Below are 124,239 nucleotides of genomic sequence, written 5' to 3'. Positions count from 1 at the left end.
CCCTACTTCAACATGATCAGCCTGCACTTCCCAAAAAGCAATGTCCTCTCTGCTCCTTAAGGAAGAGATAACTCAAGCAGAGGAGTGCACTTGTCCATGCTGCCTGCCAGGTTTCAAAAAGAAAATTTCCGTATGACTCAGACAATAAAATATCTGTTTTTTTTTTTTTTTTGTTTGTTTTTTTTTTTAATCTATTTTGGTTTGGGGAAATCTCCAGTCTATTTTTCCCCAGAAAGCTAAAGTTTATTACATAATAAAATAAGAATACCTGAAAATCCAATTAGCTGGAAAACAAGGTCTAACCAGAATATTGTTATCAGATCTAACACCCTTGCTGACTATTTTGACAACTTGACAGGCTTCCATTTCTCATGCTCTGTAAATACAGTTATTAATTATCAGATCTTAGTTTAATTGGCTACTCCCAGTTGAAGTTAATTAAAGTTTCCCTTTAGGTGTATGAAGTTAGTGAGACTACTTCATGCTTGTCATTAAAGTAGGAATATTACTGTATACAGCAGCATGGCTTTAGACTTTTCTCCTGTTTGTTTTCCTCAGAAAAGTCAGGCGGAATGTTGCATTTTACCTTTCATCCCAGATGGGAGAGGGAATTTGAAAAATCAAAGGCTGTACATGGAGCTGTGAAGTTGAGGAGTTAACTTCATTGAATGAATTCCTACCTAGCAATAACTCACTCTGTTCCATAACAAGCTCACTTTCACGCTGCTGACCATTTTGTTGGATAGTCTTATTAAAAGAAGGGAGAAGGGAGATCCCATGATACTTTGGGATTGTGATCTGTAACGTGAATGTATTGATATGTATAGATTTCCTAGCAAGACGGGTTTGCCTGCTGCTGAAGGATTTGTTAGAATGGAGTAAAGGAGGTCAAAATTGTTCCTTGGCATGAGAAGCACTTTTCCAAAATCAGAAAGTCCTTATGGAGCAGGACATGTATTTGCTTCTGTTGCTCTTCTCTATTATCAGCTGTGGCCCTAACTTTGGACATAGCTTGCAAAAAACACATAGTATCATGGTAGTACCAAGGATTGAGTTTGTTTGCTTACGGAAACGAACAGAAAGGTATCCAATAAAAAGCATCAGAGCAGGAAACTAAAGCCATTTGAAGGGGCTTGTAAAATAGGTCAGCTAAACCCCCAGGATGATACAAGTAATCTGTAATATCCTAGCCAATTCCTTGGCTGGAAAGTAGACAAATGTGAATGGTATAAAGACTAAGAATATCAATTTTACCTACATGTGCTTCACTGACTCATTTAGAAAAGGATATTAAGTGGACTAAGTACAAGCATTTCATTCATGAAAGCATCTTCTTGTTAAAGCCAAAAGTGCTCAAGAGAACTGGCAGATGTGATTCTCCCACTCCCAGGAATACTGAGTGGGAAAGCATCCTATCCACAGGAGTAAATATTCTAAGCCAGACTCATCTGGAATAAATTATTTTTATAAAAAGCCTTGCTTTAGCAGAGAAATAGTGCAATGCAACACTGGCACACAATTCATCATTAGCCCAGCTTATGCTAAATATTACAGAGGACTTTGAACCACCAGTATATTATCCACTAACGTACGTCTTTGGAATAGGACTCTAGCAGTCTGAGCTTGCTGGTGGTAGCAGGATGAAGGTTCCTGCTTTATAGAAGTTTTAAGTAAGAAAATTGTGATCTTATAATAGTCATGAATGCAGAAGTTCTGCTACATCACTTGGCTAGCAGAACCTAATTGTCATATTGATAATGTTGGAAATTATGCATAGATTTACCAGCATCTACCACTCTTCTTGGCAGGAAAACACAGAGCTAAAAAGAATCAGCAGTATTGCTTTGAAAAATATCTTCACAAGAACTGTCCAAAAAAAAAAAAAAAAAAAAAAACAAAAAAAAACATGAAAACTCGTTATTCTGTAATTACAGGAGTGATTTGTATCTCCTCCTTTCTCCTTTGTTCTAGACTTTGCTTATAAGTGGTCTTCTAAAATAAGTAGCTAAAAATTAAACTGAGCTTTCACTGAAATGAAAAAAAAAAATCTATCTTGTAATAAGAAGCAAAGAAAGCAGGATGTTGTTCATCTTAAGGTCTCCTCTGAAACTTCCCTACGTTTTTCTAATTGCCATATTTCTTTGATAACTGAAAAAACAGTTCTCAGCCTATCTTTCCTGACCACAAACCACCAGTGACCTTCACAGTCCCTGTTGCCTTAATTAGGCAAAACTCATTATGTCTTACCAAATAAAACATCTTAGTAGTATTAACAAAGCAGAGGGTTTAGACCTAGGACATACACATTTCTGATATATCCTAATATATCATTAAGTGCATGTTCTAGTCTAAACCATTTTGAACACCTTTTGTTTATCCAAAGACTCTTTGCTTGTCCACTGAAGCCAACAGGATTTGTTTGACTGAGAAATGGTGTATTTGGCTCTGAATGCATGGAAGAATCACGTAAACAATTCTTTGCAGGCAAAATCAGATCTAAATAATTTTATTGCTATCATCTGCAAAACTACAGACGAGTTGCTGAGGAAAATTAAGTAGCATGTTCTATATATTCCCACATACTGAGCAGAACAAAACACAGTAAATGCTAGAAGTATTTCTGTCAGCTAGTAGAAAGCTGACACTTTCTCAGATGCATAGAGTTCTTATACAAGTCACTTAGAAAAGCCTTTTTGTGACCCTCACCACATCATGCACTAGACATAACGTAAGGAGATGTATATGCAAACATTCATTATTATTCTTCAGAAACAGTGTTATAATATTAGAGCTCTTTACAGGAATGACATCTTGTTATGTAAGGAGTTTAGAAATTTTAAAATGTGGCTTCACCCTAAGCAAATTCCAATTTCTCCTTAAAGAGAAATTCCTTTAAAAATAATTTTACATCCATCAAAATATTGCATTTTCTCAATAGGTAGTGTCCACTGATTTTTGTGAAATACTATTACACCAAGCTTTTAAGCACTGAAATGAATCAAAAAAAAATCAAACAACCTGTTTTCAGAATGACAAAAATAGAACATTTCAACATCCTCAATCTCTTTTTAAAATAACTAAAACTCTGAATAGAAAAAAAAAGGGGGGGGGGGAAGTAACCTAATTTCTTGAAACATTTCCCTTTCAGTGGAAGCAAGTATTCCAAAAGAATATGGTTCTACCAAGTTTTCTCCAGTCAGGTCTACTCACAGTATTACCTCACACTAGGTACAACGTAAGTACCCCTTGTGTAAGGACACATTTGTGAGATTAGTATAATGAAGACAATGCTTAGATCACAGCTTGCTTCCACTGACACATGCTTGGTAGACTCTGACTGTAACATAGGATAGACCCAAAAGGCCACATGAATGATGGAGGAAAAGTAGGGTAACTCAAACCCAGGAAGTTAGCCTTAGGAAAAGGTGAGGTAAGAGCCACAGAGACAGGCTTAAAGCAGAGCAAACTATGTCACCATAGTTTGGGCTGCTTGTGACTCCTTCCTGTACCTGTCGCAGATGAGTGAGGAGTGATGCACTTCATCTGTAAGAGAGAAGCAACAATATGTATGATATTGATTTAACAAAGTTAATAAGAAGTGATTTAACAAGGGTCGATGGCAAGGTTCAGTTATGTACAGCATGGAGAACAGGGTCAAATAAAAGCGTCAAGAAGGCCCTCCTGTTGAGCCACAAGGTTCAGAACAGACCCCCTTGCTTTCTAAATTCCTTCCCAGAGGAGCCTGGGTGTGGCTGGATCCAATCCAAGTCCCAGACTTGGCCAACAATTTATGTCTAAGGATTATGTGCACCATTAGAGATGTAATTTAGCTAAGTTTGCAAAGTTTAGCTAGCTGTTAATCACTTACCGAGGATCTGTTGCAGGTAAGGAATCTCTCAACCTTGAGAGGCGTCCCTGCTCAAGAGGAGATTCTGCAATGCAGCCCACTGCCGTGCAGGAGAGCTCAGTGGGCTCTGGGTTGCCCTCTATTTATGGGGTAAGGTGGTTGACTCTCTCATATTTGCATACTAGACAGATTTTAATTGGCGCATGCTCAATTAGCCCTTGCCTATGTGCTGTTGAAGACCTCTCTCTGTGAGGGGTCAGGTTGGGGTGTGTGTAGGGGGAAGGCCGGCAGAAGAACACACTGCGGGTGAGGGGGAGCACACAGTCACATTACCTTTCAAAGTCTGTAGGAGTTTCAAAATTGGTTTCCAAGAAGCAGCAACAGGCCTCCTCAGTGCTCAGTAGATAGACCCTAGCTTTCTCATTTCAGAGTCAGTTGGAGAATCAGACTCAGTGATCCCCATGGAAATATCTTTATAACGATGGAGTATTCTTTTGATGATGTGCACTTCATTGGGAATTGAGTAACACTGTGGTTCACTGTAATTGTAACTGTAAAACCAGTTCAGCATTAATATAACTGAGCTTTGTCAATTTATTCACAGTTCTCACTGGGTTTATTAAATATAAGGGTTTGAACAGCAGACTGCAAAATTATTCTGATCAGTGAATATACAGAAGTGGATTCAGACAAAAGACTGAGTAGCCTGCCAGTGTGACTAATGTGTTGCTCTGATCAGTCTTAGTTTCATTGTGTCTGATTATTTAGCATATACAATTTACATTCGGTATCTCTCCTCCTTGTGGTTCAGACTCTAATGACTTTTTCTTTAAAAATATTTAGACTTCAGTCCATCAGAGGATGTTATTACTCGGAACTATCCAAGTAGTATATATGATAGATTCTCCTTATTTGTATGGTTATTCCAAAACTCTGAAGCATAAACTGACCAGAAAAATCTCTGCTGTGCTGTAATTCAGGTGCAGGCAGCTCTAAAGTCAAAGCCTTTGGACACTGCAAGACTGCATTACAGTTTTGTTACCCTTAAACCACTCTACTACAGATATTGCTGTTCTTGTTTCAATCCAGAAGGATTCTGCATTGTTTAGATGTAAGATACATTTTGAATACACAGTGTACAGCACTAGTATGTTACAATTTTTGCAGAGATTTCAGAGTTTATTATACATAAGGCTATACAAGAATTTTCCTAGTTGGAAGATAAAATATAAGATAGGTGTTATGCAAATTAAGATTCTGCAAGTAATTTACAGTACCAACTGAACTGCTAGCCAAAGACTGGCTCATACTACAGCCACTGTCACAAACTGGAGTTCCAGTTTTGATTTAACAGGAAAATCACAAATACCTTTCAAGGAATAAAAGCTTTCTTCATGCCAGCCCATTTCAACTGCCCAGAATACCAGTCCCGTATTTCCAGCCTTACATCCTTGTGCCATTGATTTGAATATTTAGTGCTACATTAGTGTCCTATATTTTCTTCCCTTTATAGGAAGGGAAAGAATCTGCAGTAATGTTTTACGTTTGCTGTATCTGAAGTAGTGATTTGTCCTGGAGGTGAAACTAACAGCTGTGAAACATGCTGTTTCTATTCTTCACAGAACAACAGATAAAGTGCTATGTTTGAGATATGAAATGACTTTGCTTTAAAGGCAGCAAATATGCACAATGCAATGCTTATTGTTTTGTGGCCCTCTTTGTCAGTACACAGCTTTAAAGGCAACATTTTTTTTTTATTTTAAAACATAAGCCACACACCTGTCATCCCTACAAAATTATTTCCTGTGAATGTTACAGATGTAAATGTCATCTGGAAATTCTAGTTTGTAATAAGAGATAATTACTTAAATCATCTCCCCCTCTGCCCTCAGTCAGGAACAATACAGCTGCTGTCAGAGTATTCTCCTTGGTTCTAAGGATTTTTCATACTCCTAGTTTTTGTGATAATTAGAGTGTATTAATACCTGGGTAAGAGAAGGAACATGCACACAACAGTCTATGTGCACGAGAGCAAGTGAAAGCCTAATGCAAAATCTTATCTCTATCTTAATGCTTAAAAAGAGAACTGAGCTTTCCCAGATTCAAGTAGAACTATGCGTCTACTTAACAGAGATTGATCAAAGAAGGTTCCTTTTAGTGGCTTGTAGAGAGGAAACAAATAATCAACAGGCATTCATTGCTGGTCGATTCTAAGAAAAAAGGGAAGTGTTTTCTCTTTAGAGCACTTGTGTAACTCAAAGTTTATACAGCTTGTTTATAATTGTCTATCAGGATATGTAAATCTGTGTATCACCTGTTCTTATTTCTGTCTATGCCGATTGCCTAGTTTTCCAGTACTGACAATGCTTGCAACAGTCTGTCTTTAAAATGATATTGTGTACAAGGGAGCATATCCACTGTAGTGATGTATCACTGATTTTAGCATGATTATCCATAAGAAGTGATAACCTTTTCTTTGAAAGGCAGCTGGCAGGAAAACAATAGACTATGTTAACACGATCAAAGTGCAGCTAGAGCATGCATCAGTGTTTTCCAGAGAAAGGACAAATTGACCAGTATAAGTAAGATTCAATGATTATAAAATGTTTGATTATATGTTTGTATGGCAGGGAATCAGGGGAGGAAGGGAACTATATTCTAAAATACTGAATATTCTACAACTAATATGTATAGTGTTTTCTCTGCATGTCTTCTTGCAGTCAATCATTGTGCTATTAATGGTTCTAATGAACAAAGAGCATAGTTTGAATTACCTTTGAATTACTAGGGGTTCCAGCCATAATTTAAATAGAAAGCATTGCCTGAAAGCAATGATGTCTGAAGCCAGTTTCAAACACATCTCTAGAAGGTGAAAAGGGGTAATCTCTCCTGGTCTCCCTCTCCAGTTAAGTCTTATCAAAATTCTTAAACTGAAAATTGGCTAGAGTCCTGGGAAAAGAGTACCAAAAACCTCCACCACAAATGACTCAGGAGGCTGGAATGGACCCTGACAGACCTAAGTCTCCCCATTCTTCTGTAACTGGCAAATTCTGTGAAACCTACTGACAAAGTATGGGCAACTCTCTCCCAGGTGCATTTTGTTTGTATAGGATATTACAACCAGCATTACTCTCCAACTTACTCTTTTTTTTCTGTAAAATGGTTATGATGCTGATGATCCACATGAAGGGATGGGAAGGCCACAGATTCTACTATAGAAATACCTTATTTTTTCCAGGTTCCTTTTGTTGAAAACCTAGAAAATGTGAAATACATACATACAAAAGTTAAGTCGCATGCTCCAGCTGAAATGCTGTAATTATATTGGGCTTAGTTTATTCTGTACTGACCCCCTGCCCAAACTTAGAAGCCTACACTATGATATTCTCTTTAATGACATGATCATGTATTCCATAAGATTCATATCTCACTGAGTACTTGTAACAGGCAAAGGCTGATTACTGAGCAGTTGTTCAATAGGCTATTTTCTCTTCATTGTTCAGTAAGTGGTTTTAGCCCTTTTTCACTGAATAGTCAAATCCTGCTCAGAATATGACATTATTAACACATCTGCAGGCTTTCCTGTAGCGCTGCTTTACAACAGCAATTCAAAACCATCACTTTCTTATCCTACCATGCTTTAAAAATGAAGATGTTGTTTTCTTTCCATTTTTATAAAGGGAAGCCGAGGAACCAAGATCTTAAGAACAAAAATATCTGCTAATACAGTATGCCCAACTTTGAATGTGGCATTTTAAAGCACAAAGCACTCAAAGCAAAGCTCTTATAGACACCATTTGCAACAAGCCAGATCCCAGCATATGTAGGTGGACAGCACACATACAGTTAATGACTACCTGAGAAAAGTCTATCACATGATTTGTCAGTATTACACAGGAGCACCTTGGTAGAGGCAGGAATATCATTTGAGTTTCTAGAGCAGTGACTGAGATGCTAAGTTTTCTTTTCCTTCAGAGGCCTGCCCCTTTTGTCACAATAAATCAAGGAAGAATGGTACACATAATCTCTTTCACTATATCTTTTTTAATCTACAAAGCAAGCTTTTCCTGAACGTCAAAAAATCTGTGTGGGAAAATACTTTGAGATAATGCAATTAAACATGCTTCATGCTGTATATTCACAAGGAGCCAACCACAGAATTTGGCCTCTACAGCATCATTCACAAAAAGAGTGAACTGCTTCCTTAGGAACACACACACACGTGCGTGCACACACATGCACACATACACATGTGCACACAGCAAAGCAACAACTATAGCATCACTATTTCCCCTTTGAGCTCCACTAAGGCTTCCTGGCCAACATATCTGTTCAAGATTACCATATGCCTTTATTTATTTACTGATCAGAATTTTTAAAAAAGCAAGTATCTTTATACGTTATATTCTTGCTTAGGAGGTTTTTGGTTCAGTTCAGTTGCACAAAGGCTTCTAATACTCCTACTTGTTTATGCGTCAGGAAAGTCAAAAGATCTGCCTCATATAAATGCAATGTACATGTTCTTAAAGAGAAAGCATAGACATTCTATAATCTGGAATCTGACACACTATATTGCCAAACATAATGATAAACAGCTATTTTAACTGCAGTTCAGTCCCTTTTTAAAAGCATACTAATTACTTTCAAACATTGAATGCAGGGCTCTTGTGATCCTCAAAGATGAGCATGAACATGGGTCTCAGGACAATATGGTGATGCTGGCCTCAAGAGATAGTAAATATCCCCTTCAACAGAAGTGAGAGAGCAGTAACTTCTGTTTAGTCCAGTCTATCAGGACTTGCTCTAGTTAAGAAAAATGTCTATAGAGGATGCAGAAATGTTTGAGATGTCCCAGATTTAAATTTGAAGGAAAATACTGGAAACTCTTGCCTAGATGAAAGATACCTATTCAGGTAAAATTCTCTTAGATTAACCAAAGGAGAGAGAGCACAAGTTTAAGCCTTAGGATTTTTTTTTTTATTAACAAAAGAACACTTTACTTTGTATGATATCAAAATAATAGAGTCTACTGATGTATCTTCTCACTTAAACAGTATACCAAACCCTCAATTTACCAGATATACAACGTACAGCTATATCTGGATACAGCTTTTCTTTCCAATTCTTTCATATTTAATGGATGGGGAATGAAATAGCACAACACTTTAGAGTCATTTTCCTAAGGTTATATTGTTCCTCATGACCTTTTTATAATGTACTCATCAAATGTACCATTTGAAAAATATTTCCTGGCTTCTCACTCCCTACTTAATTATTCTTATCTCAGGATACAGTGTGTTAGCCACATGCTGGAAAACACACAAAAAAAACAACCAGACAAACAAAAAACTCTCCCATATGCTGTGTCACAGAAATAAAGGACTCATTTATGTTCTACTGAAGCTCACAGAATGTTTCTAGAAAACATACTGTTGATAACAGCTAATAAAAGAAATCCCAGATCTTTGTGGTCAACAAATTATGCATTGTATTTCTGAGTTTCAAAATGTTTTCAGTGCTTTATGAGAGAACTAAAGGTTCATCTATTTCTAAATTTAAAAATTGCCTGAAAAAAGTTAAACAGATAGACAAGCAGAATTGAAGCACTGAGTGTTCCCATAGCTTCCTGTACATCCATCACAATTTCATACAAAAGATATGACTTACATGAATAGGTAAAAATCCTAAAAGCTTAAACTAAAAACAGTTAACTCTCTCAACACAATCTCATCTGCTCTTTGGATTGATAAAAGCCCTGTATCATTTATTCGTCCAACTACTAATGCACATAATCTCTGCAATCTCTGACGTATCCTAACAACTTAAAAGTATAGGTATAACTATTAGCATAACCAAATCAACCCAAAATATGTAGAAATAAAAGCCATGAACTGGAGGATAATTTGGGGGTCGCTTCAATGCTACATTTTTATAAAACAGCCAGAAAAAATGGCCATTCCACTGCACACCATCAGACCACACTTGCAAAGGTGGTCTTTCCAGATAGGAAGGACTCTGGTTTGAGGCAACAATTCTTAAGAAAAGTTTTCAGAACAATCTGTTCCTTCTGCTGCTGGGACAGCAGGAAGCAGTATTGTAAAGACAGCATGAGACGATCTGTCTTTATTTCTTCTCCCAATAATTCTGTTTACTGAATGCATGCCTGTTTGAGCTAATCCACTGATAAGTAGCCTGAGCAGCCATATAAACTTAACATTTTGCATCCGTAGATGCTGAAAGCAGAGAATAGTGTTCCTTGTCATAAAGTCTTAAAATAAAGTATAAAGCTTTCATACCAGCTGAGGGAGGCTCCTGCACAGATTTTCTCTGGAACTCCTGCTGTGCTCTTTAAGGTTCTAAGAAGAACATGAACAGCCCTTAGTACAACTAAGAAATAAACGCACAATACTAGCTATGCTATTGCTAATAATTTACTCAATCATTTCTGATGCCACTAACACAAGAGCACTTGTGAGTCTGCATCAGGATCAAAGGAATCCCAAGATGGGTCATGCATACTCCAGAGCCACATACCAGCATGTCTTTATCAGCTGGGGTCCCGGATTAGGCTCAGTATCATAAACTGTAATTGCAAGTGGGCACAGTCAAGAGTGAACTTTCCATCCCATTTCCTCTCTGCATTTCATAGTCTGTAAAACTAGACTTAGTCTAGAATTTCCTTACATAGCCACAAAGAGGCTTCTGTATGAGTGGAATGCATATTCTACTCTGTTTTACCACATTAGTATGTTAATTTTAACAGCTACTGTACAAACACTAAACCCTATTTAGTCTTTTACTAAACTGTTGCCAAAATAAAATGTAGATGTCAAACATGCCCTGCTAAGACAATTAAGCCTGTCCATAGGGCCTTCCAACATGATTCACATTCACACATCTGATAACTATGAAAATCAGCAAGACTAGGCACGTTTTTTTATTTCTTACTCTATGTATCTGTGCAAGATGATCTACTCTAATTTCCTCAACTCTTACATCCCTTGTATCAGTATTCACACTTCAGAGGAACCCAAATTGCTACAAATTCTAAGAAAATGTTCAAGAAAGCATCATTTCAAGAATACCTGTCTCCCTGACTTCAGTAGTATTCTCTTCTGAGTTAGATCTGAGACTGAAAGTTCATTCTTGATTCCATGATAATGACTGATCTTAGGCCCACAAACTTTACCTTCAAGTTGAAACCTCAAAAGGTGGTAGCCAGTTTAGGAAAAAAATCACTGACCTAGAATGAAAGGCTGTATATTTTTTTTTCAATGTCTGTAAGACTGAGGCTTCCACTGATTCAGGATCTACCTGTGATTCCTACTGCAGAAATAGCCTCTGCTCCTCTCAAAAGTGTGCAGTTAAGCCAAACAGCCTGTCAGTAAGAGAAATATGATAGGTGTCAAACAGTAGGAGAGACTTACTTGGCTAAAGTCACATAAGCATTTGAGGTAACACTACAAAACAAATTTCTGGGAAAGCTACTATCATTCAAACCCTCTTCTTCCTCCTTCCTGCTTACAAACAAATGTACAAACATACAAAATGTACAAACGTAACAACAAAATGTTCCTGGAACCCCAAAACTGATGGCGTTGCTTGACAACATCTCAAAGGTCAATGCTAACCTAAACAGCTTCTTTGTCCCTTCCCACTCCCAGTTGTGCCTTCTCACTCCTGTCTTCCAGAGCTTTGTCAGCATAAGCATTCACACAGCCACACAGGACACTGTACCATGGAAGTAGCCTCATAATCAAAAATCATGTTTATTTCTGCCTAGGGTATTTCTCAGCCTGATCAGTTCTGCAAGCCAGTTCGCTGCCAGGCCACACATGTGGTTGTGTCTAATGGGCAAAACCCTGAAGACAATAGTAAACTATCACAGCAGTAAGGTTTGAAGGACAGAGATTACTTAGCTTAAAGAGAAGGTAGATGGTGTTAACATCTCACTACTTCCAATAGCTGTTGTTGCTCCTGTCTCTCATACCACATTCCTCACTAAACATTCCTATTACTTAACTTTCCTCAGACTCCTCCCTGAGCAAATTTCATCTACTAAAACATCAAAGAACAAGCCCAAAACCAAAGAAAGCAAAAAGAAGAAAAAAAGTAAAGAACTTCTTAGCATTTTGGTGAACAAAACTGGCAAACAGAAGCCTCTGACAAATGTTGGAGTCAGTGCAAGGGGAAAGGGGACAGAATTGTGCAACCTCAAGCAGAAAAAGAGAGAAGAGCATGGGAATGCAAGACCTCCCTTTTTAGCAGCAAGCCACTGATTCAGCTGTCCCTAGAGCTGCAGCACAAATAATTATCAGTTGAGAATTAGCTACATCATCTCCAGTGCAAACAGCTCATATATCATGCATACCCACAACTCAAGGAACAAATCACCAGTCATCTGAATAATGGTCATGAATCTTGAGAGCAGTTGGTTAGCATGTCAAGATTAGCTTCAGGGACAAGTGAAAGACAGGCCCTAGTCACAGAAAACTACCAGATAATGGGGGTGGAATTGCAGTTACAGATAATTTTACTTTTTAAAGGGCAGAGCAAGCCAGAGTTCATATATTCACTCACAGAAATATACCCCTGCAAGCTACTTTGGATGTGGCTCATGGCTCTCTGCAAGACAAGGAACTTGTTATTGCAGCTCTGAAGAACAAAAAAGTTAACCACTCTGATGACTGATAAAACACTTCTCAGTCACCCAGATGCTGTCAATAATTACCTCTGGGTATAAACCAATACACTCAGCACTGCCCTAAAGATGCAGGCATGTGGAACTGTAGGCACCGGGGGTGGGGGGGGGAATTTTTTCTTTTTCTTTAAGCACATAATCTTATCAAAAGGATCTTTCTCCAAAGTAAAATATTCTGCAACACAAATTATTGAGGCTTTAGCCATTAGGAACTTTTTACATGCCAACATATGCTGCCAAAGATCAGAAGTCTTAAAAGACTGTAGAAGATGACAACAGCTCGATGAAATGGTTAATTGCACACTGCAGTCCTGTAAAGAAGCAAATGGCCCCACCATATGATACCCTGACATATTTCATACTTTCTGAACAAATCCACATCTCAAGCTGCTTGTGGCAAAGGTTCTGCAATTCCACAATAAGCCTGTTTTCAGTCATAAAGCAATGTTTAAAGATGGTGGGGTTGTTTGTTTTACACTGGAATATAAAACTATTTAAACCCCATAAATAAGATTACGTGATAAATCTGTAAGATGTCTGGCTATCTTGATTTTTAAATCATGAAAAGAATGAGAACCATTTGTCTGAATATAGTATTTATTCAATATATGGGAAAAGGAAGAACCTTGAATTAACCTCTTCAATTTTTCTTTTTATTTTCCATTTGCTGTGATCTACAGCTCTGTAATCTCTTTTCCAGGAAAAATCTTCCACGTATGAGTCTCAAAACCCACTCATTCTGTTTACTTCTGTTTTATAGCAATCAGTTGTCTCAAGAAAGAGAGGCAGTAATTTTGCTCTTTCTTTTTTTCAGTTTACTTCCTATCCAACATATCCCTGGGGATATGAATCAGTGAAGCACCACTGACTTCAATACCACAGTTATCTATGGATAAGAATCTGGCCTTCAGATGGGGTTTTTGTGCCAGTCTTTCCGGCAATCTCTTTTCTTAGAAGGAAAAAGTAAAACTTGTAGTTTAGGTCAGCCACAGGCAATGATCAAGTATCACAAGAGTGCGTCTACAGGCCATACTGCTTTAAAGTGCTAGAGTGATCTTCTAGTTTATTTCCAGTGGAAGATGGACTTAGTAGAAAAGTCCATCCCTCTTGCTGAATCCCTGCTCCCATCACAAATAGCTCTGCACAGCAGAATACAGTGCACCAAAGAGTAGGGCAGTAGCACTGTTTTGTTTCTTAGAAGAAATGTAGCGGGTTAAACTTCTGGAAAATACATTCCTTCACACTTGCTGGCAGAAATGTTAACAGCTTTCTGTATGAGATGAGGAGCAACATAAAGTCATCCACTCTTGGTTTAGGCAGATGCAATAGAAGGGAATCTCTTAAAAAATGAACCAGAAAGAGTAATAAGCCAAATTATAATGTTCACTGCTTGTAACAGATTTTCATAATGGAAATGAGAATCATATTATGACATTGATTCCGGGCTCCAAATTTCCAGTTGTCTTTCTACACACCTTTCCTTTTATACTTTGCATACTTAATTCATCAACACTAGTGCTGTTATCAGTGTCAAATTAAATTTGGAAAAACACATGTCATGGGCAAAGCTGTCACTAAAATTATAATCATGATGGCTGATCATGATAAAAACTAGCTAATCCATTTGGAAAACTTAGAATGCAGCAACAGAGAACCAACTGACCACACACAGACAATGTCTCTGACTGACGCATCCTTCTCATGGCTGGATACTCCGGAGCGCTTTTGCAAGTCTAAAACTTTGCACTTGAGATTGACACTGTCTTTTTTTTTTTCATGAGACTGAACAGTTCCCCACGGAAAACAGCTTTCAAGGTAGACACCCAAACACCTGCTGTAAATATACCCATGGAAGGACATTTAAGCAATTTTTAAATATATTCATGGAAGGATGTTTAAGCAATGTTTTGTGCTCTCTTTTTGTAGCATTTCTTGCAATGAAGATTTGTCACAGCAAATGAGGTACAGGAATCTGTTAATAAATCAATTAACTTTAGAGACACTGCGGTTGCCCAGAATTGTTCAGAATCTGCATCAGAAACTAACTCTGGTATATCCCTGCATATCAGCCCTGCAGCTGGAAGAGATTAATCATGTAAATTTTAAGTCAGATAGAAATTATCTCAGTTTATCTGACAATAAGCATAGATGTGAACAGCTTAAAAGGAAATATTTTGTGATTTTCACCAACTTCTACTTCTGCACTATGGTGCAAATGCCATGTGAAGACAGAGCTTGTTAGTCTGCCACAGCTGCACTGTTTTAGGCAATTAAATCCAAGTATGAATTAAATATCTCCAAGAACAGCTGCGTATTAGTTAGAGTTGCAACATTAAGCTTGCCTAGTAAACTCCATGTGCTCCTAACACATCAATTAGTTTCGTCTCATTTCATAAGCCCTAAATATAAAAGAAGAAAAAAGTAAATTAAATGATAACGGAAAACTTCCTATTTTCCCGCAAATGACAAGATACTGTCATTTCACTCTCCACAGTCAAGGATGGAGAGACAAACCAATAAATCATTCACTAAATACCAGAGTCTCCTACAAAACAAAAAGGGCATGGATACAAATTTGAACTGGCAACATGACTGAGCTACAAAGCTTTTTAAAATAAATCTGACACCAGAAACAAACTATAAAAAAGTCTGATTTAAGGCCAGCTTTTCACCTGAAAGGGTTATGATGTTTTGTTTCATGAGCCTGTTGCATTGCCATTTACATTCCACTGTCCCAAAAGATAAAGGTAAATCCTTACAAAAGATAAATCCTTTTAATTCTAAAGGCATGTCAGATCTATCATTGGCTGTAAAAGGCTAAATGATCAGTTCTGGACAGCTTCTATTTTAATGTACCTTTTATTTGAACAATTGATTTTGGGTATCAAACACTAATGTTTTGCTAGTCCCTCCTATACAGGAGCATCTGGGACTGACACTGCTGAATGTTTACCCTCCCCAATGGAGCAATTAAGTCATATCTACTTGCACTCCCGAAAAAAAGCTAGACCACTGCTATCCTGTGGCACATTCATGGCGGGACAATATTCAGATGATTCCTTAATCCTGTGTAGACATGAAATCTTCAATCACTAGAAAAAGCATATTTGATGAGTCAGTAAGGGAAGATGAAAGAAACAAAAATAAAAGCATATTCATAAACACACATTAGAAAAATTGACTTGAAGCACCTACAAATATCACCAGCTCACTCTGCAACCCCTTATACTGCTATACTTTTTGGCATTTAGTGACAGTAGTAGGGATTTTTAACCAGAGAACACTGTTAACAAAGAAAAATCTGGAAAGATGCTCTCATTTTTCCTCCTTCAGCAAATACCAGTTTTAGTACAAAAGAAAGGAAATTGAAACATCTGGAAAAGTGACCTTTGCATGTTCTTAGGAACAGAGGATTTATTGAGCTCCCTTATATAAACTAGAATACTTCCCACTGGATTAATGCATAAAGATGAGATTAAATCAAGTTAATAAACATTCAGAATTGCAAACCCTTATTTCTTGATTTGCCTTTAGTGCTTTATAACCTTATAATCTCCACCTAACCACTGATTATGCTTGTTCTTTATTTCTCTTCTTCTTGTGACAAGTTTTTGCTTTTGAAGATTTTGATCTGTTGAAGAGACTAAGTTTATCACAGGGTATCAGAGAACACTTTCATGGCTAGTACCACATATAAGAGATACAGAGGCAATAAATGTTTATGTAGTTGTCTCTATGCAGGAGAATGTAACTTGATAACTCGGATCTACCAAGACTATATATTCCTTTTTTTGTTCTTTTTTCTCCCAGGTGATCAGGTTTCTATGTTCCCAGCAGAGTAAAGTTATGGTCATTTCAAAGAATGGCAGTGATTCAACATATTCATTCAAGCATAGAGAAGTGCAAAAGGGCTTCTGAATACAGAAAGATTTCTGAATAAAGAATAACCACATACACTAATCTATTCAGCCAGGAAAAAATGATGATCGAGAAAAGATATGACAGACATCTATAAAGTCATGAGCAGCTTGGGGACAACATTTCTTCCAACACAAGGATATGATATCAAATGAAGCTAACTGAGGGCACATTCACAGAAAACAAAACAGTCTCACGCATTGTGTGGAACTCTTTGCATCAGGATGTTGTGAATGTACTGTTTAGCCCACACAGACTTCTATGGAGGGAGAAAATGTTAAAAAATGTGTTCAGTCATGGATCTGACAAATCCATTGACATACCGAACACAAGAATTCCTTTTGGAACTCAGGCAAAGAAAGATCTGTCAGTAAGAGCCACTTAATTTATAAAACATAGGCAAGAGTCACTTATAAAACACTGTATAAAAGACAAGTTTCCAGAATGAAAATCAGGGATTCTCTCCTCAACAGTTATACCTTCCAGACTGCTCTAGTTCCAGCTCTAAAATACTTATAAACTTCCCTCCATTTGTCTGTTTCTAGGCAGCAAAAAAATGTTCCTCTCTCAATGATGTGGTAGGTCCTAGTTCTGTTTTCTAGACTTTCTCTGCCATTTTCCTTGCAATACCTAGAAAATAAACAAGGTGCAGGAGTTGTCTTAGCTCAGATAGACATTTTCAGATCATCCTTCCATTCACTCAGTCTTCTGACGGAGATATATTTCACTGAAAGCCAAATGAATATCCTATTGGGTTAAAATTTTTAAATATTCAATACATATATAAAACGCAATAAAAATGAGACACATGTGCAAAGCTATCTCCAGGTGGAAAGATTATAGGATAATCATAGACAGGCTGGAAGTAACATTTCCGGGTAAGGTTTTTGTCATTAATTCATCCCAATCGTACTGCTCCATTTTAGGTTAAAAAACTAAATATTTCCAACTAATTTCAGGCAGCAGTTCCACTTTGGTAGTTCAAAATGGAAACCCTGTAATGAGGAGGATGATAAAACTCACTATATACTAAATTCTGCCTGTTATTTTATCAGTTACATGCTGCACACTGGTCCCACAGGACTAAAGGGAGATTCTGATTACATACAGAAGGAAAGAATGGCTGGCTTTTCATTTGAGGAACTGACTAGATTTTCTCTTTTTGCATGCTTGTTTTATTAATAGCTGGAGAGTAAAGTTCAGTCAAGGGATGCAAAAGTAAAGTGCACAGATTTTTTTTTGTTCCAGCTGTGTAAACACTTATGCTCATGAACAACTTTATTCTTGAATGAGTATATGCAACAACTTAATAAAGTCCACCATTACATCCACATTTGTGCTACTAGGACTTCATTGGTTTTTCTGCAGCCTGTCCTATGCAGTGTAAGTGGCATTATTTTAGCACAGAACCTTCAGCATAAACATCCGCCCAGAGAAATTAAAGCAAAGTCAGCTAGCAATTGTTGTGAGATCTGTCTGTTCCTTGTCTTCCTACACGCTTGTAACAGCATCTTGCAAAATAAACAAACATATCACCCTCTAATGTTTAGAAGTAGAAACACAGAAAAAAGGCTTGACTGAACACAAGTTTATTTGTACACAAGGGCAAAAAAAAAGCCGTGAAAAACTGAAAATGCAGGCTTAGTATTTACTCTGTATGCTGCCAAATTAGTTCTCTGCATTGATGAGTATGAGTTTTCTCAGCAGTGCACATTTACCAGGATTGGTAAAATTGTCTTGGAGGAATCTATGGCACCTCCGCACTAAAGGTATTCTGAGGTATTTCCTCATTCCCCCATATATGTATTCTTTTCATCTATATTTTCTATGAAAACATTCTTAAAAAAAAGTCCCCAAAATTAAACAGCTCCAGTGTTTTCTTGGTCTCTGTCATTAGTAATGAAGTAATGAAGATCATCTATGCATCCACGAAGGAAAAAGATCTTCAGCTGTCCAATGTCTTGCTGTCTGCTGTAAAAGTAAGGATATTTGATGAGCTACTTTAAGAATCTACTTGTTTAGAGAAGCATCTTAAAAAAAAGTTTCTCAGGCATATCGAGCAACAGATTCAGACAGGTTGCAAGGGAAGGATTATGGATCGATTTTATTATCAATAGTGGTAGAAGGATGAACCAGTCATCTGCTAAATGAGCTTATTCATGATCTACAGAGACAATTACTGTGATCCTATTTCCCAAGAAAATCAGTCTCCCCACAGAACATTCAGCTGTCCTTTTCATTAAATCCAAACGATGCTGTGATTTTTCTTCAAACCTCCCACATTGTTCAGCATTTTCGTGTTTAAATGAAAGTTAGCCCATTTTGATACAGCTATATTCTATCAGAAGAGTTGAAGACGCAATAAAAGTGTTCAAAGCTTAAGACTACAAAGTAAGCTTGAGGTCTTTCGAAAGAGATACAATACTAGTCTTGCAACTAGAGGTACATAAAAAGGACCAATGAATTACACCTGCCCAGATTCAGATGCAAGATTAGGAAGCATTTTGGGGGGACTTTGGAGTATTATTTACATTAGGTATGCATTTTTCATGAAACAAATTGTAAGTAAGCTTCTATAGACAGAGATGCAGTTTGGAATTGGACGTTTGACAGAATTCAAGGCCACAAAGTTTATGGGAAGCAGGAATTAACAGACAACATACTCCAGACTTGTAGTACAAGGTCCAATATAAGCTCACTTAGTAGCTGTCCATGCACATTACATGTCCCAGAACAGTTAGTGTGAGGTAGTTGTTTCTTCTCACTGACCTCACACTTAACATTCATTACTACAGAGTCAAATCATGTACATGGGATTTGACATGGTGCAGCAGATGTTCATCAAGTTCACATTATAATTTTGCAAGTGAAAACATTGTTGCAAAAACACCATCCCAGGAGCAGAAGCCAATAGAGTTAATATCCAAACCCTCACACGACCAATAGCCACAGGAACAAACCACCCAAGAGGAAAAGCATTTGGAGTGTCAGTGGTTTTAACTGATGTCCCCTTGATCCACACACAATCACAGAATGGCTGAGATTGGAAGGGACCTCTGGAGATCATCTAGTCCAACCTCCCTGCTCAAGCAGGGTCACCTACAGCATGTTAGACAGGGTTGTATCCAGGCAGGTTTTGAACATCTCCAGAGAAGGAGACTCCACAACCTCCCTGGGGAACCTGTTCCAGTGCTCCGTCACTCTCACAGGGAAGAAATTCTTTCTTCTATTCAGGCAGAACTTCCTGTGTTTCAGTTTGTGCCCATTGCCTCGTCCTGTCGCTGGGTTCCACTGAAGAGAGTTCAGCCCCATTCTTTTGACACCCCCTCCGCCCCCCCAAAAAAAGGTATTTTGATAAGATCCCCCCTCAGGCTTCTCTTCCCCAGGCTAAAGAGGCCCAGCTCTCGCAGCCGTTCCTCAAATCAGAGATGCTCCGGTCCTCTGATCATCTTCATAGCCTTACACTGGACTCTCTCCAGTAGCTCCACGTCTCTCTTGTACAGAGGAGCACAGAACTGGACACAGTACTCGAGATGAGGCCTCACCAGAGCTGAGTAGAGCAGCAGGCAGGATCACCTCCCTTGACCTGCTGGCAACACTCTTCCCAATGCACCCTAGGATACCATTGGCCTTCCTGGCCTCAAGGGCACATTGCTGGCTCGTGGTCAACTTGTCATTCACCAGCACTCCCAGATTCTTCTCTGCAGAGCTGCTTTCCAACAGGTCAGTCCTCTAGCCTGTACTGGTGCATGGAGTTATGCCTTCCTAGGTGCAGGACCCTGCACTTGCCGTTGTTGAACCTCATGAAGTTCCTCTCCACCCAACTCTCCAGCCTGTCCAGGTCTCTCTGAAGGGCAGCACAGCCCTCAGGTGTGTCAGCCACTCCTCCCAGTTTGGTATCATCAGCAAACTTGCTGAGGAGGCACTCTGTCCCTTCGTCCAGGTCATCGATGAAAAAGTTGAACAGGATGGGACCCAGTACTGAGCCCTGGGGAACTCCACTAGCTACAGGCCTCCAACTAGACTCTGGACTGCTGATCACAACCCTCTGAGCTCTGCCTTTCAGCCAGTTCCCAATCCACCTTGATGTCCATTCATCTAACCCACACTTCCTAAGCTCGTCCTTGAGAATGTCACGGGAGCCAGTGTCAAAAGCCTTGCTGAGGTCAAAGTAGAAAGGTCCACTTCTCCCCCCTCATCTACTCTAAAAATCATTAGATCACAGAAGGCTATCGGGCTGGTTAAGCAGGATTTCCCCTTGGTGAATCCATGCTGACTACTCCTAATCCCCTTCTTATCCTCCATCTGCTTGGAGATAACATCCAGAATGAGCTGTTCCATCACTTTTCCAGGGATGGAGGTAAGGCTGACTGGCCTGTAGTTTCCTGGGTCCTCCTTCTTGCACTTTTTGAAGACTGGAGTGACATTGGCTTCCTTCCAGTCCTCAGGGACCTCTCCAGTTCTCCATGACTTTTCAAAGATGATGGAGAGCGGCCTAGCAACAACATCTGCCAGCTTCCTCAGCACTTGTGGGTGCATCCCGTTAGGGCCCATGGATTTGTGGATGTCAAGTGTGCCCAAATGATCTCTAATCTGATCCTCCTCGACCAAAGGGAAGTCTTCCTTTCTTCAGACTTTCTCTATGACAAGTTAAAACTGGTCTTCAACAAGGACCCTCCTCATGTATTCCAGCAACATTAGTTAGCTGTCGTCATTCTGCCAACCTTCCTTCTGCAGCTGTGAATTTAGTTTAAAACCACAACCTTCACCTCACAGTACACCTACTGAAAATAACTTAAGGTGGCCCTAGAATAGGAATAAGATGTAGTTAAAGAACTCCATACACCACCTCCATAGATGATTGATACCCTCCAACAGATAACTCAACTTCAGTCACACCTTAGAAGTGCAAGATCAAATGTCAACTAATTCAATCTAATTAGCTGCCTTAGTTTTACTAAGCTGCCTGCTTAGAAATCTGAGACTAAAAATATTTCTCCTTATTTGTAATAATCTAACCTCTATGCATCTTCAAACTATTATTTTCATTTGTATGAGGTTTTTAAATATTCACATTACTGGAAACCTCATAAAAAGGCTGGATGAAAGTAGAGTTGCCTCTCATGAGTCCTGCAGTTTAAACAGCTTCACTGAAGGACTTGTTTGCTTAAATTCAACTTTCTTTCAGATAATATTAATAATGTTAACTAAGAATCTTTCATCAGAAATTTAAAAAAAAAAATAAAAATAAATAAAAAAAAAAAGTAGCACCAGAAGAATACATAAGGAAAAAAAAAGAAAAAAGAGGGTGGCAGCGAGATCACCAAGGATCACCCTGCAAGACTTCCTCAAGTTAGACAGTAGATGCATAGAAGCAGAGATTTATGTTTACTTAAAATAGCAAGGCAAAAGGTGTTTTCATGACACAGAGGTACAGAACCTAGAACAAGAACAAAAAAATTACTAAGCAAGTGAAAATTGCAGAAAGTCTTATAGCTTTCGAAATCAGAGGTTTTGATCAACTTTACAGTTGGCTTAAACCACACAATCTCCTCGATCAACTGCAGTCTCAAACGCCACGCAGTGTAAACTTAAAAGCAGACTTCTGAATATACAACAAATTAGGCTTCAGAATGAATGATGCAGAAAGCTGCAGCCATGCATACTGTAGTTTCATGTACTAGGCAGTTCAAAGACACATGTAAAGCATGACAGACACAAAAAGACCTATTCAGAAGCAGCTGTTCAAACATGCTCCGCTTGGGTATCATAATACTAACAGTATTATGTATTATGATAACGCTAGAGTATTATCATAATACTAAGAGTATTATGATACCAGGTCAATGCTGACTTTGAAATGTCTTCTTCAAAGGAAAGGTATCAAGTCTCATCCAATTCATGCAATTTAAAGCTGTCAGATTAATTGCTTTGAAACATCCAAACGTAGCATATATGTTTAAAAATCTAAATATAGCGTGCTTTTGCTTAAACTGTTACTGAACTATCTTGGATTTTTTCCATGAAAAATGATTTCAAACTATGATCTGCAGTAATCAAAGTGTTATTTCTGAGAACAGAACACTGATAAATTCAGCATATGAGTAACTTGCTGTAGAGTTTTATTTCACTTGCTTAGCTTTTCCAGGAATAACCATACATCATTCTCATGTTTTTATTTCTAGATTGAAATGAGACTGTGTGATTTTCCACTGTGGCTAAAATTAAGTAAGAATAAGTAATTCAGACTATATATGCCTACTTAATTTGTAATTTTTCTTCTGAGACATCAGACAATATAAACCCTTTATGAATTGCTTCTGGGAAAAAAAATCATATTCCGTAAGGAACATGGAAACCCTGCCATGACTCACTGCAGAACCTTCTCTTACTGGAGAAGACTGGAATGATGTGTGAAATAGATTACACACACAAATAGTACAAAGTTGTCTTAATTAATGCAATAGTTCCTCCAACATTATTTGTGCTTTTCACTCTAGAACTTCTTATGAGAAGTCTTCCTTTCCATTATTATTTTCCCAGGCAACACAGCCAAAAGAATCTGCAGAAGCAGTTCCCAAAAGTATTTTACTTACTAACAATTGCAGGTAAAGGATATTGTTTCTGTCCAAATACTTTTCTTTTTCCATAGATAGAATCATGGGCCCTTGCATCATGACTTAACAGATTTGCAAAATTGCAGCCTCTAAGAAAGTTCTGAGCCAGTAACCCAGAACTGTAAAAAGAGGAACTCTTTACTTTTAGATCATAATACTTTGTGAGAGAGTAATTAAGTAACTAACATAATTTTAGCTGGTGCTGACATTCTTCCATTCTTCGGGGGGGGTGGGAGAGATCCCCAAATTTTCTAGCCACTGACTGCAAAACACAAATGTAAACCTCTGTTATTCCAAGCCTAACAAAACTTCAAAACAGAAATGAACCAGAACTTCAGCCATAGCAGTAATTAAAACCAGATTCAAACTAAAAATCTGTTTGTTCAACATGCATTGCTTTAACCATGCAAAAATTTCTAAGTTCAATCTAGCAGCTAGATGGACATCTAGTGGCAGAATACAAGCAGTTTCATATATTCAAAGCTCTATTAATGAAGTGCACATTAATAATTATTATATTACATGCACACTTCAAGGTTTTATTCTCAGCTGCTCTTTACCTGGCTTCTTGATTTCTGCTAGTGGTATCTGTATGAAATTAGATTTCTGGGGTCTAATTCTGAAACCTTCAATCACGGAAAAAATTCCTTTTAAACTGAAGAGCGTTTAATACAATCAATAGGTAAGAGTTCAGCCCTGAAAATGCAATAAATACTAAGGCAGTCTATTTAGCAACAATTTGGTGATACCTCTCATTGGCTGTTCAAGACAACATATTATGCATTAGAAATATACATAAACCCCAATCACCTGTTAATCAAATTTGTAACAACCCAACCAAAGCAGATTCACAAATATCCTACATAACTGATAAAAAATATAGGCAACATTTCTAGAAATTATTGCAGTATCAATTTAACCAATATGAATTTGGAAAACATTCAGTACAGGAGCACTTAACAAGCTTTCCACGTGGAGCCTTTGTTCAAAGAAAACAAGATGGAAGATGTATCTCAGATTTAACCATTAAGAGAAGGTATGTGATGCTGGTTTTCAAAATAGCAACAAGAAGAGGCATCTAGAGAACCTGGACACAGCAAATCCAACTTCTGTCCCTGAGATAATTTTTTACAGTGGTTGACCACTTATCTGGAAAAGCTACAGAATAGTAAGTGATAAGGTATATTAATAATATAAAATATTCTAGTTTGTCAAAGACAACTACAAAAATTTGCAGAAGGATCTCATATCAGTATAAACGCGATTCACAAATGAATTTCAAAGTTGGTAAACCAGAGAGGAGAAAATATCGCCTTAAGTACATAATGACAGATGCTAAACTACCTAGCCCTTCTCTGAAAAAATCTGAGTCATTCTGTAGAGTTCTCAGAACTTCAGTCAACATTTACCAGTGGTCAAAAAGTCAAATACAATATGAGGAATAATTATGACAGAAAGAAGAAAAATAGCAAACATTACAAGAAGGTACAAAATCAATTATATGCTTATAACTAATATTGCATTCAGTTAGGTCACCACATTTCAAAGAATATATAGAGGAAACAGAAAAGAAGATCCACAAGGATAGATTAAAGGTATTGAGAGCATTCTGTTCCAAGAAGTTAGATGGACAAGGAAAAAATAAATTGAAGAAAAATGTGAAAGAATAATACAAACCTATAAGCAAACTAAAGACAAACTGAATATGATCATCATTTCTTATGAGCGTGGGGAAGGGAGGACAAAAAATGAAACTAAGCAACCATTAAATAAAGGGGAAGGAGAAATCTTATCTCTTACAACACATTAAAGCTATAGAGCACATTCCCACCAAGCGTTTTAAATCCCAAAATCAAACTGAGCTAAAGCAACAATTAGAAAAATTAATCAAAAATAACCAATAACTCTAGAAAGAGCTATTGAACATGATTATGTGGGTTCAACCCAGAGGCTGCAGGAAAAATGGGAGAAAAGACTACCCTGAAATTGTCCTGCTCTTGCACTCTTTCCACAAACATCACCTGGACTTGACTCAGAAGAATAGAGGATGCGATGGACCTTTTTTCCTGAACCCACATTGCTATAATGGACAGAGTGAAAAAAAATAGGAAAAATTTTCAGGAAGAGACTTGATAGCGATCCATGAGGAAGACCGAATGATATCACAGTTTTGTTTTGGATGTTGATTATTAAAAGCTATGACTGTAATGAAATGAAAATAGGTCATACAGTATGCATAACTAAGGTAAGAACTGTCATCAATATACAGGTCTATCTTTCCAGCATGAGTGTAGAAAACAGCAAGAAGAGGAAGAGACAGAGTAAAAAGAATTAAAATCAAGGAAGATGGGAAGAGAAGCCAGGGGACAGTAATAGTGTCATGGAGGCAAAAAAAGAAAGAAAGAAAGAATCTCAAAGAGGAAAGCCAAGTGAGAGTGAGCTGATTCAGTGTTATCAAAAGCAAAGAACTATGCAGGAGAGAAACCAACACCTGGATTCCCTCTGCAAAAATGCAAGAACTGGAGGAAATAAGACACAAAGACATCATATACAGTAACAGTCTTCTCAGAGCACGTTGATAACAAAAGAGAGAAAAAAATCATGAGATGTGCTTAGGAAGGAAGGTACATAAGGAAAGTAGATGGTGGAAAAGATAGGCATTAGAAAAGGGTAAAAGTAGGAGATGGGGAAAAGCAAACTCAGGACAGGTATTAACCAGAAGTAAGAAAAACTGAGGCAGAGGAGGGTCTGGATGTGCAATCTGTACTTATGCCAGTGAAAGAAAGGCTATGGTAAGAAAGGAGTCCAGGGGACCTACTAGGAATAGGAATTATAACAAGAATAGAGGAATTCAATGAACGGGAAGAAAACATTGTAATGTGAAACCGCAGTGGACTGGTAGGTTTAAATACATACAAGCTCAAAGAAACAAAGTTCCCCAGTACCTATACAGCAAGCCATTGCCAGATGATTGGAATGCATCTCTTCCAGCAAGAAAGAGAGGAGACCAGTCAGCATCACCAACAATTACCAGATTTTGCCTCTTGCAAATTATTACTCTTGCTTATGAGTGGATTCTTACCACAGGCGCACATATTTAACATTTCTTCCAGCCTATTTTTGAGTGACTGAAGCAAAGTACTTCTAGCCATCAGCGGCAGCTCAAGTAAAGTTTGTCTATTTACTATTACTACATGCCTTTTGCATAGATAGTTACATATTGTGATATTTAATAACCTTAGTAACTGGAAGAGATTTTCTGCACAATACCATGGAAGATGGCAAACTAGACATAAGAATTCAAACATTTGGGATATATCCACGCTGACAGAAAGAACACATTGATAAGCTAAAAACAAAGGAAGCCAATTTTCATATATGGATTGAAAACTAAAATAGCCACAAAAGGGAAAAATTGATACCTATAGATAAAATCTTAGCCATAGTCAAGACATCACTTAAACTACTTCTTGTATGTTTAACATTGTATTGTAGAGTTTTACAGTAGACTAAAAAGAAGCAGAAAGATACAGCTCATTTATTATCTGACAAAGGCGAAACATCAGCATCCATTAATAGAAAATTCGTTTTCCAAAGTGACAGAATTTCTGAGTTCACTTTCACTGAAACAGATACCTTCGTTTCAGTTATGGAGTAAGCGTCTGGCATATAGGTTTAAATAAGGAACAACATTTTCTCTAGGGAGAGGATACAAAATATACAAGGCAACAGGATTACGACTCTTACATTAAAACTAAAAACAATAGTGAGATGTTCTGTACAGTTCAGTCTCCTTTTTACAGTTCATGTCACTGAATATTTAACATTTTCATTTTATTGTGAATGGTTTAGTCTAAAGCCATGATATATAATTTCAGGCTGAGTTATGCCATTAGCACTATGTTCAAATGTCAGATTGAAGCAGACCAACTTCCTTGTTCATTTTCATGGAGTAATTAAATGAATACTGAACCAGTATGTCTTTATTGAGAAGAGTCCTTTAGCACAGTTTGAATTTTTCTTGCACTCAAATAAGTAGCATAAAACATACTTCAGAAAAAAAACTTCTTGGGAGCACAACAGCAAGCAAAGCTACAAAGATTACAAAAACAGTCTGTAGAGAAGATCCCTGCAAGTAACAATCACCGTTTGCTCAAAATATCACACCTGTTTGTACAGCATAAAAAGTAAAAGGAAGACAGAATAAGAACACTAGCTCTGGACATAAAAGAAAAATAATAGATTTTAATATTTCTGTGTTTAGCTACCTCCTCTTATGAGATCTCTAGTCAGAAAACATTGAAAGGGTAAAAGAGTGACATACTCCACAGAAAGGTCAGCTTCTGATAAGCTTCTAGGCATTATTTTTACACCTCACAAAAACAATTGTTTGTGACTGCCAGTGTTCTCAGGCAGAGGTAAACTTTTTTAACAGCATGTTAAGTAGAACTCTGAAAGTATGAATACAGAAGCTCTAGCAAACGCAGATGCTATAATGGAGAAAAATAAATAATTAGAAATAAACCACAGGCAGCAGACTTTGAAAGATGATTTTTTCCTGAAACTGCTCCTGAGGAAGACAGAAAAAATATGCAGCCTATGTAACAGATTTAGGCTACAGAACTGTCAATACGAAAACAACCTAAGCTGCCTACCTGAAGCACTACAATAGCAATGAGATTTTTAAGAGGGAATGATAGCATTGGCCTTTTCTTGCTTGCTTGCTTTTACTTTAGACTGGTATGGTATATAGCCAGGTAGTCCAAACTCAAGCCCAAAGCGTATTTTTCAATGAGAACTAAAACACAGCTTCTCTGCAGTTCACAGCTCCTAAGAAACCACTAGATAATTTGAGTGCCTCCACTAAAAACATTCCCACCCGCCATCGGTGCTCCGACAAGTGACACACTCAAAGCCTCCCCTACCCAACCAGGTCCCCAGCTCACTTCGCCACTGGCGTTTAAATGGGTTGGTGGTTTACAACACCTCTCCGCCCCCCCAACGGCCGCCCCCCAACGGCCGCCCCCCAACGGCCGCACGTACGCGCGCACCGCCCACCCCCGAGAGCACCGCCCCCTCGCGCTACGCCCCGCCTCACCCGTGTCCGAGCATGCGCAGTACCGTGCCCACGCACGCCTCGGTTAACGCCACGCTCCCACATCGCGGAAAAAAACAAGCGTGGGGGGAGAGGGGGGCGCCACGGGCGCGGGGCGCATGCGCAGCTCCTCCCCTCGGTGGCACCGCGTCGCCGCGAGGGGCGCGGCAGGTTGCGGGTGCCGCGGCCGCTGCCGTCGGGGCCGGCGGGCGGGGCCAGAGGCATGGGGGCGGGGCCGGCGGCGGCCGTAGCGGCCTCGGGAAGGAAGCGAAAGCGGGCGCGGAGCCGGCGGGCGGCAGGTGGGTCGGTCGGTGAGGCGTCTCGGTGGCAGGAGCGGGGGCCTGGCCATGGATGCCAGCACGCTGGAGCTGGACGCGGTGAAGTTCGCGCAGCTGGCGGTGCAGCGGGACCACAGCGGGCGCTACCAGGAAGCCGTCTTCTACTACAAGGTATGGCGGGGGTGGGAGGAAGGGAAACTGCCCGGCAGCCGCGCCCTGCTGCGTGTCCCTCGCCCTTCCGCCGTGCTTCCCTCAGTCGCGCCGGTCCCCCCTTCCCCCGCGAGTCCCCTGCGCGCGCGAGGAGAAAGGGCGCGCGCGAAGGCCGTTGGAGCGGCCGTTGGAGTGACCGTTGGGGCGGGCGGGGATGGGTGCGGCCGTTACAGCGGGGGGCGGCTTTTGGCTGACGGCCCGTACCTGCCCCGCACTGCCCGCCTTGCCACTCGAGAGGACGGGCGGAGAGAGGACGGCTTGCCGCGTACTTCTCCTCGGCCCGTTTCCCTCCCGTCATGGGTATGCCCTAGAGTTTGAGTAGGCTGCTTGGCCGCGGATAAGACATGCTTTTTTCCGGCAGAAAAAGAAAGCAGAAGGTCGCACATGCACCTAGAAAGTTTAGCAGGGTCTGGAGGAGCTGCGTCGTTAAGCTCAAGTTGTGCAAAACATTTTCCACGTGTTTTATTTTTGGATGAGACCAAGTACTGCCCATGTGTTGCTGTTTGTTAATGTGTTTAGACTTTTCACCGCAGCAATACTTGGAAAGTGGGCGCGGACACTGCTTCCACCTCATGGAAACGTAACCTCTTTGTTGTGTCTCATGAAGCTTCGTGCTCTTCTGTTGTACCCTGAAACCGTCACTGATTCGTTTGTCCTTGGCTGTCATTACTGACATACTCCCCCCTGACCACTTAAAAGATCTGCTATGTTTTGTATTGGAGATATGAGGCCCAAGCATTTTAGAAAACTGCAAATGGGCAGATTGAAGCTGTTGAGTGTTGAGCTGGGAACAGCTCTGTTGTATAGTCAATCACAAAATAAGTAACTGAAGTAGACAACTACACAGGGAAATAGGAGATTCTTAATAATAAACTAGTTTCAGATTGCATGCTATGTGTGACTTATGCTTTAACCACATAAAAATATCCCTTACACTGGAACTGCTTTTTATTTCTTTGGGCTTTTGTATTTACTCTTCCAGCACAGCTTCAGGCCTTTGTGACCTGCAGTGTGGTGAAATTGCTTCAATGGCTTTCTCAGTATCTCCAGACTTACTAATGGTATTTGATAGCTTGAGTGCAACCATTCTACAATATTCTGCATGTATTAATTTGTTTTATTTTGTTGGTTTTATGCTTTGCGAAGTTATATTAAGCAAGTTATGTCTTGCTTTTCAACTGTAAGAATGAATTTTTTTTGAAACCGATGTTTGTCTTTGGTGCAGTAATTATTACAGATATTCGATTATCCTGCTGAAGTAATTCTATTCCATTAACTTACCAAGTGCTCCGAAATTCATCATTTATTTCACAAGTGCTAGATGTCTGTGAAATGTATGAAAAATACAGTGTTTATAATCATTGTGGGCCTGTGCATGTAAGTGTGACAGGATAGGAAGAAGAGTATCTTTTCTTTTTTAACCTGACTGTTAATGTAGGAGGAGCTATCATCAGATTAAACAGTGTGCATGTGTGTGTATGTAAGAGGTATAATTACCAGGAAAAAATGCTGAAAAACACAGGGGTCCATGAATGTATACACATGGTCTGATGGCTATGCACAGTGCAGCTGCTTATTACAATACCTTTCTCAGCATATCTGGAAAATTGTTGGGTGCTCATCAGAAGAAAAACATCTTTACTGTGCAGATAATTTTTTCTGTACAATTTTTGTACAGTGAAAGTCTTTCTCACTTACTGTGTGTGCATGATGTTCTTGCTAAAAGCAAAGATGCATCTCTGGTAGCGTTGGTGCACCTGAAGCTACATGAGTATACTCTAGAAAATCTGTTCTGGTTTACGGAAACTAGGCCACAGAGCAGTGTGAGTATGGATGCTGTGTTGCATGAGGAAAGCTGAGTCTCATCTCTGCAGTGAACACTTCTAGTGTTCAAACAGGTGGCTGTTAGCAATCCAAGGCTAGATATTGACTTTTGTGTCAGATGATATGTGAAAGCACTGGTATTCAAATTGATGTCGACTGGGACAGGGAGAGCAAATAGATGTATCCATCAAGTGGTTTTTTTTTGTGCGTATTGAGCAAGTATATGTACATTGATTGAATTCTTTATACCTAAGTTAGATACGTTTGGCTTTGCAGATGTTGCCTGAAGAATGATTGAAAATATTAGACTGAACAAAAGTAGTTATGAAATAGGATCTAGTATTTTAGAGATGCTTTCTGCATGTTCGAACAGTGTAAGTAAACTCAGGACCTGTCACCAACCTCCTCACTAATTGCTCAAAGCAGTTCAGTGCAGACTGGTGCCATGATCGCTACAGACATGGGAAAGCTCAGATATCAAATCCGATTCTGCAAGAACTTGACCTAAAAAGGAAACATGGGAAATGTTATATTATGGTGTTGATAGACAGCAAACTGACTTGTCTGAATGGAGTTTCTGTGGCCAGCAAGTGCCATTCACTTCTGCTACAGTGGAATTTTGACACACTTGTAGAGGAGGGCTGTATGTAAACCAGCTTACGGTAACAGTATGGCCTTTTTGATAAAGATACTGTACAGAAATGTCAGAAACAGATTTGGGCAGCTGATGACTTAAGCAACACTGCTGAAGAATATTGCCAAGCTTGACTATCAAACAGCAGTTACCAACTTGCAAACTGCTGACCAGCAGTGAGCTTAGAGTGATTGTGCCACATTCATCATGGCAAAGAACAGTAGTGATATTGAGAAGATTGTAGATAATGACTCTGAATTGCGCTTCAGTCTTCTCACTACAGACAGTAGACGTGCTGCCTCTGCAGGCAGTGGTTGACTGCTTCGGTCCTTTGGAGGCTTAATGCACAAATGACTTTTCCTCTCTGTGTGTCTAAAAAACAGGCCAAACAGTTGTGCTTGAAATCACAGAAGAAACATCAATTACATATTGCTTTTGTAGCACTAGTCTGAAAATCTACATTGATTTTTTTGTATTCAGACAACTTACCATTATAATACAATACATATTATATCTGTACTTGTGGTATGTCACAGACAAATATACAGGTTTTTTGAGAAGATTTGAGTGCTTTGTTTTTTTTTCCAAGGATAGCTGTATGCTAGGCCTTAACGATATTTAATTGCTGCATGTAAATGAAACAGAACTTCTCTACCTTTGTGTTGCTGTGGACACATTTTACACAGTGTAGTATGGCGATGAGTTTTGACAGGGAGTATGTAATACCTAATTCTGTGGTGCTTGACAGTAAAAAATAATATCCGACTAAAAAGCACAGGCTGTGCCAGGATCAGCTCTAAGTTTGAGCACACTAGGCAGATGCCTAGGGGTGCAGACTGATAAACTGGACAAAATCACAGTCGTAAAACAAGCAAGATCCTCTGGCCATGGCTCTGTGCTTGCTTTCTGCAGAGTAGCCTCTCTGAGCTCCATCTTTGTAGAGCACCTCTCCGACAGTTATTGTTCTGCTCCCTACATGGTTGGCCTGCTCCGTGATTGCCTCTGTCTGTTCTGCTGCTGTTGGCAAGGCAGGCACTGCCATGGAAGTGGGCCACTTTGTATACAAAGAATGAGGACAAAGAAAGATACTTTATCCTCATTTTGTGGGTTGACAGAATTCAATTTTTAGTCTGAGACTGAGTCAGCTCTGAGCTGTTCATTACAACCCTGCTAAACCTTACATACTTTTCATAAATTAAGTGAATAGATAGAGAACTTAGAGAATTGAAAGCATTTTTTGTTGATAAATATGTGCAGTGTATAAAAAGTCTTAATGCAGATAACATACTATGCTTCCAACCCGGAGAGCTATGGTCCCTCCTGGAAGTAAGCTTCCATTCAATATCCAGTGTTTTATATGCATACAAACCTTTAAAGATAAAATTTGAGAAGCCAAGAATTTTTAATTTTGTACAACTTCAAGATATGATAGCTTTATGCTGTACTAATAGAAACTGATTTCTAAACCAAAATTTCATACATTTTAGTTTGAAAAGTCTTTGTATTGATTCACTTCTCATTATTATCAGCCTAAATGTAGGTAATGTGAATAGGTGGGTTTTTTTTTTTCAATCTTAAATCTGAAGCCCTCTAAAAATAAAAGGCAGTTTGTGACCTATGGGCTTTGCTTAAATCAGTTAAGTGTGTACTTGAAAAAGTTTATTGCTTAAAATCCCTTAAGCCATGCTTTTGACTAATACAGATGGACCTTTAGATCTATATGTATAGAATCTAAAGAGATTTATGCAGATGTGGTGGTTTGCTTTTGTATAACTCATTATTCCTGTAGGTCTCAGTTTATAGTTCTCCAGGCAGCAAATATTAACTTTGTTTCAACTTCTTCGCCCTGCAGGAGGCGGCACAAGCCTTGATTTATGCTGGGATGGCAGGGTCAAACTTGGAAAATATTCAAGAAAAAATAAATGAGTACTTAGAGAGAGTTCAGGCCCTCCATTCAGCAGGTGGGTAAAGAGCTTTCTAATCAAATTCTGCTTAAATTAATTGAGTAGAAAGCCTTTTTGATGCTGTGAAATATTTGTCTGTGATGTTGCTCTGCTTTTCATGATTTTCCTCCTCTGTGAAGGACCACAGGTACAAAGAGCATTCAGAAATGAAGCAGAGTGACTTCCTAAGGACATTGACATGAATTTTCTTTCCTTTTAAATATTCTTAGGAGTGACATCTGTACAGCAAACATGAGGAAATAATAAAACATAGGAACAAAAAAAGATGAGGAACAAACCAAACTTACGTCTAAGACTTGGCCACATAATGGATTTGAAGCAGTTGGTTTTGGCATTTATGTAGAATTGCTAAGTTAGAGAGAGAGACCTCAGAAGCGTTTTCTTGTTTGATTCTACTTCAGTATTTGGGCTTAGAGCAAAATCTCCAATTCTTGTACATATGTACTTTCCATTTAGAATCACAGAATCACTGAGCCTGGAAGGGATCGCAGGAGCTCCCTAGACCAACCTCCTGCTCAAAGCAAGGTCAACACTGAATTCAGACCAGGTTGCTCAGGATTTTGTCCAGCCGGGTTCTGAAAACCTGTAAAGACAGAAATTCTCCATCGTCTCTGGGTCCCACTCCAGTGCATGCTTGTCTTTATAGTGAAAACTTTTTTTTTATGTATATATATAATCTTTTATATAGCCAGTTGGCATATCCCTGTTTCAGTTTATGACCACTATCTCTTTCTCCTGCAATATACTGCTGTAAAGAGCTTTACTGCATCTTCTCTATAACCTCCTTTCACTGACTGGCAGGCTGCTGTTAGCACATCCCCAAAGCCATCTCTTTTCCTGGCTGAGCAAGCCCAGCTCCCTCAGCCCATCCTCACAGACCAAGCATTCCAGCCCCAACTATCTTAGAGATCTCCACAGGGGTGCAGTATTCCAGATACAGTCTACTGAGTGCCAAGTGGAGAAAGATAGTCCCTTCCCTCCATCTCCTGGCCATGCTCTTGCTGATACAGCCCCAGATGCTGTTATTTTCATCCCTGTCTGCACCATGCTGGTTCCTACTTTCCCCAAGACCCCCAGGTCGTCCTCAGCAGATCTGCTCCTCTGCAGGTCAGTTGCAACCTGTACCCTGCAGAGCGTTACTCTGTCCCAAACACAAGGCATTGCATTTTGCCCATGTTGAATTTCATGAGGTTCCTGTGAGCTCATTACTTTAGTTTATCTAGGTCTCTTTGAATAACAAGCATGTCCTCGAGTATATCGACTGTATCTCCTGGTTTGCTGGGGTCTGCAAACTTGATGAGAGTGCACTCTGTCATCTTCTTTATAGGTTATTAATAAAGATATTAAATGAGATAGATGCCTAAGGAATTCATGTATTGCAGCAGGTGATGTGTTTTCATAAGCATTGATGTATTTTAAGTAATTAAATAACTTTTTCCTTAATGTTGCATGAAAGCTATTTTATTTACACTGTTACTTGATGAAATACCCTGAAAATATGTCTCTGGTTCCTATGTGGGGGCTCTCTATTTTCTTGATTTTGCTTTTTTTGTCCTTGCAAAGATTTTTTTTTTTTAGCAAAATTTAAAATTTTCAGTTTCCAGACAAAGAATAGATATTACCCATCTAATTAGAAGCCATGGTGTTTGTTAGTATCTTATTAAGGATGTTTCTACATGCTAAATACTTCCTTTTTCTTTTAGTTCAGTCACAGAACACAGACCCTCTGAAGTCAAAACAACAGTTGGACCTGGAGCGTGCTCGCTTCCTAGTTACGCAGGCTTTTGATGAAGATGACAAAGGCAATGCAGAAGAAGCTATAGAGTTGTACACAGAAGCAGTGGAACTCTGTTTGAAAACAGTATGTTAAGCTACAAGTTAACTTGGTGGAATTATGTGATGGTAAGGAATTCTTCCACTTACACAAGTAACTGACCATTAAAAGCTGGCTTAAAAATGGAGTACCTGCATTTCTAAAAATGGAGTACCTGTATTTCTAAAAACTATCTTTGAATCTTTTGTCCAGTATTTTTTTAATGTTTCTTCCAATCTCGATATTATACTGTTATCCAGCACCATCAAGTTACGAGGACTTGTGATTTTTCTCTGAACCCCGTTATACTAAAACCTAAACCTAAAACCTTGGAATATTTTTTGTCATATTTTGTCTGGGAATTAGTGAGACACTTAAATTAAAAACAGTTAAAACTGAAGAAGATGACTTGATAACGTGTCAGCTATTGTACTTTCCTAATATGATAACGGAGATAATTGACGGGAAAATCTTTTTGAGTAATACTTTCCAAAAGTGTAATAGTCCACTCATGCCAAAACTAGTAAAAATGTTACTTAATTACTCGCTGCTTAATATTAAAGCTGTAATGAGTGAATTCAGTTCACTCTGAAATAAGTGGTACAGATAAATTGGCCATTATGTGAGTGCTGTAGAATATAATTACAGGTACTGCTTTTTCTGTGAAAACCAGTTGCCATAACTAACTCATTACAGGAAGAGCTCACCATCATGATTTAACTCCACCAAGTTTATTGTTCTTCTTTCTCTTCTCTTCCCTTCTCTTCCCTTCTAATAATGTAAATATATGTGGGGTATTGGGAGGGAAACATTACTATTGCTACATACTAGGGTATTTCTGTACTCTTGAATTCTTGGTTCTGCGTAGGCTGAAAAACCTTGATGATACAGTGCAACCAGACTAAGGGCTCATAAAACAGATGTAGATCTTCCATTTGATTAGCTGGATCAGAACTTCTTCCATCTATTATATAAAACCTGTGGTGGCGTTGTACTGTTTTTCCTCTGCTGTGTTCCTCCTGTTGTATAAGTGCATGCAAGTATTACATACATATATAGTAGCTAATCTGAAATTAGGTCAAATATCAGGTGGTACTCTTACCTGGTCTTTCATTAGGTGCAGTTACTGATGAAGTTTATTTTAATCTTGACTAGCATGTTATTTTTGATAAGATGATTTTAGGCTTTATCCCTCAGGTTGATCAAAAACTACCTTCTTCTTCCCAGCATGAAAGAAGACTGAAGGAATTCTATTCTGAAGCATTGCTTTAGTCCTGGTTTCTGCTCAGTATATTCAGGTGGAGATATTTGTCTCCTCCTCTACCCTTGAAGTACTTGTGGAGCAGCCATTCCTCGCACCATCTCCGCTGCTTACCTTCATACATCTTTCAAAGTCTTTTTCAGCCAAGAACCCCTCAGCATAATTTCTTTCCAGATCACAAAAAATTGTCTGGAAAACCTTATAGAGGGTGTTTCTAGTTTTGTTTTAAAGGGTGAAAGTAGCTTGCCTCTTGTTTTTCCCCGTTGACCTAACTGACTGAGGAGAGTGAGTCATGATACAAAGCTAAAACCTGAAACCTGTTTATGGATGCCACAGGAGCCACACTGCACATCGTACCTCTTGCAGACTGCTTAGCTGCACTAGCCATGCTTCCTTCACCTGTAAGAAAAAGAAAAATATAAATTAATTGTATGACTAAACTGTCATGGCTGACTACCCAACTGATAATAGAAGTTAGCACTCTTAATATCTGTTTTGGTGCCTTGTCATAGATAATTATATGCTTTAGATGTGCAAGAACAAAATTTTTAAGTTGGAAGCATTTTTTTTTAATGAAAGAAAACCTTCAAGTTTATTTTATTTTGTCTTAAATTTTCATGATTATTTTTGACACGTTTAGGGAGGAGAAGGAATTTGAATGTACGTGAGTTCAGTAGTGTTTTAACGTAGTGTGTTTTGCCTTCTTCCTGCCCATAGTTTTAATATGGTTAATTCTTCTGGCAAACTTCTTACATATACAGTGTTTCCCATGCTCAAGCATTTTAAATACCACTTTCATTCTGTGAACACTCACTAGAAGAGCAAAATGATATTCATTTACTTAGTATGCTTTTTATGTTGCCATTAAAAACAAGTATCTTCTAATTTCAAGGGAGAATTGGAAAAAATAGCTAGTTACAGTTTGATGCTGTAACTTACAAGTGTGAAATTTGACAAACTGATTTCTTTTTCAACCTGTTTTTTTGGTTTTTTTTGGTTTTTTTTTTAATATGTAGCTTTTTCTTCTGTTTTGTATTTAAGGCTACTGAAACTTCAGAAACTGTCCTTCAGTCAAAACTAAAACAACTAGCTCGACAAGCACTGGATAGGTGAGTATAGCCAACATTATCATAAATATTTGCTATTAAGATTAAATCCACCCTGTGAGTTGGATTAGCTAATCCAGTCTGTCTGTTTTGTGCTGCAAAGAGCGTGGATTCTGGCTAGAAGCGGCTTGTGTAGCTTTCTTCTGGTAGCTAGCTGCCAGTTTCTACACAGCTGAGAACATAACTGTTGTGTCAATCCTCTGGGGACTTTAGGACATGCCAGATTAGGGAGGAGCTGTGTATTTTTTGATGCCAATGCACCACTTCAGTCTTCAGAGGTACAGATTGTGGTAGTCTACTGTAATTTTTGGCTTCTATGAAGATGCCAAATTCAGGCTAGCACTAAGTCAGGGTGTCAGCATCTCTTCTTCCTAATGAAGACAGTTTGGAAACTGGAAAATGTTTAGGTTAAAGGTGGCAATGTAATTATAAGGATTGTGTTGTATTTCCAAAACCAGTTACACGAATGCAAGTTCACTGTAACTCCCTATAAATTAGCTATGTAATGGAGGTTAGAATACTAGTCTCTATGCTGTTTCAATATAAGCTGCTGATTAGTACATTTCAATCTGTGTTCAAGAACAATATATTTATTTGTTTCTACGTGACTATCCATCATCTTAATGTAGCAACAAAAATACACAATCTTCAAGCAGTTGAACTGCAAGTCATATGCTGGATTGTGAGAATGGCAGTGTGGCCTTACTAGCATGGTAGCTGCTAGACAAATTAAAAACGGGTGTTATGAGAGGAAACAGCACAATAAGAGATGCTGAAGCCAATATTGGTGGGTTATCACTCTGTTCCTGGCTTATAGCAAAGTAAGGCAGTTAGGAAATTTGTTTTCGTTTCCTGTTTGAGAATCATTTCTAAGAGTTTTCTCTCTCTAAATTTCAGTGGTCTTACTCTGAGGTTCCAGATAATGAACACTTGTATATATTCTCTTATTAGCATAATTTTAAAGGTGACAAAAATCTGATGAGTTCTGCCAGAAGTAGCTTTTAAGTGAATTACAAATGCTGTATTTTTATTGATTCTATAATGGGAAAATAAAGAGATACTGGCATTCTGAATTTCCTAAACATTAATCTTCAATTGATATTGGTCATTAATTGATTTTCTTCGGATAAGCAGTATTGGGGCAAAGTGGGCATTTGTTCATCCAATTTAACATATGTAAGAGCTTGAATCAGCCAATAAATAATTGAACCATAACCATATGTTTATTGTCATTGTAAACAGAATGTCTTTTTTGTTTTAGAGCAGAGGCACTGAAAGAATCTATGTCGAAGTCATCTCAGAAGGAGAAGTCAACTGTAGTTAAACCAAATCAGCCGGTCAGAACATTCTTTCCATTGGGACCTGATTTTTCTTTAAGTGATAAACCACAGACAATCAGAGCAGTACAAGCTAGTGAATCTCAAGGTCAGAGATACACTGCAGAGGAGATTGAAGTACTCAGGTAAGATGAGGACAATGCAAGTTTAATGCAATAGATTGAAGCAGCGTAAGTGTGAGGTGTATAAATAGAGGGTTGCGAAATCATCTCCTACAAATCCCATTGTTGCTATTTTCTACACATTAATAAATTCTAGTATTCTCTTTGGTGATGTATTTAGTGTCTTTTATTCACGTAGAGCACTTTCTAGAATGTGTTTAAATGCCACTTTTTTGTATTTGCCTGACATACTATTTTTAGTAGCCTTGGTTTTTTACATTACACCTATCCTACCTGACTGAGTTCACAACAGAACCAATTCTGTGAGGTATAAAGATGTCTTTAGAGAAGTTACAAGTACTACTTCACTGGAAGTTGAGAAAGCTTAATATTTTGAAGGATTGTGCCTTCCATTGCACCGATTTCTATTTGTGACTTCTCCCACCTCTAATAAGAATCAATGCAATCTGTAAAACTTCTAGCCTGAATTGTGAACTTGGAAGTCTATCAAATACATTTTAAATATGTTGTTCAATAAGTGTTTCAACCTTCCTCCTCCTCCTCCTCCACTTCCCTATGCAACAAATAAAATTGTAGTGGAGGTGATGCTCAACAGTATTCATGATTTGAAGCAAAATAGTCTTTCACTTGAAGAGACTTCAGTGGATGAAGGATATATTCCTAAAGATAGAAATGTATGTGCATTTGAAAAGTTGCAGAGCAGTACAAATTCTCTTAATCAAAAATTATTTTTTTTCTCTTACAGTATTTATGCAGTTTACAGTATTTATGCAGTATACATTTCTGATTTTGTTTGAGGAAGGGGGAGGTGTTTTTTAAGTCATACCAGAGAACGTCCAAGTTCTTTTGCATCTTTAATCATCATTTATTTTGAAAGTACTTCACGTACCTTTTTCAGCTAACTCCTTGGTTATAATTGAAACTTTAGTTACATTCACATTTAAGTATGATTCTCAGCTTTAAAAAGTGTTCTGTACATTTTAATCTAAAATATACTAATAAACGTGCAATATTTTGAGTTGTTATTGCTGTTTAACAGTGTTTCAAAATACTATTAACATTACTATTAATTAGATTAAATGTCATTAATTGTTAATTACTCCCAATTTACGCACCCTGAGACTCTTAAAAGAGAGGTAAAAGGTGACTTCAGAAGTTCTGTTTAGATAAATACATTTTTAAGTGCAAATTCTAGACTTATAAAAAGGTGTGTGGCTGATAATCATTTTTCTGCAGAGTCATGGTGGTTTGTCCACAAGTATGCACTTGCAGGTTTAGTGACGAAGCCATAAAGTACAAAACATTTGAAGACCAAATAAGTACAGTGCTTGTTCCCTTTTCAAGAGGTAGTGTTTTTTTGTTTTCGTAAGCAGTGTCTTCATAGTTTTTAAACATTAAATTTTGATGTCTCCTGGGCCTTAGTCTTTGAAAGATGATAGATAGGTTTGTAACTGTATTTTTCTCTTTCGGCTTGCAGAAAGACTTCAAAAATTAATGGTATTGAGTACGTCCCTTTCATGAGTGTTGATCTGAGGGAGCGTTTTGCCTTCCCTCTGCCGTTTTCGTAAGTGCTGTTCAATTACTAACCTTCGGCTTGTTTTTATTTCCAAAATTTTTCTGTATCCCATACTGTTATGCTTTCTCTTTCAGAACTTCAAATCGTTTAAGTAGGATTTTAATTGTAATTCAGGTCAGGATATTTAAATAATACCACTTACTTTTTACAGGCTAATCTTAGGACTGTTTAGTTTGACCTGATCCTGCTTTTGCTGTTGTGACCTATTAGGGGAATATTAGTTTTGGCTTTTTGGAGTACTGGACTGGGCTAGTGGTTTACATCTGTTTCCTAACTGTGCTGCCTCCTAGTCACTTTAGTTCCCTCTGCCTGAATTATCCATTTGTAAAAGGAAAGTGATAGCTGTTTCCTCTGCAAAGGATTATTCAGAGGAAGAGTGCTATGTAACTGCTAGGTTTTATGCATGAGCAGTGATATGTGTTCAGGTCATATAGACATAGTAGACAAAGACACCTCTGTTTCCTTCAGTTTTCTGCTAAAGGCTTGGCAGTCAGACATGTTCTATATTCTCAGGACCAGGGAAACTTATTAATTCATTGCTTGGAAGTAAAGGGGGAAAAAATGGGTTTCTATTTGTGTAGTCTTTCGTGGAGGAAGTGCTCAGGTTTTGTTTCATGCTTTTACCAGCTTTTACTTTTTTCCCCCAAATCATCAACTTTACAGTTGTTTTATAGTTGTGTATACAAAGCTAGGTAATTGTTTTGCATATGTTTTCTACTGTGTATCAGTTATATAAGATGTACCATGAGAACTTTTTTCTGAACTGCTGTTGATTTATTGCTACTTCTCCCTTCTTAAATGTAGTGATAAATGTGGCAAGTTACCATTATCCCCCAAACAGAAAGCAATGTTTTCCAAGTGGGTGCGACCAGATGACCTAACAAATAACCCTACCATGATTTATACTGTATCAAGTTTCAGCATAAAGCAGGTAAGTTGTTCCTAAAGAGAAGTATGTGCTCTTTGAGTTTGTTGCAGAGAATATGGGACCTTCTAAAGTTGAAAAGGAATACTTGTTCAAAATGGGACCCCCAAGTGTGAGGGAAAGCTTTTTTTTTTCTTTTTTTTTTTTTTTTTTTTTTTCTCCTGACCCTCTTAAGGATAAGTAAATAAATCAGTAAATGTTAAAATGTTAACAGTAGAAATGAAAATCAGACTATGAATTCCAGCAAAAATCTTCTTTTCCAAAAGCAATGGTAAAGCTAGCATCAAAAATGGAAAAGCATACACTGTGGTAAATTCTTCACTTAATTTTTTTGTATGTGAAAAATACTGGACAAGATTTTAAACATTTGGTTAACAAGAAGCAGAGTGGCCTATTAAGAATAGTGGAAACATGTTGTTTAATGTTAAGTTGCATAATGGGCTAGATTATTCTTAAATCAGCAACAGATTCTACCATTTGGATCTGGCATATGTTACACAGTGAGTTTTGGGAAGGTGGGATTAAGTGTATGTGGATGATGAGGTGAGATATCTGCACTTGTCTTTGGTGGTTTTTAGTAAATCTTTTAATTCTGCCTTGATCTGCTTGGCTCTGGTGTTGAGCAAGCATGCTTTTCCTGTCTCTTTAGTAGTAACTTTGATTCTCTTGGGTCAAATTCCTTTCCTTTTTGAAGGAAACTATTAAATGACAACTTTCCTTCCCTTTCCACACAAAACGTTTGTCTTTCAATATCTAAATATTAGTAAATATCCTTGTTATTTTCTTTCATTTACAGACAATAGTGTCAGATTGTTCTTTTGTGGCATCACTAGCTATCAGTGCAGCATATGAAAGAAGATACAACAAAAAATTGATTACGAGGTAAATAGCTGTCCTTTCTAAGATTTTGTCAGACTTAATATTGCCAAATTTTTGAAGTATGTTTTAGAGAGGTGATACTTAAACTGATGTCTGTTAAAATTACTTATGATCACATACAGTATTTCTAATTAAGTTAAAGTAAAAAATACTTGGATGAGTATTTTCTTCTTTCATAGAATCATCATAGAATCAGTAAGGTTGGAAGGGACCTCTGGAGATCATCTAGTCCAACCTCCCTGCTCAGCAGGGTCACCTAGAGCGTGTTAGACAGGGTTGCATCCAGGTGGGCCTTGAATATCTCCAGAGAAGGAGACTCCACAACCTCTCTGGGCAACCTGTTCCAGTGCTCTGTCACTCTCATGGGGAAGAAATTCCCCCTCACGTTCAGGTGGAACTTCCTGCGCTTCAGTTTTTGCCCATTGCCTCTCGTCTTTCATTAATGTTAGCTGAGTTTCTACATCTGTATCATTGGATAGGTCAGTAGAAATAAACAAGTATTTGTCTTTCCCTTCTCTGTCTGGGATTCATGTGGCTTTAGCACATGAAAGTGAAGACAACTTCATGCAGATGTATATTACAGACTTACAATCTAACTGTAGATATGCTTTTATAGAGAATAAATACTATGGATAGTTTTGTATTTTTTTGGTTTCTTAATACAGATTTTACCTACAGTGCTTTATAAACCTGTTTTCCTACTTCGCTGTGCAATGGATGGTACATCTTGCATCTAGTTGTACAATTAAAGTTAACAACACTGTCGCAGTTCTGCTTGACTAGAGTCCTTTGATAACTTTAGCGTGGGTTTGAAAGATTGTATGCAAGGAGCACATTGCAAGACCAGTGAGCAAATACTTCTGGAATTTTTGTTTTAACCCATACTATTTAGAAATGGATGTGGGTATAGGTCTTTGGGGTATGGGTCTTTTGGGGTTTTATTGTTTTGGGGTTTTTTTTGGAAGGGAGAGGGGAGGAGCAATGATTTCTGTACTGTGTCCTTGTTGGTCGTATCTTTGACTTATCATTCATACAAATACTATATTTGTACTACAGCTTTAGAAATACAGTTTGTTTAATAGTAAGATACAGTACTTGCCTTACTTCTGCTGCAGGAACATTTAGGTTAATTATTTTCTTCTTATTACTCTATTATGCAGCAAAAGTAAGGTCTGAAAAAGAAAATTTAGTTAACATCATTGACATTTTTGCTAAATTTGAGTAACACTTCTTGTGAAATTATAAATTCCAGAAACAGATCATGTTAAGCCAACTCTTAATATAAGTCTTTGTATACATAGAGCCAAGTCATTTATTTATTTATGTCATAACTTTCTCTCTCTCTCACTCTCTCTATCCCTCTCTCTCCCTCTCTCTCTCTCTCTCTCCTTTTTTTTTTTTTTTTAACAGTATAATTTACCCTCAGAATAAGAAAGGTGAACCAGAGTATAATCCATGTGGAAAATACATGGTGAAACTTCATATCAATGGTGTTCCTAGAAAGGTAAATGGTCTTGAGGAAACTGTTTAAAACACATGTTTTAGTAGCTCACTATGCTTCACTGTGAAGCTATGCTTATCTAGCAAAAACTTTGAATCCATTTTTTTGGTGGAAAATGGTACTTAATTGTTACACCTCTTGGGTTTCATTCAGGTTGTGAAGTATGTGACAGACTGTGGGTATTTTTTATGCATACATTCACTGGAATAACCTTACTCACTTATGTTAAATTCATAGCATTTCCTTGCGGTGCTTAAAGGAATTATGAAACTAATACAAGAGGGGAGGAAAAAAAGCGGGAAATAACTCTTTACCACTGTATAAATATATGGTGCGTCTTCATTTGGAGTGCAAATAATCCCCTTTCTACCCAATTTTATAAAGGAAGAAATAGAACTAGAAAAGTTCCAGAGAGGGACATAGAGGAAGAGCCTAGGTATGGAATTGACCACAAAGGAATGACTAAATTGACCAAAGGTTTTTGATAAGGAGAGGCAATGTCTGAAGGGATGTGATAGAACTTCATAAACTCAGGAACAGCTTTACTTTCTTTTCAGCATAACAAATAGGAGCATAAATTATGTATTTCTTCACATGGTACTTAACTGTACTCGTTGTTGCCAGATGATGAAGGTTTATGAGATTTCAAAAATTAAGTGACTATATTCATGGAGGGGAAAAAAAGCCATCAAAGGCTATTAAATGCTAAAATAATCTTTCTCAGGAAGTCCTTGAGTTGAAAAATTCTGCAATCTGAAGGAGTGTTTCAGGGAATTATCATTTATATACTTACCCTGCTCTTAGTATTCTTTCTGAAATAATCTACTATTGGTTGCTGTCCAAGACAGGTTTTAGGCTGAACAGCCATTTATTCTTGTGTGAATAGGATTATCCATCCTTCCATACATAGTACTTGAACAGAAAATGTGCTTTCGTAGTAGTGTGTATTGGTGACAGACAGATGTCAAAGTGAAAATGAAACACCTGTTACTGGAAATTATTTCAGACCATTGCAATTACTGTAGTAACAGTCAATAATGTTGAGCATATTCTGCCTAATTTAAAGAAGAAATGTTAATACTTTCACAATCGCTGCTTTGATATTTTTTTTTCCTTTCCAGAGAGAAGAAATTTAAATCTGGAACTAGAGACTATGAAAGTGATGTGACATATAGTTCGTTTCCCTTTAGATAAATAATCGTTTATTTTTCTGCCGGCTACAGAGCTCAGTCTGTGCTCTGTTTCCTAATTAGGTGAGGGATATTGTTAGGCTTTTCTCTACTTTTTTTTTTTCTTTTTTTTAATGCTAGTAATTACGCTGCACTTTTCTGTGGCTACCTCTTTCAATAGATGCTAAAGCAGTTTATAAGAAACTATTGTCATTATCCCCATTTTACAGAAGGGAAATTGAGGCAGGTGATCACAGCTCACCCAGTGACCAGTAAAAGAGCTGGCAATAGAATTTACCTTGTTCACTAGGCCAGACTACTGCAGGATTGAGAGAGGTATTCACATCTGAGGAAAAATGGTCAGGTCTGGTTGTGTCTCAGATGTTGTATATTAATGACATTTTGGTTTTATTATCTTTTTGAACTATTTTTAAAATACCTCATTAGCTTTATGATGATTTTCATGTGTTTTATTTTGCACAGGTTATCATTGATGACCAGTTACCTGTTGATCATAATGGAGAACTACTCTGCTCTTATTCTAACAATAAAAATGAGTTATGGGTATCATTAATAGAAAAGGCTTACATGAAGGTAATGGGAGGATATGATTTTCCTGGATCAAATTCTGTAAGTACTGGATTATTTATAGCAAAGGCAAAAAGTTCCTCTTAAATCATTTCAGATCAAAAAAATTTCTTTCTAGTGAAGTCTAAGTGAATTGTTTGCGGAGATGAGGATCAGTTTTGGGGGTGGGGTTTTTGTTACTTTTGTTTTTTGCAGATATGTTTGTATGCACTTAACTGCTTGATCGGATAAATTCCATCAAAATAGAGTAATAGGTAATTCTTGCTCAGTAGGAGGGAGTCAACTAGGAAAGGAACAGACTAATCAGTTAGTCCTTCCATGTATATAGTGGGAACAGGTATGTGGGTCTGTGAGAGTTACTATTTACCAGATTATTCCACTCGTTTGTATTAATACGAAATATGTTCATATAATACGGCTACTAAAGAAGAAGTCATAGTGTTACAGCTAAGCTGACATACAAAAAATACTCTTTTAAAAAGCCTGGTTTACTGAAATGAGTAGCCTATATATTTTTTCATTCATTACTTAGGAAGTATTTCAGATTTTTCGTTCTAACTTTTTAAAAATTTTAACAGTATATTTTTGGTTTCCTAATGCTGTTTGCATTCTAAGTGGATAATCACATTCACTGAAAGTATTCTAGGTGTTTATCTTCTGAAATACGATTATCAAGGCAAATACGGCCTTGCGTAAGAGGTAATCGTAGCATTTTCATGTATGTTTATTTCAGTGTTGGGCTACTTTGTTTTGGAGGAGGGAGAAGCTGGTGAGATGAAATAGCTTGGTGTGTCTCTCTCTCCTCCTCTAGCTTGCTATCCAGAAGAACAGCTTGACTTGTGCTACTTAATTCTGCCTACCATCCCACCTACCCCCCTCTGCTTTTGGCTATTACGGTTTCCTTGTATAAGCGAAGAATTACTTACTGTCTGTATTGTATTTGTAGTTGGCAAAGTTGCCAGCTACCAGTAATGGTCACTGACAGTTCAAACATATAGTCCGTGCTTTTACTTTGAGGAGTACAGAAGAAAAGAATGAGGAGGAAGTAACATTTCATGAAGATGAAGTGAGAAGATTAAAGCCTCTTTTTTAATTATTAAAAATACACATATAACAGCAAGGTTCCAAATAGTAGTTCTGAGAATGGACTTTCAAAGTCCATTAATCAAAGAAAAAATAGAACACATCATGGTTAATTGTTCTCTTATTTTCTTATGCATGCATAGATCTGAAATTCCAGTGCATTAATTTGTTTCATCAGTTCACTTTCAAATGTATGCTTGATTTCTTTGAAGGCACTTTTATAATTTATTTACAGGCATCATATGCTTATAGATCAGTTATCTATTATGATTGCATTTCAGAATATCGATCTTCATGCACTGACTGGCTGGATACCTGAAAGGATTGCAATGCACTCTGACAATCAAGCTTTCAATAAAGATAGTACTTTCAGAATGCTTTATCAGAGGTAGAAGTTTGTTCTTTCCTAAATAATCAAGATGCTTACTGTGCAGTAGCTGAGTTACCAATACAAAAACAGTAAAATCACCATAGATTCCTTGCTAGCATTGTGATACTACCACAAATTGTGCTTTATAGTGCCTCCATAGACTTTCTGGAAGACAAAAATTGAGGTATTGGTGACTTTGATGGAATCAAAGATTAAAAGGTTTCAGGAATTTTGTTTGAGATATAACTTTTATTCTTTGCCTTTGAAGAATTAAAAAATAGCCCATTTCTTCAGTTACCAATTGATGAAGAAAATGGAATATGAAGTCAGAAGAGGAGGTTGGAAGCAGTGTGCAAGTTAAATATGTTAAAAAGCAGGAGGAGATGCAGATAGAACCTTTCCCAGAACTTCAGCGTTGAACTGCTGACATTATGGAAGCAGTAGGGTATAGTATTTCTGATTGTATCACAAGATCTATGCCCTGTTAATAAATCTCCTGGAGAAGCACAATACAGAAAGTCTCAAAACTGCAATACTGATTTTCAGATCTACCATAACAATGCTACTTATAGTAAAAGACACAAGTTTAACTTAAAAATTTCATCTAACAAATGCTTTGATTCCTTTCAAAACTGTATCTGATTTGTGCCACCAGTTTCTCATTTCAAGGACATTGAAGGGGGTATTCTGTTGACTGAAGCTACCTACATTCATGACGAAAGAGCATGACTGTACATATCTGCAGTGCTGTCTTCAGTAGGTTAGGAATTCTCAGTTGTTTGTTATAGACTTCTCAGACGTTCTGGCATCATAGTTAGTGATGCCATTATGGCCAGATCCCATTTTAGTGTAATCACCATTATGTTTGTCTTCGCTAGGCTAAAAATGGGTCAGTCTACAGTTCAATGACTCTGCAAGCTGAATGTGGATTTTTATTTAATTATTATTGTTAGGTTTTAAGACACTGGAACTATCAACTGACACAAAACCTTTGTGTAAACCCCTACAAGAGTATAGAACCACGTTCTTATCATTCTTCAGGTTTTGTCAAACTCCCTCAAAATCATTGGGGGTGGTGGAATTATTAATTTGCTTATATAGTGTGATAAGCTAAGTCTTGATGAAACCACATTTGTGATCAACTGAGTATCTGTAAAACATATCTTTAATAGGTGACACAGCCTGAATTTCAGGTTTGACAAACACTGCTTTTATTGTATAATGAAAATAGTCATTTTTCACTTAAAGCCTACACATTAATATTGAAAGAAAATAATTCTATTTTCTCAAGCTTTCTCAAGAGTGATTTCTACTTACAAAAAAAATCATATTCCAGTTTTTATAAAGCAGAATTTCAGTAATGGGAAATGTAAAAACACACTATTGGAGCGTCTGGCAAATGTTAGTTTACAAGTGCTAAAATCTGAATTAAGGTATTTTTTTTTTGCCTCTTTTTGAACAGATTTCACAAAGGAGATGTCCTTATTACAACAGCAACGGGAGTGATGTCTGAAGAAGAAGGAGAAAAATGGGGTTTAGTTCCAACCCATGCATATGCAGTTTTGGATATAAGAGAATATAAGGTATCAAGTAAAATAAAAGATGTTTTCAAATGCCTATTTGAAATCTGTGTGCTTTGGATAGCTACTGGTTTCCTTTTTTTTTCCTTTTTTTTTTTTTTTTTTTTCTTTTTCTCCCTTCCCCCCTTTCTCTAATGGTGTGGTTTACGCTATCTGGGCTTCATTGGGAAATTCCAGAAAGTTTAATTATACTGTATTTTCTTAAGCTATTGGTTCATATGCCATGTTCATAAATCATCCTGACGAGTTCAGTAGTTTTATTTTGCATTTCTTTAGGGCCTTAGATTCCTTCAGCTGAAAAACCCTTGGAGCCACTTACGTTGGAAGGGACGATACAGTGAAAATGACACAAGAAATTGGACCCCAGATCTACAAAAATACTTGAACTTTGATCCCAGAACAGCTCAGAAAATAGACAATGGTAATAAGGCTTAACAATCACTATATATTCAGATAATACAGATTTCTGTGGTTTATCTCTGCCGGAAACTGGAAAAAAAAGTCTAAGCGGGAGGAGGGGAGAGTGGAGTAAAACAAATACTAGAAACTAAATAGTCTAAAATTTCAGGGAGCATGTGCATATTTTAAACGATCATTGCAGGTTTGACCTAGTTTAACTGATCTAGACAATTGAATGTATTTCAAATTCAGTGGCAAGAAATTATCTTAGTTTCTTGGGGAGGGTTCAGTGCAAAGACAACATCCTGCAAATATACTTTGTAATGCTACTTTTTAATGTGTGAATAGACTTTTCTACTTTTTTTTTTTTTTTTTTTTTTTCCTTGCATGGGTTTGTTGGTGGCGGGGCAGACTAACAGTTTCCAAGTTTTGCAGAAACTGCTTTTTAGATTCAAAAGAGATGGTGATTCTTTTTCTGGCATTCTAATTGCTGTTTGTTTATCTTTGACAAGAGAGTCCTTTTGTTTGGTGCCACTTACTTTGACAATAATAAGTTCCATGCAAATGCAAAGGAAAACTTCTGTTTAAATAAAAGAATAGCAGCCTTAGCTTTGTGATAGTAAAGAGAGATTGGCTAATTATTTAGTTTGTAGTTCATTTAGTAAGGAATTATATGTTTGTAAAATGTAGTCATAAATTTATATAAAATTACCTTAATCATTTTAAGGGAGTTAATTTTTTTTTTTTTGATTGGATTTACGTTGTACGGGTCTCATTGTCTAAATGTGATTGCATTTTCTTACTGCTACAAAATGTGCAGCTGCCTGTATCGGAGACTTGTGTTGTGATGCTGTTAACTTTTGAGAATTTATTTCATCGGAGTCAATAATTTTGCAGGCATTGTTGTTGGCTAGAAGTGCGATTAGATGAGCCATAGAGAATTAAAACGAATAGATGAGAATACTGTAAAGACAAAGTACATCCAGTGTGCTAAAGCAAGTCACATGGATGCTGGATGAAGTACCTTGAAATGTATGCAAATATTTTTACATGTTGATTAAAGATTTTGTTGTGTTGGCCTTATTTGATGGACCTTCAGCTGAACAGCAGACTAAAGTAGGTTGTTGAATTGAGGAAACCTATTTGACTGTGTCTAAATTTTTTTCAGAAACCTAGGAGAGAGAGGAAGGCAGCTCACAATCAGTTAATAATGTCTTTTTGGATGAAACAGATTCTCTCATGCCTTTGTCTCAGTATTTGAGAATGCAAAATACCCAAACAGCTTCAGAAATTCACTGGCCTTTGAGCCATACTAAAAGATACTAACTAAAAAAGATACTGACTAAATGATTTCTCCTAGTTTAACTTGTTTCTTTTGAAGGTTAAGATTTAATTTAGAAGTGTGGGCAATGGACACATTACTACTGAATTTTACAGAAATGTAGATTTATATAAGCCGTATGGTTTGCGTGGAAAGAGGCTTTTGAAAATTGAGTAAAATCAAGGTGTCTGGTAAGCAAACAATAACAGCAGTTCCTTTGTAGGAATTTTCTGGATTGCTTGGGAAGACTTGTGCCAGTATTACGATGTTATTTATTTGAGCTGGAACCCAAGTCTTTTTAAAGAATCTACGTGTATTCACAGGTTGGTCCAACAGAAAAACTTTTGTATTGAGACATCACTGAATGTTTTGATGTGGCATATTTTCTTCCTTCCACTCTTCCTAGTTACAGCTGAAAAGGTTGGACTCCAACTATGTTCTCCTGAACCTGACTTCACACTTTTAAATTCTCAATCCAAACTTTGCTTTTGACTACTTCTGTAAAGCCAATGAAACTCCTGGGACCTCTGTGATGATGCTGTTGACCTGAGGCTGGGTAGCCAGATTCTGACATCAGTCCTCAGTCTCTTCATCAGAATAGAAATCAGCCTTTCATACACTCCATGTTTGTTGAAAGAGTCACCAGGCAGTGCTTGAGTGGCATAGCTTTTATTCGTTTTCCTTGTGCAGTGTTTGTTGTCTTTGCAAGATGTGGTCAATGATGTGAAGTATTTTACTTAAAATAACTATGACTGATGAAAAATTGAGTTAGTTAACCTTCCTTGCCTATTGATTTTTCCAAACATGACATTCATCTCCTACCTTGTATGCATTGTGTTCAGTCTTGTCACTCAGCTTGAGAGTGCCCCTTTCTGTTTCTCTGCTCCACTGTACTGTGCTCTGCCACTGCTTCCACCTTGCTTCTATACATGTTACCTCGTGAAAAACATGTTCATCCATATTAAAACTGCTGAGTTTCATCCATAAAGGCTCCCTCCATTTTCATGTTCAAACTAATTCTGAAATAGACTGCCATGATGCAGTAAGATGAAGGTGTGTGTGTGTGTGTGTTATCCTCAAAGCTCATCTACTTGTCTCTCTCTCTTACGCTATTAGTGATTATCATACCTCTGTGTGGGGAAATGCCTGGCACGGTGGCAATCATCATAAACAGTGGTGCAGTGATGGTAATAATTTGAAACTGGATTGATAATACAGCCTCCCAACACGTGCTGTTCAGTCAAAAAGTGTCGGGAAGGAAGGTCAATGGGGTCTATAAATAGATTTATCCACTTTTATTCCCAGCGTGCCAACTTTGCATTTAAGCATCAGCACCTTTTATTTTTTCACGCCATAGTTTCGCTGTTTAGGCAGTTCATGAGGCAACAGAAAGATTTTGAAATAGAGCACTTCAGAGATTTTCAGCACTTCATGCAGGCAGCCTTCCAAACATGAAACAAACTATTTTTTAAATAAAAATTCTCTGAATAAAAAAATGGAGGAAACGTCGTTGTTAGATTTTGGAACTAACCATAACTTATATACAGAGCCCTACAGTTCCAAAAGCATAACGCTTTTTCCTTTCATAATATTTGGCATGTGCAATCATGACAATAACTGGCTAGCCCCAGGCTCCTTGAGTTGTTCAGCTTTTTGCTGTGGTTTGTGTAGTTGCAATCGCTGTACCAAACAGTCAAGCTGTTCATATTTAGCATTTCTGATCATCACACTTGCATTGTAGCAAACTCATTTATAAAACGAAATTGTAAGATAATGCTTCTTGTACTGTAATACTATGTAGCCACAGTTACAGATTTCTGTAACAATACTGTGACAGTAGAAAGTTAGCCCTCAATAATTTTGTTGCTGATGTTAAATAGCTGCGTATATATTTGGAGTTAGATTTCAAAACACAAATTAATGTCTTACTCATCTAATAAAGCATCTGTGTTACTTCTAGTACCTGGGATGCAAAACAAGGTCCAGTGAAGGATGCCTACAGCCTGGCTAATAATCCTCAGTACAAGCTAGAGGTACAGTGTCCACAAGGTGGTGCTGCAGTTTGGATTCTGCTTAGCAGACATATCACAGATAAGGTGCCACATTCTTTTTCTTATTTTTTCTGTGTTATGAGATCTATAATATCTTCTGTAAATCTTTCTGTATAGCTCTCTGTATTATTAGAATATTGCTACTAATATTTTCCTGTATTTCTTTTAAATTCAGCAGGTACGCATACCTGAATACAAGTTTGTTGAAATAGTAAAAATTGACTGAGGTCATTATATTCCACTCATAGTGCATGAATGTTTAGAATGTAGCTCTTGCAGTTCTACCTATTCGTTGTGCTTGAAAGGAAATTAAAAAAAAAAAAAAACAAAAACAACAAAAAAAACCTTCTTATGGTACTGAAGTAACTCCAGAGGCCAGTGCTCTTTTCAGTGAAACTAGTTGCAATCCAGTTATTTCAGACATTTTTTTTAAAGAAATAGATAAAATATCTCAATAAATAAAAATACCAGGTCATATCATGTGGTGGTCAGAAGGGGATGATAGAACCTGTACTTGAATATAATCATACATTAGTTACATTCCACAGAAATGTGTAACTCTGCTAATTCATTCTTTTTATAGGATGACTTTGCACACAATCGAGAATTCATTACAATGGTTGTATACAAGACTGATGGCAAAAAAGTTTACTATCCAGGTTAGTGCATCTTAATTGCCAGGAAGATGATGCTTAGAAATGAATGAAGACTTGTGGGGAAGAAGAGAGGCATGCTTTGCTTTAAAACTAGAGTCCTCGTTCTTATAGGAGAGGATCAGCCTTCTGAAATGTTCATTTTGCCCTCTTTGACTATCTTGAACAATCCACGCAGAAGGAATAAGCCCAGCTATACATGGCAGAGATAGAAGGGGTTAACCCTGCTTACAGATCTGTCCTACTGACACTTACTTTGGCACAGCATTTTCTTCGTTGTTCTTTTCCTTTTGCAGTGGCAATAGTTGATACTTGAAAGTGGCATTGTGTTTCTAATTATCAAATAACAGTTATCACCCACATTTGTGAAATAATTTAAAGGTTTACAGCTTGCACTAAATGAATATAATCAATGTTAATTGTTACATGAACTTGGCTTAGCAAGCCACCTAAGCAAGCTTGTGAAAGAAGTACTTTGAAATGTTTTTTTAAGTGTTCAACTTTAGGCACAGAATGCTTAAGAAAAATATTGAGATGCCAAGCTTTTGTTAAAATGTTGTTGTTAGCCATTACGGGTCAGATTCTACTTGCCTTGAGAAGAAGGGGGTTGGATTTTGGAGCTTTGTTTTTAGCTGCAAAAAAGCTACATAAATTTTTATCTCAAGACAGATAGCAGGTTGCTTTTATCTTAACTTAGGAAATAGATGTAATGCCTAGCTTGAATGGACAGTTCAGACTACAACTTATATAGAACTACTAATATCGTCTTTCTTTTTAGATTGGGTTAGAGATCTCAGTGTGGCAAATGTTTCTCGAATTCATCCAGTGGAGGTGCATCCTAAGAAAGGCAGGATTTGGCCTGTTGCTTCTGCCAATAGGGAGTCTCTTTAGTACTGCGCTTGTATTTTTAAGATAGCTCCTCATAAAGCAGTTAGAGATTAATGAGTCTGTTTTAAAGTTATTTTGAACAAAGAGTGGAATTTGGGATATTTCTATGGGAACAGCTGGTGAGGGCTGAGTTGTTCATCTGTCGTCTTGTTTGGTGAACTCTGCAAAAAAAAATCCTTTAGAATTCAAGCTGTCTTTCTGCAGAAAACATCCTTTGAGACTTGAGCAAATCATTGTCTATTTTTGCAAAGTCTTGTTAAAGCAACTACTTCTTATTGCTGCCCAAGACATGCTTCTGATGTTACTGGTACTACAGCAGTGGTTATTTTTACAAGTTTGTTTTTATTGAAAACTTTAAGTGAGCAAACCAAACAAAAATTGTACAGTGAAAGGAACTGTTTCATTTGTGCTTGAAAGAGTCTTCCAGCAAGACTGTTAACAAGAACTGGATGACTCATGTTTTGTCTTGCTACCCAGACTTCTCTAAAGTTTTAATCTCACCAACTCAAACCTCTTTAAAACCTTTATCCATGGAAATAGATTTGTCAAGCTACAGTATTATTTACACCATCTGTTAAAATGAGATCAGAACAAAGCTGTTTAATCCTTTGGCACTGAAACCGAGATTTCCCATTCCTAAACTTCTATTGTTTTATATTAATCCATTCCTTCTTGTGGAAAACATAAAGGGCCTGATCCTGGCTCTGTCAAAGTAATTGGCTAGACTTGTTTCTGCTTCACTGAAATAAAAGTCTGTAATAACTTGATTAGAGGCCAAATAACAAATTACATGGTATCACTGTGAAAGCAAATATTTAGGATATTTATAATAAATAGTGTATTTGCACTGAGACTAGGATGCAGCTACATCGTGATCAGAGAGATTTTGACTGTGTGTGTTAGGGAGAGTGGATGATGAAGAAATAAATTCACATGTTTTAAAGTCATTTTTACCAAGTGGCCAAAGATTTTAGCAGTCTGCATTCTTAAACTCTTTTGCAGGTGGAGAAGGGGTATCTGTAACAGACTCCTTGTCAGGAGAATTTTAAGGAATGCTCAAAGATTCTTTAAATAAAATGTAAGGAAAAAGATGAGGAATCACGATAGGTCTTCTAAGAATAGGGACATTGGTGGGAGATAGATAAGCTATTCTTGCAAGACATAGGATTTATACTGTTTTTTCTAGTGCAGATTTTTTCATCCTTTGAGTGATGTACCTTTCCTGAAAATGATAGTTACTCTTAAGATTGATCCTTTTTTATGAGCAAATCTTCAGTGCTCTATTATTTCTGAAGTACTCAAGTCTGGTGATAGTCTAACCTTACTACCAACAGTCTGACTTCCCTGGCAAAATTCACTGATACAAAATGACTAAGGAATTTACTGAGCCAGGGGATTTTTTGATGAGGAAAAATGTTCATCCTTTTCTTTTTCAGCTGATCCTCCTCCATATATTGATGGTATTCGGATCAACAGTCCGCATTATCTGACCAAGATAAAGCTGACCTCCCCAGGGTCCCATACATTTACCTTGGTGGTTTCCCAGTATGAGAAACAAAACACTATCCATTACACCATCAGGGTACGTACTGTTGATTTCATAATGAATTTAAACAATTTTACTAAAGAGAAAGTGAACTCACCTTGTAAATTTGATGAACAAGTATACTTTTGCATTGATACTGTTCTTTTAGGGAGGAAGGAAATGAGTGATGCAGCAGAAATGCTGATGAAGTGCTTAATGTTCTCTATTGTAGTTAGAACAATATAGTGTCCATCTTTTTAGTGATGTTATTTTAATCTTTCCTTTGTAACACAGATGTGACATAAAATTGTAAACAACTAATCAGCTGAAAAATACTTGTTTCCTAGTTTAAAAATTTGGTGTCTGCATACAGGCAGAGCATTGGCTCTATGTATACGTTAGCCTGTTTTAGATCTCAGTTAAGTTTTAAAGTTTTCTGATTTCTCTAAATTACTATCTTTTTATACACAACTCCAAGGGTGAATTTTTTCCTCACCTACTTTGATCAGCCACCACTTCCTTCTCCTCCCCTCAGTGCCATCTTAGATGTCCTTAACAAAGATGCCATCTGATAAAGAAGGGGTAAGAAGGAAAGAGGTGGTTGGAGCCCAAGAATTAGAGCCTCATTTCCTTCATGGTGATGATTTAGGCCTGTAGTGAAGAGGAGTCTAAAAATGATGTGTGTGCAATGCTTTTTTTTTTATTTATTTGTTTTAAGGGGGAAGAAGTTTAACTTTTCATGTTTTCGTATGAAAAGTGCAAGGTGAATGTGTGACCACCTTCTTCTTTTGCAACACAGGTGTATTCCTTGTGCAAGTTTACCTTTTCCAAGATCCCAACACCTTACACAGTTTCTAAACGGGTAAAGAAACATTTTCTTTTATGGTTCACTGGATAATAATTCTGTTTTGGCTTTTCCAGATTTGAGATGTGCGAGGTTGTTAAATATTTTTATACTAATGCCTAAAAAATGTCATGTTAGCTTTGTTAAGCTTCATTTGCTGGAAGATAATCTAACAAATGCTCAGTCGGAGCATAATTAGCATAATACCTGTACTTAAGTTACACATAACGTGCCCAACAGTTAGCTGCACTGCAAGCATAATTCATACCAACATAAAAGTTCTTGGACTGGCTGACTGTTCAGGATGGTGGCTTAACCTTTATTGGCAGAAGATCATATTTGGTATATAAGCTTCATCTTCACTGCAGAGGGTATTGGTTGAACTGTATCAGTGCAGATAGATCAGTAAAGCCTCTGGAGAATAGACTGGCCTTTAGAATGACAACCCTGTGCCGTAATACGCAACTACTCTTCAAAGATCAGATTGTGCCACTACAACTGCAGAGTAAAAACTCTGCAAGTATTGCTTGTTTTCTCCTGAGACACATGTGTGATTTTCCTTGGGAAAATTCTTGGTATTATGGGACAAAATCAGCAACGGGAAACTGTAGACATCAGTACCAAGACTGTGACAAACAGATTACCAGTAACATAATACATTACTGTTCTTATATTTTGTATAAGACCTCTCAAAGGACTGTTATCACTAGGCAAAGCACTCATACTGTCGAGTAGTATCATGGCAATATTTCCATGGTTCATTTCATGTAGAATTGACCCTTGAGAGTACAACAACAGAGGCAAGGGCAAGAAATTTGACTGAAATTTAGTCAGGGGCCCAGGCAGTTCTGGGGCCAGCAGATACTAGTATTTCAGCTATCTACACAAGCTGCAGTTAAACCTTCAACTGAAGCGTGAATATAGCCAAGACCTCACAGGATAGTGCAGCTTGCTTCCAAACTTGACATCTTTGAGAGTTTTGAAAACTGAGTAAATAAATTAATTCCCTGAAAAAAATTCTGCTCACGACTGGTTTGATATAGGAGAGTGGGGGTAACATATGAGGAGTGTATCTCAGCTAGAATTTTGTGTGAATGACTGGCATGTCCTGCAAGTGTAACCTTTCATTTTAATGACTAGCAGGAAGAACTTGCAAACAGATGGCCTGTTTTTCAAAGTTTGAGCAGCATTCTTTCTCTTGTACTTATTTGTCCTGTTGGAACCTGTCCTTATGGATATCGTTATTGTGCTGGGAATGCTGGTTCTTAGTGTGCATATAGGGGACTGGACAGTGCTGGAAGGAGTGTTTTCAAAAGCAGAGGTTACAACACCATTATTGTACTACCCTGCACTGCTGTTGTTTCTTACTCATCACAACAGAATGGTTCTTGACTAAAAAAAACATGGATAGTCCAGTAGTCATGGAATAGATGGGAATATAGGTCCTCTGTTGCATGTAATTTCTCATGGTCAGAAACATAAATGTATTGAATGCATCTGTATTTCTCACTTTAATAAAGGATCTAAGGCCTTGATCTAGGTAGTTGTAAGGCTGTAGTGAAACAATTAAAAATTACAAGGGATTATTAAAATCAGTGACATCTAAAGTAAGAGTAGCCTAGTCTTGTTTTGTCTGTACATAAGCAATATAAATCTTTTTCAGTGTATTAAATACTTTCTGTACTTTTCTTTTAGGTTAACGGACAATGGAAAGGTCACAGTGCTGGAGGATGTGGAAATTTCAGAGACAGCTACAAAAACAATCCCATTTATCAGTTTCAGCTGGACAAGAGTGGGCCATTACTAATTGAACTACGGGGACCAAGGTTTGTAGAGAATAAGCATGCATCAACATAGGGTATTATGTGCTAAGGATAAATTTTGTTAGTATCTTCCAAGGAGACAGTAGGAAACTCCTTGAAAATCCTGAAGTGCCATTTACTCTGTCACTAGCAGGCCACAAGGAAGAACTGGATGTTAGTGCCCTATGGAGTATCTATTATTTTGAAAGTTTCTCCCCTGAACTGCAAGGAATATTCATAGTTCAAGGAGACACAGCTGTTACTGTCATAGAGTATACCTGTATTAACCACTACATCCCAGCTACAAAAGGGCTCAGGAGGATTGAGTTTTGGAGAGGAAATTAGAAAGCAGAATATAAAATAGATATATCTTAAGCTTAAGGTTTATGGTTCTCACAGTCCCATTCATATTATTTTTGCACACAAAACAGTGTTTCAGTGTACTTAACACTTTCTCATGTCCTTTATAAGGTATCTTTTTCTCACAACTGGTAGCCCCACTACCGAGATTACTTCCATGGATCCTACGCAGGTCAAATGTACACTCCTGCAAAATTCCTACCTCAGAGTAGCAGTGTACAAAGTCTCTGAATAGCAACATCTCCTGACATGCGGTCAAGTGTGTGTATGTTGGGGGGTTGTTTTGGGGTGTTTTTTTGTAAAGCTGTATTACAGGCCTCACAAAATGGCAGCATTTCTATCCATCCTCTCCCCTCTTTGACAGAGCTGCTAACTCATAAAATGAGGATGAGTAAAGGCACTTCCACAAAGGGGTGATTCTGCTGCTCCACTATTTCTTTTGCATATAGTTTGAGGTTGTATTTGAGTAGTTTGAATGACAGCAGTTTGAATGTAGTAGTAGTTTGACTGCTACATATATTAAGAGGTAGTAGACAAATTTTCTCTAGTTTTATATTGCAACTTGGGAAATTCTGTTGGGGTCACCATGACTGATAGTGATCAGATCACATCCCATATTTAATGCACATAATTGTGTCACCACACAATTACAATTTAACTGCTTGAGGTATGCTTAGATGCAGAAGAAAACTAGCAGGGATTTTCCATGTAGTACAGTTCTGAATCTGAAATACGTTAAGTCTTCCTTCAAAGTCTATATTCTATCATAGTAAGTTTGACTAGCATTTCTGTCACAAATGTGACAGAACTTTCAGATGTGTTCCAGTTCTACTCTAGTTTTTAATAAATCACTCTCTTCATGTTAATCCTGACCACCCAAATAACTAAAGTAAGAGCCTATCACTTTACTTGCAGGCAATACAGTGTTGGTTTTGAACTGGTCACAGTCTCAACAGTAGGAGATCCTGGTTCCTCTGGCTTTCAGAAAAAAAATAGCGGTGACTACAGGTAAGCTCAGTTAATGAAATTGTAGAGATCAGAAACAGTATTTCAGATCTTAGTTAATTAATAGTTTCTTTTTATCATAGGTGTGGATTTTGCTACTTGGAAGTGGAGAACATACTTGCTGGAGTTTACAACATCATCCCCACCACCTTCCTGCCTCAACAAGAGGGTCCCTTTTTCTTAGATTTTAACAGTACTACTCCTCTTAAGGTATCACAGCTTCAGTGAGGAGACAGATCTGTGCATCACTGTTGAAAGAGGTAGTTAAGATCTGTGCTGCAGCCTGAAAACAGATGACTCCACATGCGTAAAAGAAAATTGCACTCTAAGTAATAGCCAGCAGCATGGAGCCACCGATTTGTCAATTAACTGTGGTACACAGTTACTTGTGGGTTTTGCTGTTGCAGTATTAGAGTGAGCACTGTTCAACAGGTTTGTGAACATGCTAAAATGCTTATATTCAGATGAACAAGTAAGACTGACTTTATTCAAATTTTTCACACTTCAAATCAAAACTTGATGAGCTAAGACAAAAATTAATATTGGCATTTTCTTCTTCTCAACTACAGGGTATATGGGTTTAAGATTTTTTTTCTTAAAAGTAAACGTGCAAGAAAAAAATACTCTTGTGTACTGCGCTTATTCAGTTTCAGGACCAAAAAGTAGTATAAGCTATTTGTGCTGCTCTCTTGAGTATTTTCAGAATTGAAGCAGTCCTGACATCTAATTAGTGACTTTACCATTCCTGACAATGTAGTATTTGAGACTGCCACTAACATCTTCAGCTTATCTATAATATGTACATAAGAGTAAAGCAAGAAGAGCCTATATAAGGACTGAAGTGTTCCACCTTTAGCTATTTCTAAGAGAAAATTAATGGTTTCACTCATATAACAGCTCTGAAAGTACCTGTTAATTTCATGCCTGTATTATTTTAATACATAATCATCTTACAGCACAAGGCACTGTATGGCTCTCTTGTCCTGCTAGCTTTAAGAAAGAACTGTGCTGATACATATCAGCATTAAAATCAGGGAGAGTTAACCAGCAGTACAATACACACAAGATATAACATGCCAGCACACATAGCAGGTGCGAAAGGCTTTCATCCGAAGGTATGCTATGAGATTCTGTATCTACTGAAGTAGTCTCATTTGATGATGCTAAGAGTTAGTGAACTAACCACCAGCAGTGTCCTAGCAAAGAAATATTTTATCCCTGTCGTTTTTGTAAGTGCTAATAAGCATGTATAGGAAAGATCGCCTAAAACTCTTCCCCTATAAACTACACCTGCAACTACTGTACTTGCTAATCCAGTGACACATGACCATCTCTTTTAAAAGGTACCTTTTTCTTTTATATTACATTACAGTTGCATTGTTTTCTTCTATATGTTTTGGTTTTGAACAACCAAATGGCTGACACGTAACTTACCCTCTCCCCCAAAATGGCAGATACTGTGATCTTGAAAACAGTCCCAAGCTGTTCGTTCCTTGTCATTCAGGTTTGTTTGGCAGTTTCCCAAGGGAAAAAAAAGTAATTTAAATTTATTCTTGGAGTACAAGTGCCATCTGGATATTAGGGAAGAGAGCACAGGCTACAGGACTACTAGAAAGCTATGTGCTAAAATTATTCCTATAGAAATCTGCTACTGCCTGTGTCTCAAAAGTACAAGATCCCTTTTGTTTTAATCTCCTTCATTAGGCAGCTGCTTGACAAATGCCAAGCTTGAAAAGAACAGTGAAAAATGTATGTTTTTTCTTGACTGCAGGTCTCTTTTAAAGACTATATGGGTTAGGAAGTTCAGGACAAGTTTGTCACAATGCAACTTACCTTCTTATACAGGGAAGTTTCTGATTATTGTTGTAACAAAACAACGCAGGAACAGCATGGGTGCAGGCTTTCGGGAGATAGTTGCCTCAAGGACTGTTCTCTCTACCAAATCAAAATTTCATTTGCTTCACAACACGCTTCCTGTAAGTGTATGTTAAGCTTTTAGCTCAGGCTGAACCAGAGTGGCAATACATGTATTTTGTCACCTACAAAGTTAAAGTTACAGAAGTAGTTATGGCAAGTAAACCGTGTATATTTTAACAGTACAAAAGGCAGATGCCAACAACTGCCAGCTTTCAGAATGTACGTCCTCTGTGTTTGAGATCAAACTATTAAGATTTGTCTGTAGTAAAAGCTGTTGTTTTATAGTTAGTTTCTACTCTGCATTAAGTTTTGGGGTTGGGGGAGTGTTGTGTTTTGTTTTTTTGTGTTTTTTTGTTTTTTAAGACAGACAAGCATAACCAAGTGCCAAAGCTTATGCTGGTAATTTAACTTGAAGGTGAAACAAGCTTGAAACTTAGCTTCCATACTGTACCACAACTGTACTTTTAGTACATACTGAACTGTTTGCAGGAGAAATGAAAAGCAAGGAATGTACTCGCTCTCCTAATGCTAAAGAAAGGTTGTTTCTACAAGGATACAGTAACACTTCTTACACAGTCTAGTCACTGAATTGGGCCTATCTCCATAACTGTAAAGGACTTAAGTTCAGGATCAGTGATGTCCTTTATAAAGCAAGTCTTATTCAAATATTGCAGCATAGGTAATCTGGTAGAAAACCATTGTTGCACATTTCCCTACATATATAAGAATGAGAATACTCAGGCACAAAGGAAAGAATAAAAAATGTTGTTATAAATTCTCGTCTCTGCAGTTTCTGAAAAAAATTTGAAACAAAATTTTCTTGCCCACTCTTCTTAAAAAAAAAAAAAAAATCGCATACACAGGCACTTATGCTTTGCTTTACTGGTTTCTGCCCAGATATCTACTGCTATCATTTCTTCCACAAATACAGAAAATATCAGGGAGTAAACTGATACTTAAATTACAAAACACTTAAATCAGTGTGTAGGCTGAGCTTCTCTTTGCCCTATACCCTTTAGTGACTTTGTTCCATAAGACAAGAGACTACTATATGTTGCAGTAAGACTTTTACAAAGGAATAAGGCCGAGGGAGGGGGGAAGCTGCACAATAGCACAATAACAGATCAGATGATTGTAACAAAGTCACAAAACCATATTTCCAGTTAGACAACTGTGTAACTCTTAAGCCTGAAGTCTTCTCTGCTTGTAACCACACAATTCAAGCTTTTAAAAATTAAAATACAAAGCCACTCAAAATATACTAGCAAGCATACTGCACCCTTCAGTAGTTGTTTGTTACACTGTGTACAGCTCTGACCACTGTCTAAGCTGCAGAATGGTGGGGATAAATGACAAAATGAAAGCTAGTTGTTACAGAGGATTTAAGAAGATTTGCAATTTCTTTGCTTCACTAAGGGAAGACTACTACAAATAAATGATTTTTTGCTTTTCTCTGCATCACTAGTGTTGAGGGATAACTGGAGATAGCCTGTTCAGAAGCTTTGTCATTCTCTATGCACTACAAACCTTTTCTGCATTTTCTTTTGTTTGTTTGTTTGTTAACCCTATTTTAAAGCTCCATGCAGGCACCATATGCTGCTGTTCTATAGCTCAGGTTAAGATTTTCCTTGCAGTTTGTTTTGTTTTATTAGGAAGGCATGGCGTCAGTCCTTAGTTAATCCAATCCATCACTTCTCAAAAGACTTGCTGAAAGTTTGCGCGTGAATGAATAGTATCAACAGCTTCTATCCCATCTACCCCATGATCCTAAGACTCGGTTTTAATTCTCCAATGCAAGTTTCATGCACCTGTTTTGTACAGCAGTTCTGCACCTGACCATACCATAAATCAGGTATTTGAATAGCTAGCTATTTCAAATTAAGTTCGTGTAGATATAGTAGCAGTGTTCATTTTTTAGTCAAAAAAAAGACATTTAAAAGGTGTGATAATACCAAAGAGTAGAAGTAGTCCTGGATTAACATTTACGTTGTAGTACATTCTCACTTCAGGACAACTGAATATACACTTTAATAGATCAGAAGCTTATTTTTATACCTATGAAGGTAGCTACCATCATGTTACACTAGAGAATTCTAACAGAAAAGTAACTGGAAAGAGCTTACTGATTTTCCTGTATTCCACAGTGATGTAAGTTCATTTAAGTTTGTCATATTTATCGTGGCTTTTATGAGGGTTCAAAATAAAATGAGTTTTCCTTTATTACACACGTAGTTCTACCTGTTTGCATGCCCAAGTGTAATTTACCTGCTAAGTGCTGGGTTGGCCAAGGGAGGAAGTCTGTAACAAGTTTTTTTACATGCTCCTGCATGATTGGTAAGGTGCCTTGGTTTCCACACCTTTTCCTACTTTCTGATCGATGGTTTTACCCTCCTGGGAGCTGAACTCAGAATTGGGGCGTTTGCAAGGCAGCGCATACAGTTCCGGTTTTGTATCCAGCTGAACTTAAGATTAATCATTCCACAAGTGCAAGGTGCTGGGTTTCTAGGCAGAACTGGAACTGAGACACAGAACTTGGTAGAAAGAGAGGTTTTAAAAGAAGAAGGAGGAAAAAAAAAAAAAAAAAAGATGGTGTAGGGATGGGCTGGCAGGTCTCCAAAAGTAGGTTTTCAACCACAAATCTCTGTTGATTTCTCTACCTGTATGTAGTACGGGCAATAACTTATCTACAAAAATTTAAGTAAAAATATTAATGCAATGCAACACCTCTGTACTTCTTTTTATTTCAAATATAATCCTGTCAGTCCAAGTTTTTCCCAAGTTACGGTTACATCTGAAGTTGGAACCACATACTTCTCTCCTTAGCATTTCTCAGCTAGGTAGATGCTTCTGATGGAAAAATTCAGCCTTTAGATCACTGGAGCATGTAAACACATATCTGTTCAAAGTCTTACTAGCTATAATGCATCAAATCTAATTTTTCTGAAAACAGGTTTCCTTACCTTCAATTCTGCATAGCCTTACAGCAGATTTCAGCAGTATTTAGTACGGAGGTGTTGCATAACCCTCCTCTTTTCTGCATACTAAGGGATTTTTGAACATTTGGCTAAACCTCTGGTTTTACAGCATTCTGGATACAAAGCGAAACACGGATACAAGGAGTTGGAAAGCTGAAAGGAGGTGACAGTTGTCCACATATTACAAAGGATTTTTAATATCAGAGCTAAGTGATGCTGGGCTGCAGTCTTCACCTGAAAGAGGGTATTTAAGAACTAAACTTGCTTTAGGAGAAGATTCAGTACTTAGCACTTGAGATACACTTAGCTTGCACAGACTCAAAATGAAATGTGAAAAACAAAAATGTTTACTGTAGTGTGAAGAATTTTACATTAATTTTGAGAATAGATACACAAGCTGTGGTAGGGACAAAATACAACAGGACTGCAAAAACATAGAATAGAAAATACTTTGGGCAATACTAAAATTCCCATCAAATTAACAATATAAACTGACATTTTAGATAAAATGGTGCTTTCAGAAATGCTTAGCTACCAAAACTTAAAGAGTCCTAGGATTTTTACTACCACTTACTAGCGTAATTACCAGATACTACTACTGCCTAACAGCTGCTGGCAAAACATGCCCGTGCCCTTTCTAGTTTTATTGAATACTTTTCGCTAGGGCATACTAAAATCTCAAGTCCCTTTAACAATTATAAAACCCCACACAGTACAATCTACAGAGCAATTTAAGAACACATGGTCAGTCTACACTGGCAATTCCTTTTCTTCATGCATATTCTAAGGGTGACTCCCTTATCGTAACTGTCCTGAACACATCTATGACTCCCATTTTCGAGCAATAACACTTAAAGTGCTGAAAAACAATACTTCACTTCTGAGGGGAGGGGAAGGGCAAGGGGCCAATCAACTCTTTTTGGTCACTGGAATCACCCTTAGAGTCCAAGCCAGACTTCATCAGGTGGCTAGAAAGGGCCTATGACTGCTGGGTGTTACCATCCCGCTTCTCTCTCTTCTGCTAGGTTTTAAAGGCATGACTAATCTTTATCCTTTCTGTGAGCACCAAGGGAAGAGTGAAGGCTTTTAGACCCACACATGCAACAGCTTTCCTGTATACAAAATATTTCTACAGTTTCAGCATAATACAGACAAATACAGATGTTCAAAGAATATGCCACTTACACTCAAAAGATCCACTGTATCTAAAGAGCATTTCATTCTACAAAACTGAAGCCAAACTGCTCGCTGCAAATGTCTGGCTTAGATTTCAGACCTCTACTGGCATGAATTTACACAGGAACATTACTCGTTATTGCTTCAGCCAGGCTGCTACAAAACATTTTACAAAGTCTGTGAAATACGAGCACAGCTTAAACGTTTGACAACTCGTTTGGCCTACAAAGGATTTACTGAATAAAAACTTCAGCCTTCAACATTAATTAGACTTCTTAGTGCAGTTTTAAATTCTTAGAGTAAACGCTTAAGATTTGGCATGTATTATTGGCACAATGTTCTTCAGACACTTAGAAGTTCATGTATAAATATTTATACTCCCATTAATCAGGATAGGGCACAAGAAGCACTCAGCCAATCTGGGCAGCTTTTCTGCCTGCGCATATTCCCTCTTTGATTTTCATGCACTGAAGGGAGAGCTGCTTCATTCGGTTATCCAAAGCCAGCCCCTCAGTGGAGCTGCTCCTGTTGCTGCTCCTATTCTTGTTCACTCTGTCGCTTGTCTTGTTCTCAGCCCCTTCTGCCCTATCCCCTGCAAAGAAAGGATTAAACTAGATGTTAAACCCAGGTTTCATTCTGCAATTTAAGGTTCAAGCAGGTGCCTCTGCAGCTTCCTTTGCCAAAGTGTACAAAATTATAGGAGCAGGAGCAAGATGTAAGGTAACCGAAGTTGGCCTTCCAAGCTGCACTCATCTTGCGCACTGCATCAGCAAATTACAGTGTAAACAGACAAACTGGAGTACACAAGAGCAGTGGTAATCCTCTAGTCTGAATTTGTCAGCAAAGGCTTGCACAGCCACTGCATTAAGAGAGTCCTTTTGGCACCTTATTGATTTGTTCTGGAAAGCAGGATATTCAGCAAGCAGGACAGCGATTAAAAGAAATAAACAAACTGAGCTTTTCCTTAAAATAAACATACCATCAGAATCCCACCGATCATTTAGTTCCTCTAATCCCATTGCTGCACTGAGACAAAACTGGGGAACCTCCCCAGCTAGCAGACGAATAGTTAAGAAGATTTAAATGTCATCGTTACTGTGGGACGAGGACGTTGGAGAACTGCCTTCCCCAAGGAGGCGGCCAGTGGGTCAGAGCTCAGCGGGCTGGCAGTACGCCTAGGGCAGCTGAGAGGGTTTGCCTGCTCCCTTTATAAAGCTGAAAAACATTGGCCCAGGGCGTATCCAGCTGTGCGTACCTCGTTCAGCTTCACACTCGGGGGACGATGCCCCGCTGCATTCGCTTCGAGGCCCTAGGACAGGAAAGGCCATCCCAAACTCGGAGAGGGAGACCGGGCTGGGCAGATCCAGGCTTCCAGGTCGCGTCGCGGGAGGAAACTGAGCGGGCAGCTCGCAGGGGCTCGTGGGACCAGAGCTGAAGCTGGACACCGACTGAGTTTCTGAATCCTCTTCGGATACAAAGCTGCTGCCATTGTCATCCTCAAACACTTCCGAAGCCACTGCAATGTTTAAGGAATACTCCAATTAGCAAACCTATCTCCCCTTTCCAGGGGATTTCAGCTACTCAGTTTTGCATCTTCTCTACACACATGCACTGCTGTCCCACTCTAGCAGTTTGCCCCCTTGCAAAGCCTTAACCCAGTATTTGACGAGTAGATCCCGGAGCCTTGATTCTGCACCATTGCCAGAGAGAAGCTCTGAGGAACTGCAGACCCGACATGATCTGCCCTGCAGCACCAAATCAATAGCTACTAACTCCTTATCCTAAGACACTCTTGTTTTTTTTTTTTTTTTTTTTTTTTACTGTTCCTTGCTGCTGCCTGCTCGCCTGGCCTTGCTCACATGTCACCTTCTGTGTCACAGTCCACTGTGCCCATCTCAGCCAGCAACACCTCAATCCCACCCAGGATTCCTGGTTGTTTACAGCACTGATCAGAAAGCAGATGTGGCTGCGTGGGGAGGACTACTTCCACCTTACCTTCCCGCTTTTACAGTCAAAATCCCACATGAACTCCTAAGATCTTCTTTTGGATGAGGATCACTAAATGTCAACAATTATTTAAAAAAAAAAATCCACATAAATCATTCTCCTTGCTTATGTTCACTTACACGTGAAATTCTAGTTAGAGCAAACCAAGACCAAACTGTCCAGCTAGATTAAGCTGGAGGCTCTTTGTTAGGAACGCAAGGAGGAATTACTTAATATTACATTAAACATTAATACAGGTTCCATTTTGTGTAATACATGTGGTGTAGATTTTATTAAAAACCAATGTTTAGAGTCTGCACTTACTGCAGGACAGGGACCTATGAACCAAAGACTTCTGCCCCCAAGTAGTCCCACTGGGATAAAAAAGTTGCTTATGTGCATCAGCCTTTGCACAACGGAAGCGTGTGCTGGCACTACATAGGTTTGAAGATGTCCCACAAATAGTAAGACATTTATAATGACCTGAGGTTTTCTTACACTTCCTTGCAATACCTACTACTGTCAGAGAAGCTCAGAACCAACTTGAAAGAAGAGTGAGAGCAAATAGCAGCGTTAACAACAAAAAGGCTTAAAGGAAAAGTTTCACAGTAGTTCTGTTATCTCCGCAGCCTGGGATTCATGTGCACCACTCAGACACGAAGGGGGCAAAGAGAGGCAGCTACCATCACAGTTATTTCAGAGATTTCAGCCTTTTTCTGCTTTATGAACTACATTGCAGAACTCACCTAAAGGCTTCAGAAGATAAAATGGATAATCAGCACTATCCACCTCCCCGATGCCTCCTCTGGGGCATTTTGTGCTTGGAGACAGTTTGTGGTGGTTTCGTTTTTAATGTCAAATCCAAGCTGCACAATGACCCTTCCTCTCGCTTGCTGTATTTTATCAGTATACAGAGAACAGTTCAGATAACTTGCACGGGGTAAAAGCAAAACAGATGGAGCAAAAAAACATGTTCTAAGTTGCAGCAGCGCTTTGATTGGTAAGGAGCACTGTCACCAGTTAGCCTAGAGTAAACACTAATTACAGCTTATTTATTACCACCAAAGCTTGCTGTACCACACAAGAGCACCTGCTAGGCCATAAAAAACAACCACCATCACACTCCTGCTGAATGCTGAAGTGTTTTAGTTAACTCCAACAGACAGAAATCAAAACAGAAAGAGTCTTTGGTAGAAAACCCCTACATGTTCAGCTCTGCTGAAACCTCCTCAGATCAACTGGCCCAGACACCATACTCACTACGGCAAAGGGGCTTTAGCACACCATGCAAAAACTCATGGTGCTTTAGAGGACCTAAAGCCACCCCAGGCCTGTCCCCAGCTCCCACCACGCAGCGAGGCTGCACTGCAAGCAGGCCCACAGGGCCCCTGTGCTGGTGTCTACTGGGCATTGCTGGGAGGGTGAAGGCACTGGGATCATGCAATTCTAAACTCCTGCAACCGTGACCTAGACTCACTCCTGCAGAAATGGAGCTGAAATACAAATTGAACTGGGATTTGTAGGTCTGGACTGTGAGCAAGTAATTTCTGCAAGGCAGGGGGGGAGGGAGGAAGCATCTGGGCCACAATCAATTTCAATCTATTTTCTTTCTCCCAGAGCAGGACAGAAGTAAATTCACAACACTACAGACTGCTCCAGTCTTTGCAACTCAAACTCCCCACATACCACTGGTTATTTAGGCTGGCAGCTCACTCAGGTGCTGCCATCACCCAAGGAAGACGCGTCTTGCACAGAGCCCCAGTACCTGGCCTTAACATATTGCAGCTTCTTCGCTTCCCTTGCTTGAAGCACAAGTGCTGTGCTAAAGTCAACATATTGAGAAGAGTTCCCACAGCATGGAGGAGCTCATCCTTATACCACTCTACGCAATGCCACACGTTTCTATACGAGCACCATTAGTCCCCTTGCCGTGGGCCCAGGACTGCACATACACGTGCTGATCCGAAAAGGCCTGTTTCCAAACCAGTACTGCTACCTCAGCCCAACTGGCTACATGATCTACTACAGCCTGCAACCACCCCTACCAAAACTCACTAACAGCAGCATCATTGGCTTAAAAAGTAGGAGCATGCTTTTAAATGGATTAATTCTACTCCTTTCATACACCGCTCTATGAGCAACAGCAGCAATGCAAAGGCAACAGCTGATTCACTTCAAATCATTGCCCTTTCCTTTGAAACTGGCTATCAAAAGCACAATAAACTGTAAAAACTGGAAGTGTAATGAGTTAACCACAGCCACACAACAACCAAGCTGCAGCGCGCTCAGAGCAGTTTTCATCTCGGCATCTCCTATGATGCTCCCGGGATACTCCCTGGCTCAGGAGTGCTCTGTACTCACCTGAGATGGTATCTGACTCCAGTTTACTTGCAGACAGGTCTTCCACAGAGGTATTGCTCCCTTCAGCACCCACACCACATCCTCGTGGTCCCATGGCAGTGGACCGTCTCCTCTCATGAATCTCATCTGAGATCATCTCCAGGTTTTTCAAAGCAGTCTTATACTCTCCCTTTGCCAGGGCCAGTTTTGCTTGCAGGTCATCCACCGTTTTCTTCAATTGCTAGCAAGGAAAACTGGTATCAGATGTGCTTTCATCAGGAACAGCGTGGAAGGACCGTATTCAGTCCTCCATTAAGCACCAGCTGATTCAGCTCTGTGCAAGCAAGCTAGCACCAACCAATGCTGGCATCCAGGCGATCGAGGGTTCGTAAACCGAGGGCAGCCCAGTAAAAGCAGAAGTGATGGAAAAGAAAAAGCAGCACAGGAAACCATGGGAGTTGGGGCTGGAGTTACAGCTGGGGCACGGCAGTTGCTCCCAAGCCTTGGCGCAGAGCAGGCACCGCCCCGTTAACACGTGCGATCTCTCACTATGCTCTGACCGCTTACTGAAGTGACTGAACGAGCAGAGCAAGGAGACAGAAACAGCAGCCACTGCTGAGCCTTTCGACTGGCTCTTAACGCTTTGGGGACGTACGGGGATGTTTGGCACTTCTGGAATAGCCGCTCGCACGCGCCTGGGCCACACAGGCTCACGCTGTGCAGCCCCCACCGAGGGCCCGCGAGGCCCTGGCCTGCAGGACGTCCCACCAGCGGGGCGAAGCCTCGCTCTCCTCCGAGCACCGAACCATCGCTTCGCGGGCACTGCAGAGAGCATTTCACTCCAGAAAGCAGCAAGCTTCACGCCCCGAGGGCCGTAATACAGCGGTTTCGGTACCCCCGGGCACAACCCCACTCCTAAGAGCGCTGCATGCCCTCTTCCCCAAGGGGCACAGGTAAAACGCTCCCCGGGGAAAGAGAGCTGAATCTAGATGTCTCAACTCCATTTTATGCCACCCATTAAAGGCAATCTCTGCCTGCCAGGGCACAGTCTTTCGTACTGTATTTCACATGACTGCCCTGCGCCGGGAGGGCGCTGAGCAGCTGCCATGGGGAAGCACCTAGGCTGCAAACAGCGGTTCCCTGCCCACAGAAAAGGGGGATTTCTGGAAAGACGTCCTGAGTCGGAAGGGATTACTGGGAGCGCTGTGCTGGCACCCAGCCCAGGATGGACAGGAGCTGGGCCACATGCAGGGGCTGTTGAGCATGACCCCGGGGGTGAGGCAAGACAGAGGGGCAGGGGGCACCGGGGCAGCCCCAGCCTGGATCCCAGGCAAGAAAAGGCGCATCCCATGGTCTCTGTGGCTTGCAAAGAGCTGTTGCATCTTCCTTTGAACTCCGAGGTGCCAGGCTCCCAAGCTTTCTCCCCCTGCACAGCAAACCTGCTCCCGATAGCTGGGCAAAGGCCACATGCAACAAAAGCCACTCAAACAGGAAGACCGTATGGGATAATCCACACCGATTCTCACATCTGAATTTTTAACGCTACTTTGCTCTCCCACCTCTGGCAGCTCCAGGAGGAAGGGCAGCTACAGCAGATGGGTGGCATCACACATGCAGCTGCCCCGTCTGCTCTGGAGCCACCACACCCCACGAGGTGCCACGCTGTACAGAGGCGCTGGCTAAACATCCTTGCGCTCAGCACAGTGCAGTGTAGAGATGCCCAAAACGCCCAGCAAGCCCGCAGCTGCTGACATTCAGCCACAAGCCCAAGCTCGGGCTTGACATCCTGTTTCTTCCAAACCCCAAATGTGAAGCTCACATCAGAGTGATATTTGAGTACTACGAGCAGGTTATTTGCTCTGTTAATTCACCCAGCCAGTGAGCCGAGAAGAGCAGCCCAAGCACAGTTAAGCAGCCAGAACCACTCACCACGGAGGAGCAGAAAAGAAAAGAAAAAGAAAAGAAGAAAAAAAAAGATCCAGAGACTTCATAAAATATAAGAGGCAAAAACCGTGTGCGCTCAGTTCTGGTAGCGAGCAGCAGGGTACAAACAGGGCGTTGGAGCCCTCCAACTTCACACGAGGAAGCAAAGCTTCTCAGGCTTTTATCTTTAAAATGTGCTTAGAAAATTGCTCAAGATGAGAGATTTTGAATGCAATTGGTTTTGTACAGAAATGCGACAAAAGTTATTCTTGAAGTACTTTACATTTAATTTCAATATTTGCCATAAGCAGTGAAGAGTTTCAGATGCATCTGAACTACATACGTACCTCTAGCTGGACGTAGTACTTTGCCTTGAGTTCAAAATAAGGCCTGTGGAAAAACAAAAAACAATTGGTTACAACTGCTGGGACCAAACACAGAGTGCTGGAGTGGGAGTTGGGAGTGGGAGCGCTCTTCTTAACGTTAACATAGCTATTTTAAGTTTCACTGTAATCCTGGGACTACTGATCTAGATCGTAAAACACCTACGTGTGCTCCCACTTGCTTGGTTTTTTTTCCCTGCCCTCTGATGTATCTGTTTCTCATGGGTGTCTTGGCCTAAGCACTGTTGTCAAAATTCCAGTTTTTGCAGTTGACAACAAAATTCCTTCAGGCTTAGATTCTGCAAGATATTTTAAAACAACAAGCTTCAGGCATGAGCATCCTCTCTGTATCTAATCTAATTTTAGAGCTCCGAACACATGTGAATTCTCTGCAGAATCTGAGCCTTTCACTTCTCCATGTTCAGATTTTGGGGTAGAGCAGCAGTTCCTTGGGGTTTTTTCCAGCGAAGGAGAGAGGACAAAGGGAGCTTCGGAGCACCAAAGGCTCAGCATTTCCCTCCAGCTGCACAGCTCTCCCATAGTTTGCTCAGACACAGAGACCAGCGTTACACCCAGCCCATTTCCCACTACAGGCAACAGAACTTATAAATAAGGTTGCAGGGTAACAGGGACACAGAAGGCACAATACAAAGCCCAGAAACCATGTTCCAGCTTCAAAGCTTCGAAGACTGCAAGCCAGCATCACCTGATGTGATGCTGGGAAGCACCAAGAGCAGTGATTTGTAACTGGGCTTGCTGCCCTCCTTACCTTTTGGAAGCTCCCCTGAAAAGTACAGGAGAGATGAGCAATCAGATATGTTCTTATGTGAAACACAGCGTTAGTCATCCTCATCGCATTTCTACCCTGAGAGCAAGCCTTTTCTGAGGAAGTAACATCACTTTCCCCTGCTCGGCATCCCACCACAGCTGCGTTTCGAGTTGTGCACAAGAACTCAAGAATCTGAAACTGTGGCTCTCCAGTCCTGTGTATGCACTTTGAGGGGTTGAATTCAATATACAGTCCTTAGGGTTTCCTTGCAACCAAGTTACGTCATAGCTTCTGTTGTGTGTGTATATATATGTAAAAACACATACACATGCACTTTGGAGTGAGCACCTTCACAGCCAACAGGCAAGAAAGATGCCATCATATTCCCCTAAGCCAAGAAAAAGATGCCAACACATGAGAGTCCAAACCAAAGCACCCTTCCTCATCCTCCACTAACAACCTGTCACATGTCTGAAGCCAGGCCTGAACACCAGAAAGTGAGGCACTAGCAGGGTAGCGATTTGCACCTCCACGGGCCACTTCACTCGCTTTCATCTCCAGTCCAGTAGTTACTGAAACCAGGTACATGATGCACCAGGACTGGGCTATCGTTATGTTGCTGAGAGTGGTGCCCTAGGTCGCAAGCGATCTAAGCCCATGACGTTGTGCTTTAAAGCAAAGTGCTTTTTAAGTAGTTGACAGAAAGACTGAAAGGCACTTCACCCAACTCATCCGAGCAGAAAGTTACTTCCAAAAGCTGCCCAAGACAGGCCTGTTTGCTATCCTGCAGCACTGAGGTACTGAGCCGTAAGATCTGGCAAATGTTAAGAACATGCAGCCATATGCACATTTATAGCTTGCAAGAGAATAAGGAAAACAAATAGAAAAGAACAGAATTTTACAATTAATCAAAATTAAATTAAATTTTAAATTTAAAGAAAGAAAGAACACAATAATCCCATCCAGTCAGCAACTTAATAGGGCAAATCATCTAAACAACTTCCTTCTAGTCTCTTCTAGACTTATTATTTTCAAGTAGTAGTGCTGCAAGCATCTTAGTCCACACTGAAGTGCAGAGCAATCACAGTCAGTTTTTGCATGGAAAAAAGTAACTCCTGCGTGTCTACCGAGGGCTCAGGCAGAGGGGCTGGACACCACAACCCTGAAAGCTCCAGCTCTTGCTGCAAACTCTCCCCAAGAAGGAGGACAACAGAGCAGTGTGATGGTTTACTTCAAGAAAAGCAGCTAGTAGCCAGCACCTCCTTGCTGGACATAATGAAGACAGTGGCTGGGGCACCACGCTCAGCACCATCGTCTCTATAAAAAGGCAGGCAGGAACCACTGACAAGTTATCCGGGTCTTCAGAACAGTTTAAGTTTTGTTTTAAGGAAGGCACTCCTGGCAGCTGACCCGTTTCTCAAATACTGCTGTTATCTGGAGGAGTCTGTCATTTAGTGATCTGTTGGATGATGTTTCTCGCAGCTCCTGTGCAGTGCTGGACATACGGCACGAAGCTCGCTCTGTGAACCCTCGAAAAACACAGCACAGCATTTCAGGAAAACATGCTGCTATACTGTTCTAGCAAAACCGTGGATCTTCCTTGAAAAATGCTAATCCTTTCGTGCATTGAGCCAGACACCAATCAAATCTGATTTTTAGTTGACAGCTTTGTCCAAAAAGTCATTTCTAAATGGAGGGATTAAAAGCTAAAATACTGTGAGCAGACTTTTTTTCTTTTTTTTAAGACAAGCTACAATGTGGAAATAAAAAGAAAAAAGACTAAGAAATACAGGGAAGATTAAGGACGGATTGTAAACAGGGCTGGAATTTTAAATAGGTTATGAGCAAAAAGCTGTTTCACTTCTCTGCAACAGAGCAAAACTGCACATCAAATGCACACAGAGTAGTGACACTTGCTGCTTAGCTATGCTGTCTGAAGTGTGTTTTCTGCCTCAAGAACAGCTCTTGCATGACTTTGCTCTAGCAGCTCTGGGAAGTAAGCAAGTCTGCCATGCAGCATGCTACTCTGATGCAGTCTCGCATCTTTTCAGGTCTCTGTCACCTGCCTTGTTTGTTTTCTAACTAAAAGTAAGAACTACAACAAAAAAATCCAAAGCTGCAAAATATCAGCAACCAGAGCTCTGCAGTTCTGCAATGTACAGGCAGCATCTATCCCCCTACAAGCAGACTTCACCTTTAAACTCATTTCCAAATATAAGACCTACTTTGATTTGTTGATGGCTCTTTTCAGCTTCTTCTCCAGCTGTTTCATCCGTCCCATGGCAGCATTGTATTTGGCTGCAGTCTCTTTGTGAACCAACTCGCTCCTCGTTTTGGTTTGTTCTGCCTCCATGACCTTCAAGAAAGAAAATATAGGTTGAGTGGCAAGCCACAACAATCTGCTTTGTATCATTTTAACGAACAGCATCCTCATAATCTCCTCAATCAGCTTATCGCAGCAATGAGATGGAAGAAGAAAAAAATAATTGTTTTCAGCAAACCTACTTAAAAAAAAAAATCTCTCTTGAAAGGAACAGCAATATACCAGGCTTGCAAGTGCTACATTAATTATTATAGTGGTGCTGCAGCTTCTTGTTTAATATCCCTTAGGAAAGGGCTCAGAAAAGCCTCGAATTTCAGGATCATCCCTCTTTGAACACAGTTAGATATTCAGGATTGGAACAGCACTAGCAGAAATCGCTCAGTTACATTTAGCAGTGTTATTTCTGTCCCTCCTGCTTCTCTCCTGGCAGCCCCTCTTTCCAGCTGGGAGCCTGAAGGCTGCTCAGCACCCGGCACTGCGCTGCCGTCCCCTGGCTCTAGCAAAACGAAAAAGGGCTGAAAAACCAACCGCAGAAGGCTGGGAAAACGGCTTTGCTCTTAAAACAGTCAGCATGCCCCAAATCACAGTTTTCAATGTCAAAAACAAGCAGTGCTTCAAGCCATGAGCCAACAGCCACGGCAGCCAGGGAGAGGACTTACTAGTTTAAAGTAAGAGTAGCAGTGATACCTCTCTCTATTGATCCAGATGTGTCTGGCAATACAGAGAAAGCAGGCAATTTCCAGGCTTCCTCTCCTGTGACTCTGAAGCTTATGAAAAATGGCAGGATTTGATTATTTTCCAGATATCTCAGCAACAAAACCAAATACTCAAAAACTTCAATGCAAATTACTCCAGCTCTCTTCCATTGCTTGGGTTATTCCAGACCAGAACAGAAGGTGATGTCTACACTCTCAGATCCAGACAGAGAGAAAAGTCAAAGTACCTAATTTTTAAATAATCTCACATAACACCCTAATTTCATGAGACTGTCTTAGCCCTCAGGCTGAACTAAACACAGCAAAGAGCACAGTCAACTCACACTTGCTTGGCACATCATGCTACTCAGGAAAACTGGTGCGTCATCCTTTTTGATGGCTAAATAAAACCATGAAACTGCTACATGCCAAACCCAAACCGTATCAGCACCAACTAAAAGCTCTGGCTGCCACAACTGGAAGGCACGTTTTGCTCATTGGAGCACACCACGTGCTATGAAACAAAGCAGCTGCTACAAAACTTTAAACCTACAAAGGTTTACAGAAGCTCTTTTGATTAGACGTAAAATAATTCACTCAATTCCAACACCCTTCAGCTGTTGTTATAAACAAACAAGCCTCCCAATTTTGAAGAAAGGTCAAAAAGGCCTATTAGATTCATAGCAGACTCTCTCTAGCACCTTGAAAACAAGCTACAGCCTCTCATTTCGAACAACTGCTAGGAAGCTAGGATGATGCAATGACTTTTTCCCTAGTGAACTATGTCAGATAAGACTGGTTTTTGTATAAAAGTGTCTTATATTAAAATACAGTCTCCAAGGACAACACAGAAGTGGGTTTGCCTTCTCTGTAGAGTGGCAAGGAAATCGCAATTTAAAAATGCTGGAAGCTACAAAATACTGGTGTGGCTGGAATTTGCCGATTCTCAATTGTATGTCAATCCTTCCCATGCATTCTTGGGGCAAAACCAGCACAGGCTTTGATGTCTACCACACAGTAAGCACCAGTCATATAAGCAGCAGAATCGTAACACAAGTTAGGTGTCTGGCATCACGCTGATCTTGCAAATCTCTCCTATTAAGCATCATAAAAGTCCCTTCACTCTGCAAAACTGGGGTTTGAGGATGACAGATTGTAATCACCTCAATACGCCCCCATTTTTTTACGCTTTCTGGAAAGAAGGGGGAGAAAAAAAAAGCTGTATACTTCATCCTTTTAATTTTAGAAATCAGTGATGTAAGGAGAACAACCTCCCCCCAGTATTTGTTTTCTTAAAAGCCTTCCGTCATTGCGTTGATATTATCTGCACGAGCCCAAGGGGAGGCCAGGAACTGCCTGTACCCTTCTCTGGAGACAGCAGCTCAAGGTGCATTCGCTGGGCTGAGGACAAAGATGCAATTCTGCAAAATCTGTAAGATCCCTCCACGGATGTATCTCTGCAGGCATCCTTGGCGTTCCCAATTTACTGCCGAGACGCATGTAGTGTTTCACATGGACAAGGAGGAACGAAGAGTGATCACCCACTCCCTCACAAAGGCCGAAACAGCCTTTAAATAGAGAAGTTGTCAGTCAGCACAGATGGAAATAGGCTTGCAAACCCTCCCTACCCGTCACCTAACCTATGATCCCACCTCCACACCTATCAAGTTCAGCATAACATCGCAGTTCAACGCTAAGGAAACAAAACCACTGCCCAAGTAGCTTTGTGTCTGTGCCTTCCAAGAAACCTGCACAGTTTGGGATCAAAAATGGACTCTGTGCAAAATTTCAGTAATAACACAGATGCAAAAGAAAAATGTATCTGTGAGATTTAACAAAGCAGACTGCTCTAGCCAAAGAATTACTCTGTAGATGTTTCCCTTTTCAAATATTTTCCAAATATTAAATTGATGGCTCTTGTAGAGGAAGAATTAGAAATAAAGGAGGTAAGACAGACAATGCAACATCAGCATACAAGGATAGAATCAATAATATAAGGGATAAATATATTGGGAGGGGAGCATAAAAACCACACTGAGATTTATTTTCAGAGTGAATAGAGGGAGAGATTAGGGTAGGGAAGGTTGTAGATATTTTTGTTTTTTTTTCCATAGCTTTTTTCCCCTTCCTTTTCCTCCAAGTGTTGCATGTGCAGGAAGTATCACTTCTCTCTGCATCACGAAAGTACCCACGCGTTTTACACTGACAGATGGCACTTCATAGCATAATATCAAAGGGAGCTTCACCAGCCAAATTAAACCAAGAGGCAGCATGCATCCTCCCTTGCTCTCCCCTCACCCCTTCCTTTTAAAAATGCCTCATGATCAAGAGCCAAAACATTTCTTCTCCCTGCCAGAATTTATGAACATATCTCAGGGAAGACAGTAAAAGCAGAGCCTTTTAAAGACTGCATCAGCAATTAAAAATTATCATCAGTCTCCCTTGAAATTCATGCAGGCTCTTCCCCTCTACTCCAGCTCATCTCAAACTCAAGGTAACACATTTGTCAGTGCTTTTTTGTACACATTTCTATACAAGAATGATTTTCTACAGGAGTATTACAGCCGAGATCCCTGCCCTTCATCCTGCCAGAACTCTGGTTTTTGGCCCTTTTATAGCCCTGCTCCCTGTGCCACAAACTACAATATCATAATTTAAACTCAGCTACTAGCAAATACATCATTCTTGCACTTCCCAAAAAACTTCTCCTAAATTTTAAAGACAAACTGCAATTTCCTAACACACTGCTGAGTCAATGTCTATCAATGAACAGCACTTTTCTTCTCCAAGCAGCTTAAGGGAAGGTAAAGGTAGATCAGATACCCTGTCTGCATGCAAGTTGTACGTCTACTTTTCCATCATACTCGACAGAGGTTCCTCTTGCAAAGAGCATCCAAACCTGGTCACGTGAACTGTTCTCGAGACGCCATATGCTTATTGACCAGATCTCCTTTGACTAAAATGCAAGTTTAGGCATCCAACTCAGATGTACATAGCAACACTTGAGACAACAAAATTTAAACAGCTCAGCCTCAGCTTAAGTGTCATTATACCATCTCAGACATCTAGGAGGACGGGCAGGAATTTACCCAAAAGTACAGATGACGTTAACAGCAGAGGTGGGTAAAGAAGTTGCCTGCTCACAGGACCGCACCACAGTCCTGTGCTCTTCTGTGGTCAACACGAAGCTCAAATGTAGACACTTACAGGAATTAGTTGCATCTCCACAGGCAGGTAGACATCCAGCTCCTACTTAGGCGCCCAGCTTCCTTTGCTTTCATTGGAAACAAAGCTCAAAATACAAGGTGAAAAAGCTCTCAAGTGACCGACTGCACTCCCTACACCTGCTTGTGCTGGTCTTGCCTGCTTTGTGAATAAAAGCGTCTTCCACATGTCATGCTTCCAAACTATTCAGGATAGGCAAAATTGCAGAAACTCTCCTATTTTTTAATAAGTTTAATTGGACAATTTGCCATTTCAGTGGCTATAAAAGCCTTGTTTACAGTCTCTTGTTACAGATTGTCACATTAAAAATAATGGTATTAGCAGCTTTTCCATCTATGAAGAAATCAAAAAGCAGTGCCAACACGCAATCCTTATCTCTGTTTCTTCCCACGAGGGTCAGCAAACAGTGTTTCTTGTTCAGTATGCTAGAAGTCCAGTCTTTGTCCACATCTGTTAGGGCAAAAGCAGAAGTAACTTGGCAATATTCCCATACACGCCTGCGTAAGAGAGAGATGTCTCATTTGTTGTCTTGCCTCCCCTTTTCCCTTATGCACTTTGCTTGCATTGCTTGTCAACTGCCAAGCTCCTTTAGGGCTCAGAATTGTTCCAAGTTTCAGACAAATTTAATAGGGCCTTTTACCTCTCCCTAAGAATAGCAAATAAGAACACTTGCTTGTGTTGACATTTCTACCAAAATAGAAACAAATGAATAAGTAACCCAATTCTGACATTTGGCGCAGAGATGCTTTTCTGCATTCGATTCAATGCCATGCAAAGCATAATGCAAGATTATTCTCTGTCCACTACCTCTGTCATTTACAAATAAACACTAAAAAGCTAGCAAAGCCAAAAAAAGATTTGCGCAACTGATATGTAGAAACTTTCTGCAATAGTGATTTTGTATGCGAAAGTGGAGAAATATCTGGGTTTTTTTAGATGCCTACCTTAAGACACATTAGTGATAGTTAGGAATTTCTGATGTAAATAATAGTTAATGATCTGAGTTAACAGAAACATTGTGACAACTGGCAAGAATTTTTATCTAGTAGAGCTTGTCCTCTCATCTGCTTTCATGCATACCTTAGTAGGGAAAAATGATGTTTCCCGCTTCTTCAGCCCCCAGTTGTTTTCTTTACCTCGCTGAACACTAAGCACATCATCACTAACTGCATACACTGAAACCAAGAAAATACTCTCTCTGCTCCTGAAAAGTCACAAAATCCCAGCCGGCACTTCAAGCAAACTGATACTAGGTGTTCACTCAGGATTTCCAAGAGTCTAATGGTACTTGTATTTTTTTTATCCTTGGTTAGCTCTGGCCTTAGCCTTGAGATTCCCAGTATAGACAGTGGAAACCAGGAAACAAACTTCAGTGCACGTCTTCAAAACCCACTGTATCCTAGAGAGGTGTAAACATGCATTTTCTGGGAACCGGGTTTATCCAGAGACTATTTTAAGCATCAGGAAGGGAGATGAGAGTAACACTTTTTCCATTGAAAAAACTCTCAGCTGGTCTATGCAATTCAGCACCCCATCCTGTGCCCAGGCGAGCTGACATCTGAAAGGTTCCTATTTACTGTTCAGCTGTAGCTGAGATTCAAACGAGAGTTTGAATCGCTTCTCTGACAAACAAATACTCTGCATTCAGAGAGGATACGTACGGACATCACCAGCACAACTCCACCAAATAATGCAGGCAGTTTCGCAGAGCGGTCGTCATCGCGTATCCTCAATGAGCAGCTCTGCACATCTCAGGTATATACCCACCACAGGCTGCTAGGGAAGGGTTAGGCATGGCAGAAAGCCACTGGGATCCCCTAGAGATATCCAAGGGAAAGAGGAATCTGTTTGAAATCTCTAAGCTGCTGGTATTTCTTCCCTGACCCACCCTAGCAGGAAACCTTTAGTATCCTCGATGATTAACTATTAATTGGCCTACAATTTGTTGTCATTATTGCTGTCCATCAAAGAAATACCAAGAACACCAAAATACATGTTGCTCCTTTCTACCAAGCTTCCAAACATTTTCAGATCCTCTTTTTCCTCTCCCATGTTTATTTGCCCACAAGCCACGCACTGCCTCTACTCTGGCCCAAAGGCTGTACGATACACCAGGCTGCAGGCCCAGCAGATAGAGGCTTGGGGGTTTTCCTGCAAAAAGGTAGCAGCCACTGCCAAAGCGCCGCTTTCTCTCAGGCTGTCCCACCGACACTGTTTCACAACCTCCATCACTAGATACATAGTTCAGGCTGAACACTTATTTGTTTCCTCAGGCCTGGAGGGAGAAAAGTCAAGCAAAACAACGGCATACTTCATTAGCTGAGCTAGAGAGAGGCTGCTGGTATGTTGTTGCTATCACTTCCCATCAGACCTCTGCAGTTCAGCGGTCAGGAGCTCTCAGCAGTGCTTCCAGTCTTCTCTCCTATCCACTCAAAATCAAAAACTCTTTATGCATTTCTTGATGTTGCTCATATCAGAGAGAGGTAACAGCTAGGAAAAAAATGACAGTTGATGGTATCCAGGCACAACAGGGCCAAGGTGGGGCCCTGGAAACACACAACAGACACTATCAGATCTGCAAACACCTGATGGCAACAAGGACAACAACATAAGCAATACTGTGTATGAGTTTTTTTTCCTTTTTGGGGGTGAGGGAGGGAGGTTATTAAGTAATTTTATATGCAGAATATGTACAATATATAATATGCATAACATATATATTGCACACACCAGCTTTCCCACCTCTCCCTACATAGCCAACATTCTTTTTATTCCCTGTTTCATCAACTGGCAACTGTTTTTTTTTCTAATTCATTCTGAAATAGAGCCTGTCTTATAACCGAGAAGCTTCTCCCACAGAACAGAGCTACCACATTGAGGACCACAAGATGGTAAGAGCGCTGTACTGCATGCTCACTGTATTTGCAATAGCAAGTTCAGCTTTACTGGCGTACCAAGGGAACGCTGACAAGAACAAAGGTTTTTAACTTCAATTTTTGGTTCTTTCATGTTAAAAAAAATAGTAACAACCTTTCTTCACTCTTTTAGAATGCAAGAAAAAGAAGAGACAAGGTAAATGACAGAAAAATTCTTCCTGACAGCTGCTAAATGAGTACTGCCTTTCATTATTACATGGTGTGCCTTTTCTTTAGATTTTGGAAGACTTTACAAAGGAAGTAAGACCCTGTCTAAACTTGAAAGTTAATTCAGCATACAGCAGTGTGAAAGCTCAAAAGGCTTAAAATTACATTGCTGCATAATTCTACATGTGAACACACACTGCAGGATGAAAGTGCCTCATTTAACTTACTCCATGATGAGAACAGGTTATACTAAAATTGAAATATACCCCTCTTATTCCACAATAAGCATTTCCATAATGCATTTATGCAGAAACAGCTATCCCTATGCAATTATTCTGGAATAACTCCAAATGCAGATATGCCTTATTGCATCGTTATTCTTATTTTGTAGATAGTTGTTTTTTTCCTTAAGAGAAAAACTCCACACACTACTAAGCACAGTCAGATACAAAACCATAATTGTCCCAGTAGTCTAAGGCCAAATTGTTTAATTCTAAGCTTCGTTATTGTTCATAGCTTCATTACCTACAGGTCATGTGTCTGGGAACACGTGCAAAAATTTGGTCCTTCAGAAGTTAGCCTCAAATCTGTACTTATATTACCCTCTGAGTAGCATGGTTGAGCATCTCCTGCCAGGCAGAGTCAAACTGACGTTTGTCATCCTCCAGTAGCCTCTGCTCAGCAAGTGAAATGGTCTCCTTCGCCGCACGCAGCACTTCAGTAGCTCTCTGGAAATCCTGAGTCGCTCGCTGAGCTTCCAGCTGTGCCTAAAAAAAGAAAAGTCAGGATTAAAGACAGAGGAACCCTCAGTCACATTTACAAGATCTATCACACTAATTCAGGGCCTTCAGAAGCACCCACTCGGCATTACTGTTTCCCAACCTTTTGCTTAACGGTGATGTGTATAGCACACTTGCGGCACGTCAAGAACACGCTTGAGAACGGCACTCCATCCACTTAAAGTCAGGGAGGATTCGTAGCTGGTGCACCATTAACCACCCCGAAGACCTGTTTGGGGAGTATTACGCTACTACGAAGCATAAGCCCAGTTTTGCGAGGCGGCGGCTCCCCGTGCTTCCGACGTTCCTGCAGCTCACTGGGCCTGGGGCAGCACAAGCGCAGCACGCGGCCGCGACGCTGCACCGGCACAGGCCCTGCCACGGCCTTTGCAAGCTGCTGCTTCGTTTTGACAAAATAAGACCACCACCCGTTTTGAACGGTCCTTTAGGACAAGTCATGGGTACAAAACTGTTTGTCTGCTTTTTTAAGTCAGATTCAAGATGTCTTCTCTTTTATAGTCACCACTGAATTAGCAGAGATCTTAAAATCCAGGCTTTCAAACCTCCAGGTTTCAGGTTGTTTTCCTTTATCAGAAATTCTTAATTGAAGCCTTTGTAGTCATTTGGCACCTTTAAACTAAATCAGCTGACTACTGTGACTCCAGCGCCCTTTTTAGGGTAATGCATAAAAATACATTGTTTACCTGAAAGACAAAATCTTGTCCTGATCTTTTCTACACCAACTTTTTATATATATCATAGATTTCCATTTAAAAGCAGAAAAGTGGGTTTCGAGCTATTCTTCACTGAATGAAAAACCTTCAAATGCAGGCTTCACATTCAATTAATTGAAGGTCCAGCACAGGTGAAGACAGTTTTCAGCTTTACTTCAATGATTTTTCTTTTTTAATGAGATGATCCAGTTTATACCTACTGGAAATGTCAGCTTTGACCAGACATGACTGACAGAGCAAAACAGTGAATACATGTTCAAGTGCCATGACATATGGTGGAGGAGCCTGAGGCCGAAACAGGGGGAAAGACTATGGCATACACAGCACAAAATGAAGGAGGATGAAGTCTTTTATCCGAGAAAGAGGTTTGAATGTGAAGAAATAGCGGTCACTCGGGAAGTACTCAAAAATCCCTGCTCTGGAATGTGCAATAAGCCAAATAACAGTGCATTTTGCACACAGCTGCTGGCAACATGTCCTCAGTGCCAGCTGCAAATACCTTCACACTTCATATACCCCAGTCACTTGTAAAGGTAACGAAAAAACCCTTTTCTCCCTCTTAGGGGTGTGTGTGGGGGGGTGTGTTCTGTAAGGAATCACCTAATTTAAAAACAAAGCCTGAAAAGGAAATAAAGCATGCCAAGTTTCCTTTAAAATGTCCACAAATAACAGCAGCAACTTCTTATTTCCCTTCTCTTATCACACAAAGAGATTTTTCATGCCAAAGCAGTTGTGGAAAATATGTCAGAGGGCCTTCATCTCTTAGCTAGGAAAAAAAAAATCAAAATCAGAACAAGAGTAGTAATTTCCTCGCAACCAAGCTCCTTGATGCACTTCCTTCTGAAGTGACCAGCGGTGCTTTGCACAGGAGAAAAGTTCATTGACCCATGCCCTCCTCAGCTTTCAGTCAGCTCCCACATCGCTGCCCTGGCTAAAATATCCTGTACGAGCCAGATCATTAAAGTGCTAATTCCGAGGCAGGACTGCACTTATCGAAGCAGTAGCGTGCATGGGACCAACGTTGGTGGAATAAGCAGTGTTTAATACCATCATCCTGATGCAAATAAATTTATTGTTAATACAGTCTGCTAGTAAGTCTGAGTAGAATAAAATCTCCCTGCTACTCCATTTATCAGCTGCCCGTTTCAAGTGAATTGATGCATTTTTATACATTCAGACACACCTGACTAATAAATACTTTAATTTAACCACTAATTACCATGACTCATGGTACCAGCAAGCACAGCCAGGCTTTCCAAGAATCTTCAAACCTGGCTGAGTTAAGCTTTTGACAAACGATAGAGCAGCATAAATCTTGGTCCCCGAAATACTCTCCACTGTTTACTGAAAATTCACAACCTTCTTTCTCCTGTAAGTTTGAGCTGCTTGTAAAGAGGTCAAATGCAAATAAAAGGCAAATTTTTTCCCTACAAATAGGTTGAGATGGGATACAAAAGCAAAATAAATAAATAAATAAATCCAGTAATGACTTGCACCACGTATTACAGAAGGGTGTCGAGGATGCGGAGAGGAAGAAACAGGGACTAGACAGGACCGACTTTCAGGACAGACCCTGGAGGAGGGACCGCCAGGTTGCCAGCTCACCCACTACCTGAGGGCAAGAAGGCTTTCCAAGGCCAGACCTGGTCGGGTACCAGCTCCCCAGCCCTCCTGCTGTCAGAGGGGACCGGTCCCCACCAGCAGCTCCCTACAGCAGGAGGGTGGACTGGCGACACACGCTCCTGGCACACGCAGAGCCACCCCGGCATCTCTCAGCTTTCAACACCTCCAGCAGAAGCAGACCCCTGGGGCACCGTGAGCCCTGCTAGCAGAAGCACTGTTTTCTCACCGTAACTGCATCTGCTCTGCAAAGTTTCTGGCACAGACACCTGGGTCAGGGATCAACACACCTAAGCCAGCTAAAGCCTGCAGAGCAGTAGAGGCTGAGTTACTAAATTCCCAAGAAAAACAACATTTACTGGGAGCTTGCAGAACCAGTAGCTGTTTTGATGATGCCCCTAAAGCTCAACTGGCTGTGCTGCAAGAAAATGTCTCTGCGATAAGAAACCCACAGACTAAATTCACAGTTCAGCCAGATTTATAGTTGTTTGGTATTGCCAGCACCTGGACTTCGAGGACGTTGTCAGCCAAAGCTGCAAACAGGCAGATCCACAATAGTAGCGAGACTCACTTTCATGCTCCATAACTGTATAGGAAAGCGGAAAATTCAAAACAAAAACTACCTAGGTACTCTCCCAGCTGTATTTGTTGAATGCTACTATGTAATAGCAGTTTGAAAACACAGTTCTGGAATGCAAAATGCCTTTTGGTTTAGGCAAAGGAGTTAGTTCAGACAACAATTTAGCTTCAACAGTTACCTGAAATCAGACAACAGCCTTTTATATCAAACAATTCACCAAAAGCTAGGAAAAGAAAAAAAATGGTTCTGTCAATGTGAAAAGGAATACTCGAGCACTTTTTAGTGCAGTTACTCAATAATTAGTGTTCATTTAAAACTCCCTCCAGCAGGCAGAAGTTGTTCTGCAACGTCATCAACAGCGGCTCCTCGTGCTCGCAGGCTCCAGCCTGCAGACCGCCCCGTTTGATGGAAGGGGCAGCGCTCGTGCCCTGCATTTGCTTTTCACGCCGGAGGGTAACAACAGGAGCTCACGTCCCCACGCAACCTCCTGACGTTACAGATGAATTTCATCGTTACAGGCAGCAGCTATTTCTCTCTCAGAAGACCAGAATTCAAATCAGAATTCAAACAAAACCAGGTTGTTTTGCTTTCAAGCATAAACTGGTGTTTGAGTCAGCAGAGGGGCAACATGAGGGAAAAAAATGTGTCAGTATCACGACAAAAAGCTCCCAGGGAGGTCGGAGGCAAGCGGGATGTCAGCTTTCTGCCTGCCAGCGACGTAGCGGGTGCTTGATGGAGCTTATCCAGGATAAAAGTGAGCATGCCTTCTTGAAGAGGAGGAAGCCTCGACACCTGGAACCTCGGGGAATCTGCGCCCCCAGCTGCCACGGGGACCCACAGCGAGTCACGCAGCTCTTGTGCCTGATCTTCAGTGCTTCATGCCGGGGAACTGAACCAAATGGCTTAACCACTGCAGACCCTTCCCCTATCAGCAGAAAAGGGGAAATGGGACCCTCTGGGAAATGCAATTAAGCGGGCACACAGGTTTCAGCTAAGGAGAATCCCACTGCCACAGGAGTCTCAGCTACTCGTCGTTCGTACAGAGCACTAATGCTGTGTGCCGCTGGGTCCATTCCTCCTCTGCACCCCGACGCTCTACAAAAGATCTGCTCCAAACACCTCTCTCACAGCATTAAATCTCCTCCATTCAATAAGCAGCGCACCTAAGCGCCCTACTCTGCCCATGCAGGCCGTCCTTCCCAGCTCTCCCCATGCCTAAGAGCATTTTCTCTCCCCTCTTTGCCACTATCTGCTCTGCACTTTTCCATGGAGACCTTCTCCTCTCGCTGTCTCACCTCCCACTGAAGGATCTCAGCTTCAGTGTGCCCAACCCAAACTCCCCTGCCAGTTCCCAAAGACTCGGAGGTGACATGCAGAGCAACGCTCACAGAAGCAGATGGACTGTTGTGACATTGTCTATAGGGCATTTTTTTAAAATAAATAATGCTGTAAAACTAAAGGCATACTGACAGGGTTGGTAATTACGAGTTGCTGATACAATGATGAAATTAGCTAAGTACTGACAGATCCTTTTTGCAGGAAAAAAGCTGCATCCTCACGCGCAGTTCTCCGCGCAGTCTACGCAGAGCCTCGTGCAGAAGGGAACGGAGCCCAACAGCTGGATGGTGCCTGTAGCTAATGATATGAAGCAAGTAACTCTACAGCAGTGATAAAAACACAAACAGCTAGAATGCAGCAAGGAGATAGAAGAAAACAAAATAGGCACTTTTTTTTACAGTCATTCTCCCAGAACTGGCAGCATCATATTTTACATGTTTTAGGGCCAGCACAGACACATCCCCTTGTCCATTTCCAAAGCAGAAAATCCTGCGCACTTCTCTTTAATTATGAAGTACAATATTCTGCTTAAACCACATAGCTTTTACCGCCCCAATCACCCCTACAGTCGTGCTTGCCCAACTGGATTGTTTTTTTTTTTTTGTCCTTCAATGTGTAGCTTGAATTTTTTGTATTAATATCAACCAAGACATATATTCCTCTCCCTCACTTCACAAAGTCTCCAACTTCTGCTTCTGCCTACCAAGTTATACGTGACTGTGCAGCACCACTCATACCAAACCACAGCAAAACTAGCTATTGCATTCCTCCAAGGTTAGCTGACATCTAAAAAAACCTCCTGGCAGGCACTGCCCAGCCTCTGATCTCTGAACACATGTGTGTGCAGCTGACAGCCCAGTCCTGGTGCCAAACCCAGGCACAGCAGGTGCGTTTTGTGGGACGAGGCTGCTACAGAACTTCTCCCCTCAGCCAACCTTCTGCTCCGGAGGCCCAGATCACAAGTGCTGGTACATTCATGAGAAGGGCATTGCTAACACAGCTGGCAAATTTCCCATTTGATACGGTAGCCTGCAAAGCTTGAGTATTTTCAAGTATTTAAAAAAATGGCTTCTCATTTAGAATGAGGCAGGTGATCTCACCTCACCTCATACAGCCAATGAGTACAGTCATTTTAGTTCAGTATTTCTGTGCTTTTGCTAATAAAAGGTATTAATGACTTCTGTTTATAAAAATCACTGAAAGCTGGAGCACAAAGAGAACACAGCTGCCACACAGAGCAAGGCACCAGCAAGTCACATGCCGGCCCAAGGCCTTTGCTCTAAAAGACTCTTGTTTGTTACTATGAAACCAATGTCTTCCTTGCTCACTAATCTCTAAAGCAATAGTTTCATTGCTACCAGCAAGGACCGACTTGCTTACTACCAAATGGATAATGATTAACTGGCTCCCAGTCACACTCTTCAGGATTAAATACACTTCAGATGTTTTCATTCTGGCTATCTCCCATTCATTTAATAACACTACACTGTCAAGTTGGTATGTGCAGTATAACAGGGAACAAGTTTTAAAACAGGTACTTTCCTGCATCAGCTCCCTACCAGGGCTGCCATAACCCGCAGTACTGTCTTTGGGGTCTCTATAGCCAACTGCACTGCAACGCCATGCACAGGCTTCTCGCACAGATGAGGACAGCAGGATCACGACTCCTCCGCCATAGCAAATTTGTCCTGCTCACCACTGCACTAGATTCAGTCATGTAGACACCTACATGGTAAAGGCAATAAGCACTCATCGCAGCATTTACAGTAACTACCGCTAAGCACTGCTATTTTAGCCCCAGTTTTCCTCAATCTGTTTCAATGTAGCTGGCAGTAATAACAAGCAGAGCAACTCGCACGTCAACACAGGGGCCCAAAAAATTCAATATCTTAACAACCATCTCAATACTGACCCAGCTGCACCCTCAGCACACCTGCAGATGATCTAAGTTAGAGGAGGTGGTTGAAAAGGCAAATGGCAGAGCATCAATCCAGAGAGACCTTGTGAAACTTGACTGGCCCAACAGAAACCTCCTGAGGTTCAAGAAGGAGAAGTGCAGCGTCCTGCACCTGAGGTAGAATAACCCATGATCAGTGCAGGCAGGAAGTTCAGCCTTGCTGAAAAGGACCTACGCATTACAGTGGCTGCTGGGATGACAGAATTGACATGAATAAGGCAAACGACATCCTCGGGTACACAAAGAGGACTATGGCCAGCAGACCACGAAAATGTATCATTCCCCACTACTCAGTGCTAGTGAGGCCACCCATCAAATATTGCATCCAATTTTGCCCCCCTCCCAGTTCAACAGGGATATCAAGACACTGTAGCAGGTCCAGGGGAGATCTACAAAAATGGTCAGGGGCCGAGAACCATGACCTACGAGGAAAGCTAAGGGATATGGGCTTGTTTAGTCTAATAAGGAGGCAGCTAAAGGTGATCTACTAGCTCCAAGCCAAAATTTAAAGGGGAGCTGCAAAGAGGAGAGAGTTAAACACTTCTCAGCAGTGCTGGATGGTTCAACACAGGGCAACAACCACAGACTGCAGCTTGGAGGCTCAGGTTGCACATTAAGAAAATCTGTTCTACTAGGAGGGTAGTAGAGCAGAGAGGTTATAAATTTCCATGCCTGGAGGTTAAGACCTGGTAAAGTGATCATAAGGGCTCTGCTTTGAGCAAGAGGTTGGATCAGATGACTTCCAGAGATCTTCTCTGCAACCAGCATTTCTGTGAAGGAGGGGAAAGAAGTATTGCATTTCAAAAGATAGACATGTTCTATTTTCAAGAACATTTCTAAGAGAAAGAACCACCACAAGTTCCTGAAGCCAGATCCTATTCAAAAGCGATAAACCTTATTTCCACATTTTTTTCCTTACTGTTTGTCAAAAAAGGAACACAAATACAAAAATTTACCCCGATGCTGAGTATGTTTTCCTAGATTCTCAGATCCACACATTCATTTTCTCAAATAATCAGAACAGCAATTTTTTTTAAAAAGGAATTATCTTCCCTGACCTTCCTTTCCCCTCTCCCTTCAAACTAAAAACCCATAGCCAAACCAGAACTGACAGTCGAATGACAGAAACCCCTTCTTGCTGTAAGCCATGTACAGATATTTATCAACAACTTACAAAATCCAGAGCCTCTGTAGTGACCTCATTTTGGCAGATCTATGAGACTTTGTGAGCTATATATTAATCTGTAATGATTGTCTGCATAACTGACAGTAAATGCAGTCTCTGTCAAGAGTCTGCAACACCCTGGTATTCTTTCAGCTGTTTAGTGAAAAGCTATAAAATTGTACAGAGGTTAAAATCTGCCTTTTCAAAAGCATATCTGAAGATTTTTATTTGGGTGGAGGAGGGAAAGAGGAGGGTGGGTAAGTCTTGCTAAAGCTTTTTGGAGCACAAATCATTTCCTCCCTGCTGCATAACCGACAAAATGCTTGCGGAGTACAGAGACCAGATGTCCCTTAGTCCCTGCTTTGGATTAGACATCTTGCTCTTGTGCTAGGCTTTTTGGTCCTGTTCATGCATCCATTCCTCTTCTTTTAAAAGCTGAACTGAGCTGACTCCTGACTCGGAGCCTGTTTATTTTCCTGGTAGCCTGTAGTCTATAAACAGGCCTAGGAAATCAGAGTAGACCTACAAAGCTTGCTCTGACAGACATCTAACTCTGTGTCTAACCTTTCTAAGCCACAAAATACACAGAGAAGCAAGCAGCAGTGACGTGCACTAGTTCTGTACCCTAATGTCAGGTGATACCCATATCCTCCCTAGGACAGGATCACTATACTCAAAGTGCCCTTTTCCAAACACGTAGCAGAAGCTGTTCTCAGAGATAAAAGGTTCAGGGCTTAACCAGGAGCTTAACTCCATTAGCTAGCTGCTTCTGTTACCAGCGTACAGATGGCTGGTTGGTCTCAAAGATACAGAAGCCCACCTCCAGTCTTAGAAGCTATGGAAGGAAAAAAAAGAAGGGAGGAAAGAAAAATAAAGGAAAAAAAAACCCACAAAGCATGCAATTTCCTTAAATGCTGTTAAGGCCAACCCTGACCTGGATCAAAACAATCATCTGCCATTCTCTCTCTGTTCTCTGGTGGCTCCCGTCTAGGCTCAACATTGGGACTTTGCTAAACAAGGGCAAGAACATGATTTTTGACCCTCTTCCTGTAAGCCATAAGCTATCAAAGCCTACTGTCTCCACAGGGCACTCAGACATTCAAAACCTACTGGATTTCTCCCTATTTTCAATTGGTCTTGGTGAGCTCTCCTCACCTCACTGCAGTATGGAGGGGACGCTCTCAGGGGCACAGGTGAAGATTTTAACACATCTTACACCAAGCCCTTTGGCTCACCCGTGTTATTTGAGAGGTTGTCCCAGGGTGCCTGGGAACTGGTGATAGGTGTTAGAGCGTGGTGCTGCTAATGCCAAGGTCGTGGGTTCAATTCCCATACGAGACTCTGCTGAGCGTTGGACTAGATGATCTCCAGAGGTCCCTTCCAACCTTACCATTCTTTGATTCTATGATGTTGTTCTGCCTAGACTAACCCACCCTCTGTAATGAGTCTAGGCCACCACAACAGGCTCACACAAACGCCAGTCAGACCCAGCCTTCTTGCACTCTCACTGCCGTCTGCTTGTTAGTCGTGAAATTGTAGGTAAAATTATGAAGCTGCTGCCTTCTGGAGGAGTGGATCATAGAACATGTCCAAGTTTTTTCTCCAAGGGAAAATATCTTATTAAGAGAGAAAAAACATTGAGACAAGCCTTCCGGATGCAGGTGAGTATTTGGAGGGGTTTAAGCAGTGACTCAGCCAGTCTAGCGTTTACAGCTGGTTTCTAGGTTTACGGAGACTGTATGTGCTCATCTGCACCTGGCAGCAGTCTTCTTCGCTGACATCAAATATAGAAGCAATGGACAAACACCCTGAAACACATGCTGCCAGATTTAAGTACGCTGCCTTAGTGGATTTTGCTCTCTAATTATTCAGGATGATCAACGTTCAGCAAACCAGGAGATGCCCTGGATCTGGGGGCAGATCGTTGTCTCACCAAGCTGCCCCCAAAGCAGCAGATGTTTGTCCACAGAGGTTTCCAGGGGGTTGGCAGTCCGGTTCTGAAAGCACACCTTGCACACGGATATGTGTGTGTATGCAAAGAGAACGCATGTCGGCGCATAGACCGCCCCGACATCAGAGCAGGGACAGGGTCTGGAAGAAAGACTCAGGCTGACCTTGTGCATCTCAGGCAGCATGCTCACAGGGACTTTTAAAACAAATTATTGTTTATTTTAAATACAATAAAATGCCTTTAATAAAAGGTAATTTTCAGAGGTGCTCAGACAACTCTTGAGGACCCATGTAGTATTTCTGAGGGATCTACTAAAGATAATTAGGCAAAGCAAGCCTATTATTCACATGTGCTACTGGGAGGTGTGCAACTCCATTTGGAAAAAATTTAAGGATCAAAAGATAAAAGAAAAAAGGTCGGGGATAGTGCCCTGGACAAACAAAGGGATAAGCACAAATAATTCCTTAAAGGAACAAGTCTAGATAGCAGCAGAGACAGAAAGAATTTCAATTCCACTTCACAGCAATAAAATTTTCCTGTAAGAACCAACCATCAAATTTACTAGGTGAAAAACAATCAGTAGCAGATGCAGGTAAAAAAGATGGCCCTTTCTTCCACATCCTTGCAGTGAATTTATCTTCCATGTAATGGCAGACTGTAAGTTTACTGCAATTAAGAAAAAGAGATTTTCTTACAGAAGCTACAATGGATCAGTATAGGGCCATTCTCACACCTGCTACAGAAGAGTGAGACTCTCTACATAATTCTTTCCAGAATAATAATCTTGTCTTTCCAGAAACAGAAGAGAGCTCATAAATTCATACTATTATACTAGAAGTTGTAACAAAACACACCCGGAAGGCAGTAACCAACATCCACATCAGATTTGTTTTGGCAGCAGCCCCTAGCACGGATGTTTGTTATTTCATAATAATAAACTCCCACGTACTTAGACCACTGTATGCAATAAAGACTGGAGTGGTTGAACATTTCCCAAAGGTTGCAAGACTTGCGCTGCCATCAGCAGTCCTAACAGGCCAATTACCAGCCAAAGCAGGTACACAGTATCTCAGCATGGTCTTATGTCACCCAGGCTCAAATGCTGGTTACTATTTTTAACATTAGTGTATCTGCAGCTTACAATGTCTTGAAAGAGCCCTAAACAGAGGCCAGAAAAGATGGGGAGTGGGAAAGATGAGGGAGAAAAAGCAAGGAGAGGCAACTATAAGCTCATTGTACCATTTGCAATTACTGGGGAAGAGAGTGAACCACTAGGTAGCTTTCCATTGCTACCATTCGAATAGCTCAGATGGACAGATGGAAACTCTGAGGTTTGGAAAAAAGAGAGAAAAGGAGAAAAAAAAAATAAGAAAGTATTTCATCTCTTCTAGAGAAATCATTCAAAACCCTTAGCTCAAAACATATTTTTTCCTCTGCTTCTAGAAGGAGACACATAAGGGATCTCTAATTTACAGTGCACAGCTAACAAACTTAGGTAACGGAGCCCTCCAAGGCATGTCTTTCTTTAATGATGAGAAGACCAATTACATCAATGGCTTACATAAACTAATCCATCGACAGAACAGTGCACACACAAAATGGAAAAGCAGGATATATAAATATCATCCCAAAAGAGCTAGACTTCTTTACTGGCACAGAAAACACAGAAGGAGATGAGACGGTCTAAGTTTTAGAGGTGACACATGCTCACAGAATTTATCAGTACAGGTATTTCACTGATGAAGTGGCTGAAAATTACCTTCTACTTCCAAAAGTGCCAAGGCATTTAGAATATACTATTTGAGGATAGGATTCGATGGCTATAGGTGCCATCAAGTCTGCAGGAAATATAAGTAACAGATCACAAAATGTGAGTCTGGGGCAGGTAAGGATTTTTTTCAGTTCATCTGTGAAGGACCAGCTGCTGATCTTACGAAACATGGGGCAGATTCCCAGCTGCTTGGGACTAAGATGGCAGAAACCTGCCGGTCACACTGACCTACTATCCCACATGAGCAGGGCTGATGGGAAGACAGACATATTCAGCAGCTTGCCTTCACAAATCTGATCTTCGGCATAACTTTCCAAATCTCCCCAGGTAACATCTGCTATCTTCCAGCAATTTAAGAACCGCTAGAATGAGACACTTGCATATAACACTGCTCAACCAGCTGACAGAGCCAGAGAATAAATGTAAAATTGAGGTCTGAAATTTTAGGTAAATAAATAACAGCAAGAATAAGTCAGCCACACAAAGCCCAGCTGGTTGATCCAGTGAAGCCTCCCTGACCTTCCTGCTTTCTAGGCACCATCACATCTTTAGTCTGAAGAAAAATGCAGCAGAACTGTAACGACTTAAAATACATTTTTCAGGCTTTGAGTATTCAAGCAGAGCAAGAACATACCGAGTGCAGGCTGGATCCAGCAGTAGTGACATGCTGATCCGGGTGTATCTGAACACAGGGCAGAGACTACTACATGCTGCATACAGGATTTCAATCACAACTGAGCAAACGTTACAAGAGAGCGCAGGAGGCACTCCATCAAATTTAGAGTGTGGCAAAACATTGTCTTTACCTAACCCCGAGTACATCCTGCTTTAAAAATAAACATTGTGAAACTCACAGAATTCCCTGGTGGAAAACCATGAGGTGGCTCCCCACCCTCAATAACAACAAAAATACTGATGTCAGATTCCCTTGCTTGGCTTATTCCCTCCACAGACTGGTGCCTGGTACCACAGCCAAACACACACCATGTCAGAAGGAAGATGAATATACTGAAAATGTCCCTCGGGATCACAGTGATAGGAACTCCACATTTCGCAAGAGGAGTAACGTCACACCGACATGGTTTCCCCCAAGATTTAATTGTGTTTCACAACAAAAATTAAATGGTCAGTGGGAAGAAAAGGGTTCACATCCAGAGCAGGTCCACAGGGAACAGAAAGGGGAAAAGGACACACAAAACTTCCCAGGCTATCAGGGACAACCTGCAGCCTCCTCCAGCACACTCCACCCTTTCAGTCACCTCTCATACAGCTCGCCTACATGGTCACCTCACCTTCCTACGCTAAACCAGAAACTGCTACCCTCCTCTTCCCTCCTGCAACTGTGGAGTGCCCACAAGAGCTATCAGGGCATCTCCAATACAGCATCTTCCTTACAAAGACCAAACATCAGCATAGACAGATCACAAATAACATAATCAATACCGCCAGCTTAGACTGGCTGTTGCAACTGGATGGAGGAGTAATGTCCATACAGAGTACCTTCTGCTGGCTCCACTACCACAAACACATGGAAATGCTTAGCAGCCTATGGCAGTTATTGTCCCTCTGTTAACATGAGTTGTTCTCATTTGATAGAAGGGGCACTCTCGTACACACCACTTACTACTTCCTCTGTGTGCGAGATGAACAAATTGTAAGAGAAACTAGAATTACAGTCCATTAGCAGCAGTGCTGGACAGATGGCTGCTGCCACTACTTAAAGCGATAATGCACCACTGTAGACTATGGCCACAGAAAGCAGTCATGCATTTTAGTTTCGCTTTGTTTTTTGATTTTGTTTTTTTTTTTTCCTTAAATGGTTGGAAGGATTTGTAGAAGGTTGATTAAAGTCAATTTTTAAATCTGTGTGTCCTTTTCTGAAAATACGAATGTAACAGATTTTTTGGTTTCTAAACAGTTAACCAGAAGCACTCCTTCAATCAGAAAAGGTCAGTTGGTTGTTCTACTGTAACTGTGCAATAATTTTGCTTTTTACTAACTTCACGGCAAGCTGCCAAGTAGGAATATAAGTCTGTCACAGTTCTGCTGACATTTAATTTTTGCTTCTCAAATTCCTCCTCCCTCCACCTTTTTGCCAAGATAAGCCTACAACTAATAAGAACTGGTCTTAACTCCTTGTTGTCTTAAACATGAGCATCAGGGCTTCAACTCACAAAACCAGGATGAAAAAGAGATTCCCTATGACATGGCTACCTCCAGTATACCAATGGGTAATGCGTCTGGTACCTAGGAACGGGAGAGGAAGACCTAGGTACCCAGCACTGTTGGATCTGGACCCAAGAGCTGTCATCCCACACTCAGCTAGGCCAGCTGGTGCTGTGATTCAATTAGCTCTCGCTTGCTGAGCACACTAGGATGGGAAATTTGGGTGCTGCAGAAAGTGATGCTGGCAAAACAACGCTTTCCAGTTCCTAATTAATTTTTAGGGGTGATTGGCAGTTTTGAACCTTAAAATTGTAAGAATTTTAAAGCCTTTGTTTTCTGAAAGTGCCAGGCAATCTACCATCTGTAGAGCCACACTTCTTGCAGGCATCTCAAGCCAAACAGTTAGGAACTGAGATGCAATGGCCACTTCAGAAAGTTTTGTTCATTTATAGGCACTGCAATCCCACCCTCTGCAAAGAATAGTATTGATTCCATCTGCTGAGGAAGAGACTTCCAACTAGGTAATCGTGCTCTTATTTGCTTACATCCTTCCCACTTGCAGCATCAAGTGGCTGAGTTACTCCTTAGTTCCTATTCTGCAGGATTACATCAGCTTTTTTGTTCTGATTCACTTTGGAAATAAGGTTTGTAGAGTCACTTGATTCAGGATCCTCTTGACAACTTTTAAACAGTTAAACAGCTAAAGACTAAATGTCTAAATTCCCTCTGTATTTAATGAAGACAGACAGGTATTTCAGAAGCCTGTTCAAGTGCACCTACCTCTCCACTGATTACACTCAGTGATAAAGTGCCTAAATGATTAGCTTAGGCTAGGTAGGTGGTAAACCTAATCAAGGTGAATCCTGTATATCCACCTTGGTCTACAAGTGTCCAGTATTAACTTGACTCCACTTGTCAAGTCCAACCAAAATCCATATTTGAGAGAGGAAATGATTGCTCAGAGGTAACTGGGTTCCCCCAAGTTTCATGAAGACAGGTAGAATGGAGCCCTGGGCTCAAATAGCTGTTAGCTCACCCTTAATGATTCTTTATCCTTTCAGCAGATTCCTTCAAACAGATGTGGCAATTCAATATAAAATATAATATCAGTGAAAGTTTATTAGAAAGGGGGGTGGTGGAAAGAAAGGAGGGGCATGTACAGCTCTGCATACAAAGCTATAACAAACTGGATATATTAGCTGAGTAGTATTGACTGTCAGTCAATACTTGATCTCAAATATGTCCAGACTTCAGCAAGGACAAAAACGTCGTATATACAGGTTCCAGTATGTTTTTCCAAACCTTTTGTAACAGAAGAGTGCTGCTTAAGAAAGTATGTCAGAAACATGAAAGGAAGAATTAGTTGTAAAGCTGAACCAAGAAAGGTGACCCACGAGGAAGCAGAACATGCATATCCATCAACGTATTGTGCTCTGAACACTTGCTACAGGCAGGTCCCTTAGTGAGATATGACCTAGCATAGGTCTTTCATCTCTTCTTGCCTGAAGCAAGTTTAGTGATACTCTTTTGTAAAAGCTAGAGAAGAAGAAAAAGAAAAAGAAAAATCTATGATTTAGAACAAAAACATGTCCCTGACAAACTTAGTATTAAAGCAAAGCATCCAGCTCTACCCCAAATCCGAGCCAAAACTGGGCATAAAAATGCAACTCTTCACTCTGCAACAAGAACTCAGTAATAGGAGCTACAGCTTAATTAAAACCAACAGTCCTAGGGTTTTTCTTTTGCTTAGATTCACTATAGAGGAATGAATTTTTAATCTGGTCAGGGTGGGGATAAGGGACACATTTTTATTCAGGTTATTTTCAGCAGAAGCAACACAAAAAAGGCCAACCTTCCTGTTTACTTAGTTCCTGGGTTCACAAGCGATGACATGTGGATAACAGTGTTTTAATGCTCCCTTTCACCCAATGACCCCCAAAGCACTTTTACTTCCCTTAATGAACTCAGTTTCACATTAGCTTTGACAGCTCTATTTTACATGGGAACTGAGAGAGAGATGAAATAATTTATCTAGGCCATGCAGCAACACAAATTGACTTCTAACAGCGTGAAGAGTTATGAAACAGGCCACACTTGCTTTTGCACAGCATCCTGTTCCAGAGCATGTTATCACTAGGGAGGTAACACACATCTCAAACTCAATTACCTGCTCAGACACTATCACACACGAACTTTCCTGCCCCAACTCCACTAAATGCTAACTCAGCAGAGGCTAAAGACCCTCCTTACCTCAGAGGCTCAAGATGTACATTGCTGTTTACATTATTAATGTTTTCTGATAACTTCACTCTTCCTCCCCATTACCTTCGGGCAAGAAAAGCCTAATTCCTAGACCAGTCAGGGGACTGCCAGCCAAAATAAATGAATAAATAAAATAATACAGAAACTGAAAGGTTGATCATCACAACACTTAGAGCCTGAATCATCTTCTGGATTATGGCCACAACATCCTCATTGCTTGTGCACGTGCACACTCCCCAGCTATACACTAAGTTTATTCCATTCCAGCTGAGCATTACAGCATAAGTTAAAGAAGAATACGATAAGAACATATGCCAAATAATAAAAAAAATCTTGCAGGAGAAATACATGAACATCTGATTAAACAACTGACTTGGATCAGTGTGCTCCAGAATAGTAAAGTCCTCCTACAAATGAGAAGAAAGGCCCACTGAAATAACAAATGATGAATCACAATGACAAAGTTATCTCTGCAGAAGCTATGTGAAATCTAAAGAGGACACAAACTACATGAAATCTATGGAGCAGCAGGAAGATGAGGTTGCTCTCAACTTCAGCCTCAGCAACAGCTGATATTAACGTTTTGGTGCCAATGGATAGCATCCCAATTCCTTGTGCTATCGCTGAAGAGCACAAAACACTCAAATCCTAACACCAAGGGACCACTGCTCTGTTACATTTAAGTTGCATCCCAAGATAGGCTCAGCTGAAATTCTCTTGGCATACGTTACATAAACAAGATGCTACAGCACTCTTGCGTGGGAGAACTAATTTGTTACGAGTTCAAGTTCTCCTGCCAACGTAGAATTGCACAAGATGAGGATAAGGGTGAGGAGATAAAAGGGCTCAAGACCTTAAAGCCTCTCCAAGAAAGTACTTGACTTGGGGACCAGGTGTTGCTGACCCTGCATCAGCAAAATGACATTTTTGTGAATTTTACCTTAACAGATGGAACAAATATTTCCAGAAGAGAATCATGCCAGTACCATCTGAAGACTGACTCACTACAGCTTGCATCAGACAACTCGCCCTACAACTGACATCTTGAACTCCAGTTACTCAAGACAACGCTGACATTCCTGCCAAGCTAGATGTTATTACTTAGGCAGTTCTTCATTCCCAGAAGACCGCAATCTGCAGTTTGTATTCTTATTTCCCTTTAGTGGAAACAAAAGAAAATAAAAAAAACTTCCCTTTTCTACAAGCACAGTCAAGCATTCCCCCCCCCCTTTTTTTTTCATTCAAACTATCTCAAGCACAGAGAATCTCTCTATGTTTTCAGAAATGGCTTAATGGCTCTATCATATTTTTATAGACAGAAGATGGAGGACAATCTTTGCAAGTAAGATATTTTTACAAAATTGAATGGAATGATATCAAACTATCATAGAATCAGTAAGGTTGGAAGGGACCTCTGGAGATCATCTAGTCCAACCTCCCTGCTCAAGCAGGGTCACCTAGAGCGTGTTAGACAGGGTTGCATCCAGGTGGGCCTTGAATATCTCCAGAGAAGGAGACTCCACAACCTCTCTGGGCAACATGTTCCAGTGCTCCGTCACCCTCACAGTGAAGAAATTCCCCCTCATTTTCAGGCCAAACTTCCTGTGCTTCAATTTCTGCCCATTGCCTCCTGTCCTGTCACACGGGACAACTGAAAAGAGTTTGTCCCCGTCCCCTTGACATCCTCCCTTCAGGTACTTGTACACATTGGTAAGATCCCTCCTCAGGCTTCTCTTCCCCAGGCTGAAGAGGCCCAGCTCTCACAGCTGTTCCTCATAGGGCAGGTGCTCCAGCCCTCCGAGCATCTTTGTAGCCCTACGCTGGACTCTCTCCAGTAGCTCCATATCTCTGTTGTACTGGGGAGTCCAGAACTGGATGCAGTACTCGAGATGAGGCCTCACCAGGGCTGAGTAGAGGGGCAGGATCACCTCCCTTCACCTGCTGCCAACACTCTTCCTAATGCACCCCAGGAGACCATTGGCCTTCCTGACCACAAGGGCACCATGCTGGCTCATGGTCAACTTGTCATCCACCAGCACTCCCAGGTCCTTCTCTGCAGAGCTGCTCTCCAGCAGGTCAGCCCCCTGCTTGTACTGGTGCCTAGGGTTATTTTTCCCTAGGTGCAGGACTCTGCACTTGCCCTTGTTGGACCTCATGAAGTTCCTCTCCACCCAACTCTCCAGCCTGTCCAGGTCTCTCTGAAGGGCAGCACAGCCCTCAGGTGTGTCAGCCACTCCTCCCAGTTTGGTATCATCAGCAAACTTGCTGAGGAGGCACTCTGTCCCTTCGTCCAGGTCATTGATGAAAAAGCTGAACAGGATGGGACCCAGTACTGAGCCCTGGGGGACGCCACTAGCCACAGGCCTCCAACTGGACACCACGCCACTGATGACGACCCTCTGAGCTCTGCCATTCAGCCAGTTCTCAATCCACCTCACTGTCCACTTGTCTAACCCACACTTCCTGAGTTTCTCTAGGAGGATGTTATGGGAGACAGTGTCCAAAGCCTTGCTGAAGTCAAAGTACACAACGTCCACTGCTCTTCCCTCATCTACCCAGCCAGACATTTCATCAGAGAAGGTGATCAGATTGGTTAAGCAGGATTTCCCCTTGGTGAATCCATGCTGGCTACTCCTGATCACCTTCTTCTCCCATTTTGCTACAATTTTAGGAATCCACATGTGAAAGATGATGTCAGGAGGGCACTAAAAACATATCAGTACTCTGATACATTCATCTCGTTTCATATTTCCCTTCACCTCCTGTTTATACGGGAAGTTTGCTCCCCATTAGACTCAACTTTTCTAAACTAAGACTAAAAACTCTTTGGAAAGATGCTTTACTGATAACTGGTATCAGTCCTTGCAGTTTCCTGGCTCTCCAAACAGATGCTCTATTCATGGACCTTCAACAGTAACATTCCTCCGGGCCTTAATTCTGTATTTCAAGATTTTATTAGGCAAAGAACCAAAGGGAACCCCAAAACTGTCTTCTAGCTTTGTTTGCAGAGCAGATACAAAGAGGAAGACCTGGTTCCATAATTCAGTCCATAACAGAAAATGGAGAGAAATCCAATGAACTGTTAGAAGGGAGATTTACCCCCTTCTCTCCTTCCCCCTGTCCTTCCTCCCCTCCCCCTTCCCCCCCCCCCCAAAAAAAAGAGGAATGCTGTCAAGGAATTATAATAAATTTCACTGTGCAGTAAATTAGCAGATATAGGTCAAGTAGCATTTAAAATCTAGCTAACAGAATGAATTGAGAGAAAAAGTACAGTTCTCTCTAACAAGTCCAATATGAGAATAATGATTCTGCAGATCTAAGGATATGAGGTGATTTGTTTGGGGGGGGGTTGTTATTTTTTTTTTTTTTTTTAAGTGTTCCTCTTTGATCTGGCTGTTTAATGTGTTTTTGAAAATAAGAACTTTAGTAGAAGGCAAACATTAATGTACTCTTGCAAAGCACCTTGGAACCAGTACAACTGAGTGGATGTCAGCAGCAGCAAAGACGCAAGAATAAAAATTCCACTTTCAGGACATAATCTGCTGCCAACTTCAGGACAGAGGACAAAGTTCACTGCTCTTAGTGTCTGATGTTACACACAAAGCACTCTGATTTTTTGGTACTTTAGAGTGTGTGTTTCTACCATTGACTTTTCAAAGAATAACTCCTAAAGCCCCATGTAGTCTGTCTTTTACATAGCTATTTATAGTAAGAGAAGTATAAGACCATGCTCGAGGCATAATTTTTTTATACTGTGTCAATTTGTGCAATTGATTCCTTGACCTTATTTTGTCCTCAGTTTCCTCTCTTTCTCTAAATGAGTTTGTCTCCACCACAAACTCTGTGAGCAGGAACTGCTTCTGGAGAAGTTACAGATGAATAGTAAATGCTTCTTGCACTTGGAAGCAGAGCTTACCTGTTTGCTATCCTGTTTCCAGTCTGAAGGATTAAGTCTAATAACCCCCTAAATACCATCCTGAGACAAGGGCTCCAAAATAACGCCATGCAGTTTAAAGAATTAACAGTCACATACTTTCCAGTATGCCTCATCCCATCAACCAAACTCCTGCTTTATCACTTCTTAAAACAATGAAGCTTGCATTCATGCCTCCCTTTCCTGTGCCTTGTTCTGAGGATATATTCTCTTCTCTCCCCTTTTCTGTTGCCCAGTGAGTTTATTTTCTGCATCTTGACCCATACCTACACTGCTTCTCTCCTCCTCCAAACCCACCCCCTATCTCTTTTAATACAGGAAACCTTCCTCTTATAATTTTTATAGATTTCACACATGCTGCACCAGCTCTTTTCCACTCTCCTGTTGCACACAATCGCGTCCCAGTTATCCAGTCACAGATGGCAACCCAGCCATCCTTCCAGCTGAGCACAAAAGCAGAAGTTCTAGCCAACTCTTTCCCTGCTTCCTCCTTCCCTGCTTTCAGGGCATTTAGAAAGCAGCACCCAAAAAGCAGCCTCCCCCTTGGAGAAAAAAACAAAAAATCTCAGAAACTGGCAGAACCCATCGCAGACACCAAGCAGAAGTGCTGCCTAAGTAACCATACATTCAAGTCTCAGCTAGTTTTTCCTAAGGAGAGAAGTAGCCTGAGCCTTCACAAGCTTTCTTGCCTTCTCTACAGCCAGGAGATCCCATCCCTACTTCCAACTCCTCATCCTCCCCTGCAAATGGCCTTCTTTCCAACCGAGCAACAATTCTAGCTGCCAGTCAATATTCAAGTTTGCTTTGGTGCTGGGGCAAGGCAGGTAAGGTCCAGATGACAGAGCTTGGTTTCTCCCAATATTAAAACACTTTAAAGTCACATTTAGCACATTCTTGTCCAAGAACAAAAAAAAAATCAGCACCAAGCTCTGGGGGTTACCCCAGGTCTGCTCCATTCCAACCCATTTCCCAGTAGCTTCCAGTTACAGCCATTAGCAGCTCAGCATTTTGCTTTGTCAAGAAGATAAAGCAGATACCCAAACTCTACAATATGTTTTCAAGCAATTACAACTGTTGATAGCAAAGAGCAGGGCTCAGAAAGGCCATTATTAATGAGGGAGAACAGCACAAGTCTTTTGCTACTGATGGATTATGTTTGCTGTGGCTGCTCCTGGACTGGAGAACATGTGTAGCTGTGGCTGGGAAGGAAAAAATTTTGCTAGATTCACATGGCTGATATGCAGCTCAAGACATAAAACAGTGTCAGCCAAATGCCTACACTTAAGACTTTATTAATAGCCTAAAAGTGATGCAATCAGTATGTGCTATCCAGCTACCAGCTTTAGCTTATAGGGCAGAAAGTTCTCACCTGCCTGGCCACCCTCCGAGCTTCCCAGTAAGGTTTGGAGTCTTCTACAGCTTTTCCAATCTTCTTTACCAGCTCATCCAGTTTTACTGTTGCTTCAACCAGCACTGAGCGAAACTTTTGGCGTGCATCCTTCAAAATGTTGGGGAGTAAGGGAAAGGAGAAAAAGAACAAAGAAGAATTAGAGCTTTAAAACTGCTATTTCTCATATTTTCTTCTTATCTTCACATTGCTCTTTCAAGTCAGACATAAACCAACACATTCAAAACAGTTACTGTTATTTGGATTAAGCCAGAACTCTTCAGTAAAGGTAATAACAAGGACCCAGAAATGCATCTGAAAGCTAGCATCCTGGACATCAATTCTTTGCCTCCAGAGGCCTTTTTTTATACAAAGGTTGCAATAGCCTGTGCTGGATGTCACCTCTGGCAGGGCTTCTCAGAGAGTTCAGAAAATGACTCAGTGGGAGGTGAACAGCAGCATAACAAGCTCCGAAAGGGAGTTAAGTGGCAAAGACATCTCTGTGTTGGCCTGTAGCTCAGGATGGTTCAGGAGCACGGATAACACATTCAGAAAGGTCCGGGTTTATCCTTACACCTTCCAGAGCACACTTCTCAGAAGTCTCCCAGAACTTGCTTTGACAATTTAGACGGCTAGATATTTACTAAGGATTTTCAAAACAAGTTCCAGAATCCTACTCACTGAACCTCTCCTCTCAGGAAACAGAAGTGGGCTACCAGACAGGCCCAGTCCCATCACAGGCTGACAGCTCAGCTGTTACCAACTTCAGGAAGAACCAGCATCTTTCAAACCCCTGCATGCATCCCAGCCCTCAGCCATTTTGCAAAGCAAATAGGGATGGACAGAACCTGCTTTCTTCAGCAGAAAGAATTGAACTCTTCCCACATAGCAGTGGTATCTGGTTTGTATCATTGGGTAAAGCCTTCCACTCTCCATTTGATTATTATTTATTATTTTTTAAAAAAATAAATTCCAGCTATTTCCAGACTGGCTGAGCCTTTGTTATGTAAGTAGCTGAAGTGACTAAAATACCTTTTCCATTCCACTGAAATTTCCTCACTTTTAAGCAAAGTACTCCTGACTACAATTTCAGCATCCAAAACAGATTCTAAATCAATGTAATTACATCAGACCGAGAGAGATGCAAATTCAGCCTGTGTTCTGGCTCAGGATTTAAGGAGTCCAAGAGGAAGGGGCCATGTGAGCTCTTGACAAGCACTGTAATTCTAATTAGAGAGCAGGATTTAGGCAGACTGCTGGAGCAACATGCTGATTACCAGGAAGCAGCTGGCTTAAAGAAGTGCTTTAATTCAGCAGGATTTTGTCATTATTTTTGAGGATTTCTGAAACGCACAGCTGTTTATTCATTCGAAGAATTAAAATATATTGGAACCTACCACCACCTTCACAGAAGCAGGCAATAACTGCAACAAGACATCAGTTTTACAAAAGCAGCAGCACAGGTCTGTAAAAGCTTTTTTGGTTCCTTTTCAGTGTTATCTAAAACCTTAATCAGAATTGGTAATGTTTTTGTCCAACGCAAATAGCTTTGCATTCTTAAGACACTCCAGTTTGTACTCAGAAAATATTCAGATGCATAAAAGGGTCAAAATGGAGAGTTAAACCCACGTTAATTTAGTATTCTATTAATTCCAATCCAGTAAATAATCCCTTTTCCTAGAAAAACCTAAAGTACATCATTAAAGCAATATGTGGTGAGTCAATGAGTTTCCCAATGACAAAAGGTTGAGCATTGCTAACTAAAGTATTAATATTATGAACATAGTTCACTGCTCAAAATGTGTTTCACAGAAACTGAAATAAGATTGCAAGCGTGACTACTATACTGCAAGGAAAAATTTAAGTACTGAAGTACATTTAGCAAAAATTTATTTTCCTATAAGTGCAAGAACAAAATTAAAAACTCATTTTTAACTGAGAGGGTCTGAAGGTTTGTTTTCCCTTTTCTCTCTGACAGCTGTGTGGCTGGATACTAGTTGTGGACAGTGAATAGTTTAAGAAAAACATACATGTGTATGCATTAAGTAAAAAGAGCCCTATTAGTGATATATCAAAAAGTTCAGTTCCAATATCCATAAGACAAGCACTTGGAACAAAGACCTATTGACAGCAACTTGGCATTATCACTAGCAAACCTGTGCATAGCGATGCAACCCAAATTTATTCCTGTACTAATTACAAGTACTCTTATCCCACAGGGAGGTGACAACTGGTCTCCACCTAGAATTAAAAAGATAAAACAAAACCAAAACAAAAAACCAAAACAAAAACTCTCAAACATGGAGTAGTTGCATCGACAGCAAGTCTGGTGAGAATCCATGGATTTTCCACCAAAGGGGACGAGGTGCATCCCAGTTACCAAACTGTAACTAACCCTTTCACTGGCACCTCAGGCACAGGTCTAGCAAATGCTTAAAAGCATATGCTTAGTTATACTCCAAACCATAGCACCACTTAACATGATAACTACAGTTGCACAAAATAGGATGCTTCAGCTTAAGAATATACCGGAGTGAAGTTGCACTTTTTATTCTCCCCCAAAGATGCCAGCTTTGTAGTTTGGGACTTCATCTGGGGCCTTACCATTCTCATTTCAGCCAGTGCAGAGCAACGGTGAAAAATGAGGAACATCAAAACTGTATACCTGTCTCATCCATCACACGCTGTATTTTAAAAGGCATGTCTATCCTCCGGCACTGACTGTCAGGAAGAGAAGCCTGTAGGGCTCACACCTTGTGCACGGGAGGACAGGCAGATGATCGCACTCTGCTTGGATTTGTCACACGCAAAGGTTTCCAGCCACCTCCTTTGGACTCACCAACAAGGTCCCAAGGTCTTTCAGAAAGGATAACGCTATTCCCAAGCCCTCTCCTCTCCCGCACTGCGGATGTACTGCTTTTACTGTTCATTTGCTCTTCCAAGCAAGAGTAAACCATTTCTGTGCTAACTATCTCCACTCCTGTTCCACAGGGCTGCGCGTCCCTGTGGCAGCCTCGTGCATTCACACCAACCAGCCTCCTCAGCCTGAACCAATTCAGCTCTCGGAGCCACCGTCGCCAGCAGGCACAGCACTGAGCGCACCTCACGTGCACAGCCGCAGTTTACTCTTTCAACGTCTTTTCCTAGGGCTGCAAGAATTCTCTTCCCATAAACCTTTCTCCTGGAAACCCTTAGCAGAAGTGCAGTTTTAGGGAGCGTGCCGGCCTTCTACCCCATACATGCTCCGGCTGCCATCGTCCCTTAGGAAAAGCAGACTGTGTTTCCAGGAACCTGCTGTTTGTTGAGGCATGATCTGAAACGCCAGGAGGGACCGCACCTAACAACAGGCCGTTCGTACGGCCGTATTTTCGGAATCCCACTCTCATTAAATAAGGAAAGGAACACACTGTTTTGCACACAAACTGCACCTGCTGGAGGATAAAGCGTGCTTGTTTTGCCTTTCTGATGAGCAATGGTGATGAGCTGGTGTCAGATGCCATACGACAGGCAAATTGCTACTTCTGCCCATCAAAAGTGGTGTGAATTTTCAAACAATTTTCTTTCCTTAAGGAAAGTTAAAATATCAACAGGGTACGAATCACCTTAGTGCCAAGTGCATCTGAATCTCATTGATGGAGGTTGCTCTGCGGCCACCGTGACAACTCAGGGCGCAGAACCTCCTGAGAGCCCATCACCCCGCACGGGAGGTGTGGGGGAACCGGGACAGCTGCCCGACGGGGAGCCGTCTGCCCTTTCCAAGGGGCAGGCAGTATTCAGCCCAGCTCTCCTCCGCTGGAGAGACCTGCCAGCTGTGAGAGCTTGCGCTGGCCACGCGTGAGCATCAGCAGCTCTCAGGTGTGAGAAGCAGGTAGGCTCCCCAGTCACACGCGCTTCGGACACACAGCCACGTACCCAGGTATCTACCTCAGAGCACCAAGTACGTTATGGAAGCTTTTAAATATCTATTTGGTACCTGAGCAGTTCAAATAAACCAGAATGAACCTCCAATCCTTAAAAAAAGTAGTAAGGAAGGGGTTAAGTAAACAACCCGCTTCATTTCTCAAGCAAGAGGAAGACACCTTCTTACCACGGAGCTACTAATTTGCCATCTAAGAACAATTAAAAGTGGCGTTTGGAAGTTGCTCTAACCTCCCGCTCGCAGACAGTTACAAATTAAAGATTTAGACTACAAATAAGCTGATCTATTTTGCCTTTTAGCCCTCTTTCAAGAAGCGGGAAAGAGAGGGAGGGAGGGAGGGAGGGAGGGAGGGAGGGAGGCGGGCAGCCGGGTGGTCTCTCCAGCTAACCCTTCCTCTCCCCCTTAAGCCAGAAACTCATTTGTGCTTCAAGAAGATAAACCACGCCGTAAAGCCCGTTGACTCATTCAGGCCACAAAATCTTTCTGGAGCAAACGTGGAGGAAAAACCCTTTCCTTACTCATCCGCGGGCAAAGCAAATAGAAAAACGACAAAGACCGCAAGCAATCCACATGCAAGAGCCATTTCCTACGGAAACAGGCAGGTTATAAAGAGACTCAGAAGGGGCTGCTAATGCTCGACAAATTTATCGTGTCGTAGCCCAAAAGCCGGCACGAACGCCAGCTGGTGAGCTCCCTCCCCCTTATCCGCGCGCTCTTTTAGAGGAGACGCCAGAAAACACCGCACATGGATGCCAATAAGGAGGCAGTCGTCTCTGCGGAAAAAAGATTCCCCGGCCCGAGCAGGCGCGCTCAGACGAGACTGCCGCCACCGCCGGGCCGCTCATCAAGGACTCGGGAGGACGAGGCCATGCAAAGGTTACTTGAAACTCTCGGGTGAGCCGGGTTCCTTCCTCAAAACCCGAGGCCCCCAAAACAAGCGCATCAACAGCTTGGAGAGCTGCACTAGTCAGACCCGGCTTTCGTGTACAAGCATCTCCCCCTTAACGCAGCTTACAGACACTGGCAAGCTTTTAGCCCCAGCAGTGCAAAAACTCTCTGGTTAACACAAAACACATTTGGGATTGCTGGAATTCCAGTGGTAACGGTAACGGCATGCGCTGTACTTCTCCCCCTGCAACACTGCTGGGGGGTCCCTCAGGAATCTGTTATATCTGAATTGTATTTTTAGGAGCTCGTCAAAGATGTGCCAGTTAGCTAGACGGGTGGCTCATGCGCTTTAAATACATCAGCAATTCCTGATCTGAGCTCAGGAGACGTATTTCCAAAAAAAACAGGAAAAAAGCTCAAGCAGCAAGGCACTGCTCTAACTCGCAGTTGGCCGAAACGTGCTCGCATCTCCACTGCAAGATGTTTCCTGCACTTCTTCACGGAAGTTTTAAAGATAAACAGGGACATTAGGGAAGCCAACTGTTAAATCCCTTGGCGGACCCTTATGATCCTTTTGCTGTGTCAGTAATGCTGAGCGTTGCACTTAGTATGAGCAGCATTATGGATTTTCAATCAAGCCTAATCAAAGATTCATTAACAAGCAATACATTAACACAACATATAACTACGAGTCACTCCATGCCCCTTATTAGATCCACAGGTCCTGAACAGCCTATAAGCACCATCAGGTCAGGATTTTTCTCCAGGATTTAATGTGATAGGTCAAAAGAGCAAAAAATGAGTAATTACCTCAACTACAAGGATAGGTGTAGTTGATTTCACCATATTTTTCAAGTCATATCACACTCACCAAACAATACGCCTCACATGGTGGTTTGTGTGCAGAACCTCTTTTTCTTTCTTACTTTCTTTTTTTTTTTTTTTTTTTTTTTTTTTTTTTTTTTAAGAAGGCAGGCATATGAACTTAAACAGGGTTACTCCTTTTATCACCTCTCTGCGCAGCCAGCTCCAATATTATCTCCATCAATCAAACACTGACATGTCTGTGGCTGCCATCAGAGCATCTCAGAATCCTAGAAGCATCCACCGATTTAGCCCCATAACATTCCCATCAAGAAAATCATTTTTACTTCCATTTTCAAATGCGGTCCTGTAAGCACAGGGAATAAAAGTCTGATTTTTCAGAGGCATTTAACATCTACAGCTTTTTTTCCTGTTAATGGGAACTGGAGACTGTCAGCACTTTCAGTAGTTCAGCTGTGCAAAGCTACAGACAGTCCAAAACAGACTCACAGAATTTAGATACCACAAAGTTACTCTTCCTGCTTATCAGACTCTTCCTTGCTTATCCTCAAGTCATATGAACGTGGAACTTTCTTCTGAATTTCCTTCACAAAAATACCTTCTACTCAAACTCTTCAGTTGCTTTTTCAGATTATTCTGAGAAGATTCAACAGTGAAAATGCATAGGCCACAAAGTGATACCACAAGATGCTGTCTGCTGCTTTCCTGTAAGTAGCCTATTGATACTGTCTGTGCTCCCATTAAGGTAAACTGTGATCAGAGATTAAAAACAGGAAGGAAATAATAATGTATGAATAGGACAAACATAACCCCATCGTCTGGTAACAAACGTCTTTCTTCTAATGAAATATTCCGCAATAGCAGCAACAGTACAAACTAGGAAAGGACAACAAGGGGTACCCACCAAAGCAGCTAGTGAGAGTCAAAACAGTAAATCTTCAAATGTAAATCCAGCATGGCTTTCCCAGAAGCCCACATTTTTTAGCAGCTTTCAAAGGCTTCTAGAGCCCTTGAAAGAGAACTACCTCAATTCTAAATTCTTCCTTCCAAATTCCGGTTTTACTGCTGTAAGGCTGCTTTGCAGAGCTCTCTCTTCCTGTCTTTAGCGTGAACATTGGATTTTATTTTTTAACTATGGGAGAGGGTTTTTTTTTGTAAAATGCCTTTCCTCTAGAAACATCTCAAGTCCATTTAAAATGTACTTATCAGCACGTATGTAAGTTAAGGCTCACTTACACCATCCAGCTGTGTTGGTCCTTCAAAATTTAAGCAGATCAAAAGTAATGAAAATCTTTCCAGATGAACAATTATACCATTGCATGATATCACAAACTGGCTTCAATACAGTAAGATTTTGGATGAAAAGCAAAGGAGAAACATTCATGGAGACACACTGTTGATGACCTCAAACACTGCTTGTAGTAATTACTACAGACACATGTAAGGAAAACATTTAGCAACACAGAGGCGGACAGCACCATATAATCATTTTCTGCAACATCTAAAAAATATTTCTTACACTAAGGTAAGCAGTAACATAAAATCATAAAATAAAGCTGATGTGCAAAGACTTTTCTTTTACTTGCGGTGACACTGGTGGAGTTTATACGCAGGATGACTTTAGCATTTAGAGTTCAGCATATGTCACACACAGAGCAGCTACAAATCTCCAGGTTTTGCAAACACTTGAGCACATGCGTAATTTTAAGCAAGCAACAAAGTCCCATCTTAGTCATTGGGACTTACTTCATGAGCACCCATTTGCATTATTATTACTATTCCACTTACTATTCCACTGTTAATGCAAGGTTATGACAAAATTAATGAAATTCAGGCAACTATCCATAGCACTATCTTTCAATTTCAGTACCTCAGCATGAAATAGATAGACTGAAAAGATAGATATATTGTCAAGCTAGTACTGCTTCTGAAGAAACCTGGAAACCATTTAATTGGGACTGTTGTGACTAAAAAGATCCACTAACATACTGCTTTTTAAAGTTCACTCATAAAATTTAAAAACAGCTAGAGACATTGAGCACTTTTTGCAGCTGAAATATAGTTTAATTTTGCATAATAAACAGTCCTTCATTCCACCAAGTTATTTAACAAATAAATTCGCTATGATCTACATGCCATAAAGGACAGAAAATGAAAATGAGTAAGGAGTGTCTACGCTGAAGAAAATAGCAGGTTTTGTTCTACAAGAAAAGGCTGCTGAGTTTCCACAGAACTTGGTAACGCTATTATTTGTTCTCTGCTCTGTCTGGTGCATCAGGTGGTATTATCCTAAGCTCTTTAAATTAATGCCTCAGGTAATCAGCTCATGGAAACACACGCGCACACAATTTACCCCAGTACGTTTCAGGCATCAGCAGCAAGATCGAAAATATCAATACAAATTTTGGCATTTTGAAGATTCAGAATAGATAGGTACAGGGGGACTTTGAGTGTATTCATCACTGTAATCTCTTTCACTGTGCTCTGATGCAGTATTTAAAATACCTGAAATTCCCTTGAAATGTTACTGTAACTGCTTTGAATACAAAGTAGCACTTTATGACAGTTTTCCTGTATGCTTCCATGGGCTTTTTTATCTTCCATATTTCGCAGTTAAAAGAAAACTTACACACATAGGTATAACAATTAGTTCTGACTTAGCATAAGATCAGTAAAGCTTAGCCTTCCAGAATAACTACCAAGTATGTGAAGCTCAAATTTGGGGTTATTTAAAAGTAACTTCTGCAAATTGACTATTGTGGATTTTTAGATGCCCAAGAAAACCTTTTATTTCAACTCAGAAGTCTTTTTCTTCAATTCCTTCAACTTTCTTTATGCAGAAAGCAATGACACAAAAAAGACCCAAAACAAACAAACAAAAACACTGCCAAGTTAAAAACAAAAAACAAAAACAAACCAGAGAGGTTTGGAGTATCCTGGCTGGTAACTGTATGATCAAAGATGTTTTAACCAAACACACTTTCACTGTCTAAGATCACAAACCCAAACCAATGATACTTAAAACAGAACTTGACTAAGTTGAGTTTCAAAAGCTAAAAATAGGGTTTGGCAGTAGAGGGTTGCGTGCTCCACTCATGGTTTTACACTGCTAGCATCGCTCTACAGTCTCCCTTTCTGTTCCAGCTGTTCACTCAATTTGCACGTTTAAAAATTATTTATCAGGTTCTGGCTGCCAAATTACTCTTCAGGGTGGAAGCTACTAAAAAAAACATTACCCTGCTGCTCACAGAACCCAGCACGCACAAAAGGAAAGCGCAAGGACGAGATCCGTACCTCCAGTTCCGTCTCCCTCCGATTGATAGCATCTGTAGATTGATTTAGTTTCTCCAGCTCCCCCTAGAAAGAAAGAAAGGGCCAAACACATATTGAGACATCAGGAGAAAAATACCTGAGAAGCTAGCTAAGATTTATCACCCAGCAACCCCCAGAAAGCTCACAAAGGCTGTGGCTTACATGTTCAATGAAAACGGGAAAACTTGAGACACTTAGAAGAACTTTGCCACTGGTCTTTTATGCTGCTCTGGTATTTTTCTCCTAAGTAGAGGCTCCGTGGTTTTATTTTAAGGCAGCACATTTCCTGCTCTGGTTTATTCTTCGCTGTTAGAAATAAACATAAGGCAGGATAATTTCTGCCTTTTTAATTAATCAGCTCCGCACCTGCTGGTTTCCAGCGAGAGAGTTTTACGAGAAGGCCGTCCGCGCTCGCAGCGGGCGGGAAGGAGGCCTTCGCGCAGGGAGCAAAGGGACGCAAAGCAAGTTGCTGATTCCGTGGGAGATGCGCGGTGACGAGGAGCAGGAACGCACCTTGCGGCGCATGAAAGGCATTTGCTGTGGATTTTGGCAAACCGTTTTACAGCACGGCTAGTCAGCGGGCCACACGGTCACGTTTGCTTAGTCAGCCTTCGTGCCAACATTTTCATCTCTAGCAGCAAAAACAAAGGTGTTAAAACCTCTGAATAAATATTTGCCAGAGATGGTGCTGGCACGAATGCATTATTGTAAAAATGATGCTTATTCTTAATGGTTTTCTAACCACGAGAAGCAGCCCTCAGGAGGAGATTCTGGTATCAGCATTTCTTTGAGCGGCATGTTACTCCGCGTGTGATCCTACTGATTTCAACAGGAGCGTTCTCTAACTAAACGGTTACTTAATTTTCAACCAGTGTAACAGGATCTGCCTTGAAACGTTTCGCTGCATAAACTGAACACCGTAAGCTGATCGTCACTTGAGCTATTTCCCACTGGATTACACCAATTACTCCAGTTACAGTCAAAGAGGAATTAATTCCAACAATTCAGTTCTCTTATCCTCTGAAGTCAGATTTCATTTGCAGCTGCTAGGGTTTTGGAGATATATATTTGCGTACCCGCGTTTTCTGAAACGGAGCCTTGTACAGAAATTACTTAATTGCCTTTCACTGCAAGGATAAGAAAGTTTTGACTCTCACAGATGCAGACACGACAGGCTATTTTTTAACCAAATGGCAAAGCCAATAAAAAAAAAAAAATCACATTTTCAGCAGCAACATGCAAATCAGGTACACGGAAATATGCTGTGAATTAAAGAACCTAAGGCCAAAATCAAATCAATAGACGCTAACAGAGCTCGGCTTCTGGAAATCAGGGCTGCAACACACCGGCTCGCGGCCGGGGGCCTCCCTCTGTGCAGCTGGGTTTTGTGAATTCAGCAACAGCTCTGTGCAGCCTTGGAGAAAAGGAGGGCGATTTTAGCACGGAGGGCCCTGCACGGAGGTCCAGCCTTGCGGCGGTGCGCACACGCACACACGCTTGTACTCGCGGGGCACGCGTGGTCCCAAGGGTGCCGCAGGCAAGAGCCGTAAATCTGCGGAGACCTAAAAATACATTTAATTTCAGCGGCCAGAGCACGCTGAAGTTTGCATGAGAAAAAAAGAAAAAAGAAAGAAAGAAAAACGGCCACGGTCCGATCAGAGGTGGGGGGGAAGCTTTGTTTAAAGCCCAGGACAGAATAACGAGCATTTCCAAGGCACTGACAGCGAGCAAACACCACCTTCCATTACAGCGCCGTTTTTGCTAATTAAAAGCCCGTTCCCCTCCCATCACCGCTGCTCCGTTTCCACGTGTCAGCCCCGTTTCACCAGCAAGGTCACGCTGTCATGCCCCCCCCCCCAAAAAAAAAAAAAAAAAAAAAAGGAAAAAAGGGGGGGGGGGGAAGGTGGAGGAGGGTTTATTTCCAGGAGAAAAAAGGAAGGTGCAGGAGGACATGCAACACCCTCGGGGGGTTGCGGTAACAAAGAGCCGAGCGGTAGTGCGGGGAGCGAGGTGTTAAAGAATAAATATATATATATTTATGCATATGGAATAATAAAATGAAAATATAAAGAATTGGGGCTTTTCTGAATCCAGACCTCCCCCGCCGCGACACCCACGCCCAGGCCCCGCGGAGCCGGCGCTCACCTGGATGCGGGGGTCCACCTCCTCCTCCTCGGGCCGCGGGCCCTCCTCGCCGGCGCGGCCCCGCCGTCCCCCCGCCGCCGCCGCCGCCTCCATGGCGGCACCGCGCCCGCGCCCGCCGCTCCGCGCCGCACCGCCCGGCCACGCCCCCCCCCCACGGGCCACGCCCCCCACGGGCCACGCCCCGGCCACGCCCCCACGGGCCACGCCCCCTCTCCGCGGTGGCGGGGCCGGTGCGCGGTTGCGCTTTCTTCTTTTTCTTATGCTTTTTAATTCAGCCCGATTTCTGCTGTGTGGCAGCCGAGCAAGCAGCTATTTTATCTGTTCGGTGCTGGGGAAAAAAAGACATAGTAAAGCCGCGTCCTTGCGGAACTTCTTGCAGGAAGCACTGAGAATACATAAATATATTACCCCCAGCTAATAGTGGCACGGTTGGGACCCAGTTCTCCCAAGCTCCAGGGAGTCTCATCCCCTCTGTGCTGTGGGTCACACCTAGACCGTGGTGGTCGAATGTCCAAAGCTCTAACCATCCTAAAAGGGCCCCCAAAACCGCATGGAAGAGCTAATGTGGGCAACTGCTTTTCTTTCCAGAAAACAAGGCTATGGCAACCCGCAGCTGTAGCTTTGACACCTTATTCTACACCCGTAAGGTCTCACCCGCTGCAACATTGCACAGAGGGCTGCCTGCTGCTCAGGAGTAGGGAAATGATCCTGCATAGCCCATGCACCCACTGACGGACTGGCAATGTTTGAGACAACATGACAGTCCAGGTGATTGTCACAGCTCAAAAAAAGCTCAAGCCAAATTCATCAATCTGCCACCATCACGCCTGAGCAAGCTGTTCCTTTCTACATTCGTGCCGCAGAGCTAGCGCGTTGGGAGAGCTGCCTGCATGCAGCTCAGCTCCGTGCAAGAGGCAGTATGAGTACACAGTCCCCTTCCCCAAGGCTCTCAAATCTCAAATGCAGCCCCAAGGCCGCAGACACCATTTATATAAAAGCAATACATCAGAAAAATTTAAATAGAAAAATAAATCACTGAAGAATGCACGTCATAAATTTATCACTACATGCATTACATAACCCATAAACAGAAAGTACCTTCAAGAGATATTTTAAGGAAAAGAGAAAGGTGAAGCATTCAGTACCCATGAAGATCACTAGAAGACTCAAAACTATTATTTTTATGCTCAGTCTTTTCTGTTCTCCATGCAAGTTTTGGCTGAAACTGCCATCACATGCAAAGGGAAGCAGAGCTCCAGGAGCATCCAGGGAACAGCACGTAAGGAGGCTTCATGTTCTGCTTAACTTGGTATGGCACAAGGAGTAAATTACAGATGATGGCATTTGGGTATTGCCTTCACCAACTCATGAGTCATCTCATCACAGCAAATCTCCTACACGATCTATAAACAGCCAGAAACCTCCCTACCCCCACCAGAGAAAGCGAGACCGTTGTACTGCCCTTTCTGCTTCCCTGCAGGTCCCACGCACCCGGGAAGCAGCTGAGTAAAGCTTGCCCGAGGTTCGACCGAGACAGTCTGTGCTTTCTGTTATATCAATATTTCAAAACCCTGGTTCAAGCATTCAATATTTGAATACCAAGCACTGTGCAATTAAGGCAGGAGGAAGCAGCTAATGGGGCTCCGGAGCGGCTGCGAAGCAGCACAGACGCGCCAGGCCGGGCTGCAGCTCGACCACAGTTATGCTGCAGACTGTACAGTCCATCTGAAAAGCGGAGGGAGAGGTGCCGGCGCTGGGAGAGCAGTCGTCCGAGCTACTCTGGCACTCAGTTAAATCACGCTGCACAACATTTGTGTTGCTACATGACAGCAGCCATTTGCGGTACAAGCTTTATCATTAATGCAAGATCCTGAAGCGCAGAAACTCGTGGACAACAGTGATGCTCTGGCCAAGATATGCTGTTCCAGTATTACTTGCATGGGAATTTGCTGGACAGCCCCATTGTTTTGTACCATAGAAATCCCCAGCGTACACACAAAATTTGGTAGGGGAAAGAGGGAAACTTTTGCACTCTCAAGGAGGGGTACAGAGAAGAATTTCCCTCTCCATTCTAGAGGATATTTTGCAGATTAGTATTACCTCTTTTGAATAGACATTAGGGAACTAAAAAGTTGCATTTTAAACAAAATTGTCCGGAAGAAGTATGCATTAGTGATCAGAGTGTAGCCACTTGGGGATACATACGAATGACTGTAGTAAATTCAGGGGAAAAATACAAGTGAATGGATAGTGCAATTTTACATATTTGATAAGTTAGATTTTGAATACTTTTTAGGGAATAGGGGAGTTTGTTTGTTTGCTTTTAAATCTAGTCTTGCATTCCAATTTCTGCTCACACTTGCCCTAAAAGCTTGCTTTCACCCAAGCACTGGAGGCAAAAACCTGAAATACAAATCAAAGCTGCATCTCCTTCCTTAGACACAAGTTCTGCTATGTCCTCTTTTTGACCACGAATATCATACTGAGCAGAGCTTTGGGATTAATTAAAACACATTTGATTACTGAAGACATATTTGCAGCTCATGGAAAACTCTGTGGTGCAAACTGGCTGAGAGACAGCTTTACTTAGGAACTCTGCATCTCTTTTTTTCCCAAGGGGAGTGGAAAAATACTTCTGCTCTGAAAATTCTTCAGCTTGTGTTGATTATACGCTAGAGCACTCCCGGTTAGCCTCAAATATTCAAATACTATTACAATTTTGTCTTAAATAACTAACCATCAAATAAACACAGAGAAGTAGAAACAGCCCAATCCTAAAAAAAATAGTGTGTAGAAAATATGGCCCCATAAATACATTTATGAGAATAAAATCCTCTAAGGAGTTTCTGTAACACTAAAGTCATCCTGCAGGCCATTTTAGTACACTGACTTTTGCAATATTACACCAAAAATTAGTTTCAACCAGGAGCTTCTCATTTAAAGGCAAAGCCACCATCTCTCTCGCTTCCAAGCTGCAGCAAAGATATTACTCTATCAACACTCAAACCCCATATGCTCTCCTGCCTTTCAGAAATACATTGCACATATCCCAAACATTTTTAAGCACTAAGTAGGATTTCATCCACAATCACAGTATGTTTGAAGATCTGGTCCTCCCTGTCTTAACCTCACTGATAAGAGGCTAGGCACATACCTGTTTTTGAAGATAAGGACAACCTTTATGGATCATTTTAAATACTCTGCACGCAGGATACACATGCAGAGTATTAAACATCGAAAAGTGGTCAGAATCAAAACTTCCTCTTGCTTATTTCTCAAGCAAATTTTCATGCTTCCATACTCAAAATGGTTGTGGCACATTTGTGCTCTGCATTTTAGGAAGTGCCAAAAATCAATTACTCTTTTTTTACACCAGTTTATACGATGCCATCGCCTTATGAACTTGCATTCAAACGGTGCACACAAGGACACATTAATGGGTCTGAGCACCTGTGGTTTAAATAATAGTAGGCTTCCCCACCTACAAGGAATGTACTTGGACAAAAAACTATTTCCCCAAATATCCTTTAATCTCCCTTCTTTTTAATAATCACATTTAAAGCTGATTAAAGATACCCTCCAGGCTTCACAGGGCTACAAAGAAAGGAGCCTTATTTAAGGAGGTACCATTCTACTTTCTAACCACAGTAATCTTAACATCTTTCTTAAAAACTAAATAAAAGCATTATTAGCAAAATTACCTGCTGGGCCAATTTCTACTGGATTTACATCGATGCATACCAAGAGCTACTTCTTTTATTATTCTGAAACCTGTTATCTACGCTTTATATAACAAATAGCACACAGTATATTTTTCTATATACATATTCACATATACTACAGTATATAGAGTGCATGACTAACAGCTTGATGGATTCCCCCTTTTGTTGTTGTTTTACTGCGAGAGACTCACCAGCATCATGAGATTTTCTTCTCCTCCACGCCGCCCTTGCTGTGGCAAGGTGGGCGGTGGGGAATTTCCCACTGGAAACCCTCAGTACAACAACGCTGCTTCTGCAGAACAGCAGAGCAGTGCTGCTGCCTTTCTGCCCAAGAAACAGTGTGCTGCCTCTGTGCTTTTAGGAAGTAACAGGAAAAAAAAACTGAGAGGTTTTTCCTCAGATCTCTTGCTGAACAAGAAGGGAGATCTCCCCTGTAATGCATGACATCTGAACAGGGGAAACTCCATACTGCACCTTTTTTGTGTTGACTCTACCCACCCTGATCCCAGCTGCCTGTTTTACTCAATAGTAGTCTCCCATGAGTTTCAACAGGAATAGGATTAAATGCAAAGGCGTTAGTTTGTACCCCAAATAAGGCTTCAGACAAGAAGTGCTGCCTGGAGAGAGGCAAAATGAGATGCAAGAGGCATTCTTTTCTATCCAGCCTGATAATCCAGTAATGCTTCGGCAGTGGTGCAGACACGTCACTGCTATTCAGCACAAACACATCTGGTCTCATCATCTATTCTTTACACTTAGACATTTATATAAACCACATAAAAAAATCTATTTAAAGAATCACCTATAATTCCCAAATAACACTAGCCATGTGCAAGAGTATCTCATTTTTCCAGGTCTTTGTTTGCTTAATGTTCACACTGATCCCATATCCATGGCTATTTTATTATATTAGTAGGTATCTCATTGGTGACTTTTAGAGTATGCCCCCTCCCCACTAGTCTCTTGCCACCAAACTAAACTGCTCAGGACATCAAATATCGGCACTGATAGATAAACACAGAAGGTCCCTGCAACTCACAGCATATGTAATGGCAAATGAGATATTCCAGGTAGGTGGGTCAGGTTCAGAGCATTCATGGGACTGTGTGTTTTGGTGAGAGCCTCAAACATTTTCCATAGCCCTTCCCGTTGCTGCTGCTGCACCCATTCAGCGCAGGGGAGTTTTCCAGTTTAGCAGGAAGGGACTCTTCATGTCTCCGGCCAGGAGGAACACTCCTGGGAAGCATGGTGTGAAACTTGCTCCGCTTGCGTGCACCTGCCACCATCAAGGAGCCTCCTGCAAGCAATGCAGTGAGCGTGCACCAGCGTGTGCAGGATGGAACAGGGCCTTGTGCAATAGCAACATTGTGGCCACCAAAAGTGCTCTGACTACAGCCTTCACTTCTCAGGAATACTGCTACCAGACCGAAAATTCCCAATATCCCATCTGAAGCTGCTGAACACAGGCTGTTAACAATCAAAGCCTGAAGAACACTTTTCATCAGAGGATCTCAAAGCATCCACTTAAGCAACATCCATCCAGGGAAGCTTTCCCTTTGGTTTCCTACTTCTAAGAGGTGGTAACTAATTAGATAGAGGGAAGTAGCAAGAACAGTTCAAGCACGAGATATCCCAGAAAGGCACTGAGAAAGAGGAACGCTCAAAAACGAGTATGAGGGACTGAGTAGACCAGATAGCTACAGAAAGGCAGAGAGATTTGGGGCCTCAATATCATCACAGCCAACCACAATGCTAAGAGAAAAGGCAGAACCCAGGCCTGTATCTAGAGAAAGAAGAGACGAGGCCTAACAACCAAATGGGAGCTCCTGCCTCCGAGCTGTGGAGACAGACTGACAGCCAACAGGGAGGCAGCCAGGAAGCAGAGGGACGGGCACAGGCCCTTCCACAGCCAAGCCTAATTAGCAAGATATCACAAAAGATCTTTGCACAGTCTCTCTGCTTCCTAACCACATTTGGCTGACCCCTAATCAGTGATAGGAGAAATAGCAAATGTTTTTTTCTATCTTTCTCTTTGCTTGCTTACCAGGCTCCTAGTAGCCCGTTTACCTTGTGCCAAAAAATAGGAGCTCATCAAGTATCTAGTTAAAGGAACAGTTGTCAGTTGAACAAATTTGAGCTTGATGCCTGCAACACCTTAAGGGTCTACATTTCAAATGTCTCCTTCCAGATACATATGGAAATCCATAGCTCATTAAAATATTCAGATAAAAAAGTCTGTATCAGCTTTGCAAAGGTGACATGTCTCCTGTACACAAGGAACCTCTCCCTCCTTGCCTCCCATTAATAGTTAGATTTTCTGTCCTCCACCCACTACCTGACAGAATCACACTTTTCAGAGCTTCCCGTTACATAAAAATCAAGCAATCAAGCACATTGTGTGTAGGAGTGAGGTAGAGCCTGTTTTAGCACCTAACTTCATATACCAGGATAAGAAGCAATGATTACATGCATTCCCTCTCCACCTTTCCGCCCATGCCACAACCCAAAGGTGAGTGCCACATCCATGCACTTCCCCCTCACTTACCAAGCCCAAGGCTGTGAATCCTGCCCAGATCCAGAATCAGTAACATCAGGTGGGTTATGAAGCCTCGCTGCCACCACCGTGCCACCAGCAGGATGTGACCCAGTGCCTCACATCTCCAAGAGCTGAACACTTTTGGATTGCAATGTTGACACAGTCTCTCCCTCTCACTTTTGCCACTTCCTCAGTTCTGGCATCTCTACTACCTCACCATCCAGATTCAATCTATTTACAAGCTCTTTTAACATTCCTCCTCTTTCTACCCTTTCCAGTATCATTTAAACCATTGCTTCTGTCCTTTCCCTCACATGTAAGGTCTCTTTCTCTCTCTTTCCTCCTCTTCCAACCCCCAAATTTCACATTCTGGAAATCCCTCTCTCAAAGGCAGAATTTGCTGCTTGCTCTCTTCAGCAGAATTTTTTCTTCCATTTCTCTTTCCACCCCATTTCTCAATTGCTTCCTCATATGCCAACTTTCCACCAACAACATGCAGCCCTGGTAGTACTCTCTCAGCATTGCAGTCCCTAGACTGATCTTTACCCATCCTGTCTCTCACCAGTCCTTCCCCACAGGCACCTCACAGGTTATATATAAATAAATAGGCACCTCATCCATCCAGTTGCTGATGCAACTCTTGGAAAAATCCCCAAATGTATAAAGCAGAGGCTGCTGGAGAAGAGAGGAACAGAGACAGCAGAAAGAAGCCAAGGTACAAATTTTGCAAAAATTGATTCAAAACTGCCCACTGCTTTGGGGATTCCTGAGGATTAAGGAATACTCTATTGCCTCTGCAAATTGAGGTGTGGCTGAGAAGCAGAGCACGGATATGTAAGAGCAAGGGGAGAAAGGGTCTTCAGAGTTTTGTGGCACTGAGTAGTTCAGACCCTCCCCCCCCCCCCCATCAGCTGAAGAGCTCTACAGGCACAAGTCCAAACCTTTACAATTAACCAGATCAAAAGCATATGCTGCAGGTGTCTGTGGTTTCCCTATTAGCAGAACCACTTCAGAATTTTCTCTTACCAGCAGATGCAGATAAGTTCTCAAGCTAGGTTTAAAAGTATTAATTCAATAAACCAATAAAAATTGCTTTTCAAGGCCAGGCTAGCTATGGTCTCTCCTCAATGGTAAAAGCAGCTGCTTCACCAGAGAATGCTAACAGAAGTAATACTCTGGGTAGGAGACTAAGAGAAGACCTATACTACTTTTCAGGCAAATCCATGAAAATATGAAGAGGTTAAATGACTGCAGAAAGGTAGTCAGATGAGAACCAATGACAAATTTCAAATGTGGAACCCAAGAGTTGCTTTTTTTTTGTTCTAATTTAACCTGTGCTCTAAACTCTCCTTTTTTGGTATCATTCATCCTTGCTCCATTCCTCTAGTTCTGCAAAAGGCCTTTTCTCATTTTGAACTCAAATTACCTACTTGACAGCTTTGCCTTACTTCACAGTCCTTAAAAAACCTAAGATTTCCATAGCAGAAGTTATATAAATACCCAAAAAAAAGAGTAATTCTTGCTATGGTGATAAATTTTTTTACAGAGAGATTTTGTATATTTATATATAACCTGTTCCATTAGCTATGGCTCAACAGAAGCATTTGTCCAAATCTGTAGCTACATGATTTTAACTCACACCTTGGGGACATGCTTCCTTGCCTGTTGCAGAGACCAGAGAATTCCTGTGGTACAGTCAAGAGGCTGTTGACCCTCACAAGCCTTTCCTTGCCCCAGAATGACTGCTTAACCCTAGGAAAGCCTAGAATGTGGTACTGTGACTTCTTTTTCACTGAAATCCAGTGAGGGGGCGGTTTTACAGTACGTGCTGTGGCAATCCTGCTGAATAAGAGATCATAGAGTCAGAACTGAGGTATTTCACCTTCGGAGTCTCCACAAGCCAGCTGCTGGACGTATTTTTTTTTTTTTTTTTTGATGTACTCCCACCCTCACAATCCAGAGCCTAAATTTGGTATGTGCCAGGTTAACAACGGCCTCAAATGACTGGATTCAAAAGCTGCTGCCCTTCCTGTCCCCAAAGGCCATTCACTGCTTTCACTGCTCCACTGACACAAAGAGGCAAGGTGACAGTTCCCTTATTCTCAGCCAGTGACCGTACCAGAACGCCACTCGTTTTCCAGCTCTGATGTGCAGACAGGCCATTTCCCAGCTGTAAGAGGCAGTGCATGTTCCAGGAGTGAGCTCCAAAGCAGCAGGAAGAGCTAAGGGAGCATGCTTCACCCCTCCAGAAAATCCGGCCTGAGAGGACCATGGGGAACCTGAGAGGTTGTCCTTCATTAACATGCAAATGAACACAGATCACTGCAAACTGAGGACCACATTTCTCCAATCCAAGATTGTCTGCGAGATTTCCCAAGCAAAACCGCAGTCAACAGCGCAAGTGCAGTCCTGCCACACAAGGATGAAAGTTGCTCTTGGTCAGCCTGGCATCCGTGCTGATCTCCAGTCCTAGGCAGCAGATCGGAGACCGAGTCCCAGCGCAGCAGCAGCTGCAGCGGTGCCGTCAGCCCTCCGGTTGCCACTGCACAGTGCCGGGGATACACGGTGGGAGCCAAGAACAGGAACACCCCGCGCAGACAGCAGGAGAGGAAATTGATTTTCAGAAGCCGGCGTTTTGCTGAGAGAGCAAGAGAACAAAGCAGACGCCGGGCAGCCTGCAATACGGCGCTCCCCTCGCATGCGCCCCTTGGAGCAATCGCTTCTTCACGGGGGGCAGCAGAGAAAAAATAACTGTACAGCAACGTACTAATCTTCACAGACAGGGCTGCTTTAATGCTATGTAATCCTCCAAAGGCAGGAAACAGCATTTCCTTTGTGCTGAGGATATGGAAACGGCTGAAGGTGGCAATCCCCACTAACATTATTAAAGGAGGGGTATTTCCACAAGCACCCAGAAGGCTGGGCAAGAGCCAGCTGCAGTCATATTTCTATGTAAGCATCTACTTGTAATGGCAGAAAATAGCAGGCAGTTGGGAACTCCTGTAATATATAGGCGCTGCTGGAGACCGGGTATCACAGCAGCACACACGGATTACACAGCTCTAAACAACGGCACAGCAGAAGCGATGTCAGCGACTAAATAATTACCTTTTCTTTTTCACTTAGACTCCCATTTCATTTTGCAGCAGCTATATAATTAACTTGTATTTCTGAAGGAGGAAGTAGTGCCCCTGGGTTATCACCACA

General features: G+C 40.8%; 2 protein-coding genes across 6 annotated transcripts; one reads left to right on the top strand and one right to left on the bottom strand.

Annotated features, from left to right (window-relative positions):
* The first annotated feature begins 28,409 nt into the window (after positions 1–28,409).
* On the top strand, positions 28,410–63,877 carry CAPN7 (calpain 7). Of its 5 annotated transcripts, XM_062569401.1 has the most exons (21): positions 28,410–28,627; positions 32,977–33,085; positions 34,792–34,949; positions 37,204–37,271; positions 38,530–38,730; positions 40,205–40,291; positions 41,108–41,234; positions 42,025–42,110; positions 43,518–43,611; positions 45,261–45,407; positions 46,730–46,836; positions 48,281–48,401; positions 48,675–48,819; positions 50,342–50,441; positions 52,079–52,214; positions 52,753–52,828; positions 55,147–55,292; positions 56,035–56,097; positions 57,775–57,905; positions 59,157–59,249; positions 59,330–63,877. In XM_062569401.1, exons 1-21 carry the CDS (start codon positions 28,526–28,528, stop codon positions 59,472–59,474), a joined length of 2,442 nt encoding a protein of 813 aa, XP_062425385.1. In that variant the 5' UTR covers positions 28,410–28,525; the 3' UTR covers positions 59,475–63,877. The 5 variants fall into 5 exon arrangements, with proteins under 5 accessions (XP_062425385.1, XP_062425386.1, XP_062425389.1 ...); XM_062569402.1 differs by lacking the exon at positions 40,205–40,291; XM_062569405.1 differs by lacking the exons at positions 52,079–52,214; positions 55,147–55,292.
* An 8-nt stretch (positions 63,878–63,885) lies between these two features.
* SH3BP5 (SH3 domain binding protein 5) lies at positions 63,886–114,871 on the bottom strand. Its single transcript, XM_062569407.1, has 9 exons — positions 114,775–114,871; positions 112,612–112,674; positions 103,668–103,796; positions 82,644–82,808; positions 74,941–75,071; positions 71,911–71,953; positions 69,662–69,881; positions 66,570–66,830; positions 63,886–65,906 (listed from the first exon to the last, which is right to left on the bottom strand). Exons 1-9 carry the CDS (start codon positions 114,865–114,867, stop codon positions 65,725–65,727), a joined length of 1,287 nt encoding a protein of 428 aa, XP_062425391.1. The 5' UTR covers positions 114,868–114,871; the 3' UTR covers positions 63,886–65,724.
* Between the last annotated feature and the right edge of the window lie 9,368 nt (positions 114,872–124,239).

This window comes from Rhea pennata, chromosome 2 (assembly GCF_028389875.1).
Source record: "Rhea pennata isolate bPtePen1 chromosome 2, bPtePen1.pri, whole genome shotgun sequence".
Classification (NCBI taxonomy): Eukaryota; Metazoa; Chordata; class Aves; order Rheiformes; family Rheidae; genus Rhea; species Rhea pennata.
The sequence above is the reverse complement of the archived record's forward strand: the minus strand, read 5'-3'. Positions and strand labels throughout refer to the sequence as shown.

Bases quoted from the DNA above. Each gene is read 5' to 3' on its own strand.
- CAPN7 (XM_062569401.1), top strand. From the start codon at position 28,526: ATGGATGCCAGCACGCTGGAGCTGGACGCGGTGAAGTTCGCGCAGCTG. The intron at 37,272-38,529 runs GTGAGTATAGCC...TTTTTGTTTTAG, and splicing joins GCTCGACAAGCACTGGATAG to AGCAGAGGCACTGAAAGAAT. The intron at 52,215-52,752 runs GTGCCACATTCT...TTCTTTTTATAG, and splicing joins GCAGACATATCACAGATAAG to GATGACTTTGCACACAATCG.
- SH3BP5 (XM_062569407.1), bottom strand. From the start codon at position 114,867: ATGGAGGCGGCGGCGGCGGCGGGGGGACGGCGGGGCCGCGCCGGCGAG. The intron at 75,072-82,643 runs GTAATATAAGTA...TCTTTCTTGAAG, and splicing joins TCAACCATGCTACTCAGAGG to GTCATGGAGGCAGAACAAAC. The intron at 71,954-74,940 runs GTAGGTCTTATA...GTTTTTCCACAG, and splicing joins AGAGCCATCAACAAATCAAA to GCCTTATTTTGAACTCAAGG.